Here is a 144,179-nt window from a genome sequence, read left to right on the forward strand (position 1 = left end):
TAAGAGTGAAGCAATGAGAAACATATTAACGTTATCCGATATTGGCAAAAGGAAAAGCATTATATTGCAGCAGAGGGGTCTTGGCAGCTCTTGCGCACTAGTGTTGCCAGACTGAACTACTTTTCCCCTGCTGTGCAGCGAAATTATTTTTGTGCAGGTTGAGGTAGACAAATGGGCGTCTTAGTAGTAGTAACTCCCTTTGCTGCTGGCACCTTTTTCCCTTTGCTGCAAGCAATCCTTGTTAGGAGTCGCGGTGTGATGACTCGCCGGCAGCTTTGTGAGCAGTCGCGGCGTGATGACTCGCGGCAGCAGCCAATCAGAGGCTACAGGAGGCGAAGGGAAAGAGGCATGTGATCACATAGAGGGAGAGTTCTTACACTACCGTGTTCCAAAAACAAATTACAGATTTAGATGAAACTCAGACCTGGAAGGTAAGTACTATCCATCTAGCTTATTCTTGTGCTGGTATTACTAATATTTTCTAGCAAGCAGCACCATTAACACAACTAACTCTAGTCGGGGAGTTCTACATAGAGAACACTTGGTAAAAATGAAACCAGCATCAAGTCTAAATCTGAATAGCAGAAGCCTTTTCATCCTGAATACTGCCATTATTATGCATTGGTCTCATTTCTCATTTTTATTTTTCCCAAAAAATATGGGTCTTAAAAATTGCGGTGTAATGTTTGGATTTATGGGTCATAATTTTTACGAAAAAGCCCCAAAACCCCATAAGACAATAGGAGCTGTAAGCTGGGACTATGCACCAACCAGTAAAAAGAGTATGATGGATGTTAGGCCACAAAACATTTCTGTCAAAGCTCACAGTTTTACTTGCCTACAAAAACCTGAGATTTAAGAACATAAATTGCCATACTGGGGTCAGACCAAGGGTCCATCAAGCCCAGCATCCTGTTTCCAACAGTGGCCAATCCAGGCTACAAGTTCATGGCAAGTACCCAAAAACTAAGTATATCCCATGCTACTGATGCTAGTAATAGCTGTGGCTATTTTCTAAGTCAACTTGATTAATTGCAGGTAATGGACTTCTCCAAGAACTTATCCAAACCTTTTTTTAAACCCAGCCTCACTAACGGCACTAACCACATCCCTTGGCAAAAAATTCCAGAGTTTGTGCGTTATGTGAAAAATAATTTTCTCCAATTTGTTTTAAATGTGCTACGTGCTAACTTCATGGAGTGCTCCCGTGTCCTTCTATTATCCGAAAGAGTAAATCGATTCAGATTTACCCATTCTAGACCTCTCATGATTTTAAAGAATTCTATCATAGTCCCTCTCAGCCGTCTCTTCTCCAAGCTGAACAGTCCTAACCTCATTAGTCTTTCCTCATAGGGGGGCAGTTCCATCCCTTTTATCATTTTGGTCGCCCTTCTCTTCAGATGCGGCGACCAGAATTGTACATAGTATTCAAGGTGTGATTTCACCATGGAGTGATACAGAGGCATTATGACATCCTCTGTTTTATTCACTATTCCCTTCCTAATAATTCCTAACATTCTGTTTACTTTTTTGACTGCACAGCACACTGAGCCAACTATTTCAAAGTATTATCCACTATGATGCCTAGATCTCTTTCCTGGGTGGTAGCTCCTAATATGGAACCTAATATAAAAAATAACAGCATAGGTTATTTTTTCCTATATGCATCACCTTGCACTTGTCCACATTAAATTTCATCTGCCATTTGGATACCCAATTTTCAAGTCTCACAAGGTCCTCCTGCAATTTATTACAATTCGCTTGTGATTTAACTATTCTGAATAATTTTGTATCTCCAAATTTGATTACCTCACTAGTCATATTCCTTTCCAGATCATTTATAAATATTCTAGCTGTACCCGGCCACGCGTTACTGTGGCTCAGTCTGGTTAAATGGAAAAGAAAGAAAAGAGAGAGCGCACGTTTCTAATATGTTTAATTTCACAATGCTTGTGGGTATACAATGTTTTTTGTTGTTCCATTGTCTGTGCAGATATAGAGATTGTCTAGTTTGCCGACTCTAGAACATGCAACATATAATTGTCCATGTGAGAACAATCCATGTCTAGATGTAAACTGCATAATTCTAGAAATGAAAAAGAATGAAAAAAGAAAAAACAAACTGTACTCACTAAATGAACGGTATGGTAAACGACAGTTCAATTCCAACGCAATGTCACACGAAATAATTAAATCAAAATGAAAATAAATCGAAATCTATGAAAATTCAATTTAACAGTGCAATCAGAAACATTGAAATGTAATCGTAAATTATTTAGTACAAGCCGTTAAGCCCGTTAAAACGGGTGAGATTTTTGTCCCCTCTCCTCCTACGTCTTTGCTCTGCTCCGCTCCTTCCTCCCGCCCCCCCCCCCCCCCCAGCACCACGAAGGGCCAGAGGTGGTGGCGGTGGTAGGAGCTGCAGCGGTGGCCGAGGGGGATCTCGCGAGGCGTAATGGTCCTGCCATCCCAACTCCCTCCCCCCTTCCCCGGTGGCGAAGGGACAGGCTCAGACCCCTTTCACTCTATCCTTACAGGCCCCAACTCCTTTGCTCTCCCCATTCCCATCTACTCTCAACCCCTTCCACTCTAACCTATAAGTGGAGAGCTGGGGGGAGGGGGTAGAGAATCTCTTTATCATACAGTCCCCTACAAAGGCTTCCTCTCTCTCTCTCTCTCTTGCACATACACTCTCCCTCTGTCCTTCACACACAGACGCCCAATCTCTCTCACACACATACACAATTCCCCACGCAGTCTCCCTCTCTCTCTGGCACTCACACTCGCCTTCAGCGCACATTACCACACTTCTCTCTCACACAGTTAAAACGGGCAAGATTTTTGTCCCCTCTCCACCTAAGTCTTTGCTCTGCACTTGCAAGAGCTTGCAAAGTTCCCACGCTTGTTGTGTCTGGGAGAGTGAGGAAAACACTCCGTCCCCCCACCTCGCAAAGGGCAGGCTGCAGGCACTGCAACAGATTTGGGACACGTTGCCTAGCTTACTTTGCTCTTTCTGGGAGACCTGTGCTTTTAAGAAATCCGATCGGGGGCTTGAGAGGGAGGAGGGAACAGGGCTCTGGCTTTCACTTTCGTCACGGTGCTTTGCTGGGAGTGGGGGTGGAGCGATGCCCATCTAAGCTCTTCCCGTGGTGGCTGAGACCCACGGGCGGGTTGACAGCACTGCCTTCCCACACCCCCCGCAGTTGCGGGATATTTAATTGGCTTCTCCTTATCTGCAGGACTCGGGGCGGAGGAGGAGGGCGAGCTGTTCTCTGTTCAGCTGTTTGCGCTTTGGCTGCTGAAGGCTGCAGCTGCTTGTGATCTCTTCACAGCCGCTTTCTACTGAATTTGCTCTGCTCCGGCCATCCCAACTCCCTCCCCCCATTCCCCGGCGGTGGACGGACTGGCTCGGCGACTCTTCTACCCTTTCCTCCTCCTGTGTGTGTAACTGTCCGGCAGTCCCTACTCCCTCCCCCCTTTAAGCCCGTAACAACGGGCTATATTAAAAATTTTTTTTTCAGTCCATTTTCGAACACAGCACACCTCTACACTTTTTCTCCCTCATTCCCCCTTCCCCTCGCTCATTCACCTCGGTCACTCATCCTCCTCCCCCTCGGTCACTCACCCCTTCCCTCCCCTCAGTCTTACTCATCCTCTGTCTCCCATTGCCTCCCTCCCCTCACTCGCGCCTCCCCCTCCCTCCGTCACTCCCCACCCTCTCTCAATCCCATCCCTCACTCTCATCCCCTCCAATCCCCTCTCAGCTCATCCACAACCCCTTCCCTCTCCCTCAGCCTTCCTTCACTCCCTCTTTTTCTCTTCTCCACAACTTCTTACCCTTCCCACTCACTCACATCCCATTCCTCACTCTCATCCCCTCCAATCCCTTCTCAGCTCATCCACAACCCTTCCCTCTTCCTCAGCCCTCCTCCACTCCCTCTTTTTCTCTTCTCCACAATTTCTTACCTTTCCCACTTACTCACTCAAATCCCTCTGTCCCCCTCCCCTCAGTCACTCTTCCAGTCACTCCCCCCTTCCCCTCAGTCATTCCCCCTTCCTCTCAGTCACTCCCCTCAGTCATTCCCCCTTCCCCTCAGTCACTCCCCCCTATTCCCTTCCCCTCAGTCACTCCCCTCCTCCTCCCTTCCCCTCAGTCACTCTCGGACGGCGAAGATGGAAGATCTCCGGGGGTCCCTGCCTCGCGCGTTCCTCGCCGCCGCCGCCGGTACTGCTCCTCGCTGCCGCTCCTGCTCCTCCCAGCGCCATGTTTTTTAGTAGGTCACGCACCGCTCTGACCGACGTGCTCGCCCGCGCATGTGCGGTAGAGCTGCTCTCTACTGCGGTTTGCGGGCCGTCGGTCAGAGCCCATTTATAAGGTAGATAGCGCGTGTTGCTTTTATGTCCAACAGATGGCGCTGTTTTTCCAAAAAAGCATGTTTTTACCTGTCACAGTTGTGACATCTATATAATTATAGGTATATAAAAACACCCATGTATTCGAATGCAACGTTGTGTCAAAATTTCAAAGCAATCGGTGAAGAACTTTTGAAGATTTAAGATTTTGAACAAATGAACATTTACATTTTTATTTATATAGATTGATAAGCACGGGTCCTAGTACAGATCCTTGAGACACTCCACTATATACCCTTTTCCACTGAGAAAACTGTCCATTTAATCCTACTCTCTGTTTCCTGTCTTTTAACCAGTTTGTAATCCACAAAAGGATATCGCCACCTTATCCTATGACTTTTTAGTTTTCTTAGAAGCCTCTCATGAGGAACTTTGTCAAATGCCTTCTGAAAATCCAAATACACTATATTCACCAGTTCACTTATATCTACATGTTTATTAACCCCTTCAAAAAGTTGAAGCAGATTTGTGAGGCAAGACTTGTCTTGGGTAAAGCCATGCAGACTTTGTTCCATTAAACCATGTCTTTCTATATGTTCTGTGATTTTGATCTTTAGAACACTTTCCACTATTTTTCCTGACGCTGAAGTCAGGCTAACTGGTCTATAGTTTACCAGATCGCCCCTGGAGCCCTTTTTAAATATTGGGGTTACATTAGCCACCCTCCAGTCTTCAAGTACAATGGATGATTTTAATGATAGGTTACAAATTTTAACTAATAGCTCTGAAATTCCTTTTTTGAATTCCTTTAGAACCCTGGGTGTATACCATCTGGTCCAGGTGATTTACTACTCTTTAGTTCAGCTCATCTGAATCATTACCCATGAATGTTACGCTGGAGGAGGATTCTTGGACTGAGGTGGGGTTGTCGCTACCCGTGGCAAGGGCCCACGGGTCCCCACCGTCAGCAGGTGGAGTGGGCTGAAGCTAGAGGCCACTGGAGCTTCACCTATACCAGCCTACGTTCCCCTCAGGTTGAGCCTTTGGGTGCCGGGGCCGGCAGGACTTAGGCGGGCCTCGAGGTACAGAGTCTGATGGTTCAGCCCAGAGACAGCAGTTGGCGTAGGTCTATCCAAGACGGGTTACGGAACTGGAACCCAAGCACCAAGGAAGACAGGAGGTGCTTGAGCAAAGAAAGGCTGAGGCCTTGAATGTCCACGTCCACAGGATAGAGGCTGCGGCGTCGCAGGTGAGCTCAGATGGAGATTGGCGGCCAAGGAGGCTGTGAGCAATAAGGAACTCTGGACAAGTAATAGTCTTTTAACAAGGTTGTCCGTAGCAATGGTCAGGGCGCTGAGAAGGCAGGCATAGTCAGGCGAAGCAATGGTCAGGGCACGGAGAGAGCAGGCATAGTCAGGCGAAGCAATGGTCAGGCATGGAGAAGGTGGGCGTGGTCAGGCGAAGCAATGGTCAGGATACGGAGAGAGCAGGCATGGTCAGGTGAGGCAATGGTCAAGGCACTGAGTTAGGCAAACGTACTGTGGATAAGACAGATGAGAGATTAGAGTACTCATTCGGGGCCTGATTTTAAAAAGCATTTACTCGAGTAAAAACCAGGTTTACTGGGGTAAATTCACTTTACTTGAGTAAGTGGGTTTTTGAAAATTGCTACAATATATGCCATTGACTTGTCTATAGGATTTACTCACATAAGTGCACTTTACTTGAGTAAATGGCTTTTGAAAATTGCTACAATAGTAGCTACATTTACGCATGTAACTCCTTTTGAAAATTACCCCCTCGGTGTTAGCTGTTATGGATGCGATTCCACCAGATAGTTGTAGAAGGTACAGACACTGAGGCAGGAAGAGCAGGCCCTCGAGGGGCAAGTACCTGTTTCCTGAATGGCACCTGAAATAGAGCAGAGGGCCCCCGAGGAGCGGGTAACTAAGTTAGTAGTAAATCCCAAAGGGCAGAAGTAGAGCTTCCTGCAAGCAGCAGGGAAGCAGCAGAGTAGCGCAGACAGGAATAGTTCGAGTCCATTCAAGTCTTTGCCAACTCAATGAGCTAGCAATCTTGAGAAGTAGATATACCCGGATGGCGTGACGTCAGATGAGGGAATGCCCTCGAGGTTCGCGCCACTGGGCGTACATAGACGTGGGTTGCACGAGCGCGCACCCTAGCAGGTACCTGGGAGGAGCAATGGCGTACAGCTGTACCATAGCCGTTTCGGGGATGCCAGAGAGGTCGGCTTGTCGACCCTGCAGTAGCCATCTTGCCCAGGTAAGCGGGAGGAGCTGAGATAAGGGTGCAACAAATGGGGCGAAGCCGTCGAAAACCGACGGACGCAACACAGTGTAGTCCAAAAGAGGGCAACAAAGATCCATTAATGAGAATACTAGCACTAGGGTTACTATATATAGTCTGCAACCACCCTAAGATCCACCCGAAAAACAATACTGGGTTAACGCCCAAAAATGTAGTCCCAGGGGAGAGAATCAAAGATCTTTTCCGCATCTAAACTAATAACATTTGCCTCCAACTTAGACTTGAGAGAAAGTGTGGCAATTAATCTGCGCGCATTCTTGACCCCATGATGACCTTTCACAAAACTTGTTTGATCTACATGAATCACCTGGGGGAGAACTAAATTTATTCTAGCCACTAAAACCGCAGCTAATATTTTCATGTCCACATAATTAAGAGAGAGATGGGGCGATACGACCCCCACCTCTAAGGGGTCTTTGCCTTTTTTAGCTAAAACAACAATAACCAGTTGGTTCATAGAGGGCGACAATGTGCCAGAAAGAGTAAGTTCATTGTAAAATTTAGTCAGCACAGGGAGCACCGGGAACTTCAAAATTTTATAGAATTCCGAATCGAGGCCATCTGTCCCTGAAGCCTTCCCTAGTTTTAACCCCTGAATGACTGAGAATACCTCCTCATCATGAATGGGGGAGTTAAGCTTACTCTCAAGTACCTGGGAAATCTTAGGCCAAGGAAAATCCGAAAAACGACTCCCGAGCAGCCATATCCATTTCCTTATGGTAATAAAGTTCCCCATAATACTCACTCCAAGAAGCATTCCATAATATCAGAGAGCCGATGTTTATGATTGCTCATCCGGTCTCTAATACCAACTATGTTTGAGGGAGGACCCTAAGGGCCTCATTTTCTAAAGTATCGCAGGCCTGCGATACTAATGGCTACAAATAGGAGACCAACGGGACATCCATAAGTGAGTTGGATTAGCCACCAGAAATTACAAGCTCAAAGCCAGAAAAGAAGCATGAAATACAACCTGCCTGCAAAAGAGGGAAAACATTTGAAAATAGATGAATAAACAGAATGGTATCGGGCCTAGGATATGCTAGCCATTGCTTAAACATTAAGCTCTCCTAAAAGTCATTGCTAAGATTGTAAAGAACAGCCAAACTTTAGGCCTTCTAAGAAATCGTCTTGGGGCTCCAGAACAAACACCATAGAGAAAAAACAGCTTTTTGTTTTGGTTTTCAAAAATGAGCAGTCAACAAAAACTTAGTCCAAAGTAGAGAGAAAAGTGGTAGCTTCCTCCTTGTTAGCAAAAAAAAAACCCAAAACGTTTTATTATCATAGTGAACTCGGAACTTTGCTGGGAATAATAATGCAAAGCAGATCCTTCTGCGATGTAATTCTGAGCAGACCGTTGACATTTCTCTTCGTTGTGCAGATACCTGGGCAGAAAAGTCATTAAAGAGTAGAATCTTGTGCCCTTGGAACTCCACGGAGGAATGCTGATGGAAGGCACGCATAAGCTTTGCTTTGTGAGACCAATTTAATATTTGCACATGACACAGGTCTAGGTTTACCTTCCCTGGCACGCTGCGGCCCAACCCGGTGAACATGCTCACAGCGAAGACAGTCGTTGGAAATTTCCAGGCCTAAGTGAACCGGAAGCCATTTCTCCAATAACTCATACAGTTCTTCCTCAGGAAGCGATTTGGGGAGGCCAATGACTTTTAAATTGTTTTGGCAGTTACGGTTTTCCTGGTCTTCGAGGCCCTCAAGAAGCGTCACTTTTTTACCAGTTAGATCAGCAATTTGGTGCTCCGCCTTGATCAGCCTATCCTCCTGCGTGGAGATACGCTGTTCCTACTGAGTCTAAACATTTTGATTGTCCCTCTAAACTGCCTTTGATATCATCCATGGCAGTCTGTAGCTTTATTAAACGCTCATCTAGTGCAGCTGAAACACTATTTGAGATTTGAAGCAAAGCTTCCTCCAATATCACTGCCAGCATTTTATCTCCCTCTGTCATCGCCGCCATTTTAGGGTCTCCGCTTCTCTTTTTTCACGCACCGAGGACCACTCTTCTGCTCATAGCCCCGACACAGCAGCATGCAGGTAAAAACCTTCGACGCTTTCGAGGAAAGAGTGTTTTGCTGCTCTCAGAAAAAGTTTGGGGTCAGAAAGAAACAGAGTAGTAAGGCTTTTGGAGAAGAGATGACCTGGAGCTCCTACACTCGACCTTCGCTCAGTCCAGCGCCATAAGCAGAAATCCAGTTAAACTGATGCAAGCAAGGATCTACAAATTCCTGCTTGCAGTGGTGGAGAACTAGAACTAGATCAGCCTGTTTGGTGGAGCTGAGTGAAGTGGCAACCCTAAATACAACACACGCTGTCCTGGATCCAAGCCTTCTACCCTAAATACAATGCACGCTGTCCTGGATCCAAGCCTTCCACCCTAAATACAATGCACGCTGTCCTGGATCCAAACCTTCTACCCTAAATACAATGCACGCTGTCATGGATCCAAACCTTCCACCCTAAATACAATGCACGCTGTCCTGGATCCAAACCTTCCACCCTAAATACAATGCACGCTGTCCTGGATCCAAACCTTCCACCCTAAATACAACGCACGCTCTCCTGGATCCAAACCTTCTACCCTAAATACAACACACGCTGTCCTGGATCCAAACCTTCCACCCTAAATACAGCGTACACTGTCCTGGATCCAAACCTTCCTCCCTAAATACAACGCACGCTGTCCTGGATCCAAACCTTCTGTCCTGGATCCAAACCTTCCTCCCTAAATACAACGCACGCTGTCCTGGATCCAAACCTTCCTCCCTAAATACAACGCACGCTGTCCTGGATCCAAACCTTCCTCCCTAAATACAACGCACGCTGTCCTGGATCCAAACCTTCCTCCCTAAATACAACGCACGCTGTCCTGGATCCAAACCTTCCTCCCTAAATACAACGCACGCTGTCCTGGATCCAAACCTTCCTCCCTAAATACAACGCACGCTGTCCTGGATCCAAACCTTCTACCCTAAATACAACGCACGCTGTCCTGGATCCAAACCTTCCTCCCTAAATACAACGCACGCTGTCCTGGATCCAAACCTTCTGTCCTGGATCCAAACCTTCCTCCCTAAATACAACGCACGCTGTCCTGGATCCAAACCTTCCTCCCTAAATACAACGCACGCTGTCCTGGATCCAAACCTTCCACCCTAAATACAACGCACGCTGTCCTGGATCCAAACCTTCTACCCTAAATACAACGCACGCTGTCCTGGATCCAAACCTTCCTCCCTAAATACAAAGCACGCTGTCCTGTATCCAAACTTTCCACCCTAAATACAACGCACGCTGTCCAGGATCCAAACCTTCCTCCCTAAATACAATGCACGCTGTCCTGGATCCAAACCTTCTACCCTAAATACAACGCACGCTGTCCTGGATCCAAACCTTCCTCCCTAAATACAACGCACGCTGTCCTGGATCCAAACCTTCCTCCCTAAATACAACGCACGCTGTCCTGGATCCAAACCTTCTTCCCTAAATACAACGCACGCTGTCCTGGATCCAAACCTTCCTCCCTAAATACAACGCACGCTGTCCTGGATCCAAACCTTCCACCCTAAATACAACGCACGCTGTCCTGGATCCAAACCTTCCACCCTAAATACAACGCACGCTGTCCTGGATCCAAACCTTCCTCCCTAAATACAACGCACGCTGTCCTGGATCCAAACCTTCCTCCCTAAATACAACGCACGCTGTCCTGGATCCAAACCTTCCTCCCTAAATACAACGCACGCTGTCCTGGATCCAAACCTTCCTCCCTAAATACAACGCACGCTGTCCTGGATCCAAACCTTCCTCCCTAAATACAACGCACGCTGTCCTGGATCCAAACCTTCCTCCCTAAATACAACGCACGCTGTCCTGGATCCAAACCTTCCTCCCTAAATACAACGCACGCTGTCCTGGATCCAAACCTTCCTCCCTAAATACAACGCACGCTGTCCTGGATCCAAACCTTCCACCCTAAATACAACGCACGCTGTCCTGGATCCAAACCTTCCTCCCTAAATACAACGCACGCCGTCCTGGATCCAAACCTTCCTCCCTAAATACAACGCACGCCGTCCTGGATCCAAACCTTCCTCCCTAAATACAACGCACGCCGTCCTGGATCCAAACCTTCCTCCCTAAATACAACGCAAGCTGTCCTGGATCCAAACCTTCCACCCTAAATACAACGCACGTTGTCCTGGATCCAAACCTTCCACCCTAAATACAACGCACGCTGTCCTGGATCCAAACCTTCCACCCTAAATACAACGCACGCTGTCCAGGATCCAAACCTTCTACCCTAAATACAATGCACGCTGTCCTGGATCCAAACCTTCCTCCCTAAATACAATGCACGCTGTCCTGGATCCAAACCTTCCACCCTAAATACAACGCACGCTGTCCTGGATCCAAACCTTCCACCCTAAATACAACGCACGCTGTCCTGGATCCAAACCTTCTACCCTAAATACAATGCATGCTGTCCTGGATCCAAATCTCCAGGGAAGCCTGATGCGGAACATTTCCCTTGACCTCTGGGTGTATGGGGCTATCTGTTGTATTGGGCTTTAAATTCACATGCTGGGTCCTCAGGGGACTGAAACTGGATCTTTAATGTGGGATTAAAATAAAGGGCTTTGTTTAAAATAAAATAAATAAATAAAATTTGCTCCTCTGTTTAGGAGCCTGCTTGCTTTTACATCTCTTCTTTGCATATTGATGGTGTTTGGGTCCTCGGCATGGATTTTGCATAAGCAGCAAGCTAAGAACATAAGAAAATGCCATACTGGGTCAGACCAAGGGTCCATCAAGCCCAGCATCCTGTTTCCAACAGTGGCCAATCCAGGCCATAAGAACCTGGCAAGTACCCAAAAACTAAGTCTATTCCATGTAACCATTGCTAATGGCAGTGGCTATTCTCTAAGTGAACTTAATAGCAGGTAATGGACTTCTCCTCCAAGAACTTATCCAATCCTTTTATAAACACAGCTATATTAACTGCACTAACCACATCCTCCAGCAACAAATTCCAGAGTCTAATTGTGCGTTGAGTAAAAAAGAACTTTCTCCGATTAGTTTTAAATGTGCCCCATGCTAACTTCATGGAGTGCCCCCTAGTCTTTCTACTATCCGAAAGAGTAAATAACCGATTCACATCTACCCGTTCTAGACCTCTCATGATTTTAAACACCTCTATCATATCCCCCCTCAGTCGTCTCTTCTCCAAGCTGAAAAGTCCTAACCTCTTTAGTCTTTCCTCATAGGAGAGTTGTTCCATTCCCCTTATCATTTTGGTAGCCCTTCTCTGTACCTTCTCCATCGCAATTATATCTTTTTTGAGATGCTCCTTTAATTTAGTGTGTTCATTGGATTGGCCTAATTTCATTCCTTTTCTCTTTGCAGAAGAAGCTGAAAGAGAGCAATGACAGGATGTGCAGAGTATGAGACAGAGGAGAGAGATTTTTTGGCTGACGTGGAGCTGGAAAGCATCAGAGAAGATGAGGATGATGACAGTTTCTTTGGACTCTTACAGCAGTTTCAGATTGAGTCTGAGTGCAACAGCTCAGAATCCCTTCCTTTGTACAATGGGACATGGTGCTCGGTATGGATTAATCACACTCACTTTCTGGTCGCCTTGCTGGCATAGATGACTGTCCTGCTCCTTTATGATTCAGGCCTATATTATGGTTAAAACCGGCTGTTTCTGGGTTTGAAATTCATCCAGTGTAAAACGCTATTATTTAATTTTACGACATGTCCTTTAATCTCACCTTCGGTTTTATAATTTAATTTATCTGGGAGCTCCACATAACCTCAAGAATTTGCCTTTCCTAGCTTGTAGCAGATGGAGTCAGGTCCAATGAGTACAGTGTACTCCTGATAGCAGTTGGGAGGCAGAGTCAGATTTCAATTTGACGTCAGCCTACATTTACCCGTGCAGGAAGATCTGCTCTTCAGTATTTCTCAGTCTCCTAAGCAGTTTGGGACTCTACACACGCTTACACAGCATTAGAAAATCTAAACGAAAGAAGAGAGAAAAATCTTACCTTTACAAGACGAGCCCTGCTCTCCTGCGGTGATACCTAAGGGTCCCTTCCCCAGTCGAGAATTCCTGAGGTGATTTCTGAGATCCCTCAGAGGTAAGCCTCGGTCCCGTAGCCGGCTCCCAGCGTGGACTTAGCCCCCAGAGTGGCTGAGAATCAGCGGGTGCAATACCGACCGCAGCGGTGAAGGTATTTTCCCTCTCCCCCCCCGCAGCCAGAGACCACCCGTCACGAGACCGGGAAGTGCCGAGACAAGGTAAGGTAGAAAACTTTCTTAAAGTCTCTGGTCTTCGAGGCTCGGATAGCCGCACAAATCGTCCCTCCGGCGTCTGTTCAATTGGGTGGAGCAACCCCTTCCGGGCTAGACCCTGATCCGGTGCGAGGGCCCTCCCATGTGGAGACCCTCCGGGGGGACGCCATCTTGCCTGCGTGATCGTCGGTGTCATCCCTCCCCTTGATTGCCATATTGTCCACATAACTGAGCTGTGCGCATCTGTGCTGTGCGTACAGCAACGCGCACAACGCTGCCGGGTGTACAGCGACACGCTCAACGGTGCCGGATGCACAAATAGGCCCGGGCGCACAGCGGTGCGCACATCTACCGACCTGCACGCACATCTTCTGAATCCTGTACGCACAGCGTCGGCGCACCCGGAGCGCACAACTAAGCCTCCCGGCGCGCACACCTACGCGCACAGACGAGTTTTTAAGGCACTCCCCTTAGGGGACACGGACACCTCGGAGGAAGAGCCAGACTCCCTGGAGGAAGCGGAAATCCCTCCAGGAACGGAACCATACCGAACTATGATGCGTTTCTTCTCCAAACACGAGTTATCAGATCTTGTGTCTCTGAGCCTGAAGACACTGGCCATCCCAGGCACAAGCACCGCAGCGGAGCCAAAGACGAACCCTGTTTTGGTCGGGCTCCGTCAGGCCTCATGCCATTTCCCAATGCTGCAGGCTGTACAACAACTGATTGACCTGGAATGGAATGCCCGGGGGGCCAGCTTCAAAGGAGGACGGGCCCTAGATGCCCCATACCCCCCTGGAACCCTCAGCCAAAGAACTCCTGGGGTTCCCCAAAGTGGACGTCATGGTCTGCGCAATCTCAAAGCGCACTACCATTCCAGTCGAAGGAGGAGCTGCACTCAAGGATGCCCAGGACAGACGTCAGGAATCCATCCTTAAACAGTCATTTGATGTTGCAGCTATGTCTTTGCAGATCGCTGCCTGCTGCGCCATGGTGACATGTGCCTGCTTGTCACTTTCCAGGGACGCAACCACGTCCGTCGAAACATTAGAATGGCGATATCCTTCCTCACGGATGAGACCTCTGACCTGGTGCGCACCTCAGCCAGGAGCGTCTCATCCATAGTGGTAGCCAGAAGGCAACTCTGGCTCCAAAGTTGGTCAGCCGACGCAACTTATTTATTTATTTATTTAAAATTTTTATATACCGGCATTCATGTTGCAAACACATCATGCCGGTTTACATATAACAGGGGTGTACAATGAACAGTTGAATAACCTATTAGTGTAGAAGGAAGCAGTTACAAATAACAAGGTAATAGAACTGGGAGAAGAGAAGAAAAGGGAGAGAATTAGGTATAGGTATTTACATTAGTAATAACATTTTTACATTCCAATAACATTTTTACTTCCAAGACTAAACTCATAAGAATACCCTTTAAAGGAGCCCTTCTGTTTGGAAGCGAACTGGAGAAGTTAGCCAACAAATGGGGTGAATCCCCAGTACCTCGGTTACCGGAGGACAGGAACAAAAGAAACCAATGCCCCTCTCCCCGAAGTTCCAAGGACTGTACAAAAACACATATCAAGCACCTCGCCCCACAGACAGGGGCCAGTCCTTTCGGAATAGACACAACAAGAGGGGAGCTGGCCCAGGACCAGGTCCCAGCCCAGCCGCACCCCACAATGAGAATCAACAGACCCATCCACAGGAAGAAGCCATAGGGGGCAGGCTTGCCCTATTCTACCAAAGATGGGTCGAGATAACGTCGGACAAGTGGGTCCTAACCATCATTCGAGAGGGATACCACCTGGACTTCCACAATATCCCTCCAGACAAATTTGTGAAATCATTGTGCCACTCCCTCTCCAAGAGGACAGCAGTGGAAACCACACTGAAAAAACTACTCGCTCTAAAGGCGATAGCACCAGTGCCCACGCACCAACAAAATACTGTATTTTATCATCCCCAAGACAGAGGGAACGTTCCGGCCCATCCTGGACCTCAAGTCTGTCAATCGCTCCCTGAGGGTACCACACTTCCGCATGTAAACCCTATGCTCGGTCATAAGGGCAGTTCAGCGGGGAGAATTTCTGACCTCTCTGGACCTGTCAGAAACCTATCTCCACATTCCCGGTCCATCACGATCATCAGCGCTTTCTATGCTTCGCGATACTGGACCATCACTACCAGTTCCGGGCACTACCCTTCGGACTAGCTACTGCCCCTTGGATGTTCATCAAAATCATGGTTGTAGTGGTGGCGACACTGAGGAAAGAAGGAATCCTCCTCCTACATTCATATCTGGACGATTGGCTGATCAGGGCAAAATCTCCAGAGGAAAGTCACCAGGCGACCACCAGAATCAAGAATCTACTGCAGAATCTCAGGTGGGTCGTCAATGCAACCAAGAGCTGCCTGCAGCCCTCCCAATCACTAGAATACCTGGGAGTCCGGCTCGACAGCAAACAAGACAAGGTCGTTCTTCCCCCCTACAAGGAGAAGGAAACTGATGGACCGGTATTTGCCCCAAGGTATGGGACTACCTCCAAGTCCTTGGCCTCATGACATCAACACTAGAAGTCGTCCCATGGGCAAGGGCTCACATGCGACCACTACAACTTTCCCTACTGTCGCGATGGAACCCGATGTCCCAGAACTACTCCGTTCTCCTCCAGCTACCGACAGAGGTGCAGACCCAGCTCCAATGGTGGCTACAAGAAGACCATCTGAGCAAGGGAGTAAGGCTATCCCCTCCGACCTGGGTCTTGCTCACCACAGATGCGAGCCTACGAGGGTGGGGAGCTCACTGTCAGGAACAGACGGCCCAGGGGCAATGGGACAAGGAAGAGTCTGGATGGAACATCAACCGACTGGAAGCCCAGGCAGTCAGACTAGCCTGCTTTCGATTCAGTCACAGAATTCAGGGCGAATCTGTTAGTCATGTCAGACAATGCCACAACAGTTGCCTACATCAACTGCCAGGGAGGAACCAGAAGCCAACAGGTGTCCCTGGAAATAGACCCCCTAATGGCATGGGCAGAAGCAAACCTACAAGGGATCTCAGCTACCCACATCGTGGGAAAAGACAACGTCACTGCGGATTACCTCAGCAGAAAGAGTCTAGACCCAGGGGAATGGATGCTTTTGACCACAGCCTTCCAGTTGATAGTAAACCGCTGAGGAACACCAACCATGGATCTTCTGGCAACCCGATCCAACGCCCAAGTTCTTCAGCCGCAGATGAGAACCACAATCCCAGGGAATTGACGCCCTTGTCCAGACCTGGCCACAGGAAGACCTGCTGTATGCTTTTCCCCCATGGCCACTACTGGGCGGGATCATCTGCAAGATAGAACATTACAAAGGGCTAGTACTTCCAGTGGTCCCGGACTGGCCAAGAAAGCCATGGTACGCATGGGAACCCTCTGTGTCAACCCCCACACAGGGTCCTGCTCGTACAAGGACTGATCCTCCACAAAGACCCAATTCGATTCTCTCTTACGTCTGGCCATTGAGAGGACTTGCCTGAAGAAGAGTGGATACTCGGGGGCAGTGATTGACCCCTTGCTCCGAGCACGCAAATTTTCCACATCTCTAACTTACATACGAATACGGAGAATATTTGAAGCCTGGTGTGAGGACCGCGACATCCTTCCGCAGACAGTCAAAATCCCCATGATCCTGGAATTTCTGCAGGGACGGCTTGAAGAAGGGGTTGCCTCTCAACTCCTTCAGAGCCAAAGTGGACGGCATCAGTCTATCATCCCATCCAGACGTTTCCCGTTTCCTGAGAGGGATCAAGCAAATCCAACCACCACTAAAGTGGCCAGTGCCCCTATGGAATCTCAATCTAGTACTAGACTTCCTGGCGGGAACTTACTTCAGACTTACTCGCGGTCTGTCACTACGGCTCCTGACCTTGAAAACTGCATTCCTAGTGGCAATATGTTCAGCTCGTTGCATCTCCGAACTTCAAGCACTATCCTGTCGGGAACCGTTCCTTAGATTTACACAGGGATCCAATCAGCTCCGCACTGTCCCCTCCTTCCTTCCAAAGGTGGTTTCTCATTTCCATCTAAACCAAACCATCTCGCTGCCATCTCCAGACGAACATAAGGACTCTGAAGACTCATGCCTTCTTCGCCATCTTAACGTCGGCAAACTCCTAGTCTGATACCTGGAAAGATCGGAATCCGTACGAAAGACGGACCACCTATTCGTCCTTCACAGCGGGAAGAAACAAGGGGAAGCGGCCTCGCGGGCAACCATAGCCCGCTGGAACAAAGAAGTAATCAAGACGGCCTACGTAGAGGCAGGAAATCCTCCACCTCTATAAATCAAGGCCCGTTCCACAAGGGCCCAGGCAGTATCCTGGGCAGAAACCAAGATGCTGTCATCCGCTGAGATCTGTCGGGCGGTAACGTGGTCCTCCATTCACCCCTTCTCGAGGTTCTATCTCCTGGATGGCAGTACTAAGAGGGCCACCTAGTTCGGGAGTAGCTTTTGTACATCCCATTGGTCCTGAGTCCATCTGCTACACGCTAGGAATTGGAGAAATTACTTACCTGATAATTTCGTTTTCCTTAGTGTAGACAGATGGACTTAGCATTCCGTCCACGGCTGCCCCAAAATCCGGAAACCTTGGGTGACAATCCCCGAGAGCAAGACAAACACGGGTAAGCCAGGCTTTACCTCTAGTTTAAGACACCCATAGTTGCCGGGTGTCGGTGTTTTTTGGTTGAGTGTACTGGCGGTCTCCAGTTGGAAAACAGTTCAACCAGTCCAAGTTAAACAAGTTAATCAAGGTAGCCAAATTAATCAAGTTATTAAAACACACACATATCCAAAATTGCTTTTCGAGAAGAATACTGAAGAGCAGAGCTTCCTGCACAGGTATATGTAGGCAGACGTCAGATTGAAATTTGACTCTGTCTCACAACTGCTATCAGGCGTACACTATACCCGTTGGTCCTGAGTCCCTCTGTCTACACTAAGGAAAACGAAATTATCAGGTAATTTTTCCATTGTTGCCCTTCAACCCCCTCGTTTACTGCATGCTCAGTATAGCAGTCATTCCACCGCGTTATGATAAAATTACAGCAGTGAAACTGATACAGGATGAAGTTCAGGGACTGCAGGGCGTTATGGGCAGATTCTCCTAAGCCGACGGTGCAGCATCCTTGGCCTGTGCTGTATTGGTAAGAGATTCTTTTTTTACAAATCTCTTCAGCATGGGTATCTGGGCAATATTGCTGCTTTGTAGGCATGTGGCACTATTTTATGATTCTCTGTATTCTTAGGAGGGGAAAACTTTAATTTTAAAAAGAACAAAGGAGACTTTACCTTGTAACCCATGTGATTATTCCAGCTGCGGTTCTCTTATCGCCTGCAGAGTAGTTCCTGAAGAGAGGACTTACCTGAGCACCATGTAGGAGGTATCTCTCTCAGAGCACTACTTTGAGTGGCTCTTTGCCATCAGCAGATTATACAGATGTGTGTTTTGGGGTGACCCAGAAGTTGCAATCTGTCATAATTTCTTCTGCGAGTGTTTAGCACTATTGTATACTTCTGGAGGAATAATAAAAAAATGAATATTCATAAAATATTTTTACCTTCATACTTTAGGAGGAGAATTTGCTCTGATAAAGATTCCACAGCACTCAATCCTTCCTCTTATAGTGAAGATATTATAAGGCCTGATCTACTTATTTTATTTGTTTACTTCCATTATATACTGCTTTTCCAATATTAACTCAAAAGCAGTTTAAAATAGCAAAATCAATGGGGCTGATATTCAGCCATGGAGCGACTAGTGAAGTTAGCCGAATGCACCTATCCAACTAATTTAACCTGGATATACAGCAGGGTAGCAGTGACGCTGAATATATCCGGCTGTGTTAGTTAGCCAGATATACATATTTGGCTAACTTCAGACTAGCTCTATGGCACAGCCAGAGTTAGCAGGATAGGTTAATCAGCTAACTCTGCTCCTCCTCAGAACTCCTACCTCCCATTCCAGGAATACTCCCAACTTATCCGGCTCAATTCTAGGTGATAGCTTGTTATTGGCTAGAATTTAGCCAGATAAGCCATTTAATATCACGGCTAAGCCATTTAGATGCATAATTTTTCAGTTATCTGTTTAAATGGCTTTTGAACATTGGCATCTAAACTTTCAGGCTGGACATGTGGTGTCTCAAAATGATTTACATCTTATCAAGGTTAAAATGACTGTTCAGGGGGAGGAAATGATGTCATTGGGACTATCAGTTTCTTAAACTGGAGCTCCTGCACTCAGCTGGTGAAATCTTTCTAAATCTCAGATATCTTGGCTAATATTTTCCTCGAAATATATGACCTTTGTCTAAAGCTGTGCCCTGATGTCGATTGGGACCCCGATGCTGACAAAATGGCGGTGATTGATGGCACAGAAAGCGAAGGAGGCCATAATGATGCTCTGTCCTTTTCTGATTCTGACTTACCGATTGAGGGCAGAGTTCCATAGTTGGTTCTGTGGTTCGAGACAGGATATTAAAAATTACAAACAAGAAATGATGAAATTAAAGCGAACTGAAAGAAGATATCTCCGAGTTCGGCCATCGATCAGATGAGTTGGAAAAGAGGGTGGACTCTCACACGGAGGACTTAAACCGCTTACGCAGTGACAATTCCTCCCTGCTTGCCAGTGTTTCTTCATTGTCTGACAAGATAGAGGATCTTGAAAATAGAACCCGGCGATGCAATGTGAGGTTCAGAGGGGTTCCGGAGACCCCGGAATATCAGGACTGTGAATTGATTGTCCTTTAAATATGCCAAAGCATCCTGAAAACCTCTGATGACATAGATCTACACCTAGGGTCTAAAATCAAACTGGACAGGGCACACCACTCATTGTGTGAATAAACCTTGAGATATTGTGGTTTGTTTTCACAACATTCAGGCCGATACACTAAAGCGCGGCCGCGGTTACCCTGTTTCTAACCCGCCTTAGACGCACAATTTGGACGCTTATGGCGAACCCGCCATTCAGTATCGGGTTTTACGCGTCCTTACTGCTTACTGAAACGGACGCGTATCCGTCTCCGCCCGCCGCATGTATATGATATGTTAATGATCCATTTGGTTATTCCCTCCGATACAGTAACGTGCACCCAGATTATCGCCTTTTTAACCAGCTATTTTGCCGCGTCTTTATCCTGCAAGTTTACCGCCTACCCTGACCCTGGCTTTAAAACATGTTCCTTTCACTCTAGTGCCGGGCAGCTGGGAAGGCCCGATCTGGGCCCGCTTGCCCTGCCACCGCAGGCATAGATCAGAGTTCTAATTCAAATTTAAATTAAATCTGTATAGTGGCTCATACAGAATTTGTTTCACTCACTTTCTGAAACAGAAACGATGAATTTCAACAACAAAATACATTTCTGCAGCACGGGGCTTTTTTTTTAATCATTTCATTTTGAAATGAAGCGCCGGCTTTTCATCACATTTTTCAATTCGTTCAAAATGACTGCATGCCCCTAGAATCTGACAAAACATGGACTCCTTTCTTGGACCATAGACAAAGGGATTCAGATTTCCATCATTGTTCAATTAGAAATTGTTCTGTATTTAGAAAGATTACATTTTAAATATATTAATTTAAATTCATGTGTGCCTTCCCCTCAAGGCAGCGGGAGGTCGCGGCGTCCGTTTGTGGACAGGGCGCTCAAGGCAACGGGAAGGTTCGTGGACTGGGCGCTCAAGGTAGCGGGAAGGTTCGTAGACCGGGCGCTTAAGGCAGCGGGAGGTCGCGGACCATAGACAAAGGGCGCTCAAGGCAGCGGGAGGTCGCGGACCATAGACAAAGGGAGGTTGCGGACCATAAACAAAGGGCGCTCAATGCAGTGGGAGGTCGCGGACCATGAATGGACGCCGCGACCTCCCGCTGCCTTGAGCGCCCAGCTGGTCGCGGCTTGGTCATCCAGCCGGGCGCTCAAGGCAGTGGGAGGTCGTGGCGTCCGAGGAGCTGGCGGGGTGGCATTTCCGTGGCCATGTGTGGCGGAGGGGGTGGGCGTGGGCCACGGAGGTCTTGGGGCTTCCAAAGGGAGGGCGTCCGATGTGGAGGGAATCACTGCCTGGGAGGCAACTCGGGTCACACTAACCTTGGATCTGGGATCTCCTTCTCCCATCCTCCCAACCTGGAGATGGCTCCCGACCTGGGAAAGACTGAAGGCAGAGCCCGAGCTCGTAAGTAGAGTCTCTCTCTCACTCACTCACACACACACACACTCAGACCTTCCCGCTGCCTTGGACGTCCAGCCGGGTGCTCAAGGCAGCGGGGTCTGTAGAAAAGAACTTACCTAGTGGAATGTCATTTCAAATGATATTTGAAATGACATTTGAAATGACAGGTACCAGTGCACCCTGGATACTGTATAGGCGCTGTATACCGCTGTATACAGTAAGATGGATTGCGCACGCCTACCGCTTCATGGATGCGCTTTGGACGCCGCTTGCATTTGTGTCTCATTTGAATACTGTATCGAGCGGTATGAGAACCAAATTGTGCGCGCGGCAAACGAGGGTGCGCCCGGCCCTGCCGCACTCTTTCTTACGTGTCCTTACTGTATCGGCCTGTATGTGATTAAAGACAGAGTTTATTCTTTGGCAAGGAAGCAAACATCCAGGAAATGGAAAGGACATGACATCTCCATATTTGCTGACTTCTCTCAAATCACCTTATGCATATGGCAGGAATTGCACCCGGTGACTGAGCTTCTTTGGAGGGAAAATATTCATTAAAGATGATGGCTTTTTCCATTTGGCCTGGAGTTTATAATTCAAGGACAATCTCACCGTGTGAAATCACTAGAAGAAACCTCCATGATTCTTACCTCAGCTGGTTTTACTCTTCCTGCACTCATGAGGCGGCCACAAACGACTGCATCTCAGAAAGATTCTTGGCTCTGGCAGCGAGCCGGAAAGGGAGGCAGCAGATTGCGGTGAAACTCCGAGGGTTCGCCAAGATTTAAAGCGGTTATCTGAAAGGCCTGGGGACTTAATAATTGTAGTTTTTCAATGTTTTTGCAGGTTTACCACACATGCGATGTTTGGTTTGGGACAAGCTAGGTTTCCTAATACTAACCTGGAAATTGCTTACTAAGTGACACATACAGCGTTTGTTATAATTGATATGTCTTGTCTTTTCCTCTTCTCTTTCTCATATGATCTCCACTGGGTTGAGGGTGCGATAGCTTCCATAACTTTTCCTCCTGGGGTGCTCATGGATCTGCGACTTAAATTTGGAGGGGTAGGGGAAGGAGGGGATAGGAATAATGATTCCCTCTTGCTGGGTTTTCTTTTTACATAAGAACATAAGAAATGCTATACTGGGTCAGACCAAGGGTCCATCAGGCCCAGTATCCGGTTTCCAACAGTGGCCAATCTAAATCAAATCACAAGTACCCAAACATTAGATAAATCACAAGCTACTATTACTGTAATAGCAGTTTATGGATTTTTCCTCTAGGAACTTATCCAAACCTTTTTTAAAACCTAGTTACATTAACTGCTGTAACCACATCCTTTGGCAATGAATTCCAGCGCTTTCTATTGCACGGGTGGAGAGGGATTTTTTGTAAACTAGTATGGGAGTTGGGGCACCGGTATTCTCTTTTTTTAAATCCCAACTTCCTGCCTTGCTCACTTATGAGTACAATCCTTTCTGATACACTTATTTTCTTCTAGAACAAGCAGGATTGAAGTCCTCACATGTGGGTGACATCATTGGATGGAGCCCAGCACAGAAAGCTTTTGTCAAAGTTTCTAGAAGCTTTGACCAGCAGACTGAGCATGCCCAGCCTGCTATTATCCGCGCGTCCATGTGAGGTCCCCCTTCAGTCTCTTCTGCGGTGCAGTTGCCTTGCGGTTTGTGCAGCTCTCCATTTTCTTATTTTCCTTGTCAGTTTCGGGGTTTTTTCTCATTTTTCCTCGTTGGGTCCCCCTTCATGGTCAGTGCCTCCTTGGTCGGTAGGTTATTTTTTTTTATTGTTCTGAATTTGCGGTCTATTCCCGACTTGTCGCCGTTCGGTGACCCCCATGCTGGGTGTGTTTTCATGGTGTCAGCCAGTTTTCGTCTGTGCCCCCAGTGCCCTCGGACCCTCATGAGGTTTACATCCTCTTCCTGGGGGACTTGCACGATGTCCATGGGTGTCTGTGTGACCAGATAACCCACAAAGGCCACTGGGTGTGGCTCGATAAGATGGAGAAACTTTTCAGACCCCCAGAGTCGTCTCCCTCCACTCCTGCGTCAGCCCCATCGACGCCGAGATGTCGAGGGGAACCTCTCGACGCTGTTCCTCTCTCCAGTACTTCCAAGGATTGTGGGAACGCTGATAGGTTCTTGGTGATTTCACCGCTCTCTCAGATATTGGGATTCTCTGCTTCCTCAGCACCAGGGAAAGACCGAGCCAAGCACCGAGGGATATCCCGCAAACATCGCTACTTGTCACTGTCGACCGCACGCAGCTGCCAGGCCACTACTGAAGCAACACTGACTATCAGAGGCCCCATTCTCCGATGCCTCTAGTAGTCCTAGGTGTTCTCCACTGATATTGGGGCCGGGCACCGTGCCACCTCAGAGACCCAAGGAAGAGCTGGTGACGTCTCGCCCCCCTCCCTTAGTCCTGGCCACCCCAGACTTTCAGGAGGAGATGGACTGCATGGTACAGTCCGTGGTGCTCAAAGCACTCTGGAGCGTTGAGCTGCCAGTGCTGGTGCCGGCGCTGGCGACCCCCATACTGACACCCGAGCCTGCGCCATCGATGTTGGCGCTCCTGCTAGAGCATCTGGGCATCCTCTTGGGCACCCTCCCGATGCAGTCTGTGTCTGAGGGACTGTCAGTTCCCCAATGGCCACCGATGCCCTCCACCAAGGCAATCTCGTTTCTCGGGTCCTCCAAGGAGGAAGATGCGGCCGGTAACCTGTTCCCCAGGCCACGGTTCCCCAAGCCTTTACTTGGTCCTTCCCTCCTCCTACAGCCTCCGATCCCCTCTATGCCAGGGGAACCATCGATTCCCGCAATAATCTTGAGGCCTTCAAAGCCGTCTTGAGCCCAGGGCCGATACCTGTCACGGACCTTGCCCACGACACGCTGGTCTCAGTGAGGAGAAAGGGCTTACGACCCTTGGGGTGATGACTCCACAGACTTGTCCTCTGATTATTTGGACGACCCCCTCTCAGAGCTCTCCCCACCAGAGAAAAGACTCCGATTGCCCCCCGAGGACCAGTCTCTTGCAGGGTTTGTCAGGCCATGGCTGAAGCCATTCCCTTTCAGCTGCTTATGGAGGAGGACGCACGACATAAGATGCTGGAATACTCCAGTTCGACACTCCTAAGGAGATCATGATGGTCCCTATCCATGACATCTTCAAAGACCTCCTTCTCCGGATGTGGGAACACCCCACTTCTATCTCCCCCGTCAACAGAAAAGCTGATGCCACCTATTTGGTGCAGCAGGCAGTGGGGTTTGAGAAGTGGCACCTTCCCCCACCAGTCGGTGGTCGTGGAGTCTGCCCTAAGAAAGGCCCGGCACCCATGCCTCGGCCTCCCATCCTGGGCGGTAGCTCAGGGAGCTTGATGTCTTGGGCAGAAAGGTCATCCAAGGTGCCATGCTGGTTGCCCGCATCGCCCCTACCAGCTATACATGACCCAGTACAACCAGAACCTCTGGAAGTGGGTCCAGGACTTCGCAGAGGATCTGCCTCAATGGCTGGCAAACATGAGGTGCGTTCCACTTGTGATGTTTTTGAGACATTTTCTCAGTTTTTTTTACACAATCTACTAACCTTTACCCGATACGCTATGCCTGGACCCAACTTACTAAGCGCCTGCACCTACCACGAATCTGTGCTTATTTATTGCAGGTGGTCGGCAATCCAGACTTTTCCCCTGGGTCTCAACAACAGGTTTTCCGCTCATGGTGTAATTTGGGAATTACCTATCTTGGTCACTTATTAACGCCGGAGGGTCACCCACTTTCATTTACTGAATTTCGGGAGTACTATGGGCAGGGACAAAATTCCACGTTTCCATATCTTCAAATTGTGCACTTTTTAAAATCCTTGCCCCCGGCATTTCTGCGAAGCAATGTGTTTCAGAAATTAGAGGCTGCTCTTCTCTTATCAGGAAATAGGGTGCCGTCATTATCGGCTTTTTATAAATATTTAAGGAAGGAAAAACAATTGGAGATTTTTACAATTTTGGCAGACTGCTGGACTGGAGATGGAGACTTCGTAGTCACTGCACCCATGATACGGGCTGGATTTGGGGGGGGTGGCCCAGCTCTCGTATAATAGTTTTTATCGAGAACTTCAATATCGTTTTCTAGGGCGCGCCTATATTTCACCACAAATGGCTTATCGGCAACATATTGCTGGTGGTGTGGGCTGTGGTCGCTGCCTAGTGGTTTTGGGTACCCTAGCCCATGCTTTTTGGTCTTGTCCAGCTATTAAGGGGTTTTGGGCACGGATAGCTAAATATTTAGCCACTATTTTATCAGTTTCCATTCCGCTAACTGCGGCGTGGCTACTGTTTGGATCTATCCCTCCAACTAGGTATCACACTCCTGGTACTCGACTACTGATTCAGAAGGCTTGTTTGGGTGGGAAAAAAGTTATATTAATAGGATGGCGAGAGGTGGATCCACCCTCCTTTTGGGTCTGGAGAAATCTTTTATTCCCTGATGCACATGGAGTCTCTTTCTTCTAGGGGATCGCCTCGCAAACGTTGACAATTCCTAACAGTGTGGGAACCCTACATTCAATCTTTGCCACATAAAGCTCGCAGCAGAATACTGAATGATTGAACATTAGTTTCTGGTGACTGGTTTTTGGTATGGACTACGTGTTACATCGTCCTATCGGAAGCTGCTGTTCCAAGCCTGTCGGATGCTTCTCAGGAACTTGGGGGGGGGGGAGGGTGGACTGGGGCTGAAAGGGGGAAGGGGGTGGTGGTTTTTCGGGGGTCTTATATTGCTAATAGCCTATGTTTGTTCATTGACTGGGAGGGGATTCAGAATCAACCTTCTCCCAGTTGGTTTGTATGTTGTTTTTCTGAAATATTAATAATCGTTTCATACTAGATACAGTACTTAAAAAAAATCATAGGAAACACCATACTCGATCACACCAGTCTCTATGAAAATGGACATGAAGTACAGAATGCAACAATCTACATTCTATTCATCACCTCAGTTACCTCACACATCTATAGTGGTAGAGTCGGCCATGCAACATGCCAAATAATCCAGGTTACATTCCAGTACGTCACCTGGGAAGGATAATAAATATCTAGATGAGTTTGGAAAAAAGATCTTCCAATCATCAATGCTAGGGGCAAGAATACATCAACATCATTTCTACATTGTACAATATTTATATGAGTCATTACAACATCTAAAAGGTCTCCTTCCAGATACAGATCCCACGACTCCACCACCACAGCCATTACAGGACATGGAGGAAGGCATTCGACATCTTCTGAGAACAGTATATGAAGGTTTCGAGTCGTCTTCGAGAGCCTCCGCATCAGCTATAGCGGCCAGACGTTTGGCTTGGCTCCAGGCTAATGCCATAAGAGAAGATGTTCACAACAAGCTGGCTAACCTTCCTTGCAGAGGAGACAACCCTTTTGGTAATCGTCTCCAAAAAACTGTTGCTCAGTTAATGTTATTATTTGTGATAATTGTGGGTGGATCCTTGGGCCGGTGGCAGATGACCATGCCCATGGGGGAAGATCCCGAGAAGGACCACCGGTCATGCTCAGAGTTGGGATACAGACACACACTAGTTCTTTTATTAAACTGTTAGTGAAACACCAGAGGTGGCAGTAGTGAGCTGGAAGAGCCCGGCTGGGCTGTAGTCCCTCAGGCATTGGAACAGCGATCCCAAGATGGCTGAGCTGTAGAGAAATTGGAGATAGTGAGTAGGCACAGTATGCAGAGTTCAGGAACAGAACAATAGTCTCTTGAAGCAGGAACAGAACAATAGTCTCTTGAAGCAGCCGAGGAGCTGGAATGAAGTAGGCCCTCGAGGAGCGAGTACCTGGTTCCTGGGACAAGCTCTGAGAGAGAGATGGTAACTCACTGGTGTTGTAGGCAGCGGTGACTTCCTGGCAGAAGTTGTATTTGGTAGCAGGTCCGGGAACGTGGGCCCTCGAGGAGCGAGTACCGGTTCCAGACTGCGACCTGAAAAGCAAGAGAGAGAGCGAGGCCCCCAAGGAGCGGGTATCCCTGGTAAAGTCCAAGGAGGCAGAGTAGCAAGGTATGCAGAGAGCGAATCCCATTCACAACGATACCTGGAGGAAGCCCTTACGTAACCTAAACCTTTGCTAACTCGATTAGCTAGCAAGACGAGAGACCTTAAGTAACCGGAGAGGATGACGTCATCTTAGGGGGATGCCCCTGAGGTTCGTGCCACAGCTGGTACTTGAGTTGGGGCCGCGCGCGTCCTTAGGCCTAAGGAGAACATGGCGGAAGGCAGCATCTAGCCGATCCAGGGACGCTGAAGGAGGTTGGCAAGATGACGCCACAGCAGCCAAACTTAACCAAAGAGGGAGTCGCCAAAGAGGTAAGGTGGGCGGAGTGGAGATGTTGGGCAGCGACAGTTGCAACAGTTAAGAGCAGAATGTGGCAGTTCAAGCTTTAAAATCTTCCCACACATATGGTGCCTTCTCTCGCCAATATTTTGCACCTGCTCGGCAAGCTTCATATCACAGACGACCGTTCAGGGCCTATCCGTCAAATAGACCACCTCTTTATCCTCAACTACTTCGACAATCGTCGCAATATCAACAACGCCGAGGAAGGCCACGCACACAGCATCCACAAATTAGGGCTTGTGGGTATGTGGGCCCTGGGCCTAGGTGAGAGATGGTACCGCCCACGGGAAGGAGCCCTGTGAGCCTCACCGTCGGGAGGCAAGGTCTCAGCTTCAGGGTGTGTGGAACAGCAGGTACTGGAGGGAGAGTGAGCTGAAAGGACGGGAGGACCTAGAGAGGATGGCCCCAGGGGGTGGAGCCATGGAGCGTCAGTGCTGGGAGCTGACGTCAGATATAGCTCAGTAGTCCTTGAGTCTATAGAGCAGTAGAGCGACACTGCCCGCTGAGCGGGGAGTGTATCATGAAAGTCACACAGACACAGAGGTGCCACGAGGTCTGTGAGGTGGGGTATACCCAAAGAGGAGTCCTCTGTAGAGACGATACAGCAATGGTCCGCAGAGCGGGGTACACCAATGAGGGTTCCTCAGTAGAGATGATACGGCAATGGTCCGCAGAGCGGGGTACACCGATGAGAGTTCCTCAGTAGAGATGTAATGGAAGTGGTCCGTGAAGCGGAGTACTCACTGTAGAAGTAGCGAAGGTTCCAGAGGAAGCCCCGGGATCGGGGCAGGCAGCGGTCCTAGGCGCAAGGCCCTCCAAGGAGTGGATAGCCAGAGACGAAGAAAGGGCCCCCGCGGAGCAGGTACCCGGGACGTCGCACGCTGAGGAAGCAGGAGCTGGAACGGGAAGTCCGTAGTGAGCGAAGCGGATTCAGCAATGAGAGAGCTCGTTGCCAAGTCGTAGGCAGACAGGGCCAGATGGCTTAAGAGTCCATGATGAATGACATCATCGGGGGGATGCCTCTGAGGTTCCTGCCATTACAGGCATAAGACTGACCCGAGAGCGCGCGCATGCACTTAAGGAACTCCGTGGGCAAGATGGTCAGCGGCGTCCATGCCATCCAGGAAGGCCCGAGAACAGGGGCAGGCAGGCTGGCGATAGCTGGCAGAATCTGCAAGACTACCCAACGGAGTTAGTGCAGAGAGGCATGAGGTGAGCAACAGAGGTCGCAGCCGTCTGCTACTGGGCATAACAACTAGCCTCCACTGCCTTAAAAAATCCACCCTCTTTTTAAATCCAGCTAGGCCATCACCCTCCACGGCTGTGGGAGGAAGAATCAGGGCATTCAGTCAAGCCTGGTCACAAATCACAACCGATCGCTGGGTTCTAGAAATAGTCCATCAGGGCTATCAACTACACTTTCTCTCCAGACCTTCCCTTCCACATCTCATTCCAAGCACAGGCATGTGTGCCAATCATCTTCAGTTAACCAAAGAAATATGAACCCTTCAACATTAACAAGCAATTCGAGTCTTACCCCCGAACCTTCAGAATACGGGGTTTTATTCCCCTTACTTTTTAATTCCCAAAAAATTGGGAGGTCTACGCCCAATTCTGGACTTAAGCGAGTTAAACAAACATGTAGTCACAGAAAAATTTAAAATGGTCTCCTTGAAAACAATTCTTCCCCTTCTTCAACCCAACAATTGGATGTGCTCACTAGACTTGAAGGATACTTACACTCATATTCCAATGCACCCCTCTTTTCATGGCAATACCTCTATTTCCACTACAAGAAACAACATTACCAATACAAGGTTCTCCCTTTCGGCCTTTCAGCAGCCCCTCATGTGTTCACAAAGTGCATGGCAGTGGTGGTGGCCCACCTTCGAAAGCTGGGAATCCAAATATTTTCCTATCTAGACGACTGGCGCATAGTAGCATCAAATCGTGTACCCTCCTAACCCACCTACAACAGACCATTTCGTGTCTTCAGGAACTAGGCCTCATTATCAATTACGAAAAGTCAAATCTACAACCCTCCCAAACACTTCAGTTCATAGGAGCATTGTTGGATGCGACCAAAAGCAGAGCTTTTCTACCCAGAGACTGAAGGTTACTACTACAGACTCTTACCAATCACCTATGGTCGTCAGCCCGACCAACAGCCAGCCAAATACTGTCGGTATTGGGTCATATGGCGGCAGTCATTCACATAGTTCCAACACCCGTCTTCATATTCACCGACTGCAATGGAGACTAAAACGCCAGTGGTCACAGCACTCCCAACCTTTGTCTCGGAAAATCACCTTGACTCCAGACATGATCATGGACTTGAATTGGTGGTTAAAACCGCAGGTGCTTCAAAAAGGAGCACTTTTCACAGTGCCACCTCACAACATAGTGCTCACAACAGACGCTTCCCTCAAAGGATGGGAAGCTCACCTCGACCACCTACAAACACAGAGCTTATGGACCCTTCGTGAACAGTCATATCAAATCACTCTTCTCGAACTAAGAGCGATTTGATATGTCCTCAAAACCTTTCATGCAAGCTTGCAAGGAAGAAGAGTCATGATATACATGGACAATCAAGTAGCCATGTTTTATATCAACAAACAAGGAGGGTCAGGTTCATTGATACTAGGCAGGGAAGCACTTCTCATATGGGATTGGGCGAGTCGACATGCAGTCCATCTGCAAGCAACCTATCTTCTGGGTATAGCCAATACTCGGGTGGACAAATTAAGTTGAATAAATATTTCACCCTCATGAGTGGTCATTACACCAGCAAGTGGCCGACGATATTGTCAATCGATGGGGCACACCATCCATAGATCTCTTTGCCACCGAACAGAATACGAAGGTACCTCAGTTCTGCTCACTGTTTCCTAGTCATCTCCGCACGGCTCAGGACACCTTCTTACTCCCGTGGTCGGGAAGCCTGATGTATACCTTCCCACCGATCCCACCGATAACGCGCACGATTCAGAAATGCATAGCCGAGACAGCAGACCTGATCCTGATTTGCCCCAGCATGGCCCAGGCAACCTTGGAATGCATACCTGCTCCACCTATCAATCGATACCCCCATCCCATTGGGACACACAGAAGGCCTACTATTCCAAGAACTTGGAGCCCTTCTCCACCCCATGCAAGACTAGCTCCACCTGACAGTGTGGAGACTGAACGGGCGTTACTGACGGATCAAGGTATATCTGCAGAAACCCAAAACATTTTGCTTGCGGCCAGGAAACCGTCCACTAGGAAAGCGTACCAACTGAAATGGAAGCGCTATGAGTCCTGGTGCGCCACTAATCACTATGCTCCAACAGATCGATTAGATTATCTATTCACCTTATACTCAGTGGGGCTAGCAACCACCTCCGTCCAAGTGCACCTCAGTGCCAACACAGCCTACCACAGGCCACTCCAGGGCCACCCAATAACCCAACACCCACTAGTTTCTAGATTCATTAGGGGTCTCTACCATCTCCGACCCCCAATATCCAAGCCTCTAGTGGCCTGGAATCTCAACTTAGTCCTAGAGCAATTAATGCTTCCTCCATTCGTACCTTTGGACTCAGCACATGTGAAGTACCTCACATGGAAAGTGGTGTTCCTCATTGCTGTAATCTCAGCTCGCTGAGTTGGTGAACTACAAGCACTCGTTCATTACGAGCCTTACCTTCAGTTCTTCCACCTCAAGGCAGTGCTACAGACTCACCCATCCTTCCTTCCGAAGGTGGTCTCAGCCTTTCACATCAACCAGTCCATAGAACTCCCTACATTTTTTCCAAAACCTCACCATAATGACCGAGAGAAGTTACTCCACACCCTGGACTGTAAACGGGCGCTAAGATGCAATCGAACTCAAGACCATCCCAACTATTCCTCTTCTTTAACCCGAATGCCCCTGGCCTGCCAGTGGCAAAATGGATAATTTCTAGCTGGATAGCACAATGCATTCAAGTCTGCTACAACAAAAGCGATATGGCACTGCAAGTAAAACCGAATGCTCATCAACTACGAGCAATCTCCATCTCATTGGCCCATCTAGGTCAGGTTCCACTTATTGGCATCTGTAAAGCGGCCACCTGGTCATTTCTACATACTTTCACATCCCATTACTGTTTGGACCAGCAAACATCTCAAGATGCCAAGCTGGGACGAGTGGTCTTAGATACTTTAGTTTCATAACTCTAAAATCGGCTGTCCATGCTGGGTAAGTCACGCAAAAAAAAAAAAAGGAATATGTCATTTAGCATGACTGGGAGCTTGGGACTCCCATGACAGCATGGCTAATTCAGCCCTGCTATTGACGGGAAAAAGCAAGTTTGCTTACCGTAAACAGTGTTTCTGTAGATAGCAGGATGAATTAGCCATGCTGACCCGCCCACCTCCCTGGACAGCCTTCCTTACTGATAAAATACAGACTGAGGAGATTCTGCCTTCCTGCATGGGAACACACGCGCAGCCGCACAGAGCTAAGCTCTGTATCAGCTTTGGAAAGCTCCGCCTCCAATGCCTGACCGACAGTCCCCATGACAGCATGGCTAATTCATCCTGCTGTCTACGGAAGCACCGTTTGCGGTAAGCAAACTTGCTTTTCTTTTGTTTTATCTGGAAAACGATCGCCCAGAGTGACGGGACATGTGTTGTATTTGCCTAAGGTCAGGAGAAAGCTAGGAGTTCCATGTTTACAGTGGTATTATGTAGCTGCACAATTAAGAACGGTAGTAGACTGTCATAAAGTAGAAACGAGAGATTCTTCCCAGACACGCTACGTTTGCTCAGATGTTAAGCTTTTTGCAAAATGGATTAGCCAAGGGCTTGTCTTTTAACTCCCTACGGGTACAGGTAGAGGCCCTAGGCACTCTGGTTGGTAGCTCGGTGGCGTCACATCCAGATGTGGTGCGTTTCCTCAGGGGAGTAAGGCATTTGAAGTCTCCTGTCCGTCCAGTATGTCCGTTGTGGAGTCTTAATTTGGTTCTTCGCGTTTTGTGTGATCCTTCCGTTTGAACCTCTTAAGTCGGTGACATTGAAGGACCTCACCTTGAAAATGGTGTTTTTGGTGGCTATATGCTCAGCTCGCAGAATTTCTGAGTTGCAGGCTCTCTTCTGTAGAGAACCCTTTTTGAGAATTTCTGTTTCGTGGGTATCCCTCTGACCCGGCGGATGAACCAGCGGAGCCTTATTCCCTGCCGGAGGACCTCACATATCCGAAGTTTCTGGAAAAAGTTGGGAAGGTCCTTAAACTTTCCATTCAAAAAGTTCCGGAACCCAGAGCAGACACTCTCAATTTGCTGAAAATCTTCGACCTTCCGGCCGAACCCACTGCTCTACCACCGCATGCGGTTTTGGATTCAGTCCTAGAAAAATCCTGGGACACCCCTTTCACGCTCCCTACAGTGTCCAGGAAGATTGACGTGAAATATAAAATGCAAAAATCCCTGTATTACACGACCCGTCAACTACCACACGTGGCTCTGGTGGTCAAATCCGCGATGGGGAAGGCGAAGAAAGCTAAACTCCATTCAGTTTCGCCTCCTGGCAGAGACCTTCGTGCTCTGGACGAGTTTGCTAAGTGGGCCTATCAAGCGTCCATGCTCGCCACCCGAATTAATCACCACCAGTTTTATCTGGTACAGTATCTATTCGAGTGCGTGCAACGCCTCAAGGATGATCCACAGTCTCTCCATGGTCCTCATCCACTGCAAGACATCGAAGAGGCTATCCGACACTTGTTGCGTACCATCTACGAAGGCTTTGACATTTCTTCCAGAGTTTCGGCGAACGCGATCGTGGCAAGGAGAATGGCATGGCTCAGGGTGAGTACCATAAGGGACGATGTCCACGATAAGTTGGCTAACCTGCCCTGCAGGGGTGACAATTTATTTGGCTCAAAGTTACAAGAAACGGTGGCTCAGCTCAAGGAGCAATCAGTGGCCATACAATCACTCACCACTCCACACTCTTATTGTTCTTCACGTAGGTTCTATGCACCCGCTAGAAGACAGCCTTTCCAACGTAGATCTTTCCGTCCTTACGCATCCTACCGCCCACAGTCGTACCAACCTCCGCCATGCCAGCAAACCACACCAAACCAAAATTGGCGGGGACGGCCATGCCCACAGCGCTCTCAGAACCAGCAAATGCAATCCTCCAATAAACGAGTCTGTCTTTTTAGAGACACCTTTGCCACCATCACCTCAGGTATTAATTGAGGGCATAACATCCCACATCCAGCAATGGGAGTATATAACATCAAACCAATGGGTCCTGGATGTCGTGCGCCGGGGGATACAAGATTCTGTTCCTGTCCCCCCCCCCCCCCCCAGCTCTCCCTCATTTCACATCCAGAGGAACCCAATCCAACCCTGCGTGACTGGAAGGGGAGGTGACAGCCTTGTTGCAACAAAACGCTGTCTGCCACCTCCCCCTGTCCACCCAGAACATGGGTTTCTACTCCCCATATTTCCTCATTCCAAAGAAATCCGGAAACCTCCACCCGATCCTGGATCTCCGGGACCTCAACAAGTTCATAGTCAAGGAAAAACTCAAGATGGTATCCTTCAAATCCATATTACCGCTGATCCAACCCAAAGCCTGGATGTGCTCCATAGATCTCAAGGACGCAAACACTCATATTCCAATGCATCCTTCCTCCTGGCAATATCTCTCTTTCCAAGTCAACGGCCAGCACTTTCAATACAAAATACTTCCCTTTGGACTATCGACAGCACCCAGAGTGTTCACCAAGTGCATGGCAGTGGTGGTGGCATTCCTCCGTCAACGGGGGATCATTATTTTTCCCTACCTGGACGATTGGCTACTCGTGGCGTCCAATCCCACTACCTTTCGCCAGCATCTCCACGACATGATAAATTGTCTCAACCACTTGGGAATAGTAGTGAACTACCAAAAATCCCAGCTACAACCGACGCAAACAATTCAGTTCATTGGAGCCTTGCTGGACACTACGAAGCACAGAGTCTTTTTTCCACGAGACAGACGACAAACCATGCGCCAGATCTTCCGCTGCCTACAGATGACGTGGACTCCCTCCACCCTTCAGGTCTTGACAGCTTTGGGACATATGGTGGCTTCCATCCACACAGTCTCCCACACGCGACTACACATGCGGAAACTGCAGTGGAATCTCAAGCGACAGTGGAAACAACATGCGTAACCACTCACCTGGAAGGTCTCGTTAACAAAAGCCATGGCCTCAGAACTCGACTGGTGGTTAAGAAACCACACACTCACCAAAGGGGCGCCTTTCACACTCCTTCTGCACAATGCAGTCCTCACCACAGACGCCTCCTGCAAGGGATGGGGGACCCACCTCGATCACTTTCAGACCCAAGGTCTCTGAACCCAGCAGGAACAGTCCTTCCAGATCAATCTCCTGGAGCTACAGGCGATACGTTACGCGCTACGAACTGGTTTAGGTGAGGGAGCATGTGAGTATGTGATTGAGAGCATGTGTGAAAGTGAGAGAGAGAGCATGTGTGTCTATGTGATTGAGAGCTGGTTTAGGTGAGGGAGTATGTGATTGAGAGCCTGTGTGTAAATGAGAGAAAGAGAGAGCACGTGTGTCTGTGTGTGACCGAGAGCTGGTTTAGGTGAGGGAGCATGTGAGTATGTGATTGAGAGCCTGTGTATAAATGAGAGAAAGAGAGTAAGCATGTGAATGAGAGTCTGTGTGAGAGAAAAAGACAGCATGTATGTGTGTGATTGAAAGCCTGTGTGTGTAAGCCTGAAAAGATAGACAGCATGTGTGTAAATGTGTAATTAAGAGCCTATAAAAGTGAGAGAGAAAAAGCACATGTATATGTGAGCAATTGAGAGCCAGTGTGAGAGAGAGAGAGGAGAAAGTTGCAAGCAAACCATCCCTCCTCCTGCTAATTCAAAGCAATCTCAGGGTACCTGGTATGCAGAGCAAAACATTGTTTGTATCCTTATTATTTTTCATTACTGGGTCTTTGTGTTTGCTATTTTTAAATATTTTATTGGTATCTAGAAATTTTGTATATGAGTTTTTAATTATTGGATGTTTCATTCATCCGCTGTTTTGAAATAATCTGTTATTTTTGTTAGTATGGTTTTACTGCTACTGATTTTATATTTCTTGATTTGTTTTATAAGGATGGGTGATGTTTCTTTTTTTTCCTTTGTTGCACTCTATACAGGGACTCTGGCTTGTTGCGGTTTCCAATTCAGTTTTTGTCTGCATGCTTCTAGTTATGCGTTTGGTCTCTTTATTCTTTGTTAGGTGAGGGTCAGCACATGTGATTTAGGTGAGGTTTTCTGCTGGCATGTAGCTTCTGTGTAGGGCTCTAAAGCAGCCTGACTTGTTCTCCGTTTTCCTGATAGGAGATGTATTGGTGTCTTAAGAGCTGGTATAATATTTTCAGTGTTGCCTTTTCTTAGGTAAGGTGGTTACTGTTAAGTGCTGGAAATTGATACTGTTTTGGTGTGGGATGTTTACTGTTTATGCAATTTCTGTACAGACAGAATATGTATCTTTTTCTTGAATCATTCTTAACAAAAATAATACTGGACCTTTATTTTTTGTTTCCGTTGTAAATTGCAATGAGCAATGTGTCACATGTGTGAGCGTGGCCTGTCAGGTGTGTCACGATGGGAAAAAGGTTGAGAACCATTGGTCTAGACGTTCGCTCAGCTCTGTTACGCTATTTGGAGGTCACAAATCCTTTCAGACTTTCAGATCATTTGTTTGTTCTTTGGAGCAGTCCCAGGAGAGGTCACAAGGCTTCTAAAATGACGATTGCTCGCTGGTTGAGAGAAGCAATTTCGTCTGCACACATTTGTAAAGGATGACCTGGTCCTGAGGGCCTGAAGGCCCATTCTATTCACTCTCAAACAGCTTCTTGGGCCGAATGCCAGTTGGTATCGCCTCAGGAGATTTGCAGAGCGGCTACTTGGAAGACGCTCCATACATTTGCTTGCCACTACCCTTGGACATTCAGGTGCCCGGAGATTTTGGGAGTGGTGTACTGTGTGCAGGACTCGCGAGGTCCCACCCAGTTTAGGGAAGCTTTGGTACATCCCATGGTCTGGAATGATCCGGGTACATACAGGGAAAAGAAAATTGGTTCTCACCTGATAATTTTCATTCCTGTAGTACCACGGATCAGTCCAGACGCCCGCCCAAAGATTAGGAGTGGGTAACAGGGGGATCTATAAAGTCGGCACGCACATATTCAGGATATGTTATTGCAGCATACTAAGAAAGCTAACGGTTACATGTTTATACGTTCGTTTTACGGTTCGGTTCTTACTTGATTCATTGCTAGTCTTATTCTACTTTGATACTCTATATCCTGAAGGGATGCAGGTGGCACACCAGGTTAAGTAAGGGTGCCTTTCAAGTTTTTCTCTGTCTTCACCTGCTGGAAGGGAGGCATAACCCATGTTCTGGACTGATCCGTGGTACTACAGAAACGAAAATTATCAGGTAAGAACCAATTTTCTTATGGAACAGCTCCCCTATGAGGAAAGGTTGAAGAGGTTAGGGCTGTTCAGCTTGGAGAAGAGACGGCTGAGGGGGGATATGATAGAGGTCTTTAAGATCATGAGAGGTCTTGAACAAGTAGATGTGAATCGGTTATTTACACTTTCAGATACTAGAAGGACTAGGGAGCATTCCATGAAGTTAGCAAGTAGCACATTTAAGACTAAACGGAGAAAATTCTTTTTCACTCAACGCATAATAAAGCTATGGAATTTGTTCCCAGAGGATGTGGTTAGTGCAGTTAGTGTAGCTGGGTTCAAAAAAGGTTTAGATAAGTTCTTGGAGGAGAAGTCCATTAACTGCTATTAATCAAGTTTACTTAGGGAATAGAACATAAGAACATAAGAAAATGCCATACTGGGTCAGACCAAGGGTCCATCAAGCCCAGCATCCTATTTCCAACAGTGGCCAATCCAGGCCACAAGAACCTGGCAAGTACCCAAAAACTAAGTCTATAGCCACTGCTATTAATTGCATCAGTAGCATGGGATCTTCTTAGTGTTTGGATAATTGCCAGGTTCTGTGGCCTGATTTGGCCTCTGTTGGAAACAAGATGCTGGGCTTGATGCACCCTTGGTCTGACCGAGCATGGCAATTTTGTATGTTCTTATGTTCTAATACCTTTGTACTTGCGGTACAGAAATAATTTTAAATAAATAAATAGCCAGATAGTCCAAAGTAAGCTTTTGCTATCCCTGGGAGTGAGTAAGAGGAATTAGACTACTTTCTGGAATCTGCCTGGTGTTCGTGACTCAGAGTGGCAGCTGTTGGAGACAGGATGCTGGGTTTGATGCACCTTGGTCTGACCCAGCATGGCACTTCTTATGTTCTGTGATGTTAATATGTTTAGCGTGGGTGAGCAAATTCCCAACACTTTTGCCATGGGGATCCAGACTGGGCCCTCCAGTTTGGGTTGTGATTTCCACATTTACACTTTTCAAGATGTTAACTGTTATGAAACAAAAATTACTCTTTCTGTGTCTTTTCTGTTGAAATCATACCATTCTCTTTATTTCTTCCCTGTTCTAATTATTCTGAAATCCATCATTATTTCTGATAATTGATTTACCAGATTCCTTTTGTTTGTGAATGTGATATGGATAAACAGGGATTGAATCATTGACTTTTTAAAATTTTCTTCTTTAATTTTTGTGAAATATGTAAATCTGTTTCAGACAAAATGAAATGGATTCTTCTTGTGTTTCTGTCTAGAGGTAAAACTAAATAAAGTTTCTGTGAGGCACCTTTTAAATAAGAGAAATGGATGTTAAAGTATATTGTCCTGGAGTAGATCTGAGCCTTGGCTCTAGGCAGCCCAAACCTCCATGAGCAGTTCCACTCTGTAGGACTCTCTAGCAACAGTGTCTTTGGGGTTCAGGCAGTCAAGAAAATCGCGTGTCTTAGCAAATCATCCACCTTGGTAAAGCTCTGCCTATAGCAGTCTTCCCGGGGCTCCGTTTTGGGAAATAAAAAAAAAAAAAAAGCCAACAAAACAGCAGCAACACAAAAGCCTTGTGTAGTGAATATTCCCATTAAAATCACCTACTGAGGGAACAACGTTTCTCCTCGTCTGCAGATGCCATGACACCGCAGCAAAAGCTCCTTAATCCACAGGTCTGTAGCTCTATTCCCAGTCTTGTACTTGTTCACACTTTTCTTTTTAACAAACAACAAAAACCTCTCGCGAACAAACCTAAGTTTAAGTCCACAAGAGTCATAGGGAGAAAAGGAAAAAAAAAAGTCTGTGCACCAAAACACCTTTAAGCTGTAGCACAACTCATCCCTACTCCCCACCGTTGTGCTTTCAGGCAACAGCCTTCCTGTCCTCAAAACAATACAAAGCCAAAAAAATAGTCAAAGTACCCTCCCCTTAGTCTACTTCCATCCTCGTCTGGGTTTCTCTGGGCAATCCATGTCCTCCTCCCTTTTTGTGAGGCTGGTTGGTAATTTAAACTCCTCAACATCACTGTATACTCCCTCCTCTCTACTCCAGGGGCTCACCTGTGTGTTTTCAATCCCCCAGGGTCATGGCCCCTGGTGAATGGCCAGCCCTCTCCTTCCCATTGATCTCTCAGAGGCTCTAAGATCCTGGGAAATGTAGGTTCCCTCCTGTCTCTCCGAAGCCTTTGCTGTCTGGGTTTGCCTCTGGTTCTCCCTGGAGAAATCCAGTCCAGGTTTTCTCTGCTGGGCAAACAGTGAGCCTCATCACAATATGGATATGAATCCAGAACAGACCTTTATTAAAGGGCATGGATGTTCTTCATTCATGTAGAAGCTTAAAATGTAAGCAGTTGAGCTCTGAAAAGTAACTTTTCTTGTGTGTAAGTATAAAATTGTATGAGTCTAAATGGGGGAGGGTGGGTGAGCACCAAGATTGTACAGCCAGTATGTAGCTGGCTAACTTAATCTGGCTTAATTTAGCCAGCTAACTCAGCTCCTCTGAATTATGCCCCAGGAATGTGCCTAAATTAGCCAGATAAATTCTAGCCTCCTAACTTATTAGCAGGCTAAAATATAGTCAGCTAAGTGTCCAAATTCTCATTTAGCCGGATAACTTCTGAATATGGATCTCACAGTGATCTTAGAAAATGTGCTTGACATATTCTGTGTTTTAATATTAGGACCTAACTTCAGAATCGAGTTTAGAGGCATAACTGCAAACCCACTGAAACTTTTTAGCCCGTAATAGGAGATAGCCCTTTGTGTATCTGATACCAAGTGTCTGGGCCTTGCTTTTGAATAGTATATTTACTGGTACGGTAAGGATTCTTTGACACCGACAACTGGTCTGAATCTTGTTTTAAATTCTTGTGTACTGTTTTCTTTTGATTTTTTTTCTTCATGAAAAGAGGAACGTCCTAAGGAAACAGAGGCACTGGGAGAAAATTGTTGCAGCAAAGAAAAGTAAAAGAAAGCAAGAAAAAGAGAGGAGAAAAGCAAAACATCTTGAAGGTAGAGGTTCTTTCAGTTTTTTTCTGTTTTTTAAGGACTTCTAATCCTAATTTTCAAACTCTTCATATTTCTTCAGCATTGCTGCTGATTATAGAACATCATTCAGTGATAAGAGTTCACCATGCACAAGGTTTCCTCCGTGGTATAAATTTGTTGCTGGAGGGGAGGAGAGGTGCACACATCCTTTCTGGAGGATGGTCTATAAAACGGCAGAGGGATCGGCTACAAAAATGCCGCTCCTTGGTGACACTTTCAAGCCTGATGCGAACCTGTGCTCTGGGTGCCTCTCTCTGATTGTACTCGTGGGAGGTCAGAAAGCAGCTCAGAGCAGGCGACACAAACATTTTGGCCTCTGCTGAAACTGTGCCGCCATAAGTGAAGGAAGTTTTAATGTTTGTACAAATGATTGTTTTAAAGGCTTCAGGATTGTACCTCTCCCCGATGTCTGAAGGTGAGTAATCAAGTATTACATAAATAGACATCTGTGCTCTGAGAACTGGATTGAGACAACTGGTTAATTTCATACAAATCAGTTAATGGTTCTCAGGCACAAATGATTTTTGATTGCTATGAACTTGACCCAAACTGTGGGTGCCAGAACCTGCAGTATTAATAGTGTAAACTAGCACGCACTCATAAGCCCCTGTAGTGGCCCGTACATGAATTTCTGTGGTAACAGGAAGCCCTGCATCAGAAGAGATCAGGACCACTGCAGGGCTTATGAGCTTGCCTAGCCACAGGACCCGTACTGACTTTCATTATTAATGCTGCTGTCACTTACAGATCACCATTGGACTTGGGGAGGGCTGAATGTGCATGAGGCAATGGAGATTGCCATTGCTTTCTCTCCTCATCCACCACAACTTATCCAAGAGAAAAATGTTGCCCTCTCTTCTTACCATTTGTCATCCGCCTTTGGCCCAGGACCCAAAGAATAATGTTGCCTCCAAAGCTATTTGAAGGGAAAGATGTGAAGGAGGAGGGGTTTGGGGGTTGGAGAAGGATTGATTGTGATGGATGAGAGAAAGGGCATGACAGAGCATTAGTTGAGGGTCATAAGAAGGGTTTGAGAGTGAGAGGATCATTTGGGAGGAGAGAGGAGGGACGGTTGGGAGAGAGGAATACACTGGAGGGGAGGAGATCCTCTGGAAGAGATAGATATTGAGAAAGAAGATCGACTGGAGAGAATGGATGATGAGCGAGGGATAAGTTAGAGTGGAGGGAGGGTGAGAAGTGATTGTTGGCGGCAAACCATACCCCTGCTAATTTGTTTTGGTCATCCTCTGGGGTTATTCAAATTTTCAAGTGCTAAAATAAGGTCACATTGGATAAAAATTTGGGAAGCCCTGACCCAGAGATAGGAAGTTCTCCATTCCCAGATCAGTCAGTGAGCCACCCATTCAGCCTTGAATTTTGAGACTTTGATCAGTAATGTTAAAGGACGTGTATGTTTCTTTCTTGAAATAAGTTTCCTCAAATTAGTATACCCCCTTCAAGGTCCAAGACGTACTCCAAAATTATTATTGTGGGAAGCATTGATAATGCCACTATTTATCACTAAATCTATTTTTTTAACCAGTTTATCACTGTTACTACCTCTCAATCTCTCTCCCCATGAGGATCTTGCAGGATGGTCCAAATCCTTATGCCATTAGAAAGCAAAAGGAAGGTCCTCTACTTGATATTAACAGGGCCCTTTCTATTGTAGAAGATCTGCTCCCCTATGACCAAGACTGTGTGTCACGGCAATGATGCATCCAAGCTTTCCCAACTCATCATCCAGCAGATCCAAGCACCACACCTACATTGCTACCAGGCAGCTAAAGGAACTGTTCACAGAGCTAAAATGTACAAACTAGAGGATAAATTTTCAAACAACTATGCACAAAAAAGTTAGCATAGATGCACATAAGTATCATCTACTCACTTACATGCTATTTTATAAACCTCAAAACATATGTGCATATTTTTGCTTTCATGCACAGATATATGCATATGCAGTCTGGGGCGCTCCAGGGAAAAGCAAACATTTACATACGTATGTTCCTATTTTAAAAGACATACATGTAAATTTGCTAACTTACTGGCATAATTTAACACCTGCTTATGTGGCAGAAGTGATATTAAATGTGTTATGTGCTATTGACCAGATGGGAGGTCTGGATGAACTGGGGAGGAGTTCAGGCTGAAGAACTATGAGGGTCTCGATGATCTGGAGAAAGACTGGGTAAACTGGTGGAGTAGTTGGTAAAGCTGGTAATTTCACTTATGCCTGCATAAGTGTGTGTAAATTGGGATTTATGCAAGACCTACTTTATTTTCTCATACAAAGTATACTTGTGTATATTTTTAAGATTGGTAGGATAAGTATGTGCGTTCAGTGCATTGAAACTCAACTCATTGCATGTACTTACATATCAGCATACATTTGCATGTATGTTTCAGGGTAGAAATATGTGTATTTTAGAATGTGTGTATGTGATGCACACAGGTTATAAAAAAAAAAAAAAGCTATTGCAAATCTACACATGATCATATACATGCGTTTATGCCTCCGCACACACTTGTTTGAAAGTTATCCTCTATGTGTGGAACAAAAATGGACTTGTCCTTGTCTAAATACTATTGGTTTACCTCTCTGAAACATAAAGATGTACTAAGGTGCAACAATGTTTGCAAATGTATTGATAAGTCAGCAAATAATGACTGCTAATTCTGTTTGCTAAATTTTCTTGTACTTTTTGCATTTTTACTGCACATTTAGGTATTGCAAACACTTATAAAATCTATGCAAAAAAAAAAAAAGCTGAATAATTTTTAAAATCAGCTTATTTCCTATGTTCTCTTAGCTAAATAATGCATGTTAAAATACACAAATGTCAACACACAACCTTTATTGAGAGAAACTTAACTACACTGCATGGAGGTATAGTTAAGTTTTTCTGTGTGAATGGTCACATTATTGCAGAATTTAATGCATACTATTAATACTAAACTCACATGCATGTAATTGACTTGGGTCATTTTATGTATGAGAATGGCGCATTTTATTGTACCATAATACATCAACCTCAGAGACACAGAGCATGTGTGCAAGAAAAATAGGTTTACATTTCATGGTACCATGATCAAGCCAGTTCAGGATAGCTGAAGGCAATCTGCTGCTTGAGGCGAGGGATGAGATGGTGCTGCCCTCACCCCGAAGGTTGATAGAGGTCAAATCATTGAATGGGTCAAGGGAGGGTCCCCTTGGAATCTTGCCCTTTCAGTATTTTGAAATGCTGCAGAAGGAGGAAAGAAGAGGCCAGAGTTGGCAGAGGAGTGGCAGATGCTGTTCTTGATAATATTTCTAGGAAGCTGGCAACCCTGCCACACTCCCAGGTACCCGACCACCTGCCTCCCACATTTCTTCAGCTTTTGCCTCCCTGGAGAAGTTTGAGATGGGGGAATGATGGGGCTCAGTGTGTGGCAGATTCTCCAGGGAATTAAGAGCACTAAGTGAACTTTATAGCCTTGTGCCTCTCCTTCCCAGCCCTCAGCACACACAACTAAAAACTGTATATTTATAATAGCAGATTTTCTCAGAGGACAAGCAGAATGGTAGTCCTTGCATATGGAGAAGGTGGTGGATGCCTGGAATGCCCTTCCGGAGGAGGTGGTGAAGACTAGATCTGTGAAGGACTTCAAAGGGGCATGGGTAAACACTATGAATCCCTAAAGGCTATAGGATCGAAATGTTTGGTGCGGCTCGTGAAACCATAAGCTTGCTGGGCAGAAAGGATGGACCATTTAGTCCTTTTTCTGCCGTCATTTCTATGTTTCAATATGAGTGACATTATCGGATGGAGCCCCGATGCGGAAAACTTATGTCAAAATTTCTATAACTTTGACTAGGCACACTGAGCATGCCCAGCATGCTCTGTACCACATGTCCACGCAGGATGACTCTTCAGTCTCTTCGGCGGAGAGATTAATTGAGCTCAATTTGGCTATGTTTAGCTTTGTGGAGAACTCTCCACATTTTTGTGTTTTTTTGTGGTTTTTCTTCGCAGTTCCATTGCTGGGTCCCTCTTGGTGCTTCCCTGTAGTGTCTCTGGTCAGGGTTTTCGGCGTGGTGCGTTGGTGCCCACCGGCCATTGACGCCCGCTGTCATTGCTTTTGACTTTGCGGCCCTTTTGTTTCGCCTCCTCATGGCCATGTCAGGTTTTCACCGATGTCAGAGGACCATGTCTACCACTGATCCTCATGAGCTATGTATCCTCTGCTTGAGGGCATCACATGACGTCCAGGGTTATAAGAACATGCCATACTGGGTCAGACCAAGTGTCCATCAAGCCCAGCATCCTGTTTCCAACAGTGGCCAATCCAGGCCATAAGAACCTGGCAAGTACCCAAAAACTAAGTCTATCCCATGCTACTGTTGCTAGTAATAGCAGTGGCTATTTTCTAAGTCAACTTAATTAATAGCAGATAATGGACTTCTCCTCCAAGAACTTATCCAATCCTTTTTTAAACACAGCTACACTAACTGCACTAACCACATTCTCTGGCAACAAATTCCAGAGCTTAATTGTGCATTGAGTGAAAAAGAACTTTCTCCGATTAGTTTTAAATGTGCCACATGCTAACTGCATGGAGTGCCCCCTAGTTTTTTTTATTATCCGAAAGAGTAAATAACCGATTCACATTTACTTGTTCTAGACCTCTCATGATTTTAAACACTTCTATCATATCCCCCCTCAGCCATCTCTTCTCCAAGTTGAAAAGTCTTAACCTCTTTAGTCTTTCCTCATAGGGGAGCTGTTCCATTCCCTTTATCATTTTGGTTGCCCTTCTCTGTACCTTCTTCATCGCAATTATATCTTTTTTGAGATGCAGTGACCAGAATTGTACGCAGTATTCAAGGTGCGGTCTCACCATGGAGCGATTCGGAGGCATTATGACATTTTCCATTTTATTCACCATTCCCTTTCTAATAATTCCCAACATTCTGTTTGCTTTTTTGACTGCCGCAGCACACTGAACCGATGATTTCAATGTAGCTCCCTGTCCAGTTCTACCAGTGCCTGCACCTCCTGGACAAAGGCAGAGTACCTAGGGCCCCATCCCCTGTAGTTAGTATACAGTGAGAATGAGGGTCCCTGTGACCTAGGGGGATGATCCGACGGAGTTCTCTGAGGATTCTGATAGTCTCCCATCAGACCCTTCTCCTCCAGATGAGAGAAGGAGTCCCCGCCTGAGGACTTGACCTTCGAAGGATTTGTAAGGATGATGGTGGAGGTCATCCCATTTCAACTTTTGAGTGAGGAGGATGCCAGGCACAAAATGTTTGAGAACTCCAAAATGTTTGCGATAGGGTGAGGGATACTGTGGCCTAACTCTGGGACCACCATGAAACTCTCCATCAGTACTCTGGACCCGTCTTCCTCATCCAGGAGGCTGGCGAGACCAGGGCCAAGGAAATTGTTTTTTTACCAAAGGAAGTATTTTTCTCCACCTCCTGGCTCTGACCAACACCATCAGGGCGCCTGCAGCCCTCCCAGCAGCAGAGAGCTCCCAAGCCACAGCCAACTCCTCCAGGGACTGGGTTTTTCACTAGGCCGCAGAGAGTGTAAGCCAGTCACCTGTACCCGGGGCGATGAACCCTCCGGTTGGGGGCAGGCTGTGGTTCTTTGCGAACCAGTGGCCCAGTGTAATCTCGAACCAGTGGGTTGTGTCTATCGTCCGTCAGGGTACCAATTGAATCAATTAGGTATCCTGCCAAATTGCCCTCCATTCTCATATTGGGGGCCGAAGCGCATCAGACACTTCTAAGGGAACTCTCCTCCCTCTTAATGGCTGAGCAGTCGAGCCCTTATGACCAGGGCAAAGAGGGCGGGGATTCTACTCCGGGTACTTCCTGATTCCAAAGAGAACCATACTAGACTTAAGATCCTTGAACAAGTTTCTAAAAAAAGAAAAGTTCAAGATGGTTTCCCTGGGCACCTTGATCCCCTCTTTTGCATAAAGAGGACTGGCTATGCTCCCTCGACCTAAAGGACACATATCCATGTTGAGATATTACCTGGTCATAAAAAGTATCTCTGATTCATGGTTGCACTCAACACATCCAGCATTGGATGTTGCCGTTTAGGCTCGCATCTACTCCATGGGTCTTCACAAAATGCCTGTCCGTGGTGGCAGCGCACTTACGCAGACTGGGAGTGCATGTTTTCCTGTAATGGCTAGTCAAGAGCATGTCTCAGGCAGGAGCTATCAGGTCCATGCACTTGACCATTTGGGTGTTGTAGTCACTAGGGTTCATTCTGAACTACCCAAAGTCCCATCTAAGCTCATCACATCTATTGGACTTCATAGGAGCCTTACTAAACACAACTCAGACCAAGGCCTTTCTGCCTCGCCAGAGGGCATCACCTTGGAAACCATTTCAGCAGAAGTTCAGCAGAGCCAGCAGGTGTCAGCCTAGCACATATTGAGGCTGTTGGGCCATATACCTTGTGACCTTGGGCAAGTCACTTTACCCTCCATTGCCTCAGGTACAAAAAAACTTAAATTGTAAGCCCTCTGGGGATAGAGAAATTCCTACAGTACCTGAATGTAAACTGATGTGATATCTCTGATCGAATGTTGGTATATAAAAATAAATAAATAAACCTGTAACTGTCTATTTGACTCCCTTGACACGTTTACACATTTACATTTATATTTATTAAAATTTGTTAATCGCCTAACACTAGACTGTCTAGGCATGTACAATAAACTGTACATAAATATGGCAAAAATAGCATACATTAAAAATACAATTAAAAAAAGTAATTTAAAATAAGACTAGTTAAAATTACATATAAGTTAATTTAAATAAGAGGTTTTAAAAGGCCTCTGAATGTTTTAACCGAGTCACATAATTGGAGCTCCATCGGGAAAGAGTTCCAAAGGACTGGACCAACAACAGAAAAAGCAACTTAGGTGATGGAATGTCCAAAAGACCCCTCTGTGAGGACCACAGATTTATGGATGGTTGATACATCTTCAAAATGTCATTAAACCATGCACAGGACTGATCATTAATCAATTTAAAAATAGTCATATCAAGCTTATATTTGATTCTATCACTAATAGAGAGCCAGTGTAGTTCAATCAAAACTGGAGCGATATGATCATAGCATTTTAATCCTGCAATTAAAGAGCAGAATTTAAAAGCAGTTGTAGTGGTTGAAGGGATAAACAAGGGAGTCCCATATAAAGACTGTTACAATAGTCAATAATTGGAAAGATGGAGGTTTGTTGTATGGTACAAAATTCTGTAGTGTGCAAACTAAAAAATGACACCTGACTACAATTTATGTGAAAGTATGTAAAGCTATATTTTTCTTTATAATATATTTATTTATTTATTTTATTTTATTTATTTATTTTAAAACTTTTCTATACCGTCGTTTAGTAATGTACCATCACAACGGTTTACATTTAGGCATGAATAGATATGCACAAAGCAAACGCATATGAGAATGCTTGAGGAAAAATAAAACAGATTATAATACATTTCCGGAGACTCTGGGGCTTTTCTCTCAGTTTAGCTCTCGTCAAAAGTCCCACTCATCCCACCATGTATCTGTATATTATGTCCTTGGTTGTTGCATGCTCAGAGCAAGTTTTTTTTGTTCTAACTCCCAAAGTTTTTGTCAAAATAACTGATAAGGAAAAACTACAGCGTGTGATCGGGACCACTCTCAATATGGTGGATTTCTTCTGGTTTGTACACTACCTGTAATCACCATTTTGTTTCTCTCATTTACTCTTGCATTTTCTCTGAACATAACATACTCTCTAGGATCAGCATATGTATATCATATATCTGTTGTCTCAGATAATAAGCAAAACACTACTGAAAAGTATAAAAGTTCTGGGCAGTTGCCAGGTGTTTCAGCTGTTTGGTGCTATAGATGCAAAACCTTTAACACACTATCTCCTGGCTCACTCTAAGTCTTCTCATACTTGTAATTAAATCCTGTCTCTATTTTTGTAGTCTGTATCTATCTGCGTGTGACCTTGAAGCTTGCAGATTTCAAGCTAGGAGAAGGGAGGGCTAGTGGAACTGTGGGCTGTAACTAGGAGAGAGCTGCCTGTTACGAAGGGAGAGGGTGCTTCCTAATAGCCCAAATTCCTGTAATTCTTCAAGCAATGCTGTGTGCATGCATTATCTTACTTTCAAAGCAAGCTATGTGCTGAGCTTGTACATATCTGTATTTTCTCCCAGGACAAGTAGGATGGTAGTCCTCACATGTGGGTGACGTCACTGGACGGAGACCTATCACGGAAAACTTTTCTGTCAAAGTTTCTAGAAAGCTTTGATTGAAACTGGCACACTGAGTGCACTGAGCATGCCCAGTATGCCATGATCCCTGTGTCCACAGGGGTCTCCCTTCAGTCTCTTTTTTTTCCACGCTGCAGTTTTCCTCGCATTCTGGAGCTCTGTGAGAGATTTCTCACAACTTTTCCTCAAACGGAAACATTTTAAGTTTTACTTCAAAAATAATTTTTCCCTACACGGGTCTCCCTTCGCGTACATTTCATCGACGCTCTTGGAATATTATGCCCTGTTTTTCGGTCGGTTCCTGTCACCTCACAAACGGTTTCCCCAGCATACCAACCGAATTGCGGCCGCCTTTCTCTCTATGTTAATCATCCTCTGTCAGCCCCACGATGCTTGCGAGTGTCCTTCCTGCGATCCTCCACTGGGTTTTCGGGGCTAGAGGGATAGGGACGTCCACGGATGCCAGGGCCGACGTCGATGCCATTGATGCTCTCATTGATTCCATTGATTCCCTAGGTGCCCTCATCCATGCCATTGATGCCGCTGTCTATTTCATCCGTGCCATCGATGACTCATCGATACTACCATAGCACCTAAACTTAATGCCCTCGACTAAACAAAACCCTCCATACTTCGGGTTCTTAACCAAAGCCCCGTGTAATCCTTGGGCACTAAACAGTGCCAGGAGCAGTGAAGGCACAGTGACAGTCCGTCAACAATCGCCATCAGAGACAGAGAGGGCATCTACCTCGGCGCTGGGGAATGACCGGGCCGAGCACCGTGGGAATCATCGTCAGAAAAATTACCCATACAAAATTAACAGGATTAAATGTGTGCTGGAAATGTTTCCTTAGATGGTTTTCAAAGTGAAAGTGTGTAAAGTTCATGGGTAAAAAGTACCTTCGAACATTGCAGATAGGACGCCGATCCAAAAATAACTCCCAAAATACTTAACTGAGGAAGCGCTAAACTGGAGGGAGAAGCGGGCCTGTACTGCATATAGTGGAGACGAAGAACAGAAGTGGAAACTCAGAAAGAGAATATGAAAGCAGACAAGTTCCAAGTAGTCTGTCCTGATTCTTTTCTGGTGTAGCGCAATGGGGTGGAGGGATTTGTGCTTCAGCAGTCACTGATCGGGTGAACAGAAAGAAAGAAAGTTGGCATGTATATGTAACCCCTTTTTTTTTCGGATGTTTGTGGCTAATTTGTATCTTAGGAGCGGCTCCGGCTAACACTTTAATTCCACACTTGACTCTCAATGCCTGTGGGGGATTCTTTTTATGGGGGGAAGCTCTCGCTTATGGCACAGATGAGGTTAAAACGATTGGTAGTATGTATATACTGTATTGGTGCTTCTAATGAGGTGAGAGGCTATAGTAACTAAGACAGGACCAGTTCTGGATATGAAATAAAACTTTGATTAATACTCCTAAATTAAAGACCATCCATCCATAATATTGAAGTTACCATCTGAATGTTGTACATGTGTGGTTCTAGGTAAGTAGATGTCCTTTTTCCAGACATCTGGATAGCCCCATGGTGATTTTAATGCATGCAGTATATCCTGCCGCTGTGAGGAAATCCTAGTGGAGGGGTCTCCAACTTTATTGCAACAATCCTACTTTTAGATATCTTTTTCCTCTGACACCAAACTCGTCCTGATCCCTTGTGTGTGTGTATATATATATATATATATATATATATATCTGGTTGGGGTCTCCTGCTCTTATTCTTCCTTCCTTAGTGATTTTTCATTCTTTATTCACAGCTATTTCTGGGGGACTTTTCTTGGAGAAAAGTCAGTGGGGTCAGGCAAGTTCTCAGCCCTGCAATCCCAGTGGGGAAGGGGGATCCAAAAACTTCCCCACTCTGCTCAAGTCCAAAGTATACTTTAAAGGTTAAACTGGATTACATCTTCTGCCTTCATTGTCTCTCGCAGCAGGATCCATCACTGGTGCTTGCCCACCCAGGGTTTAGAGTAGGCTCACAGGTCTTTGGTCCCCTGGTGAGAGCCCATTTGCCCCTAAAGAGTATGAGACTTACAAATCTGTCTCTCTGAAAATTAAGAGGAGGACCTTCTGTCACGTAGTGCACGGTGAGGTGTCACTTCTAAAAGAAGCCTTCTGGGTGAAGCTGGGAGGCCTCACCGGAGTGTAAATGTTAAAACATCCTTACTCTTCCCTTGCTTCTTCAAACTGGACCCAAAGTGTCTTGAAATGTCTGGGCTAAATAATGTTCAGGCATCCAATCCAGACTCTCTAAGAGGGGAGGGACTGAGGGGTATGGATGGCTCCTTACTAGAGTGTTATATTACAGGAATAGTGCCATCTGGTGGCCAGACCAGATGGTTTTCACCAGTTACTTACAAGAGAGCTCTTGTGTTACAGGCACAGAGCAGCAGCACAGCAAACGTGTTTTGAAAGCAATAAGAACAGAGCAACTTTTGGAGGCAAAGCATGCTGGGCCTAGACTCTGCATAGACTTGAGTGTATCCGACCGCATGACTAAAAAGGTACGTGTGCTTCTGAGTGAATAGCCCTGCGTTGCTTTGTGGACCCATTAGTTCAGCACAATTAGTTTTCCAAATGTATCTTCTGTATATAAATCTGTTTCAAGCTCTGTTATATTGGCTCTGTGCACATGCAAACCTCAAATCTGCATCACCCACTTAAGCGGGTTTGTATGATGGCTCTGTGTGTTTTTGCTGTGCACAGGGAACCTGGTTGATTCTCAGGCCCAGGTTCTGCTCTTTGGGCAGGCCAAGGCTAGGGGGTGGGAAGGAGATGCTGCAGAGGCAGAGTACACACCCCTGGTCATTGCACAGTGGCGATAGTTTATTGCCAGACTCTGGGTGCACACATGCCGAGTTCTGGAGGGAGAAGTCATCTGTAGTCTCCCTCGCCAAGAACTGTCACTGTAATGAGTGGGCCAGACGGCCGGCATAAATGAGAGATTTAAAAAAAAAAAATGCAGAAAATAATCGAACTAGCTGCACATGAAGGTTTATGTGGCAGTAGAGGCCACTTCCAACCGACTTAGAAGCCCAGTAGGAGGAAAAGCTGTTAGGCTAAAATCCTACCCCCAGCCACGCCACACTCCAAATTACAGGATTTCTTACTATAAAAATAATTTTCCCTCTCCTTTTCCTACATTTTCTTAAAAAAATATTTTGCTTTAAAAAAAAACCCAACACATTCCCTGTACGTACCCGGATCAGTCCAGACAGTGGGTTGAGCCTCCTGTCCAACAGATGGAGACAGAGAAAAACTGAAAGGGTATCCTATATCAGGACAGAGCCTACCCTGCGTCCCTTCAGTATTTCTTTGTCTCCAGCAGATTCAGAGAGTAGAACCTGCGGTTTCTTAGTTTTATCTCTTTGCTGTTCCTTCGGGATTTTTTCTCTCCTTCTTCCCTTTGGGTTGATTTCAGATCAAGCAAGTATTGTTATTTACAATTTAAAAAAAAAAAAAAAGGTAAAGTTGTAAAGTGAGACTTGTTTGTCTCCTTGCTCTTACTGGGTCCCAGGGGGGACTTGACCACTTGATTATTCAGCCTGGAACCCACTTTCCCGGTGACCTAGGGCCTGGCTGCATGGGGTGATTCTGATGGTCCAGTCACTCCCCTTTCTCTGCCTAGTCTGCACCCGTTGAGGTACTTGTCTTGGGTTCCATAGCAGGAAGACTTTGCTATCCTCTGCTTGCTTAAAGTTCTATACAAAAAAAAATAAAATATATATATATATGTATATTTTAATAAAAGCAGACTCTCAGGCAATCGGCAGTGTTCTATTTTTAGTTTCTGGGGAAGGAGCGAAACGGAACAGGCAGAAAGGCTGGAAGGCGCGATTGCGTATGGGGCTGATGCCCTTTACGATCTTCTCTGGGTTCAAGCCAGAGCCATGGTTTCCGCAGTATCGGCCAGACGTCTTATCTGGCTGAGGATTTGGGCTGCGGACTCCTCTTCTAAAGCGCAGTTGAGCACTCTCCCCTTCAAGGGTAAGTTGCTTTTTGGTGAGGACCTGGAACAGCTTATTAAATCCTTAGGTGACAACAAGGTTCATTAGCTGCCTGAGGACCGCCCCAAACATTCCAGGTCATTTGTTCCGTCTCGCTCTCGCTTCCGGGGACAGCGCAGATACTCCAAGACGTGGGGAACTTTTCAGCGAAACACCTCTACTAGGGGTCAAGCATGGTCCCAGTCCTTTCGGGGCCGGCGACCCTTCCGTGACAACACCCACCAAGGCTCCGCTGCCAAGCCCTCGCAATGAGATGAGGCCTGCCCATTCCTCCGTTTCAGACTTAGGTGGTCGGCTGTCCCTTTTTCTCGAGGAATGGGTCAAGATTACCTCAGATCAGTGGGTCCTCGAAGTGATCGAAAAAGGTTACGCTTTAGAGTTTGCTAGAGATCTCCCGGACCTCTACGTAACCTCTCCCTGCGGAGCGTGGAAGCGGCGGCGGTGTGCCAGACGCTCAACAGACTTCTAGTACTCGGAGCCATAGTCCCAGTTCCCCAACAAGAGCAGGGATCCAGCTAGTATTCCATCTACTTCGTCATTCCCAAGAAGGACGGATCCTTTCGGCCAATCCTGGATCTCAAGAGGGTCAACAGGGCCCTCAAGGTCCTCCACTCACATTGAGACTTTGAGGGCGATTGTAGCGGCAGTTCACATGGGCGACTACCTCGCTTTGCTAGATCTCACGGAGGCCTATCTTCACATCCCGATCCAGAAAGAACACCAAAGGTTCCTTCATTTCAACATTCGGATAGACATTATCAGTTTCGGGCACTTCCGTTCAGTCTAGCCACTGCGCCCCGCATGTTTACAAAAGTTATTGTGGTAGTGGCAGCCTTCCTCCGGTGAGAGGGAGTCCTGGTCCATCCATACCTGGACGACTGGCTCGTTCGAGCGAAGGCAGAAGGACCTGTGCGTGACAGCGGTCAACCAAGTTTTGTCAGTTCTCTCCTCCCTCGGGTGGATAGTCAACTTTTCCAAGAGCTGCCTCAAGCCCTCCCAGGTTCTCAAATTCCTGGGAGCCCGCTTAGACACCCATGTGGGCAAAGTGCTGTTACCCAAAGCTCGGGCACTCAAGCTTATGGATCAAGTGCAACATCTGATGTCTCTCTCGGTCCCCATGGCCTGGGACTATCTTCAAGTGCTGGGCTCTATGACTTCAACTATAGATTTGGTTCCTTGGGCCTTTGTGCATATGTTTTCTTTACAGAAAGCCTTGCTGTCCCGCTGGAAGCCAGTCTCGGAGGAGTTTCAAATGCCCCTGCCGCTCTCCGATCCTACCATAGACAAAATACAGTGGTGGCTTTCTCCCGCCCATCTATTGAAGGGGATGCCCCTGGAAACTCCTCGGATCATTGTGACAACGGATGCCAGCCTCTCCAGCTGGGGAGCGGTGTATCAAACTCAATCTACACAGGGATGCTGGTCCCCAGTACAATCCCCCTGGCACATCAATCATCTGGAGGCCCAGGCGGTCCATCTGGCACTCAAGGTCTTTCTGCCCCTGATTCGTCGCAAGGTGGTTCGAGTCCTTTCCGACAATGCTATCACAGTAGCCTATATCAATCGGCAGGGGGGCACCAGAAGTCGTCCGGTGGCCCTGGAAGCCAGCAAGCTGCTTGCCTGGGCGGAACGTCACCTGGATCAGCTGGCAACCTCCCACATAGCGGGAAAGGAGAATGTCCAAGCCGACTTCCTCAGCTGGCAGTGTCTAGGCCCCGGAGAGTGGGAGTTGTCCGGGGCAATGGATCTGATTGTACACAGGTGGGGGGGGGGGTCCCTCATCTAGACCTGATGGCCACTATGAGCAATGCGAAGGCTTCCAGATTCTTCAGTCGCAGAAGAGAGCACTGCTCCAAAGGAGTGGATGCCCTGGTTCTTCCTTGGCCTCAAGACATTCTCCTCTACATGTTCCCACCTTGGCCTCTGGTGGGAAAAGTTCTTAAAAGGATAGAACTACACAGGGGGCCTGTCATCCTCGTAGCACCGGAGTGGCCTCGGCGGCCATGGTTCGCGGATCTGGTGAATCTTGTGACGGACGGTCCTCTTCGGTGCAGGGTCCAGTATTTTTCGATCAGGCAGATCGCTTTTGTCTTAACGGCCTGGCTTTTGAGCGGCGGCGTCTGAGGAGGCAGGGCTATAAAGAAGAGTTATCTCTACTCTGTTGCGGGCCAGTAAGCCCTCCACCTCCCTATCTTACGTCAGAGTCTGGAGAGTGTTCGAGATGGTCTGTGCCAAGTCTGGAGTGCTGGCGCACAAAGCTCCGGTAACCCAGGTTCTCTCCTTTCTACAGAATGGCCTTTCCAAGGGTTTGTCTTTCAATTCTTTGAGAGTACAGGTTTCGGCCCTTGGGTCTCTCTTGGGTACTGTCGATGGTTACGCGGTGGCAGCTCACCCGGATGTCGTTCGATTCCTCAACGGGGCCAAGCATTTGAATCCGCCTGTCCGGGCTACTTGTCCTTCCTGGAGTCTTAACTTGATGCTTCAAGTCCTCTGTGAGGCGCCCTTCGAATCTCTCTGGCAGGCTATGCTTAAGGATCTAACCCTCAAGACGGTGTTTCTTGTTTCTATTTGCTCCGCAAGGAGGATGTCCGAGCTCCAGGCGTTGCCTTATAAAGGAGCCTTTTCTTCGCTTTTCTGACTCGGGTGTCTCCCTCAAGGCGGTCCCATCTTTTTTGCCAAAGGTCGTGTCTTCCTTCCACGTCAATCAGTCGGTTGAACTCCCTGCTTTTTCCGCTGAGGACATTGCGAGCACCTCTGGTGGTGACCTACGGCGCCTTGACTTAAAGAGGGTACTACTGCAATATTTACAGGTTTCAAATGATTTTCGAGTCTCTGATCATCCCTTTGTTTTATGGAGTGGTCCAAATAAGGGAAACAAGGCTTCTGAAGCTACGATTGCTCGCTGGCTAAAGGAGGCTATTGCGTCGGCATATATCTGTCTGGGCCAGCCAGTCCCCGGAGCCTTAAAGGCCCATTCTTTGCTTTCACAGGCTACTTCTTGGGCGGAGAGTCAGTCTGTCTCTCCGCAAGAAATCTGCAGAACAGCCAATTGGAAGTCTCTGCATACTTTTGCTCAATATTACCGCCTTGATGTCCAGGCACCATTGTTTGGCTCCTTTGGTAAGCAAGTACTTCGAACGGGGCTGTCTCGGTCCCACCCTATTTAGGGAAGCTTGGGTACTCCCACTATCTGGACTGATCCGGGTACGTACAGGGAAAGGAAAATTGGTTCTTACCTGCTAATTTTCGTTCCTGTAGTACCACGGATCAGTCCAGACTCCCTCCCTTGCTACATCTGCTCGTGATTTGTCTGCTAGAAAGTTTTTCTTTCACAGAATTTTGGATTGGTTACTTCCTACCTGAACTATAAGGCACCGGAGGTACTCCTTATATTATATTTCATGTAAGAGCGACTACTTACCTGTTGAACCTCTAGCTTCCAATTGACTGTTAGTCTGTTACTTGCTTGATCTTACTCTGGTTCATTTTTCAATTGTTCTTTGTCTGCTTTGATAACTTTTGTACTGATGGGACGCAGGGTAGGCTTTGTCCTGATATAGGATACCCTTTCAGTTTTTCTCTGTATCCATCTGCTGGACAGGAATGAAAATTAGCAGGTAAGAACCAATTTTCCTTTATTCATGTGTGGTGTTTGAAGTTAGTGTGATGAATTCTTTTTTCTTCAAGGAAATAAGCAGACTTGCTGCTCAGATCGGGAGGTTGTATGGTGCAAACAAGAAAGCTGCAAAACCTTTCTGGCTGTATCTCACTAGTCTTCCGGCAGACAGCCCTATTCATGAAGAGTGCGTGAGGATGAATGATGGGTTTTCCAACTATCTGGTAGGTTCCCTTCATGCTCATTCCAGTTTTGGGAAGGAGGTATGCTCCTTCCATGCATCCAGACAGGGCTTTTCAGATCTGCTTCAGCAGGCCTGGATATCGGAGTAGCCAAAAGGTGAAAGTTAACTTGATTATTTCACCAAATGCCTGCAGATATACCTCATGGAGAGTAATTGGGGATTTCCAGAGCTGTTGGGGATGGGGGTAGGTACTCCTGCTGGGTTTGGGAAGTTCTGCAGCAGGGTATTAGATATTCAGAGATGTCTCAGGATTCATTGTGTGGGGATGTGGCTGGGGGAGTGAAGGAGAGTCTACAGTTTTCTTGAATGTAAGAATATTTTGGATCACATGAGAGGGAGCTGTTGAGGACAGCATGGCAGTATGTAGAAGTTAGAAATGTATTTGGGCCTGTTTGTGGATTTTAGGTAATACAAAAGAAAATAGAATATAAATAAGAAGGGGTCAGTTTGATGTGAAACCCCAGCTACTCAGATACTGTTTTTCTGCAGTCTTATCTTAATATCCTCCTGTTCAATTGACTGTCACAGTCCTTGAGATTTTGTGTGATTTTTCTGCTTGGGTTCACTTTGCATAAGAATACATTAACGTTTGAGAAATCTAAATCACCTGATTGGCTTTGAATTGTGTTTATATTAAGTGAGGAGAAGTATTTATACATTCAAATTTACACTGAGGTCAATATTCAAAACTCGTTCAGTGCTATTTAATTGGATAAGTGTAACTTATACAGCTAAGTAGCAGCTGCTGAATATGTAGCTAAGTTCAGTGGCCGCTGCTCAGCTGCATAAGTCACTTAAATGGCTAAAACATTAGCTGCATAACTTGTGGGCATGTAATGGGTGGATCAGGGTGGAGTGAGTTAGCCATACAAGTTGTGTGACTAACTACAGATGTTCGGACTTAGCCGCATAAGTAATGCAGCTAAGTTTAGACAAGACACAGAGCAGATCTAAACTTAGCCAGTTATAACTAAGCGCGGTTATATATGCGTCTATAATAAGTTATGTCCGGCTTAGTTACTTAAACGGCCAGCTCTAAATATTGATCCCACTATATATAACAAGGGTAATTATATCTTTACGTTTTCTTTTTAGATGGATACAACTCAGGAGAGTTATTTTGACTTGTTCCCATTAGAAACAATTGTGTATCTCACCCCTGATTCAGTGCATGGTAAGTGGGGTTTGTTTGTTTTTTTTCAAAATGTGAATCACTACACATCTAGGAGGTAATCTTCAAAAGTTACATAATTAACAGTAACAAACTATTGTAGCAATTTTCAAAAGCCCATTTATCTGCGTTAAGTGGATTTATGCATGAAAACCCACTTTTAAGCGTGCTAATCCTCTTGAAAATTACCCCTAGGCTTTATCCTTTCTGAATAGAACATATTGGGAAGATTTTTTCATACAACTGAGATGTGAAAGAGGACGTATTGAGGGCACAAGATGGGGGGAAATTTTGGCTGAGTCAAGCTCTTGATCACTGGCGCACAGTTGCAGTTATGGATGGTTGCAGATGGATCAGAGGTTTCATGGTAACCAAGCTATCCACATTAATCTGTTTTCTTTAACCAAATGTATCTCATGAACACTGATTGTGGTTATCTTAAAAAGGAGATGCATTTGCAGTCATCAAGGGTGGAAATTGTATAACCCTGGCCTCTACACTTAGCAGTAGGTGTATCCCAAGAATTGGGCATTAGCATTGGTATCAGAACAATTCTTAAAAGTATTTACCTGGGTAAATAGGGTTTTGAAAATTTCTTAGTTTTCATGCAGATAAAACTACACTGTTCTCCGATGACTGTACTTTTATCTGCATTGTGCAGAGTTATTCCCAGGGGCAGATTAGGTCAGGGGAGACATGCTGTCTGTGTATATAGTTTAAGGTTAGCATTTAATTCTAAGTTTTGTAATTGTGAGTTTCCAAAGTTCACTTGATCTAAAAAGATGAGAGTATTGGTTCCTGGATTACTTGTCACTAGTTTGATTCCCACCCACTCCAGTCACATTTTTTTGATATATCTATTATTATCCCCCTTAGGAGGAATCTTCCAAATAAGAATCAATTAGTAATTTAGAATAATATACAATTATCCCTGATTTTAGTGATTGACTATTTTTAATCCTATTTTTGGTCATTCTTAATAATAAAATTTAAAAATCTTTACATTAAAAAATACCAAAGCCCTTAAACAGCTTTAAAAATTTTAACAAATCAACAAAAATGAAGATGCAGACAGAACCCCAGCAGCAAGATATGGGCTATCCAGTCTTTTGCACTGAATGCCATATGTCCAATTATTTACCTGTTGGTAAGAGATTGTATGTGTGCATCCAGTTCAAAACTCATGACTCTCAGAAAATGAGTCCAGTCTCTGAAGGCAAGAGTGGCAGACCTGGAGGAGCTGAGGCAAACAGAGGTATATAGAGGACACCATCAGGGACATAGTAGAGTGGTTCTAACTTCAGTCCAGTAGCCCTGCTACTGCTTTGGAAGAGCAAGCTAATCTGAAAGGAGACCATCACCTTGGTGTAGAAAGAAGTGATCCTATAGTTAGGACCTACCATCTAGATGATGCTTTCTTCTCTTTCATCGAGGATGTGACTCCAAGGCTCTGTGTGCCCAAGAGGGATGGGTTAGGATTATCATTATAGTTGGTGATATGATCTTTAGAAATGTAGATATATGGGTAGCTGGTAGGCATGAGGATTGCTTGGTAACTTGTTTGCCTTGCATAAAAATAGCAGGCCACATATATCACCTAGATAAGATTTTAGAAAGTGCTGAGTACAAATTATATAGAAAGGTGGAAGAGAGAGGTCCTGGAGGCTAAATTTAGACTTTTAGATAAGAAATTAAAATCCGGAATCTTTAGGGTTGATTTCTCAGAAATGCTTCCCATTCCATGTGCAGGACCACAGAGGTAGACTAAGCTCCAGAATCTCAATGCATGGATGAAATTATGGTACAGGGACAAGGGCTTTAGATTTGTTAGAAACTGGTCACTGTTTTTGGGATGCAGGAGCTTATTCCAATGGGTTGGAACTCAGTTGCTGGTTCTAACATTTAAAAAAGGAGATAGAACAGCTTTTAAACTAAAATAGGAGGGAAAGCAGACATGTCACTCAGAAGCACATGGCTTGGAACGATGTATCTTTTAAGGATACTTGAAAACAGGGAAGTTAGTATATCCCAGTAGAGAGGTTGTGGTTAAGGCTGAAGTAGCCCAGATGGATGAAAATTAAAGAGCACACGGATGCGAATGACTTTACATTGCCTGTATATTCTGTTAATTAGCACATTGTAACATACTTTAAAATGTGTGTATGCTAATGTCAGAAGTCTATTTAGTACTATTGGAGAGTTAGAATGTGTGGCATTTATATAGACATAGGCATTTCAGAGATATCGTGGAAGGAGGATAACCAATGGGACACAGTGATGCCAAGGTATAAATTATATTGATGTGACAGGACAAAGTAAATTGGTAGAGGGATGGTATTATATGTAAAAGATGGTATAGAATCAAGCAGGATAAAAATCATACAGAAAACATAATGCAGTTTGGAATCCTTATGGTTAGAAACTCCATGTGTGATAAGTAAGGGTATAACAGTGAGCATAATCTACCATCCACTTGGCCCAGATGAAGAAATACTCTGTAAAGTGCAAGCAGAAATAAGAAATGCATATTTGGCAACACAATAATAATGGGTGAGTTCAAGTACTCCAGTATTGACTGGATCTCATCAGGACATGATAGGTTAAGTTTTTAGATGCCATAAATGACTGCTTCATGGAGAAGCTGATCCTAAACAAATCAAAGGGGAAGCTACTGTAGATTTAGTCCTAAATGGAACACACTACCTAATGCAGGAGGTTACTGTAGTGGGGTCGTTAAACAATAGTGATCAGAATGCAATCAAATTTGACATGATCACTGGAGGGAAAACATTAAGGAATAACTACTACAGAATCATAAACCTTTAAAAAGGGAGACTGATAGAATGAGGAAATTAGTTAGAAACAAACTAAAAGGAGCAGTTGCAAAGATTAAAAGCTTGCATGTGGTGTGGACATTGTTTAAAAACAGCATTTTGGAAGCCCAGATAAAAGGCATAAAAATGTTGAAGAAAGACCAAATGACTGCCAGCATGGTTTAATAATAACATGAAAGAAGCAGTTAAAGACAAAAGAGCATCATTCAAAAATGGAAAGCAGACCCAAATGAAGAAAATAGGCAGTAGCATAAACACTGGCAAGTAGTAAGACAGGCCAAGAGAAGATTTGAGAAGAAGCTTTCCAGAGAGGCAAAAATTAATAATAAACTTTTTCAAGTTCATATGTAGCAAAATGCCAGTAAATGAATCAGCTGCTTTGCTAGATAAGTTTCCCAACTTATCTAGTAAAGTCAGGTCTGAAGGCACACTGGTGAGCCTTCAGACCTGATCAGCTGTACATGGAAAAGCCACTACTGTGTGATGCTCAGATCCAGACCAGTACCTGGGCTCTGCTCTCAGCACCTCACAACAATTAACACCAATAGTGACTCTTAACTTGATAGGAAATCTTTTATATGAACAAGCACAATACGGCTTTCGGAAATCTCATAGTACTGAGACTCTTCTACTCTCCCTAACAGACCACATTATTAAAGGATTTGAGAAAGGACAATCATACATACTTGTCTTCCTTGACATCTCCTCCGCATTTGACACTGTCAGCCATCCCATTCTCCTACAGCGGTTGACTGAAATAGGCATTACAGGTGTTGCCCTCAACTGGTTCAATTCTTATCTCAGCAATAGAGATTACAAAATTCAGCTAGGCAATCATGTTTCCAAGGCTATCCCCCTTAATCAAGGTGTCCCTCAAGGTTCATCCCTCTCTTCAACCCTCTTCAATATTTACATCCTACCCCTCTGTCACTTCCTATCCAGCCTAAATCTCCCACCCTACATATATGCTGACGATGTTCAGCTCCTCATACCCATCACTGACTATTTCTAAAACCATGGATTTCTGGAACGATACTCTCCAATCCATAAACAATCTCCTTTCTTCCATCCACCTAGCTCTCAACACTACTAAAACTGAAATCATGCTCATCTCACCCCTTAACCACTCGATCCTTCCCCCTCTTTCACAGTTCCAATTTGCTCAACAAGTCCGTGATCTGGGTATCATTCTCGATGGGCACTTCACACTGAAGAAATTTATCAACAACATACTAAAAGATGGCTTCTTTAAACTTCATACACTAAAAAAACTAAAACCCTTACTACACCCCCCCCGATTTCCAAACAGTGCTCCAAACCACCATCTTTGCCAAAACCGACTACTGCAACTCCCTTCTCCTTGGCCTTCCTAACAACGCCATTCACCCCATTCAAATTTTACAAAACACAACAGCCCGAATCTTGACCAACTTACGCAGACACGACCATATTACACCTGTTCTAAAAGATCTACATTGGCTCCCAATAGCTTCCCGTATACAATATAAGACTCTCTCTCTCATCCACAAGGCTCTTTACAATCCTGAAATGAACTGGTTTAATGAATCCTTCCGCTTACACCAGTCTAATAAGCCTACTAGACAAGCACATCTCGCAACTATGCCCATACCTTCCCCTAAACTCTACAAACTAACATCTACCAGAGCCCGTGCCATATCGATAGCCGGGCCGACCCTTTGGAACACAATGCCAGTTGAACTACGGCAAGAGGAATGCATCAAATCGTTCAAGCGGAAGCTCAAAACCTGGCTCTTCACCAAGGCATACACCTAATTTCTCCCTCCTCTCTACTGCCCACCCTTCCTCTCCTCTGCCCCCCTCTTCTGGTCCTCCATCCCCTCACTTCGCCCTTCTCCTACCTTTTTCTCAGCCCTTCCCTCTGCTCATCACTCCCCCCTCTCCTTCTAGCACTCCTAAATTGTTTATCTCTTAGTGTCTTCCTTTTGTACATATGTACAAATAAAACTTGTTTTATTTGTTCAATGTAAAGTGCCATGCTTGGCGTTTGTTTGTGTTACACTGTAAACCGATGTGATATCCTGGATGAATGTCGGTATATAAAAATTTTAAATAAATAAATAAATGTGTAATCATGCATGTCTCTTTTTCCTTGGGAGTGTTGTAATTAGGATCATGCAGGGCACATATAGCTGGAACTCACTTGGTCTAGCACATACAGCACCTCCCTATTTTCCCTGTCTCTGAGTCTGTCAAGCTTTGTCTTCTCCTAGGACAAGCAGGATGGTGGTCCTCGCACAAGGGTGACTTTATCAGATGGAGCCCGGCATGGAAAACTTTTGTCATAGTTTCTAGAACTTTGACTAGGCACACTGAGCATGCCCAGCATGCCACTATCCACACAGCCACGCAGGGTCCCTCTTCAGTCTTGTTTTTTACGTGGAGCTTTCGTCTCATGGATGTGGAGCTCGTGCTGTTTTTTGTTATAAATGCCACAGTCGAGAATTTTTTCTTTGGTTTTCTCGCACTGGGTCCCTGTATCTTCCCTGGCTTTGGCTCGTAGACGTTGTGGTAAGTTTATATGTTCTTCGCAGTTTATTTCTGATGGTGACATCCCCCGGTGACTGCCGGTCATTGACTGCACACCGGTTAATTTTTCCTCTGGCGACTTCAGGCTTCCACCAGTGCCCCAGACTATGTCCATCACAGACTCCCACGAGGCAGTAGAGGAGGACCGGAAGGCTCATCTGCATACTGCTCCCAGCATCCCCCGGGAGAGGAGTCCAGAGGTTGCCGCAAGCGATCCAGGGATTGACTTCCACAGCCCCAGCTTCCGGAGGCCCTGCACGGTTTGCAGTAGAGGAGGACCGGAAGGCTCATCTGCATACTGCTCCCAGCATCCCCTGGGAGAGGAGTCCAGAGGTCGCCGCAAGCGATCCAGGGATTGACTTCCACAGCCCCAGCTTCCGGATGCCCTGTACGGTTTGCAGTAGAGGAGGACCGGAAGGCTCATCTGCATGCTGCTCCCAGCATCCCCCGGGAGAGGAGTCCAGAGGTCGCCGCAAGCGATCCAGGGATTGACTTCCACAGCCCCAGCTTCCGGAGGCCCTGTACGGTTTGCAGTAGAGGAGGACCGGAAGGCTCATCTGCATGCTGCTTCCAACATCCCCCGGGAGAGGAGTCCAGAGGTCGCCGCAAGCGATCCAGAGATTGACTTCCACAGCCCCAGTTCCGGAGGCCCTGAGTGAAGATTAATTTAACCGTGGTTTAAGAGGATTGGTAAGTATAGTTTTCAGAAATTTTTGGGCTTATAAAAGTTTGGTGAAAGGTGAAATTAAGGGATATATTCTTTAGAGTTTGTGTGTGTCTGAGGTAATAAGCAAGCCAGAGATAGTTAATTCTAGTGTCTGTCTTTCCCACCCACTCAACCCCTTGATTTTTCAGCACGAGACACTTTGTCATTAAAAATCAATCAGGGTCTTATCTAAAACATAATATTGTACCAGCCCTTATTGAAATGTTATTCATCCCCTTGTAGGTCACTAGCTGATTAATTACTAAATTCACCTGTAAATTTAAAGTACTCTCATTCCAACTCCCTTAGTATCCTAAACTTAACTAGGAACTCAATAAAACTAAGACGAAGGCAGCAGTCCAGCAGCAAGAGGGGGGTTTTCCAGTCTTTTGCATTGAGTGTCACATGTATGATTTTTTACCCGCCGGTGAGAGATTGTATGTGTGCATTCGGTGCAAAGAGCTCCTGGCTCTCAGGGAACAAGTCCGATCTCTGGAGGCTAGAGTAGCAGACTTGGAGGAGCTGAGGGAGACAGAGACGAGATTGACAAGACCTTCAGGGACATAGTAGCCAAGTCCCAAATCCATTCTGGCAGCCCCAGTGCTGCCTTGGATCAGAAAGGTCTCCCAGTAGGAGAACATCACCCTGGTGTAGCAGGAAGTGATCCTGTAGCAAGGACCTGCTCTCCAGGTGATGTATTGTCCTCTCGCACTGAGGACAAATCTCCCAGGGCTACTGCCCAGGAGGGAAGGGTTAGGCCGGCCATCATAGTTGGTGATTCGATTATTAGAAATGTAGATAGCAGGGTGGCTGGCGGACGGGAGGACCGCCTGGTAACTTGCCTGCCTGGTGCGAAGGTGGCAGACCTCACGCGTCACCTAGATAGGATTATAGACAGTGCTGGGGAGGAGCCAGCTGTCGTGGTACATGTGGGCACCAACGACAGAGGAAAATGTGGGAGAGAGGTTCTGGAAGCCAAATTTAGGATTTTAGGTAGGAAGCTGAAATCCAGAACCTCCAGGGTGGCATTCTCTGAAATGCTTCCTGTTCCACGTGCAGGTCCCCAGAGGCAGGCAGAGCTCCAGAGTTTCAATGCGTGGATGAGACGATGGTGCAGGGAAGAGGGATTCAGCTTTGTAAGGAACTGGGGAAACTTTTGGGGAAAGGGGAGACTTTTCCGAAAGGATGGGCTTCACCTTAACCAGAGTGGAACCAAGCTGCTGGCACTAACTTTCAAAAAGGAGATAGAGCAGCTTTTAAACTAGAACAAGGGGGAAAGCCGACAGTCACTCAGCAGTGCATGGTTCGGAGAAATGTATCCTTGAAGGATACTAATGAAACAGGAGAGTTAGGACATCCCAACAGAGAGGTTCCATTAAAAGCAAACATAGTTCATATGCCTATAGGTAAAAAATCACCAAAGCTAATGATTTCCGAATTATCCCAAACAACTGAAAAGCAGGTTGTTAAAAACAAGCAAAAACCACATTTTGAAATGTCTACATGCCAATGCCAATGCCAGAAGTCTAAGTAAGATGGGAGAGTTAGAGTGTATAGCAGCAAATGATGAGATTGACGTAATTGGCATCACAGAGACTTGGTGGAAGGAGGATAACCAATGGGACAGTGCTATATCAGGGTACAAATTATATTGCAATGATAGGGAGGACCAACTTGGTGGGGGTGTGGCACTTTATGTCCGGGAGGGTATAGAGTCCAACAGGATAAAGATCATACAAGAGAGTAAATGCTCAGTAGAGTCTATATGGGTAGAAATCCCATGTGTGTTGGGTAAAAGTATAGTGATAGGAGTATACTACCGTCCACCTGGACAAAATGGTCTGGGCTTGATGGACCCTTGGTCTGACCCAGCATGGCAATTTCTTATGTTCTTAAATAATATTCCGAAAGTAAATTTCCCAAGCAAAAACTTACTGATTCCTTTCAGCCATCAGCAAGGTGATCCTCTCCTCTCAGTGCTTCAATCTCTTTCTTTCTGCCATTGTGGAGCTCTGCTCTGTTTTTTCAGAGTTCTTCTCCAGGCATTGCACGATGTCTGGGCTTGCTGGTTCTGTGACCAGATGACCTCGAAAGGTCGTCACTCCCAGCTCTGGTGCCTGGTCCTTCGGGGGCCTCAATGCCCCCAGTGCCTCCAAGGCCCAGGCCAAGGGCAGTGAGCGCAGGTCCCCCACTGACCTCACTCAGGGATTTCAGTGAGGAGGAAGCTCCGTACAACCCATGGGGGGAGACAATACTTCTGAGTCCTCCTCCAATGTCTCTGAGGACATCCTTTCAGAACTGTTCCCCCCCCCCCCCCCAGAGGAGCGGCACCAGTCTCCACCAGAGGATTTAACTTTTCCTGCTTTCATCCGCACCATGGCGGAGTCTATTCCCTTTCAACTCCTGATGGAAGAGGATACCAGATACCACATGCTGAAGGTGCTCCAGTTTATTGATGTTCCAAAAGAGGTAGTAGCTGTTCCCATGCACGAGATCTTCAAGGAGTTACTCCTACACATTTGGAACATCCTGTATCCATGTCACTGGTAAACAGGAAGGCAGATGCTGTCTGCCTTGTATGGAAGTCCCTGGTTTTGAGCAGCATCAGCTTCCCCACCAGTTGGTGGTAGTGGAGTCCATCTTCAAAAAGGCCAAACGGTCCTGGATCCATGCTTCCACACCTCCAGATCGAGAACATAGGGAATGAGACGCACTAGGTAGGAAGGTGTAACAGGTGTTCTCCTAGGACAGCAGGATGTTAGTCCTCACGAAACCCGCCCGCTACCCCGTGGAGTCAGGCTTCATTTTAAGTTTGTCATTTTATTTTTGTAATTCTTTGTGACGAGACTGAAGGGGAAACCCGCGTGGCCACGTAGATAGTGGCATGCTGGGCATGCTCAGTGTGCCAGTCAAAGTTCTAGAAACTTTGAAAGACGTTTTCTTTGATGGACTCCATCTGATGATGTCACCCATGTGTGAGGACTAACATCCTGCTGCCCTTGGAGAACATCTCTTATAGGTAAGCAACTCTGCTCTCTCCTGTGAACCCTTTCACAGTTGAGAATTCCTGAGGTGATTTCCATGGTCCCGTAGACAAGTGCCTTGGTCCGTTAGCTGATTTTTCAGAGGGCGTGGACTTAGCTGCTTGAGCAGCTAAAAGGCAGTGGGTGCAGAAAGCCGAGCGTGTCAGTGATGGCACATGCCCTCTCCCTCCTGCAGCCGGAGACCGTCTCTGTACTCAGCCAGGCAAGGCCGAGCTCCATTAAGTTTATAAAAAAAAATTATACAGAATTAAAAGGAGGTTGTTGTTGTGTAGGGCTTCCTCCTTCCCCAGTCTTCGTGCTCGGCGCATCGGTCCGATGTTTGTCCCGCTGCTTGGGAGGTCAAGGGACATGAGCAGCTTCCTTGGGCTAGGCCCCGCTCCGAGGCTTTTTGCTGCATGCCGCATGGTAGGCCGCAACGGCATTTCACACGCTTTCTAAGGCTGCCCTCTACAGGATTGTCAATCCGGTGTGTTCATCTAGCTGTACATTCAGGTTGTATGCCCAGTTTTTGGTCGCACAGTCAGGTCGTGCAGTCTGTGCATCCACATTAAGCGACGCTGTAGTGGCTGCACGCTGAGATCTGTGTACATGTGTACTGTGCACTTAGGTTTTTTGTGTGCTTGTTTTTGGGTGCCTAGGTGTATGTGCTTAAGTGTTGGATGCATAATTTTTGGGCATCTAGGTTGAGCGCACATATTAAAAAAAACAAAACAAAAAAAACTAGACGCATGCCTCCAGCTGGTGCTCAGCACACTGTCGGCCATAATGGCGCCTATACCTAACAAGCCTAAGCACTTTCTCTTTGCACTGCTAGTCATATATGGGCGTTTGAGCCAGGAGTGCCCGAAATTTGTGCCAGCGCTGTTTGGAGGCTTAGAGTGAATTGCCTTCCTCTGATTTCACTAAGCTGGGTTCTTCCCAGCCGGATGTGGGTCTGGGTAAAGATGACTTAGGTGGGGCATCTGATTTTGGAACTCCCCTAACTGGTTCCTCAGCAGGAGAAGGTAGCTCTGTGAGTACACCTCAGGTACCTCCTGGTCTGGATACTTCTATCTTTTCATGGTTAGAATTTTCCAGGGGTTGCAGTCCTTTCTTCAGGTGCAGTTTTTAGCCCTTTCCAATGCTCCTAGAACAGAGGCACAGGTAGGAACCTTGCTTGGACCTTCAGTTAAGCGCCGGAGTAATCCTAGGGCAGCAGCGGGACCTCTGGCTAGGTATCTGGATCTGGATGGTACAGCAGATGATGCCGATCCCGACTATCTTGAGGATGGTGAAATTCCACCCCCCCCCCGGATTAGAACCATATAGAGCTATATTACATTTTTTTTCATAGAGATGAACTGCCACCTCTGAGTTCCCAGATTTTGAATATGCTTGGAGTTCCTGGGGCAGATTCAGTATCTGAACCAAAGAGAAATCCCATTTTGGGTTCCTTGTGTAAATCCTTTTGTTTTTTCCCCATGATGGAGGCCATTCAATAATTGATTGATCTTGAGTGGGGCCCCCTAGAGGCTAATTTCAAAGGGGTTTGAGTTTTGGAAGGCCTGTACCTTCTGGATCCAGTGATAAGAGAGCACTTATGTTTTCCGAAGGTAGATGAACTTGTGTGTGCAGTCTCCAAGTGGACCACTATTTCCGAGGAAGGAGGAATGGCCTTTAAGGATGCTCATGATAAAAAGATTGAGACTAGCCTTAAGCATTTAGAGCCATGGCAGTGACCGTGCTGATTGCTTCTTGTTGTTCTTTGGTGGCTCTCTCTTGTTTGCTTCTCTCCCAGGAAATTGATGACTCTGGGGTAAACTTCAAGGCAGTTATGGAACTAGCTGCTGCCTTGTTAGCAGATGAGGGCTGTAATTTGGTCCTCATTTCAGCCAGAGGGGTGGCTTCGATTGTAGCAGGCCAGGTGTCAGTTATGATTGAGAAATTGATCAGCTTATGCGACCTCCAAGGCTAACCTCAACAAATTGCCCTTTAACGGCTTGTTTTTGTTTAGCAGCGAGTTGGAGAAACTGGCCAGTAACTGGGGTGAATCTCCGGTTCCTCGTTTGTTGGAGGATAAGAAGCAGGCACAGCGCTCCTTTAACATGAGAGGTCGTGTTAGAGGATCCAAGCGTTTTTGACCCTATAGAGGAGCGACCTTTCAGAGACTTGATTCTTTGGTGGGTCTCAGTCCCGTCATCCCTGAGAACCTAGAAGAGGTGCAGGCTCAGGTAGTAGAACTTCCCAAGCCTCCCAGTGAAGGTTTGCTGACCCACTCCCGGGAACAGGAGATAGGTGGACGCCTCTCTCTTTTATCAGAGGTGGGTCGAAATCACATCCGATCAGCGAGTCCTGGAGGTGATACAAGAAGGATATGCAATGGAGTTTCACAATGTTCTTCGGGATGTGTTCATGAAGTTTCCACGCCACTCCCACAAAAGAAGCAGGCAGTGACGGGTACATTGGCAAGCTCCTCAGTCTGAAGGCTGTGGTCCCAGTGCCCATGTCTCAAGAAAATACAGGCGATATTCCATTAATTTTGTTGGGCCAAAGAAGGCAGTCTCTTTTCGTCCCATGCTTTATCTCAAAGGCATCAACCATTATAGGCAAGTGAAACATTTTTACATAGAAACATTGCGCTCGGTGATAATGGCCATGCAGTCGGGGGAATTTCTGAACTCTCTGGATCTGTTCGAGTCGTTATCTCCACATTCCCAACCGACTAGAACATCAACACTTTCTGCGGTTCGCAGTTCTGGGATGCCACTTGCAGTTTCGGGTGCTGCCTTTTGGTCTGGCCACCCCTCCCAGAACCTTTTCCAAGGTAATGGTAGTAGTTGCGACAAAATTGAGAGAGAATGGAATGCTAGTACACCCATATTTAGACAATTGGCTGATTTGCTTCAAGTCGCTGGAAGAGAGCCACCTGGTAACTCACAAGGTGAGTTGGCTGGGTGTGAACCTAGCAAGAGCAGCCTTCAGCCTACTCAGTTGCTGGAATGCCAGGTGGTTCGGTTTGACCGAAGCAGGATAAGATGTTCCTGCCGGAAACTCAAATTCAGAAGTGGCTAACTCAGCTCCAACTGTTGAACACTCTTCACCCGACAGTATGGTTTTACCTGCAGGTACTTGGCTTAATGACTGTGACCTTGGAAGTGGCATATGCGTCCTCTTGAGCACTCCCTACTGTCTTGGTGGAATCCGCAGTCTCAGGACTATTCGATTTGGCTCCACCTGCCGATGGAAGTCTCCTCCCAACTGCAGTGGTGGCTGCATGCGGTTCATCTATGAAACAGAGTTTCCCTCACCCACCAGAGTGGCTAGTTCTGACAACTGATGAGAGTCTCCTTTGTTGGGGAGCTCACTGTCAGGAGATGACAGCGCTGGAGTGCAGAAGAGTCTCTTTGGAACATCAATCGGCTAGAAGCCAGGTCGGCCCAGTTGGAAAATTTACATTTCGGCGACGGGCTGCAGGGTTGATCGGTCCAAATAACGTCGGATGATGCAACTACTGTGGCTTACATCAATCGGCAGGGATGTACCAAGAGCTGACAAGCGTCGCAGGAAATAGATCAACTTATGGACTGGGCAGAGGTGCACCTCCAGATCTCAGCCTTGCACATTGCAGGCAAAGACAAAATAAGAGCAGACTTTCTCAGCAAGGAGAGTCTGGACCCAGGAGAATGGGCATTGTCAGACGAGGCGTTTCAGCTGATTCAGGATTGCTGAGGTCTCCCTTTTCCTAGACCTGTTGGCGACTTCCCACAATTCAAAAGTTCCATGAGTCTTCAGCCACAGGAGCGATCCAAAGTCATTGGGGATCGATGCTCTAGTGCAGGAGTGGCCGGAAGACAAGTTGCTATATGCCTTTCCTCCATGGCCCTTGTTGGTTTGATTCGAAGAATCGAACGCCACAGAGGGATAGTGCTCTTGGTCGCTCCAGATAGGCCCAGGAGATCGTGGTATGCAAATCTGCAGAGGCTCCTGGTGGATTCTCCTCTTCGACTTCCAGTGCACCGGCACCTTTTGCAGCAGTGAGCTGTTCTTCATGAAGACCCGACTCAATTTTGTCTTACGGTATTGTCCTTGAAAGAGCTTGCTTACTGAGACATGGATACTCTGCGGCAATTATTTCAACCTTGTTAAGAGCTAGAAAGTTCTCCACTTCCTTGGCCTATGGGTGGGTTTGGAGAGTGTTTGAAGCCTGGTGTAAGGATCAAAGTACTCTTCCTTCTTTGGTCAAGATTCCACTCATTTTGGAATTTTGCAAGATGGCTTGAATAAAAGCTTAGCACTCAATTCCTTAAAGGTACAAGTAGCAGCTCTTGTCTGTTTCAGAGGTCAGATAAATGATGAATCTTGGTCAGCTCATCCTGATGTGGCCTGTTTCCTGAAAGGAGTGAAACATCTTTGTCCTCCTTTGCGGTTTCCAGTGCCCCTATGGAGTCTTAATTTGGTTTTGGATTTTTTGGCAGGCCCTATGTTTAGACTAAGTATTCTGTCCTTGCGGTTGCTGACCTTGAAAACTGTGTTCCTTGTTGCAATTTGTTCTGAACGTAGGGTTTCCAAACTGCAGGCCTTGTCTTGCCGGGAGCCTTTTCTCCAGGTGACTCCAGGAGCGGTACAGCTGCATACTGGTTCTTCCATTTTACCGTCTCTGGACAGAGAGAGAGATGTAGAGCAGTATTGTCTGTTGCGACTCTTGGATGTCAAGAGACATATTGTCAGGTATCTAGAGGTTACTGAGCCTTTGCGGAAGTCGGATTGCCTGTTTATCCTTCACGGCTGTACTAGACAGAGAGAGCCTACCTCATTGGCTACAGTAGCTCGCTGGATTAAGGAGGTAGTCACGGCTGCATATGTGGATACTGGGAAGCCGTTACCTAGTCAGGTTAGGGCTCAAGCAGTGTCATGGGCGGAAGTTAGATTGTTGATTCCCGTCGAAATTCGTAGAACTGCACGGTGGCTCTCCTTACACACTTTTTCCAGATATTATCGTCTGGATGTTCAGGCTCAAGAGGACGCAGCCTTTGCACGTACGTTTTTGACTGAACCATGAGCAGCCTCCTACCCTATTCAGGAATAGCTTGGGGACATCCCACTTGTTCTGGATACATCTGGCTGGCTGCTAAGAAATGAGAAATTACTACTTACCTGATAGTTTCCTTTTCTTTAGGACAGTCAGATGAATTCAGTTTCCCTCCTTTGGCTGCTGAATGATTGCATAATGATCCTCCTGTGTGCCTACATGTTACAGGGATTACTGGTAAATGTTACTCCAGTCCCTAGACTAGTGTTATTACATTCTTGTCTGAGCTCAGAGTTGCCTGTTGGCTGAGTATTGAAATGGTTATCAGTTTTTAATCAAGTTTTTTGCTAGTTTGTACACAGTTGCTTTTGAAGAAAAAACTGGCAGGCTGACACTGCAGAGGTAAATGTACTGTGACGTCAGTTTGCTCCATCTCCATCTGCTGGTAGAGGTGCATAACCCACTTGTTCTGGATTCATATGACTGTCCTAAAGAATAGGAAATTATCAGGTAAGTAGTAATTTCTCATTTTAGGGGTTTCATTCCTGCTTCATGTTTAAGCTGCTTTCTGCATCTCAAAATAAATTGGGAATTAATTGATGATTATCTTGTTTATATAGCATGATATTGCCATACTTATCTGTTTTTATTTTTATATAATCACTAGTAGTAAAAGCCCATCCAAGGATGGGGGAATACTGTGAAGTGTTTGAAGTGCGTAATTGAGGGCATGAGTGCTAAGCTCATGTGTACTGTGTGATAATAGATAGGGGACTGGACAATTCGGGGGGGGGGGGGGGGGGGCAGAGCTGGAGAGTACAACCAGAGAGAGGAGTGGAGCTCAATTTCCATATGTGGTAGTAGACAGTGGATTGGAGAGTGAAGGGATGGAGAGGGGAAGAGCTCACTCTGCAAGCTGGCGATGCAGGTGTGGGCCAGCTTTTCTCTTTATTATAGCAAGATATGAACACTGGCCTGAGCTGTATTTGAATGGAAGGCATAAAAATGCAATAAATAAATGAAACCTGCATTTCATACAGCAAAAGACTCAAGGATGCAGTACTGTAAGTGTTCTGGAAATTCCTTATAACTCTCTGAGCTGATCTATAGTGGTGGTGATCGCTATTTTTTATTTACTTATTTTTATTTTTTTCAAAGCTCTTGAAGATATTGATCCACAAAAAGTTTACATTCTCGGAGGTCTTGTAGATGAAAGCATTCAAAAGGTAATTTTACAGTGATCGCAGCACTATTTTATACAGACGTGTTGCTATTTATCAGTTTCGGAGCATAATATAAATCTGAGAATCAAACCCACAGGAAAATATTTGTAAATGGCACACAGACCTTTTGTGTGAAGAATGCTGGAAGTTTGGTGTGTATCCCCAGTAACTGTTATAGGGGTTTTCTCTCATATTTGGCAGTGAGATTTGGCCATGTTCTATTCCAGTGTTTCCCAGCCTGTGTGCCATGGTGTGCTTTCAGATCTGATCAAGTGTGCCACAGAAAGGTCACCATTGCCTGCAGCTCAGATCCAGACAAGCACCCGGGCTCTGCTCTCAGCACTTCACAGCAATATGAGACAGCAGCAGTGGCTCTTAAATTTGCAGGAGCTCTCTTCTCAGAAAATGTATAATCATACATGCTGCTTCTTCCCAGTTTCAGCTTGAGACCCAGAGTGAGGTAACTAATGGGCAGCATGCAGGGCACAGATAGCTGGGCCACGCTTTGCACAGAATACAAATTGCATGCATCACCTCCTCTGCTTCCCTGTCTTTTGAGTTATTCCAGCTTGTTTCTTATCTTCAGTCTGAATGGGACAGGGAGAGTGTGCACTGGATGTGACTTACTGTGAGTGCTGAGAGCAGCAGTGGAGGAGCTCTGGCAGCCACATGCAGCAGCCAAGGTAACTAACCAAGAAGGCTGCCCACACCACACCAACATTTCCCTTGTCCTACACTTGTATACTGAGCTGGCCCATTTTGATGGGTTCATGTTTATTTCCACCCCTCTTTCTCCCAATTTTTTTTAAATTTGGAAGAGACTGATACACTGATAGGGCTTTCAGTGTTTTCCTAGCTCTTCTTTTGGCCCTATGAGTCCCCTCCTTGTCTGTACTGCCTGCTCCATGAAGAATTGCGTGCCTTGGGCTTGCATAGGTTGGGAAACGCTGATCTATTCAGTTGTGGCAGTGTGTCCACCTCCTGCTAGTTTTGCTTGCTGTTAGAACAAAAGAAACATTTGGAGAGCATGCAGACTTTAGATAAACTTAGTAAATTAAATGGTGGTTAGTTGGAGAGTGGAACAATAAACAAGTGAAAACTCGATGTAAGGAGCATAATTTCACTTAATATGCAAGAATAACTCCCTCATATCTGTACCTCTAGTAATCACTTTTGGTGGGCCTACATCTAGGCCAAGGGGGAATCCCCCTCATATTCGAGTCTCCCTGGTCATTTGAAATCTGCTGTTTCTCAGAGGACAAGCAGGATGGTAGTCCTCACATATGGGTGACATCATCAGATGGAGCCCCGATGCAGAAAACTTATGTCAAAGTTTCTAGAACTTCTGACTAGGCATACTGAGAATGCCCAGCATGCCCTCTACCATGCATCCACGCAACGTCCCTCTCCAGTTTCTCTTTTTCCGCAGAACTGTAGCATCACGGTGTGAGTGAGCTCATTTTGACTGTTTTTTAGGCCTTGTGGAAAACTTTGTTTTGTCTCGTGTTTTTTGACTAGGAGACACTACGGGGAGGCACCTCTTGGTGCCTCCCCGTAGTGTCTCCTAGTCAGGATTTTCAGCGATTCGGGTAAGTTTCTTTTCAAAGTCGATTCCCAAATGACAGCGGTGCATCAGAGACAACTGGCCATTGCCACCCCATTGCCATCATCTTCCATTAAGTGTTCCTTTTGTTTAGTCCGTCATGGCTATGTCCAGTTTTTGGCAATGCCCCCGGTGCCCGAAGATCATGTCCATTACGGATCTGCATGAGACGTGACCTCTACCTAGGGGCATCGCATGACGTCTGGGCTTGCCGCTTATGCACCCAGACCCCAAAGAAATGTTGACTTCAACTTGACAAGATGGAGCAACTCTTTGGGTTTAAGAAGTCCCAGGCATTAGGACCAAGAAGCAACACAAATGGTTACTGAATCATTGACATTGGTGGGACTGGGAAAAGACTGGGCCAAGCATTAAGGGAAGCCAAAGAAGCACCCACACCGTTCCCAGTCGATGTAGGTTCTGGGCTCGGGGATGCACCAACGTTTGCCGCGATGCCCCCAAAGCGACCCCGTAGCAAGGAGAGTCATTCCTCCATCGATGCTCGGGGTCTGCGATGGTCTCCACCGGTCCTGATGCCAGTCACTGATCCACCTCGAGGGTCTTAGTAATATCTGGCTACCTCTCCTTCCTCCCAGTTGGTCTTGACATTGGCAACATTCGAGGAGGAGCTGGAGCATAGAGTATACTGGGACTGGCGCTGCAGGGTTTTGGTCCTGTGGCACTGACTGTACCGGACCTGGTACCACCTGTCCTCTTACCGCTTCTGGAGAAGCCCAAAGTGCTCATTGGTGCGTTACTGACCAAGCTTTGTCTGTTCCCAGGACAGTATCAGTGCTTGGCGGGGCACAGAGGCCTCCCCCTACTGATACGGTGGTTGTCGCCGGTTCCTCAGAGGAGGAAGATCCACCGAGGCCTGCGGAGATGCCGAGGCCTTCACCCTCCATCCATTTCTACCGGTGCCAGCACCTCTGGATGTAGGCCAAGCACCTAGGGACCCATCCCCTGTCGCCTACCGTGAGGATGAGAAAACTTATGACCCCTGGGGGGATGACACTTAAGAGTCCTGCTCCGAGAGTTTCCCTTCGCTACTCTGGAGGAGAAAGTTCTGAAGGTAGCCTCCACTTGAGGAATTAACCTTTGCAGGTTTTGCGAGAATGATGGTGGAAGCCATCCTGTTTGTTATTGATGGAGGAGGATGCCAGGCACAAAATGCTTGAGATTCTCCAGTTCGTGAAGCCTCCTAATGAAATCATGGAGGTCCCAGTACACGAGATCCTTAAGGAGTTGCTGCTGAGGATTTGGGAACACCCTCTCACAGTGTCTCCTGTCAATAAGGCAGATGGGGTTTACGTCGTCCAGATAGCTGCCGGATTCGATAAGCATCGGCAGCCCCACCAGTCTGTAGTGATCAAATCCACCCTCAAGAGGGCCAAGCGTTCTCAGACTCACTCCTTGGCGCCCCTGGGGAAGGACTATAGAGTGATGGGCGCTCTTGGGAGGAAGGTATTTCAAGGCTCCATGCTTATTGCTCGCATTGCCACCTACCAGCTCTACATGAGCCAGTATTTGCCAGACATCTGGAAGCATGTGCAGGAGATGGCTGAGCAGCTGCTCAACAGCAGCAAGACACCCTCATGTCGCTGGTGCATAAGAGCCTGGAGTGCGGAAAACAAGAGGTCCATTCAACCTACGATGTTTTCGAGACGGCATCGAGAGCGGGAATTGGTGCCTGCAGAATGACATGACTAGGGGCTTTGGATTTCTGACCCAGAGGTACAGGAACAGCTCGCTGACATGCCATGTACTGGAGTACAAGCCAAGGTAGTTGTTCTTTCACCAAAGGAAGTACTATCCTCCTCGCTTCCTTCAACATCATCAGGGCTCCCGCAGCCGATCCAGGCATCAGATAGCTCCCAAGCCCCAACTCAACTCTGGGGACGGGGTTTTGACTGGGCCGTGGGGAGCGCAAACCCGTCGCCTGTACTTGGGATTTTGGACCCTCCGGTTGGGGAAGGCTGCGGTTCTTTGCAAACTGGTTACACTGTGTAACTTTGGACTAGTGGGTTTTGTCCATCATCCATCAGGGGTACCAATTAAATTTATTGGGTGTCCTGCCAAATTGCCCTCCGTGTCCGTTTTGAGAGCCGGTAGTTAATCAGGATGTACTACTAGCTGAGCTCTCTTCCCTCTTAAATGGCCAGAACGGTCAAGCCCATACCTTCAGGGCAAAGGGTGCAGGGATTCTACTCCAGGTACTTCCTGATTCCAAAGAGAATAGGAAGACTCCATCCCATCTTAGACCTAAGGGCCTTGAACAAGTTTTTAAAAAAAAAAAGAAGAAATGTTCAAGATGGTTTCCCTGGGCACCTTGATACCCCTCTTGCAAAAACGGGACTGAATATGCTCCCTTGACCTAAAGGGTGCATACACCCATATCACCCATTGAGTGGAGGAGTAGCCCAGAGCAGTGGGCAACGAACCAGGAGACCAGGGTTCAAGTCCTGCTGTCGCTGCCTCAGGTACAAACTTAGATTGTAAGCCCTCTGTGGATAGGGAAATACCTACAGTACCTGAATGTAATCCACTTTGAAATGCTGTGAAAAGTGGAATATAAATAAAATAAATATCAAGATCTTCTCTGTTTACAGGAAATGTCTCAGATTTGTGGTGGGGAAAACAGCACTTCCAGCACCGGGTGTTGAGGTTCAGGCTCGCATCAGCCCCACGGGACTTGACAAAATGCCTAGCTGTGGTGGTGGCGCACTTCAGCAGGCTGGGGGGTGCATGTTTTCTCCCAGGACAAGCAGGGGTGATATCATCAGGATGGAGCCCAATCATGGAACCAGCAGGGGTCCCCCTTCAGTCTCGTCTTATAGTAAAAAGTACATGCGAAAAATAAAATAAGAAAACGTAAACAAACCTAACTCCGCAGGGTGGCGGGCGGGTTTCATGAGGACTAACATCCTGCTGTCCTGTGAGAACACCTGTTACAGGTAAGCAACTCTGCTTTCTCACAGGACAAGAGGATGGTAGTCCTCCCATATGGTTGAGTACCGAGCTGAGGGTGCCTGAGCAAAGCACCAAATGCACCCAAAGACATGCAGCAGGGGTGGAAATTTGGTTAGGGAGGGCATCCTGAACCCTGAACGGGTCGGTGGAAGGATATTGGGAAGATAAACTGAAAACAAGTTGTGTAGAATAGACTGGCCAAAGATGGAATCTTGCCTGCCAGCCTTATCTAAGCAATAATAGACTGTGAAGGTTTGGAGAGAACTCCACGTAGCAGCCATACAAATATCAGCAAGCGGCACGGAACGGAGGTGCGCCACTGATGTCGCCATGGCCTTGATAGAGTGTGCTTTTACACGGTCTTGCAGCGGAATGCCTGCTTGCTGGTAGCAAAAAGAAATGCAGGCCACTAACCAGGAGGAGAGGGTCTGCTTTCCCAAAGGATTTCCCAATTTGATGGTATCAAAAGAAACAAACAATTGAGTGGATTTCCTGTGGGCTGATGTGCGGTCCATATAGAAGGCTAGAGCATGACTGCAGTCCAAGGAATGCAGAGCCCGTTCTCCTGGGTTTGCATGGGGCCTGGGAAAAAAGGTAGGTAGGATAATAGATTGGTTAACATGAAATTCCGACACTACCTTCGATAAAAATTTAGGTTGAGTGCAGTGCACTACCCTGTCATGCAGAATTTTAGTGTAAGTCAGGTAGGTAACTAATGCCTTCAATTCACTACCTCTGTTAGCGGACATGATAGCGAGAAGGAAAACTACTTCCCACGTGAGATAACTGAGATCACAGGAGTGGAGAGGCTCAAACGGAGGTTTCGTGAGCCATCCCAAACAGGGGCCGGAGGGCGCAGTGGAGGTTTTTTAAGTGGAGCAAGCCTCTCATAAAGCGCGTTACTAAGGGTTGAGTTGAAATAGGAACATCCCCCACGCCTTTATGAAACGCGGCTACCGCACTGACATGCACCCTGATGGAGGAGGTTTTCAGGCCTTCCTCTGTCAAGTGCCAGAGATAGTCCAGAAACTTCACCGTGGAACAAGTGAAGGGGTCTAAGGTCATAGATGTACACCATACTGTAAACCTCTTCCATTTGGAATGATAAGACCTTCTCGTGGAACGCTTTTGTGAAGCTACGAGGACTCGGGACACAGACTCTGAAAGGTTAAGAAGTTGGAGTATTAACCTTTTCAACATTCAGGCAGTCAGAGATAAGGCCTGGAGGTTGCGGTGGTGCAGGCATCCATTGTTCTGAGTTATCAGAAGCGGATCCTTCCCCAGAGGAATGTGGCGGCATACTGATAAATCCTGGAGGATTGGAAACCACACTGGCGTGGCCAGTGAGGGGCTATCAGAATCATTACGCCCTTGTCCTTCCGTAACTTCACGAGAGTCTTTGATATGAGTGGAAGTGGAGGGTATGCATAGAGGGAGACCGCTGGCCCATGAGAGGGTGAAAGTGTCTCTCGGTTGCGAGTGGTAACTGCGAGTGAGGGAGCAGAAGTTTTCTACTTTACGGTTGTGGACTGACACAAAGAGGTCTATGTGAGGGTAACCCTAACGTTGGAATATTGTGTCCGCTACCGTGGGGTTGAGAGGCCACTCGTGCAGAAAAAACATGCGGCTCAACTTGTCCGCCAATACATTGTCCATGCCCAGCAAGTAGGTGGCTGTGAGGTACATAGAGTGGGAAAGGGCCCACGCCCATATCTGTGCAGCTTCCTGACACAGGAGGTAGGAGCCCGTTCCCCCTTGCTTGTTGATGTACCACATCGCCACCTGGTTGTCGTTTGAATCAGGATGGTCTTGTTTGAGAGGCAATCCTGAAGGACCCTGAGGGCATATCTGATTGCCCGAAGCACCAGGAAATTTATCTGGTGTTTGGCTTCCTCTGGAGACCAGGTTCCCTGAGTCTTTAGGTTGCCAACATGAGTACCCCACCCTAGGTTGGAGGCATCTGTTGTCAAGGTAATTTGAGGTTCTATAGCCTGAAATGGAAGGCCTTGAGTTAGATTGCAGTGTTGCATCCACCAGGCCAGCGATAGTCGGAGCTGTGTGGTAATGTGAACAATGCTGGACATTGGCTGACAAGCTTGAACCCACTGGGATTTTAGAGTCCACTGCATGACTCTCATAGCTAGGTGGGCCATTGGAGTGACATGCACCGAGGATGCCATATGGCCTAGCAGTATGAGGAAGTGACTAGCAGTTGAGGATACTCGAGTCTGTACAAGATGAGCCAGAGAGGCCAGAGTGAAAGCCCGATCCTCAGGGAGGAATACTTTCGCCTGTATAGTGTCTAGATCGGCCCCTATAAAAGATAGGATTTGGGATGGTTGATTAGAAACCCTAGGGAGATCAGAGTATGGAAAGTGAGACGCAAGGATGCCAATGCGGCTTGCTGAGTAGGGGCCCTTATCAACCAATCGTTGAGATAAGGGTAGACATGGACACCCTGACTCCTGAGGAAGGCTGCGACTACCACGAGGTACTTGGTGAATACTCGTGGAGCAGACGCTAGGCCGAATGGCAGTACAAGGTACTGGAAGTGACGAGGGCCGACCAGGAATCGCAGGAATTTGCAATGAGACAGAATAATTGAGATGTGTGTGTATGCGTCCTGGAGATCTAGAAAGCATAGTCAATCTCCTTTTTGAAGAAGAGGAAGTAGAGACCTCAAGGTTACCATCTTGAACTTCTCTCTTTGCAGATACTTGTTTAGGGCACGAAGGTCCAGAATTGGACGAACGCCACCTGACATTTTTGGGATGAGGAAATACCGGGAATAGAAACCCTGCCCCCGTTGGGAGAGGGGCACTGGTTCTATTGCCCGGGACTGGAGGAGGGTTGATACCTCCTGTTCCAGAAGAAGAGAGTGGTCAGATGATCCCCACATCAGCTGAGGTGGGGAGTCCGCCGGTATAGTCAAGAAGTTGAGGAGGTAACCCTGAGTGACCACTGCAGGTACCCACTGATCGGTAGTGACAGTGTGCCAAGTGTTGGTGAAGTGGCACAAACGACCACCGACCGGTACTGATGGAAGAGGAGGTTGGCCTATGCTCTCCAGGAAGGAGGCAAAACCCTGACGCTGCTCCTGGCTGAGGAGCAGGTTGGGTATTCTGAGGTCGGGACTGCCTGGACTTACCTTTTTGATAAGTCTTGGAAGGGCAACCTCGGGAAGCCAGAGGACAATACCTTGGTTTGTAGGCCGGTCGCTTAACATCTTGCCTAAATGTCCTCTTGGAGGTGGATGAGAACTCAGCAGGCACGGAAGAAAGTTGACGCAGCATTTTATGGTGGTCCTTGAGCTGCACCACAGTCTCCTGAATTTTGTCTTCGAAGAGATTATCCCCAGCACATGGCAGGTCAGCCAACCTGTCCTGTACCTCTGGTCTGAGGTTGGAGGATTTCAACCAGGCCCACCGTCTTGCACTATTCCCCGCTGCAGACACCCTAGAGGCAGTGTCAAATATGTCTTACGCAGCGTAGATCTCATGCTTACCAGTATCTAGGCCTTTCTGAGCTAGAGCATTAAGCTCATCCTGGAATTGGTCAGGTAAAGATTCAGAGAAATCCTGTATCTTCTTTAAAAGGTTTCTATTATACTGGGTGATGTACAACTGGTAGGAAGGAATGCGCGATATAAGCATTGAGCCATGAAAAACCCGTCTGCCAAAAGCATCTAGGGATTTCTGTTTCTTTCCTGGAGGTATGGAGGAATGAGGTTTGGAACGTCGTGCCTTTTTCTGGGCTGATTCCACAACCACAAAGTGATGATCCAGCTGTGATCTTTGAAACCCAGTGCACCAGATAGGTGGCATCTGTCTTATGGTTGACAGGTGGAACTGAACCTGGATGCTCCCAATTCCTCTTTAGCAGGTCAATGAGGATTTCGTGAATGGGAATTGACATGATTTCCTTAGGAGCATCAAGAATCTGGAGTACTTCCAGCATCTTGTGCCTTGAATCTTCTTCTGTCTGAAGCTGAAATGGAATTGTTTCAGACATTTCTTTAATGAAATTAATAAAGGACAGATCCTCTGGAGGAGAATGCCTTCTCTCTTCAGGAGGGGAGGCTCTGAATGCAGATCATCAGTATCCTGGGAAGAATCATCAGTCCAAGGATCATAAGGTTGATCACCAGCTCCCTGAGGATCTTCAGAAGGGAGAAATGGAGTTAATCCCGAAGGGCCAGGCCTAGGCATCGATGGCACCGTGGATGGCACTGACAGCATCGATGGTGGGATCGATGGAACCGGCAGCATCGATGGTGGGATCGATGGAACCGGCAGCATCGATGGTGGGATCGATGGAACCGGCAGCATCGATGGATGAGTCTGTGGCAGGATCCCAGATGGCAGTATGGGTATCAGTGTTTCTTCGTCTTCTGATGACACAGGTATTGGCATCGAAGGAAGAGGACATACCGGTGTTCTCGGTTCCAGCGGTGGAAGGGCACCAAGCAACTAATCCAGTCTACCCAATAGCGGTGCAAGCGCCATGGGAATCGGATTGGTTACTGGCTCGGGCACCGGTATCTGCATCGATGGAGTCTGGAAACCTTGCAGTGCTTTACCGATGGCCTCTTGGATTATCCGATCCAATTCCTCACGGAAGCCTGGGGCGTGGAACCCCAGCACCGGAGTAGGAGGCAGCACTGGTGTAGCCTGAGGGTCCACTGGTGAAAGTGGAATCGCGGCTCCCTGCATCGATGAAAGTGGGGAACACCTCAGTGACCCAGTCGCAGAGGAGGATGGGGCCTTTTCCGGACGGGATTTGTCGGTGGCTCTGTCGACGCCGATGCCAAGGGCTTGCCTGGTTCGGGAGACAGCCTTCCTATCCCGGTGTCGACGCTTTTCACGATGTTCTCCTCGGTCCTTCTCCTGAGGCGAGGAGGAAGAAGTCAACACCTTAGGAGTAGTCGAAGCCGGATGGAGTTGGGAGTTTTGAATGAAAAAGAAACTCCATCTTCTCTAAACAGGCTTTATGCCCCATCGGCATCATTTGGGCACATTTGGTGCAGAGAGGTGTAAGAAAGAAGATATATGAGGTGCTGCAGAGTACTTTTATTTGTAGGTGATTATAAGCAGTTTGAATTTTATGCAGAAGCAGACAGGGAGCCAACAAAGTGATTTGAGAAGGGTTGCATGATCACATTGGTAAACAAATTTCTGGGAACATTTTGTTTCCTCCACAACCTTCGGTGAAACAAGTAGATTTTAACAAGCTGAACACAAATATGCATTTATGATGTCTGTATCACGTACCGTTTGCCAGAAAAGTGCGATATACATTAAGCATTGTTACGTGTCTGTAGCAGCATAAGCTATAATGGCAATGTTGGCACCAGAAAACAAAACTAAAACTGCTTTGCCGCAGATGTTCGTTTGTAATCGCTGTCCAACGCTTCGCGGATGAGAGTCCAACAATAGTCACCTAGTATGGAGGGGTTCCAGTTGCCTGGATACCGTTTCTCCATTTTGACAGTGTCTTGATGAAACCTTTCACCATGTTCGTTACTCACAGCCCCAAGGTTGTCTGGGAAGAAGTCCAAGTGGGAATGAAGAAAATGTATCTTCAGTGACATGTTGCACTTCATCAATTTGTATGCCTGAAGCAGATTTTCAACCTGATCGACAGTCTGCTGCCTTATAGTTACCTAGAAAGTTACAAATGACATTCTTGAAGGCTGTCCACACAACACGTTCTGTACCTAGCTGTACCATCAAAGTGGCTGTCCTTCATTACAGCTCGGATTTGTGGGCCAATGAAAACACCAACTGTCCAGCAAGAAAATATATATACGCGAGATTATGTTTTAAAATTTCACAATTATTTTAACACAAAATTGGCCGTTTCTCAAAAACCTTACATGATGTACAAATTTCGAAGTAATATCTGTGATCAGCATCAAAAAATCTATTTGGAACACCAAAAAGCCTGAAGGAAACAAAAGCTTTGTTTACCATTGTCATTAATGGCACTGGAAGAAGATAAGTCATGCTGCTGAGTTTTGAACAGACCGAAATTAAATGGTGGTTAGTTGGAGAGTGGAACAATAAGCAAGTGAAAACTCAATGTAAGGAGCATAATTTCAATTCGCAAGAATAACTTCCTCCCTCATGGGCAGACCTGTGAAGAGCAGGTTGCAGTAATCTAAGTGAGAAGTGATGAAAAAGTGGGTAAGGGCTCTGGTAGTAGACAGGAAAGAACAGATTTTTGAGCGATTTTTGAGCAAGGAGGAGCGCTTTATTTCACTGTATTGTGCAGAGAACGAAAGAATACTGTTAAGGTTGTGGGCTGAAGGGACTGGGTATGGGCAGATGTATTATTCACAGTGATCGAAAAGGGGGGAATGGGGGAAATGGCTTGGAGAGGGGGGGAATGAGTTCTTTTTTTTTTTGTGTGAATATGTTTATTAGACAATAGGCATATACAACAAATCGCACAGAAGAAACTCACATCCACTCTACAGATACTAAGAAACGGTAACAGCTTGATAACATGTAGTAGATGGAGCATTATTTAGCCAGTTGTCTGAATTTTTAACATAACTCAGTGTTAACTGAAATGAACTGCCCTCCTCCCCCCCCCCTTCCCCCCCCCCACCCACCCTCCCTTGCAAAGCACAATGCTACACCATGAAAAGAAATCGTACAAATTGAACAAGCACAAAGGTTCCAAGGCAAGGAAAAATACAGGTCCAGACATAAGGTGGTCCATCAGAGTTCTACACTTGGGGTAATTACTATCCAAGTCTCATGAAACGCAGAAGGTCAGAGCCGGCAAGGGACCCAGGCTCTCTGGACTCTATCTTGTCTCCAAACAAGGTGATATAAGCAAGGAGAAGTACCCTCCCCACGGCTAGTGTAGATAGGACCATGTGACATCAACTTATGTTGGCAGTGTGGAAACATCCTCCGGCTGCAAGGTATGTATATAGTCTTGCCAAACTTGCAGGGTTTTCTCGTATTGAGACACAGATGTACTTTTGGCAATCACAAGTTCCATATGCATTAGCTTATGGAATCTGGTCCTCCAAACGGAAAGAAGCTGGGGGGCGGGGTTCAACCATTGCAGCAGAACAGAGTCTCTGGCTATAAGGATAATCTTCTCAAATAGATAAACTTGATGATCCGCTAACGCACAGGGTGATACTGTGAACAAGCCTAACAGCCATAAAGAGGGCTCTAGCGGGAAAACAGTCCCCCACAAAAGTTGCACTAGGTCTCTTAATGACATCCAAAACCGTTGCAAAACAGCACAAGACCAGAAACAGTGGTAAAAGTCCGGGCAAGGCAACTTACAGCGAGTACAAGTCCTGTCTGAGGTAAGCCCCATGTGAAAAGCCTGTTGTTGTGAATAAAAGGCTTGATGAATAAATTTAAATGTCTGATCCCGTAGATTGGCATTGGTGACTACTCTAGGTATTCTTTTAAAACAAGTTTTAATGTCTTCAAGAGCGACCACCTGAGGTAAGACCTTATTCCATTTGCTCACCACCCCTTCCAGCAAAGTCCGCGGTACCCAAGCTCCCAGCGCAGAATAATATTGTGAGCAGGTTGAATGCTTCCCGTCAGTTCCCAACAAGAGGTCCAGGACAGCTTGACCCTGAGAGAGGTGTAAAGTGTCCCGAAGATCAGTAACCAAAAAATGGCGCAGTTGTAAATATCCATAAAAGTCACTGGGCGGCAAATCAAAACAAGTAGCCAACTCCTGAAAGCTACGGATCTGGTAGGCATCGTCTTTCACTATAAAGAGTTGCTGCAGAAACAAGAGGCCCTTCGCAGACCATTGTTGAAAAATAAGTTGAGTCATGCCAGGTGGGAACAATTGACAGCCTCTAATGGGTAAGTTCGTCATTACCCCTCCAGTAATGTGTAGGGTTTTACTAATGAGTCTCCACATTCGTCGAAAGGGACGGACCACCACGCTCCTTGTTATGTAGGTAGGAAGAAGAGAGTCCGGAAGTTGAAGAACAGCTCCTGGCGCATGAGGTGCAAGCCACGCCCTGTAATGATCCATTGGAGAGTGGGAAGAAGAGTTGCAGACCCAATCTTTAATATGTCGTAGCAAACAGGCTTGATTATATCTGCCCAGGTTTGGACAATTAAGACCGCCTTGCAGTTTTGGTAACATAAGAATGTCCAAAGGGATTCTTGCTCGTTTCCCATTCCACAGATAAGCCCGTAAACCCCTATTTATATCATAAAGATCTCGCTTCTCAAGCCAGACTGGCAGCATATGAAACAAATACAGCCATTTAGAAATTTCCATCATTTTCAATAACAGGATTTTCCCTGAGAGGGAGAGCGGTAAACCTCGCCATATGTCCAGTTTTTTAAGCATTTTCTGCTTTAAGGGCAGAACGTTCAGAGCATACAATTTACTAGGAGAGGAAGGAATATACACCCCCAGATATTTTAGAGAGGCTTGAACCCATTTCAATGGGAAGTTACCCGGCCAGTGACCTTGTAGGGTCCCCAATATGTCCAAGGCTTCTGACTTGTCAATATTTACTTTAAGCCCGGCAAAACAACCGAAGGCAGCTTGGGTATGCAAGACATGTGCTAAAGAGACAGTGGGATTACAAAGAAAAACTAGCATGTCATCAGCGAAGGCAGCCACTTTAAAGTTACCCGTTTTGTAATGAAGACCTTGAATTTCCGGGGACTCCGCCAATTTCCTCAGAAGGGGATCAAGGGACAGGATATATAACAGCGGGGACAAGGGACAGCCTTGGCGCACCCCTCGATGAACACAAAAAGCTTCAGAGATATGATCATTCGCCACGATATGCGATTTGGGCTGCAGGTATAAAACAGAGATGGCCTGTATGATCCGGGTAGGAAAACCAAATCTCTGAAGTACAGAGAACATATAGTCCCAAGACACTCTGTCGAATGCCTTCTCAGAATCGAATCCCACTGCCATAGATTCAATACGTAGGTGATGGGACGACTCTATGGCAGATAGGAGTCTAATAACATGCGCCCCAGCATCTCGTCCGCTGACAAAGCCCGCCTGATATGGTGAGATTATTATAGGAATTACAGAGTTTAACCGCTGGGCTACTATTCGTGCATATAATTTCAGGTCACAATTCAAAAGTGATATGGGCCTGTAGGAAGCGGCTTGATAGGGGTCCTTCCCAGGTTTGGGAAGAACAGTGATAAACGCTGTATTAATATCCCAGGCATTATTAAAAAAGGACGCTAATGATTTGGAGATAGAAGGACACAAAATTTTGTAATATTCAGCCGTTTAAACCATCGGGGCCAGGTGATTTATGATTTTTGCTCGTGTGAATCACCCCCTGCACCTCCCCTTCGGTTATTGGCCTACTGAGAAATTCCCTCTTCTCCGCGGGAACTTGGGGAAGTTGTAAATTACGAAAAAAGGCCTCCTCCTCCGCCTTACCCCCCTTCCTATCTTCGCTATAAAGCCCTTCGTAGAAATCTCATAACACCTGATATATCTCCGGGCTTGCGGAAACATGAGAGCCCCCCGCATTTTTGAGGCTACCAATAAAGGTTTTCCTCCGCTTGATGGCAACCAATCTCGCCAGTAATTTACTGGATTTATTTCCATAACGGAAAAAGAATTGGTCTGAGGCCGTCAGAGATTTCTGCGCCCTCAAATGTAGATGCGCATTCAAGGCATTAAGACATGCTTTGTAAGCTACTTTGTGGGCTGGCATGGGAGAACTCGCTAGCGTGTGCTGAGCCGCCTGTAGCTGAGCATCCAGACGTAAGATAGTGGCGTTTAATTTTTTCCGTTGGGCAATAGAGTACGCTATCACTTCCCCACGCATTACCGCTTTACTCGTTTCCCAGTACAAGGAGGGATTATCGGAATGTTGGGCATTGTTAGCAGCATATTCTTCCCATTTTCCCCTCAAGAAGGCATGGAAACCCTTATCGGTACCTAAAGACCCAGGGAAACGCCAGGATTTCTTGCCCACCAGAGAAGTCGACAGCCAGAGATCTACCCACACTGGGGCATGATCCGCAATCACAATGGATTCTATGCCCGCCTTATCCACTCTACTAAAAAGCGGTTTAGAAATCAGGATATAGTCAATCCGAGATAGAGTATAATGTGCACGAGAAACATGTGTATACTCCCTCTCACTTGGGTGTAATAAACGCCATATATCAAGGAGATCTAATTGTTTACAGAAAGCTCCCACCCCACAATCCATGGACACTTTATAACTTTTAGGGGTATGTGATTTATCCAGACTAGCTTGTAAAACACTGTTAAAGTCCCCAGCCAAAAGGAGCTCACCCTGCATATGAGATAGCAAGGTACTGAGCAGGGAAGAAGTGAACCCTCTGTCAGGGGTATTTGGTGCGTACACGTTACAAACAGTCACCGGTTTTCCCGCCAGAAGACCAATAACTATTACATAACGTCCCTCGGGGTCCTTAACCTCTTGTATTAAGGTAAAGGGAACATTTTTATTAATGAGCACTGCAACTCCACCCTTCTTCCTTTTGGCAGCAGAGAAAAAACAAGCAGTTGCCCAACTTTGACATAGTTTCTTACTTTCTATGTCCGTGAGGTGTGTTTCTTGCAAACATGCTATTCCCACCTGTAGCCTTTGCAAATGTTGGAGAATTTTCTTCCTCTTAATCGGAGTACCCAGCCCATTCACGTTCCACGAAATCAACCTGCATTTACTCCCCATGAGATCTAGGGTTGGTAAAGAATTTCAATAGCAAAGAACGAGGAGGAGGGAAAAGCCCCCAGCCTGGCTTCTCCCCACAACTACCAAACCCTACCCCAGTAGCATAATAACGATATGAAACAAGATCAGTACCACTCAGTAAACAGGTACACACAAACAGTCCCACAAATATCAGTGCTTTGCCACATTCCCTTCCCACCCCCCACCCCCACCCCACAAGAATAAGCCCTACCAGACTAAAAAGATCTGGTAAACAGGTCATACATGAGTGATCAGCGGCTCAGAGCCCCCTCCCGCCTCCCTAGAAATCTTAGCCTCACCCAGAGTCCAGAAAATCATACTATCATGTGTTTAAAGCGTCCAAAAACTTAGTTGCTTCCAGCACGGTAGCATAAGTAATCCACTTCCCATTATGATTAATCCGGAGCTTAGCTGGAAATTGCATGGAAAAACGAATGTTCTTTTCAATTAGTTTGCTACACACAGGGCCGTAGGAGCGACGTAGAGCAGCCACTTTAGCTGAGTAATCCGGTGCCAACCTTACACTTGTTCCTTGAAGCTATAAAGGGCCGCTCTTCCTAGCGGCTTGCATGATGAGGTTTTTATGATGGTAGTTCAGGATTTTCATAATCACAACTCTCGGTCTCGTCTGGTCTGGACCCTTGATACCAATGCGGTGTGCCCGTTCAATTTCTAGCACACCTGCTAACTCGGTGAGGCCCAGAACCTCGGGCAGCCATTTTAGGAGCACGGTGCGCAGCTGATTATCTTCAATGGCTTCAGGAAAACCTAAGCAGCGAATATTGGAGCGGCGTACTCTATTTTCAAGGTTCTCCGTTTTTTCAGTTTGATCCTGTAATAAGCGCTCGAGGTTAGTTACCCTCCCCTGCAGCGCCACTACATCATCCTCGAGGGTTGAAGTTCTATTTTCCACTTGGGACAGACGCGGGGCATAATCAGAAATCACCTCCCTCAGCGCTCCAAGCTGATCAGCTATTCCGGACAATTTACTGTCCAAGGCTGCCAGTACCACGTCTTTAATTTCCGCCACAGTCGGAGAGGTCGGGGGGATTAACTGGGGCTCACCGCTTTTCTCCGTCTCAGCGTGTCCGGCCGCCATTTTAGGTTCAGGCCCCTTGAGTTTCTCCTTGTCCCGCTTCGCCAGCTTCGGAGGCATGGGAGCCGGCGATCTGGACATAAACGATGTAATCGACATAAACCAACAGCCCTGGGAAGACGGTGAGGCTTTTCAAGGTACAGCTGCGGGTGGATGGAGGCGGGAGGGAGATAAGCCGACCGGAGCAGAATCAGACGCGTCCGATCCCGTTCACCACATCACGTGACCCATGAGTTCTTTTTAAGCCATATTTAGGTGATGGGACATCCAGGCTGCAGTGTCAGGCAGGCTGAGAGTTGTGATTGGACTCTTGTGAGAGTTCCTGTACAGAGAGGTAGATCTGAGACTCATCTACATGGAGATGGCACTGAAAGCCATGGGAGGACATCAGATTACCGAGAGAGAAGAGGGCCCAATAACCGGATGGAGGTGAAAGAGGATCCTCCAGAAGACACACTGAAACTGCCTTAGGACAGGTAAGAAGAGAACAAAGATAGAACTGAATCTTGACGTCCATTTGATGAGCAGATTGTGGTCAACGATGTCGAAAGCAGCAGTTAAGTCAGAGTTAAGCATAGAGAAAAGTCACTCTGCCTTTGCCATGAAGCGGTCACTGGAGAATGAGGGCTGTCTCTGCGGCATGTTGAGGGTGAAATCTAGATTGCAGCAGGTCGAGGATATCTTGAGATACAAAAAAAAACTCAAGGCAGTGGAGATAAATGCCCCTTTCAACACACAAAGAAGGGAGATGGGACAATAGTTAGAAGGTAATTCAGGATCTGATGAAAGATTTTTTGAGGAAGGGTATGTCCAGGCAGTGAGGAAAGTTACAGTAAAAAGTTAGTGAGGATATGACAGATGGAGGGGATGACAGTAGTAGGGGATACCTGAGCTGGGTGGGGGATGGAGTCAGAGGAGAAGTAGTTTGGAGCAGAAGAGAAGATGGGCAGTTTCTGCTCTTTGTTCCCCTCTCCCCATCTTAATCCCTGTCATCCTTTTCTGGAACCGAACATCTGTTCAGCTTGGAGAAGAGACGGCTGAGGGGGGATATGATAGAGGTCTTGAACGAGTAGATGTGACTCTGTTATTTACACTTTCGAATAATAGAAGGACTAGGGGGCATTCTGTGAAGTTAGCAAGTAGCACATTTAAGACTAATCGGAGAAAATTCTTTTTCAACTTAAGCGCACAATAAAGCTCTGGAATTTGTTGCCAGAGGATGTGGGTTAGTGCAGTTAGTGTAGCTGGTTCAAAAAAGGTTTGGATAAGTTCTTGGAGGAGAAGTCCATTAATGGCTATTAATCAATTTTACTTAGGGAATAGCCACTGCTATTAATTGCATCAGTAGCATGGGATCTTCTTAGTGTTTGGGTAATTGCCAGGTTCTTGTGGCCTGGTTTGGCCTCTGTTCGAAACAGGATGCTGGGCTTGATGGACCCTTGGTCTGACCCAGCATGGCAATTTCTTATGTTCTTATGTTGTACTACTCAGGAATAATCCTATGAACCTTATCATGAAAGAAATTACATGATGGTTTTCTGCCGTCACATTTCCTAGTGGTCAGGTATCTATATCACTGCAACTAATCACATTTGTGATTGGTTTTGACAGACAGGCCAAAGCTATGTACCTGCACCTTTGTCAGCTATATACCCATATCTTTGTCTTGTACTCTGCCTTGTGCCTCATCCAAGAAAAGATGGAATATCAGATGGAAACAAACAATAGCATCGATTGGGTGTAGCAGCCTCTAATTCCCAGATGCATTCCCATGAGCTACATTGGCACACTGGGAGAGCTTTCAGTACTGTCGCTGCTGGTGCCCTCATCTCTTCTTTGGATAAATGGAGGACAGCACTGTTCAGAGTTGTCATTCAAGCAAATTTCACAGGTTGGAACATTAAAAGAAAAAGGCAACTTCTTGTATAGGAGCAAAAACTTGTTGCTTTTGTGAATGTGAAGGCATTATTCTAGGTATATCTATTAAAATGCTTTCCAGCATGATGGGAAGGAGTAACCATGAGAGTGTATTTCTTCTTCCTGGTTAATGCTGGCACATCCACTGTGCAAATCATAAGCGATGCATGGCTGTTCCAAGAACTGAGTCCAGATTTTTGTTTTTTATTCTTATGGAATATTTCTCTAACTGTTCTTTCACAATGACAATGTAGAGTATGTTGTGCAGATCAGTGAAATAAACTCTTAAATGCAAAAAAAAAAAATGGTGACATCCTCTTCCTTTTTATACCTGTGAGACTCGTGCTCTCTTCATTTTGTATCCTTGAATTGATTTATCTATATGTACCATTTACAGTGCTTTGTACACTGTCAGTGCTATATGTAAAGCTACAACTGACCATAGTATCGAGAATTGTAATACAATTTGGGCCATTGCATGGGTCGCATGTGAATGATACTTTGTAAATGTTTAATAGATTTTTCTCTCTTCCTGGTTTTCAGAAACTAACATTTCAGAAGGCCTGTGAGCATGGCTTGCAGACTGCACGGCTGCCCATTCAGGAATATATGGTTAAGAATAGTAACGTGAAGAACTTTCATTCTGAGATCCTGGCCATCAATCAAGGTAAGGATCTGACTTTACTGGCTTATAGTCTGAGACCCGCTGGGTAAGCAGGGCACAGAATTCCTGGTTATCCATTCCTTTGGTGACTTGAGAGCTGAAATTTGGCAGGCACTGGCTGCATACCACTAGCAAGTTGTGGAGACTCAGCACGAGCACTGATGGGGCTGCAGGAGGCAGCAGGAGCACCAGTGCTTGAGAAAACTTGCCTGTACTCTGCCTCATGGCTCACTGGTGCTAGTACAGTGCTGTTCCTATAGAGCAAGAAGGAAGTGGACTGGAGAGAGTTGGCAAAGGGAGGGAAAGGAATGTGGGGGAAGTATGCAAGAGAAAGCAAACCGGAGAGGAGCTAGGAGATGGGGAATTGCACTGCACCACATTGAGGGCAAAAAGCTGACCTCTAGAGGATGGAGAATTAGGAGCATGTATAAACCTGAAGTGGTAATAAGGAAGGGGGGAAATTTAGGTGAGAGAAGAAGCAGGATGTTACATAGATTTATTTTTATTTATTTATTTATTTAGAATTTTTATATACCGACATTCAAATGGATGTCACATCGGTTTACATAATAACAGGGGTAACAACTTTACAGTTGGAAAGGAAAATAATAGTTAAATAATAGTTACATCTAACAGGGGATTCAAGAGGAACGGGATAGAGAGCAGAATGGTCAGAGGGACCTAGAGAGAGGAAGATAGTTACAGAATTTAGGAAAAATTAAAGAAAAACCAAAACTATATTACATTACAGCAACATTATAATGCAGTACAATAGCAGTGTATTGTTTTACAGTATCCGAAGGTATATTACATTATATTACATTACAATACCAATATTTATTACAATTACAATATTTAGGATCCATAATAGTGCCAGAAATCTGTTTTTGTGCATTTACCACAAAACATGTGCCACCAAGTGCATTAAATACTTTCTTCCTCAGTATCATTATGTTTTTCATTTTGACAGTATTTGATGTCTTAGCCACTTATTATAAAACTGGAAGCTGGCCTGAAGCATTGAAAGCTGGCGTTCCCGCTGGAAAAGGCTTTGTTCTTCCAGGACAACACTCAGCCACGTGAAAACGAGAAAATATCCTCTTCAGTTCTTGACTGCAGACAAACAGGAGGACAACTTGCAGATCCTTGTTGGTGAACTGAGCACTGAACCTCTAAAGAAGGCAGAAAACATTTTGTAACACATTTCTACACGGTCAAAGAGGTTTCTTAACAGGAGCAGTATTCATATCTGTTCAACTTTTAAAAATGTTTCCAACTTGATGCAAAGTATCTCTTGAAAAGTTCAGTTGGATGTGGTTCGATGAATTTTAAACACACAGTAAGGCGCACAGAGATAACAAATATCACTTTAAGTAAGTGTTATTACCTGCTATTAATTAAGTTGACTTAGAAAATAGCCACTGCTATTAATAGCAACAGTAACATGGAACAGACTTAGTTTTGGGTACTTGCCAGGTTCTTATGGCCTGGATTGGCCACTGTTGGAAACAGGATGCTGGGCTTGATGGACCCTTGGTCTGACCCAGTATGGCATGTTCTTATGTACTCTGTACTGGGGGAAAGATGTTTGCTCCCTGGAATGTAATTATGAATGCCTCGTTATTTGAACTGTTTATATAGTATGGGTTGACTTGATGACATTGAAGAAAGTGTGTTTGGGATAATTTTAGATGTGGAAAGTTTAAACAAATGTTTCCCAACCAGTGTGCCTTCAGCTGTGATCAGATGTGCCATGGAAAAGTCACCACTGCTTGATGCCCAGAACCAGACCAGCACCTGGGCTGTCATCTTGAGTCACCAGCAGCAGATCTTACCCATTTATTTGATTTGTATTCTGCCTCTCAAGCACTTCAAAGCCTGAAAGTCAGAGTATACATTTAGGTACTGTAGATGTTTCCCTTTCTCCAGGGGCTTACAATCAGAGGGTCTCATTTACTGAGTATTTTTCGTATAGACACAGAATGAGGAAAAAAGTCTTAGACCAGGTCCTAAGTTTTTATATACAAGGCGTGGGGGTTGTGAAATGAATTGCCCAAAGTCACAAGGAATGTTGGCAGGATTTAAACCCTGGCTTCGCTGGTTCCCAGCCTGCTTCTCCTCCACATCACATGAAATCCGCTCTGATAATTAATGGACAGCAATCAGGGATAGCTGGCCCTCGCTTGTGTGCAATGTGTGTGGTGCACAAGCCTCTTCCTTTGAGTTCTTCCAGCCTCTGTCGTATCCCTAGGCTGAGTAAGACATAGGAAAGCATGCACTGAGTACTGGGAACAACAGCAGTGAAGGAGCTCTAGCAGCCAAGGTAACTAACTGAGCCGGCTGCCTGCACCACACTGACTTTTTTTCGAGGACAAGCAGTATGGTGGTCCTCACCCATGGATGACATCATGAGATGGAGCCCAATGCAGAAAGTTTCTAGAACTTTGACTAGGCACACTGAACATGCCCAACATGCCCTACATCACGGGTCCATATGGGGTCCCTCTCCAGTCACTCTTTTTCCGCGGAGCTGTAAGCCTCATGGTGTGAGTAAGCTCCATTTTGGCTGTTTTTGGCCTTGTGGAAAACTTCTCATTTTTCTCGCATTTTTCACAGGGTTTTTTCTCAGTGTTCCATTGCCAGGTCTCTCTCAGTGCCTTCCCGTAGTGTTCCTAGTCAGGGTTTTCGATAATTCTGGTAATTTTCCTTTTGTGGTCATTTCCTGCAGCAGCGGTGACTCGGTGCCCACCTGCCATCTACATCCGCCACCTTAGATTTCAGTTTGCGCCCCCTTTGTTTTGTCACAGCATGGCTATGTCCGGTTTTAGGCAATGTCCCCAGTGCCCAAGGACTATGTCCATCACTGATCCGCATGAGATATGTGTCCTTTGTCTAGGGGCATCGCATGATTTTTATTTATTTATTTATTTTAAAATGTTTATATACCGCCTTTACAAGCAAGTTGATCAAAACGGTTTACAGAGTAAGAAATAAAATATAATTTCAATGTAAAACATACAAAGAAAAATAGAAGAAAAATTTACATAAAATTGCATTAATATAAAATAAGTAAATTAAAAGTAAAAACTTTTTAACCTTTTACCAAAAATAAGAGAGAGCAAAAGTTAGTGCCTATAAACTGTTTAGGACGTGTTATGCTCGGGGGTGGACCCTTGTCCTGAGGCAGTGGAGAACTGCCTCCTGATAGAGACCAGGAAGCAACTGCCCTCAGGGGGTCAGAGCACTGGAGGAGACAGAGGCTACACCACTGGAAGCTCGAGATCCCCCCGGGAGGAGCCCATAGGGACCCGGGCCGCTTGGACTTAAGTGGGCCTCGCAGGGTCTCCTGGGAGAATGGAAGTCCAGTGTGCCCTCAGGCAGAAGGGGAGCATGATCAGGTACGAGACTGGAGGTCAGATGTAACAAGGAGGACCAGAAGAGCGTAGGTGATGTCAAGGCTAGGAACAGAGCCAGAATCTGGAGACGTGGTCAAGCAGGCAGAGGTCAGAATCCGGGAGTCAGTCAGAGGAGTGGTCAGCAAAGCAGGGGTCAGGTTCCGGAGGTCAAATGAGGTCACAGGCAGGCCGAGGTCAGAAGGCAGGCAGCAGACGAGCAGGTCGCGGGACGGACTGGAGTCAGAAGGCAGGTAGCAGACGAGCAGGTTGAAGAACAGACTGGAGTCAAAAGGCAGGCAGCAGGCAGGCAGGTCAAGGAGCAAGCCGAGGTCAGTACCAGTGAAACAATCCGGAGGTACTACCTGGGGAGACGAACAGATGAACAGGAACAGAAGGACGCTGGAGTACTAGGAAGCAGGAACAGAACTGGTACAGAAGGATCCCGGAAAGAGACTTGAAACAAGACTGGAGCAAGAAACAAATGCAGTGACAGTCTAGCACAAAGCCGACCCGATTGCCAAGGCAAGGAAGTGCAGGAAATAACTTCCTTATAACAGGGGATCAATCAGGGCGTGCCGCAGAGCTAGGACCCGCCCTTGGCCCTACAAGAGGCTGTGCAATCCACACGAGTAGGGGCGTGGCCAACACAACCGAGAACGCCGAGCTCCGGCATGAGGCCTGGTGCACCATGGAAGGCCCGGCGACCACCACCGTGGACGCCGGGGCCTGGAAGTGCTTGCAGCTGCAGCTAGGGAGGCCAACCCGGGACCTGCCTTGAAACCATGAAAGTGAGCAGGCCCGTGAGCTGACGAATGCGTAACAGGACGCATTCTTAATTTGTTTTCATTGGGTTTCATCATTTAATGGAATATTGTAGCCTATCTGGAAGAGGAAGGTTTTCAGAGATGTTTTTAATTGCTTTCTGTTGGACATCTGACGAAGTGAATTGGGTATGGAATTCCAAAGAAGAGGACCTGCAACTGAGAATGCACGCTTTCTTGTAAAATGTAATCTAGTAAGCTTCTGGAAATCCCATCGCCAAAGGTTTTTTGACATTGACCTAAGGTGTCTGGCTGGTTGATAGATGCGGAGGGTAGAACAAAGCCAAGAGGATGAAGGATTATAAATAAGCAAATGAATGATTGTTAAAAGTTTATATTGGATTTTTTATTTTATGGGGCACCAATGGAAAGATTGAAGTACAGGTGAGATATGGTTTCAAATGGATGTACCTGCTAGAATGCAAGCTGCCGCATTTTGAATCAGTTGTAATGGTTGCAAAGTAGAGTCTGGTAAACCTAGAAAGAGAGCGTTACAATAATCAATAATCTAAGCCAGAAAATACTAAGGACTGAAGAACATTTTGAAAGTAATGGCAGAAGAGAAGTGGACAAAGTCTTTTTAATAAATTAATTTTGTAAAATGATTTTTTGTAATTGATGAAATATTTTGGGTCATGGATAGATTAGAGTTAATTATCACTCCTAAATTAGTAGCATGAGTTGTAATAGGTACTGAGATTCCATTTAAGGAAAGATGGGAGGGAGGGCCAAGCCTAGAGTTGGAAATTAATGAAAAATAAACAAGTTCAGTCTTAAATGTATTCAGTTTAAGGAGGTTGTGAGAAAGCCAAGTGTTAATGGTATTGAAATATAATGTGACTGAGGATAAAGGTAGAAGACCAAGAACTGTTGAATGGCACGAGGCACTGAATTCATCGGCATATATTTTGAATTGAACATTTAGTGAAGATAAAATGTTGCACAGGCGAAGTAAATAGATGTTAAACAGTATAGGCGATAAAGAAGAACCTTGGGGGACACCAGATGCAATAGAGAAAAGATCAGAAGAGTGGTTGCCTATATTAATCTGTTGTGTGCGATTTTGTTAAGAATGAGGAAAACCAATTTAAAACAGTATCTGTAATACCTAATGCTTGTAGTTCAGTGAGAAGACTCTTGTGATCTAGAGTATCAAATGCCACAGAAATGTCCAAAAAGACATCTTTGTCAAATCCTCTAATTCAGTGGTTCTCAACCTTTCTAATGCCGTGACCCCGCAATACAGTTCCTCATGTTGCGGTGACCCCAAACCAAAAAATAATTTTGGTGGCTACTTCAAAACTGTAATTTTGCTACAGTTATGATTCGGAATGTAAATACCTGATATGCATTATGTATTCTCATTGCTACAAATCAAACATAATTTAAACATAGTGATTAATCACAAAAACAATATTTAATTATATGTTGAGAAATATTTATTACTAATTCCAATAAATAACATTTCACCATGGCATAGCATGGGTTTAAATATAACAACAATTCCAAATAAATAACATTTCACCATGGCATAGCATGGGTTTAAATATAACAACAGAAATATAACAGTAAACAACAGTGCAATATTTTGCAACAGTATGCTGCCAAATTCAGTGAGATGGTTGTGGTTGCTTCTTGCTTACCAATTCAGAAATTCTTGGGGCAGTCTTTGCAAGGGCACAGCGAAGATCATTTTCCACAACAAGTCTACTTCGGTATTTAGACTTGATTACCAGCAAGCTGGAAAACCCTGTTTCGCAAAGATATGTTGTTGGAAAAGGAAGGCAAGATGACTGAGGGGGGATATGATTGAAGTCTACAAAATCATGAAAAGATTGTAATGTAAATCAGTTATTTACTCTCTCAGATAATAGAAGGGCTAGGGTACACTCCATGAAGTTAGCAAGTAGCTCATTTAAAATAAATCAAAGAAAATTCTTTTTCACTCAGCGCAGAGTTAAGCTCTGGAATTCTTTGCCAGAGGATGTGGTTACAACAATTAGTATAACTGAGTTTAAAAACAGTTTGGATAAGTTCCTAGATGATAAATCCATAAACTGCTATGATGGTAATTAGTAAGCAATAGTAACTTTGATCTATCTAATGTTTCAGTACTTGCCAGGTTCTTGTGACTTGGATTGGCCACTGTTGGAAACAGGATACTGGGCTTGATGGACCCTTGGTCTGACCCAGTATGGCATGTTCTTATGATCTTAAGGAAGAAGAAGGCGCAGCACAGTCTCAGACAGAATAGGATATAACTGTAAACACTTAATCCAGAATTTTGTCAGTGGCATCGTAGAGAAATCTGTTCTCGCTGCATCATTGTTAATTAGGTCAATGAACTCTTCTTGCGCTGTCTCCGGAACATCTTCAACTTTCACTGTGAATGGACTTCTGGCAAGTGCAAATGGGGTGTCAGGTAGATTAGGAAAGTATGATGAAATTTCGTCTGCAAGCATGTGCAAATGTTCTTTCACAGAAGTTATCATAATTTTTTTGTCTGGCTCAATGTCATGTTCCTCAAAGAAGGCATATAATGTAGGAAACATGTAAATTTTATTTTTATCCAATTTATTTTTCCAAAGCTGAAGTTTCATTTGGAATGATCTAATTTTTTCAGACAAATCGAGGCACGTTACATTTGGTCCTTGCAGTGATAAATTTAAGTCATTCAAGATGACAAAGATGTGCACCAAGTAAGCTATTTTCTGCAGCTCAGTTTTATCGCTAAAAAGTGCTTCGAATTGCGGTCTTGCTTTCTGATTAAAAAATGTTTTCAGTTCATCATGAAGCTCAAAGACACGTTTTAAAACTTTTCCTCTTGACAACCATCTGACTTCAGTGTGAAATAACAGAGCATTGTTTGGCGCATCTAGCTCGTTGCACAGTTGCCAAAACAGCCGACTGTTTAAGGCGCTCGACTTAACAAAATTGACACATGTTATGACGCTTTTCATTACTTCTTGTAAATCTTGCGGCAGTGTCTTAGTCGCTAATATTTGGCGATGTATCATACAGTGTGCTCCGATTGCTTTTGGCGATTCATTTTGTACCAAACGTTGAAATCCTGAGCGACATCCTAGCATAGCAGGAGCACCATCTGTGAAAACACTGCAAACCTTTTCCCAGGAGATGTTATGCGCTTTTAGAAAAGAACCAACTGCGTCAAAAACATCATGTGCAGTTGTTGTTGTTTCAAGCGGTTTGCAAAAAAGAAACTCATCTTTAAAGTCGCCATCATCAATATACCTCACGTAAACCAATAACTGTGCACAGTTTGCCACGTCTGTAGATTCATCAAGCTGGATACTGAATATTGGTAGTGGTGCAGATTTAATTTCCTGGATCACCTGATCAAGAATATCGGCAGACATGTCCTCTATTCTTCTGCGGACAGTGTCGTTAGATAAGGAAATTGCATTCAATTTCTGAACATATTCATTTCCAATTATCACTCGAACTATGTCTTTTGCAGCTGGCAACAGTAAATCCTCAGCAATGGTGTGAGGTTTCATAGCTCTGGCGATTCTGAGTGCCACCAAATATGACGCTTCAACAGCTGCTACATTGTGTTTGTGGTACTGGCCACCAGTGTCATATCTAGATTTCTTGAGTCCATCAGCTTTGCTTCTAAATTAGTCGATATCCTTGCCAGCAAATCTTGGATGCTTGCTATCAAAATGGCGTTTTAGTTTGTTCGGCTTCATAGATTCAGCTGAGAGAACTTCACAACAAATAACACATTGTGGTTTCTCAATTCCTGCTGTAATTATTGAGGTAAAACCATACTGCAAGAAATCCTCAGTGTATTTTCTTTTCCTAATATTCTTGTCTACACGATCCATTGTCATGAGACGGTTTGCAAAGGAAAAATAAAAGATGGTCGCGTCTAAAGAGTTTGTTAAAGTTTCCTATTATTTACTATTCCCTGTGTTGTTTTCTATTACACACCTGTTACTATGACCAGGGGGCCGTATTCACATGCTTAACTAATGGATCTGTTTTTTTCCAGATTAGTGGCAAGTTTTCTATATAGAACAGTGTGAACTACGTCATAGGATACACTGCAGTTTCTGCACAGCATGGCATCTTTCAGGGCTCTTTCACACTATGAAGTAGCGGTTTCTGCGGTGGAATCCACATCTCATTTACTTCAATGGGAGACCCGTGAATTCCGCAGAAGAGAGATCCCCTGTACGGCAGAAATGCAGTTCTGGCGCATGTCTCTAACTCCTATTCAAGTCAATGGGAGGCCACAGCAGATTCCGTTCAAATATAGAGCATGTTGCTTAAATTTTTCCGCGCTAGGAAAAAGCCTAGTGTGGAAAAATTAAGCAACATGCTCTATATTTGAGCGGAATCCGCCACAGCCTCCCATTGACTTAAATTGGAGAGGAAGAAATGTGTCGTAAACTGTCATTTCTCCGCCTCTTATTGACATCAATAGGAGGCTGCGGCGGATTGTGTGGTAACCCGAGATTCTCGGGAGCTCTCTTCCACAAAATCCGCTGCACTCACAATGAAATCAATAGGAGGCGGATTCAATGCCGGAAACCGCTGATTTCAGCAGTTTCCTCATTCAGAATATGGGAAAATAGTGGGAGATATGGGAGATAATTATACATTGGGGAACAGTGTGAACTACATCTTATAGTGGTCTCTTATAGTATAAAACCGATGTAGTTCACATTTTTAAATGTATGGTGCTTTGTGTAAGTGTAAGCTGCTTTGTGTACTGTGTAATGATTACACACAAAGCACCTTACACTTACACAGTATTGTGTGTATGGTGTGTGTACTGTTTTTACATTATTAACCTTTTTTACACCAGCAGGCTGTCTCGCAGGCTCTCTTGGCTCTCCGCCTCTTGCCTCTCCGCCTCCTAGGCTTCTGTCCTCCGGCGCTTGCTGCATCCGCCCACTGATGACGTCAGCAAGCGCCGGACACATGTAATGCGCTGCTATAGACTGTGGAGCGTTCCCCCCGCTTCCCCCGCCCCTTAGGCCCCGGACGGATGATGCAATCACATCTGCGCATGCGCGCAGGCATTCAGTTTGGAACGCGCATCCATAACGGCGTGCGTTCCAGCTGAATAGCGCTGCTGCAGACAGTAGCGCGACTTCTCAGCGGCTAAAGCCATCAGAAATATGTATTTTCCGATGGCTTTAGGCGACCCCTGTGTTTTGGTCGTTCGACCCCCGCCGGGGTCGCGACCCACAGGTTGAGAACCTCTGCTCTAATTAAAGTGTCGAAAGAGGCAAGTAGCAGGGTCTCAGTGGAGTGTCCCTTGTGAAATCCATGTTGACTAGAATGTAAAATGTCATTTTCTGTTAGAAACTCTGTAAATTGGTGAAGTACTATGGATTCTATTAGTTTGGCTAAAGATGTTAGAGAAGTGATAGGTCTAAAGCTACTCAAGTCGTTATGGTCTTTAGATTTATTTTTTACTATAGGGAGGATAGATGTCTGTTTCAAACTGTCTGGAAAAGTCCCTGAAACGAGGGACTGATTAACTAAGGTGCACAAAAAAGAACTAGCATGAGGTCCTAATGCTTTAAAAAAGGAACCTGGGCAGGGGTTGTGAGATGAATTGGAAATATTCAGTTTGGGGCGGATTTTAAAAGGAGCGCGAATAGCCTACTTTAGTTTGCGCTCCAGGCGCAAACAAAAGTACGCTGGATTTTAGTAGATACGCGCGGAGCCGCGCGTATCTGCTAAAAACCTGGATCGGCGCGTGCAAGGCTATGGATTTTGTATAGCCGGCGCGCGCCAAGCCGCGCAGCCTACCCCCATTCCCTCCGAGGCCGTTCCGAAATCGGAGCGGCCTCGGAGGGAACTTTCCTTTGCCCTCCCCTCACCTTCCCCTCCCTTCCCCTACCTAACCCACCCGCCTGGCCCTGTCTAAACCCCCCCCTTACCTTTGTCGGGGGATTTACGCCTCCCTCTGGGAGGCGTAAATCCCCGCGTGCCAGCGGGCCTCTTGCGCGCCGGGCTGCGACCTGGGGGCGGGTACGGAGGGCGCGGCCACGCCCCCGGACCGCCCCGGGCCGTAGCCACGCCCCCGTACCCGCCCCCAAAACGCTGCCGACACGCCCCCGAAACGCCGCGACGACCGGGCCCGCCCCCCAACACGCCCCCCTCGGAGAACCCCGGGACTTACGCGAGTCCCGGGGCTCTGCGCGCGCCGGTAGGCCTATGTAAAATAGGCTTCCCGGCGCACAGGGCCCTGCTCGCCTAAATCCGCCCGGTTTTGGGCGGATTTAGGCGAGCAGGGCTCTGAAAATCCGCCCCTTTCTGAATAACAGATTGTGTAGTGAGTTCTGAAATTGGGGTGAATTCAGACCAATTACAGGAGGCCTTATTAATAAATGTAGGATAGGATAAATATTTAAATTCATTTGAAATACTATTGACTTTTTCTTTTAAAACTGTAGCTATTTTATTACACATGGTGGGGGTATCATAGGTAATGAACTGCATATTGTATGTAGTTGTTAAAGATCGAATAATGTTGAAGAGGACCCTAGGGTTACTATGTGCTTTTGTAATTGCCTTGGCATAATGGGGTTTTTTTAGCTAAATTTTTCTCACAGGACAAGCAGGATGGTAGTCCTCACATATGGGTGACATCACAGGATGGAGCCCAATCACGGAACACTTTTGTCAAAGTTTCCAGAACTTTGACTGGCCCCTACTGTGCATGCCCAGCATGGCACTAACCCTGCTGGCAGCAGGGGTCCCCCTTCAGTCTTCTTTTTTCTGCGCAGGAGTAGCCTCGCGGTTAAGGAGCTCTGCTGAGATTCCTGACAGGAATTTTCCTCTCGGAATTACTAAAAGTTAATTTGCCCCACAGGGGTCCCTCCTTTCACTTTTTCAAGCCACGGTACTCTGGTAAGTTTTTACCCGTTCTCCGTCGATTACTGTCAAGTTTGGCCCTCGTGGCCTACTGGCCATCGACCATACCGCGGCTCAATTTTTTCCATGGCCATGGCGTCGGGGTTCCGTCGGTGCCTGGACTATAATCGCACCATGTCCATCACAGACCCCCATAAAGTCTGTGTAATGTGTCTTGGACGAGAGCACGATGTCTTGACCTGCACCAAATGTGCCCTAATGACACCAAAAGGTCACAAGGCCAGAATGGAGAAAATGGAACTTCTCTTCCGTGCTCAAACCCCCGACTCCGTCCATTGCATCGACGTAGTCAGAACCGGCTCCGTCAACTTCGCGCCAGCATCGACCACCGGCCGGTGATCATCCGGCATCGACAACATCTTGGCCTTCGACACCCTCTACTCCCCCTCAGGACCGAGGGGATCGCAGAGACAAACATCGCCATCCACATCGAAAGTCTCGGACCATCGAGGGAGCGAAATCATCGACCTCGCCATCGTCCAAGCTGCCGTCAAAGAAACCCCGTCCAGAAAAGGCACCGACCTTTTCAGCGACCGGGTCACTGAGGCAACCCTCACTCGACAGGGTATCGGGAGCCGCGACTCCGCCTTTAACTGTGGTTCCTCCGGCTATGCCTCTGCCTCCTTCTTCTATTCCAGAGCTGGGGCTGCTTGCTCCAGGTCTCCGAGAAGAACTGGATCAGATGGTTCAGGAGACCATTGACAAGGCAATGCAACGACTCCAGGTTCCTCCTGCACCGACACCGGTACCGATTGTGGAACCGACTACTGACCCGATTCCGGCAGCGTAGGCACCGCTGCTCTCCAGGATGGAAGTGCTCATTGCTGCTTATTCTGTCATTGGGAGGAGAAACACCGTTCCGCATCCCTCCATTGGGAGTCCTGCCTCAGCCATTGATGCCAATACGTCCATTGCCACCGGTCCAACCATCAGTGCCGATATGCCCGTCGGTGCCACAGAGCCATTGATCGATGCCCTCGATGCCGGTGCCTTCGATGCCTTCATCGGTGCCTCCGATTATTCCTCCGATTCCTTCGGAGCCTAGACCAGGACCCTCGGGTATCCCACCACCCCGTCCCCCTCTAGTTCCTAGAGGGGCAGATGCTGACCCCTATGATACCTGGACTGATGATTCCTCCCCAGACACTGATGATTTGCCTTCACCACCTTCACCCACTGAAAGTAGAAAGCGTTCTCCTCCAGAGGACCTTTCCTTTATACATTTTGTGAAGGAAATGTCTGAATTGGTTCCCTTCCAATTACAGACTGAACAGGATGATAGACATCAGATGATGGAGTTGTTCAAATTCCTGGATGCTCCCAAGGAAATAACCTCCATCCCTATACACCAGGTTCTTCTGGATCTCCTCAAGAAGAACTGGGAACATCCTGGCTCCATTGCTCCAGTCCACAGAAAAGCTGACACTACCTATTTGGTGCAGTCAGCTCCGGGTTTTCAGAAACCTCAATTGGATCACCAATCTGTAGTGGTAGAATCTGCACAGAAAAGAGCAAAGAGATCAAAGCATCACACTTCTTTTCCCCCTGGCAAGGAACAGAAGTTTCTAGATGCCATTGGTTGCCATGTCTTCCAAGGATTAATGCTCATCTCCCGAATTGCCGCTTACAAGCTCTATATGACCCAATATAATAGGGTCATTTTTAAGCAGATACAAGATTTCACAGACTCCCTGCCTCAGCAATTGCAAGATCAGCTCCAAATCCTAGTAAACAAGGGTTTTGAGGCAGGCAAACATGAGATCAGATCATCTTACGATATCTTTGACACTGCTACTAGGGTATCTGCAGTCGCTATTTCGGCAAGAAGATGGGCCTGGCTCAAGTCTTCCGACCTTCGCCTTGAGGTACAAGACAGGATATCCGACCTACCCCTGTATAAGAGATAATCTCTTTGGCAAACAGATTCAACGGTTGGTGGCGGAACTCAAGGACCATCATGAGACCCCAAGACAGCTCCCTCTGATGCCTTCTGACCACTCTTCAAAACAGCCCTTCTGGAAGGACTCTAAGAAGTCATTCTTCTGCCCGAAGAAGTCCTATCCGCCACCAACCAGATCCTGTTCCACGAGACCTTTTCAAAAAGCCCAGTCTCGTCAGATGCGGAAACAAAACTCGCAAGCAGCTCCTCAACCAGGTCCTGCTTCAGGTTTTTGACTTCTGCTTAGAGAGCAGCAGCCAGCTTCCATTGCCTCTTTTACCAGTAGGAGGTAGATTGTGCCACTTCAACAACATATGGCACTCAATCACCTCAGACCAATGGGTACTGGCGATAATTGCTCAGGGTTACCATCTGAACTTTCTCTCCGTGCCACCGGACTCCCCACCTCTACCGATGTGGAGAACATCCGATCACTCCATACGTCTGGAACAGGAGGCCTTCCTCCTTCTCCAGTCCAAGGCAATAGAACCCATACCCTACTCTCAGCACGGCCTAAGATTCTATTCCCGGTACTTTCTAATCCCCAAAAAATCGGGAGGCATTCGTCCTATTCTGGACCTACGGGCCCTCAACAAGTACCTCCAGCAAGAGAAATTCAAAATGGTAACCATAGGCTCCCTTCTTCCTCTTCTACAAAGAGGACACTGGCTCTGCTCTCTGGACCTCCAGGACACATACACTCATATTGCGATAACTCCATCTCATTGCAAATATCTGAGGTTTCTAGTAGGCCCCAAGCACTATTAGTACCGAGTGCTTCCATTCGGCCTAGCGTCTGCGCTAGTCTTCACAAAATGCCTCGTAGTAGTTGCAGCCTTCCTCAGGACTCAAGGTGTTCACATCTACCCCTATCTCAGGGCTCCCACTCAGCAAGCTGCTCTGTCGTCCCTCAATCTAACTTTACACACTCTAATTTCATTAGGATTTCTCGTCAACTACGACAAATCCTACTTAGTCCCATCTCAAACCTTGTCATTCACTGGGCAGACTTGGACACCTTGCAAGCAAAGGCTTTTCTACCTTGACAGCGAGCTCTCACTCTCATTTCTCTTGCACACCAGCTGCAGTCTCAGCACTCCGTGACTGCACGCCACTTTCTCATCCTCCTGGGACACATGGCATCCTCAGTTCAGGTCACACCAATGGCCTGTTTAGCCATGAGTCATGTAGTGGACTCTACGTTCACAATGGACTCAATGCATTCAGCCCTTGTCGACCATTGTCCACATAACCGACTCACTCCGTCAGTCTCTTGCCTGGTGGAAAAATCAGATCAATCTCCTCCAAGGCTTACCCTTTCAGGCTCCAGACCCTCAATTAACTCTCACCACCGATGCTTCCAACCTCTGTTGGGGAGCCCATATGGCCAATCTGCAGACACAAGGTTCTTGGTCTCCAGAGGAAGCCAAACGCCAAATAAAATTCCCGGAGCTTCGAGCAATCAGATATGCTCTCAGGCATTTCAGGATCGCCTCTCAAATCAAGTTATCCTGATCCAGATGGACAACCAGGTTGGCCATGTGGTACATCAACAAACAGGGAGGCATGGGCTCCTTCCTTTTGTGTCAGGAAGCTGCACAGATATGGGCGGAAGCTCTCTCCCATTTGATGTTCCTCAAGGCCACCTACTTGCTGGGAGTAGACAATGTGTTGGCAGATAAGCTGAGTCGTATTTTTCAACCGCACGAGTGGTCTCTCAACCCCTCAGTAGCGAACTCCATCTTCCAACAATGGGGATATCCTCAGATAGACCTCTTTGCGTCTCCTCAAAACCGCAAAGTAGAGAACTTCTGCTCTCATTCGCAGCAAACACTCTCAGCCCAGAGACGCATTCTCCCTCTCATGGGCAACCGGTCTTCTCTATGCATTCCCTCCACTTCCTCTTCTCTCGAAGACTCTTGTGAAGTTACGTCGGACAAGGGAACCATGATCCTGATAGCACCTCACTGGCCACGCCAAGTGTGGTTTCCAATACTTTAGGATCTCTCCATTCGCAGGCACATTCCCTTGAGAAAGGACCCGCTTCTGATCACTCAAAACAACGGGTGCCTCCGCCATCCCAAACTTCACGCCTTGTCCCTGACGGCATGGATGTTGAAAGGTTAATCCTTCAGCCACTTCACCTTTCTGAACCAGTTTCCCATGTCTTGATTGCTTCACGGAAGCCTTCCATGAGAAAATCTTACTCTTACAAATGGAACAGGTTTACGTCATGGTGCTCTTCTCAGTCCCTTGACCCCTTTACCTGTCCAATCACGAAGTTTTTGGACTATCTCTGGCACTTATCAGAGTCAGGTCTAAAAACTTCTTCCATCAGAATGCATGTCAGTGCGGTAGCTACCTTCCATAAAGGTGTTGGGGATGTTCCCATATCAGTACAACCCCTTGTAACACGTTTTCTGAAGGGCTTGCTTCACCTCAAGCCTCCACGGCATCCTCCGGCCCCTTCTTGGGACCTCAATCTGGTTTGGGTCAGCTCATGAAACCACCATTCGAGCCTCTTCGATACCTCACATGGAAAGTGATTTTCCTTCTGGCAATCACTTTGGCTCGCAGAGTTAGTGAATTACAGGCTCTAGTTACCTATCCGCCTTACACTAAACTTCTGCAGGACCGGGCAGTACTACACACTCACCCTAAATTCTTGCCTAAGGTAGTTTCAGACTTTCATCTCAATCAATCCATTATACTATCTACCTTTTTTCCCAGGCCCCATTCCACTCCAGGAGAACAGGCTCTTCATACCCTTGACTGTAAACGGGTTCTAGCATTCTACCTAGACCGTACAGCTGCCCATAGGGAAAGCACTCAATTGTTTGTCTCTTTCCATCCTAACAAGTTAGGGCAGCCTGTGGACAAGCAGACTCTCTCCTCCTGGTTGGCGGACTGCATATCCTTTTGCTATCAGCAAGCGGGCATTCCATTTCAAGACCGTATTAAAGCACACTCTGTGAGGGCCATGGTGGCTTCAGTAGCACACCTATGATCGGTGCCGCTTCCTGACATTTGCAGGGCTGCCACCTGGAGTTCTCTCAATACCTTTGCAGCCTACTATTGCTTGGACAAGGCCGGAAGACAAGATTCCATCTTCGGCCAGTCTGTCCTTCGTAACATATTTGCAACGTGACGTACCAACACCCTTCCGACTGCCCGGTAGGGTTCAGGATGCCCTCGGCCAAATTTTTACCCCAGTCCTAGTGCCTTGCACACCTGGGTACATTTGGTGCATTTCTTGGACATCCTCAGCTCGGTACTCACCCATATGTGAGGACTACCATCCTGCTTGTCCTGTGAGAAAGCAAATGTTGCTTACCTGTAACACGTGTTCTCACAGGACAGCAGGATGTTAGTCCTCACGAAACCCACCCGCCGCCCCGTGGTGTTGGGTTCATAACGTTTTATTTTATTTTTTGGCACTGTCTGTAGCTTTTAAACAAGACTGAAGGGGGACCCCTGCTGGCTGCAGGGTTAGTGCCATGCTGGGCATGCCCAGTAGGGGCCAGTCAAAGTTCTGGAAACTTTGACAAAAGTGTTCCGTGATTGGGCTCCATCCTGTGATGTCACCCATATGTGAGGACTAACATCCTGCTGTCCTGTGAGAACACCTATTACAGGTAAGCAACATTTGCTAATTCTTTGTTATAATGTCGTAAGGTGCAATGAAATGTGTTTTTTGCCTCTGGGGTTTTTTAATGCCGCCATAGGCATTCTTTGTTTCTTAATATTAATTTGAGGCTATGTAAAGATTCAGTATACCAGGGGTTTTTAGGTTTGAGTTTATTAAGAGAAGTTATGCTTAATGGAGCAATGACATCTAATGTTTTAGTAATTGTGGAGTTCCAAATGGCGACAGTACCATTTATGTTGGTTTCCACAACAGTAGGCAACTTAGGCACGATTTCTTCTATGAATGTGTCAGTATAAATAAACTTACGTTTATAAGTTAGTACATTGGAGTTTTCTATGGAAATGGCATTTGCTAGATTTAACATAAAAGAAATCATATGGTGGTCAGACTAGGATATGGGCCTAATAGTAAGTTTACCAGGGGCGAGTGACCCCAGTATATGATTACAAAAGACTAAGTCTAAGATATGGCCATGGATATGTGTAGGATCCGAAATAAGTTGTTCCCAACCCAGGCCTGTCATCGCATCCAAGAAAGTAGTTTCTATCTGAAGTGATGGATTACTATTTATATGTAGATTAAAATCTCCCATTAATATTGTTTTAGTTAAAGCTACCAGCAGTGATGAAATAATTTCCAGAAAACTGGACAAATCGGAGTAAAGTACTAGAGGAGGACAATAAATAATACAGACATGTAGGACATCTGTAGTAATAAGTAGTAATTCATAAGGAGCCGTTGAGATAAGCTGTTTTTTTATTGGATTTAGGAAGGACTTAATAATAGCTAGTAAACCTCCTCCCCTGCGGCCTATTCTAAGTTCCGATATAATCAAATAGTCAGCGGGACATAAAATATTTATAACTGTGTCAGAATCTGTAAGCCAAGATTCTGTCAAGATAAACGGGCCGATATAGTAAAGTCCGCGGGAGAGCTCTCCCGGCGCGTGCACAGGCCACTCTCCTGTGCGTGCAATTCTCTATTCAAATGAGGCCCGGCAGTAAAAACAGGCAAAAGGAGGCGCTAGGGAAACTAGAGCGTCCCTAGCGCCTCCTTTTGGACCGGAGCGGTGGCTGTCAGCGGGTTGGACAGCCGACGCTCAATTTTGCCAGCGTCTGTTCTCAAGCCCGCTGACAGCCATGGGCTCGGAAACCGGACGCCGGCAAAATTGAGCGTCCAGTTTTCGACCCGACAGCCGCAGGCCGACTTCAAATTTTTTTTTTTTTTACTTTTGGGACCTCCGACTTAATATCACCATGATATTAAGTCGGAGGGTGCACAGAAAAGCAGTTTTTACCTTTGAGTAGGCGCTAATTTCTGAAAGCAAAATGTGCAGCTTGGCTGCACATTTTGTTTTCTGAATCGCGCGGGAATACCTAATAGGTCCATCAAATGCATTTGCATTTGCTATTAGGTTCGGGGGGTTGGACGCGCGTTTTTGGCCCCTTACTGAATTAAGGGGTAATGCTAGCGTGTCGAAAACGCGTGTCCAATGGCGGGGGAGCGCACTGTACTGTATCGGCCCGAAAGTCAGGCTTATTTGTTTGTAGTAGGTCCGAGAGAATAGGGATTTTTTTCCTGATTGATTGGGCATTACAAAACATAAAAGACAATGAAATGATAGCTAAAGTGGTCATTAACACAGGTATTATGGATACTAAGGAAGCCCGGTGAAATTGTTTTAATCTATGAGCCAAGGAATATCTAACTTTTGGATAGAAAGAGTTATAGTTACCCATCCCAGTAATGATTGGAATTTCCATGTTGGATTGAAAAGTAATAAAAAGATTGAAAACAGAAAAAAATAACTAAGAAATCATATAAGGGGTGAAAACAAAGGGGCAGGCCCCTTTTTCATGCTCCTTTGTTGCGCAACGCTGGGACCATCGCCACGGTTATATGTGCTGGTCGCCCGATGATGATGCTATTAGAGGGGCGTGTTCGGTAAAGCCGGTCCGGCACTGAAGCGCGGGAGAAATCAGATGTTTTCGCTGTTACAGAGTCCAGGTTTCACTAGCAGAGTATGCAGGCTCTCAAGGTGATCAAGAGAGTAGCAGAGACACAGGCTGAAAGCCTCTCCGACCGTCGCCTCGGTTATATGGGCTGATGTCCTGGGTTGCCACTTATGTATCCAGATGACCCTGAAGGGATGTCTGCTTCGGCTCAACAAGATGGAACAGCTCTTCAGATTGAAGAATTCTAAGGCATTTGCATTGGCGGCATTGATGGACCTGGGAGCCAAATTGATGGACCCTGGCAGATAGAGGGCCGGAGACCGATCGCTGTCTGGTTCCTCATCAGCCTCGGCACCGGAGAAGGATCAGGCCAAGCATCAAGAAAAGCCGAAGAAGCATTGGCACCGGTCCCCGTCAATGCATGGTGCCGGGTACAGAGATGCAATGGCTCATGCCATGATGCCCCCCCAAAGCAACCCTATGGAGAGGCATGCCAGTCCTCCATTGGTGCCAGGGGTCTGCAACAATCTCCACCTCTCCTGATGCCAGGCACCGTACCTTCTTGCGGGTCCGAGGAACATCTGGCCACTCCTCCTTCCTCCAAGTTAATGTTGTCATTAGCAACATTTGAGGAGGAGCTAGAGTGCTGAGTCCAGCTATTTGTAGAGTGGGCACTGCAGGGCTTTGGTCCTGTGGCACCAACTGCACCGGACCCAGTGCCGCCCGTCCTCGTACCGCTGCTGGAGAAGCTCAAAATGCTCATCAGTGCTTTACCGACTCAGCTGGCGTTTGTTCTCAGGCAGCCTTGGTGGCCGACATGGCGCCGAGACCTCCCCCTACTGATACGGTGGTTGTTACCAGTTTCTCCGAGTGGGAAGCTCCACCTGAGCCACAGAGATGCCTAGGCATGCAGTCTCCCACCCAGTTTTACCAGTGCCTGCACATCTGAACGAAGGCCAAGCACCTAGGGCCCAATCCCCTGTAGGTTACAATGAGGATGAGGAAACCTATGATCCCTGGGGGATGACGCTTTGGAGTTGTCCTACTCCAAAGGCTCAGACGGTTTCCCATCAGACCCTTCTCCAGAGGAGCGAAGGAAGTCTCTTCCTGAGGATTTGACCTTTGCAGTGTTTGTGAGGGTGATGGCAGAAGCTATGCCATTTCATTTAATGGAGGAGGATGCCAGGCACAAAATACTTGAGATCTTCCAGTTCGTGGAGCCTCCTAAGGAGATTGTGGCAGTCCCAGTGCATGAGATCCTTAAGGAGCTGCTGCTGAGGATATGGGAACATCTCCTCACAAGTGCTTCCCATTAATAAGAAGGCGGATGGGGGGTCTACCTTGTCCAGAAGGCAGCTGGATTCGATAAGCGTCAGCTGTCCCACCAGTCAATTGTGGTGAAATCTGCCCTCAAGAGGGCCAAGCATTCTCAGATTCATTCCTCAGCACTCCTAGGGAAGCACCACAGAGCAATAAACACTCTTGGAAGGAAGGTGTTTTAAGGTAACATGCTCATTGCCCACATTGCTGACTAACAAATCTACATGAGCTAGTACTCGCAGGACAACCGAAAGCAGGTACAGGAGGTGGCTGAGCCTCTGCCCCAACAGCAGCAGGACACTGTCATGTCATTAGTGTATAAGGACCTGGAGTGTGTAAAACACGAGGTCCAAGCGACCTATGATGATTTCAAGATGGCATCAAGAGTCTCTGCAGTGGGAATTGGCGCCTACAGGATGGCATGGCTGCAGGCATCGGATCTCCAACCAGAGGAACAGGAACGACGCACCAACTCGCTGTGTACTAAAAAGAATCTCTTTGGAGATATAGTGAAGGACACTGAGGCCCAACTTCAGGACCATCAAGAAACCCTCCAACAACTATCCACCAGCACTTTGTACCCATCCTTCTCTTCTAGGAGGCCGGCAAGACAGGGACAAATGAAGTTTTTCTTTTGCTAAAAGAAGTACTATCCTGTGCCCTCTCATTCCCGTCAACACCATCAGGGCTTCTGCAGCCGTCCCAGGCAGCAGAGAGCCTCCAAGCCCCAGCGAGAACCTCAGTCAACACCAGGGACAGGGCTTTGACTGGATCATAGGGGAGCGTAGGTCTGTCGCCTGTACTCAGGACATTAGACCCTCCTGTTGAAGGCAGGTTGCAGTTCTTTGCGAACCAATGGCCCAGTATAATCTCGGACCAGTGGGTTCTTTCTATCATCCGTCAAGGGTATCAATTGAACCTATTGGATGTCCCACCAAATTGCCCATTTTGTGAGGCTGGTAGCACATCAGGAGGTGCTGCTAATGGAGCTCTCCTCTCTCTTAATGGGCAAGGCAGTTGAGCCTGTACCATCAGGGCAAAGATAGAGGGGAATCTACTCCAAGAACTTCCTGATTCCAAAGAGAACAGGAGGAACAGGAGGATTCCATCCCAGCCTAGACCTATGGGCCTTGAACATGTTTCTTAACAAAAAAGAAAAGTTCAAGATGGTTTCCCTGGGTATCTTGATCCCACTTCTACAAAAAGGGGATTAGCTATGCTCCATCAATCTAAAGGACACATACATTCATATTGATAGCTTCCTCAGCCACAGGTGAGCATCTCAGCCACAGGAAGCATCTCCAATTTGTGGTGGAAAAACAGTACTTCCAGTACCAAGTATTGCTAGTATCAGCCCCACGAGTCTTCACAAAATGCCTGGCTGTGGTGACTGCACAACTCCGCAGGCTGGGAGAACATGTTTCCCCCTATCTGGGCGATTGGCTGGTCAAGAGCACATCTCAGGCAGGGGCCGCCAGGTTCATGCACTTGACCATCCGGTGTTGAAGTCACTAGGGTTTGTCATCAACCTCCCAAAGTCCCATCTCTGCCAGTCTCCTCAATTGGACTTATTAGGAGCTCTTCAGACACGGCTCAGACCAAGGCCTTCCTGCCTCGTCAAAGGGCCATCACCTTGACGATCATCGAGGCAGAGATTCAACAGAGCCAGCAGGTGTCAGCCTGGCACATGTGGAGGCTGTTGGGCCTCATGGCCGCAACCTTCCATGTCACTCCCTTGCCAGTTTTACAAATGCGCAGAGCTAGGCCAGTCAGAGCCTCAGGATTGCATCCGAGTTTCCTCATCTCTCCGGGACTTGTCCTGGTGGCAGGTACTTTCAAATCTGGAACAGGGGATCTCTTTTCAAGGTCCCTCTACCCAAATTGTCCTAACCATGCATGCATCCATCCTGGGCTGGGGAGTTCATGTAAGTGTGCTCAGCATCCAGGATCTCTGGTCCGTTTGGGAGCACTCTTTTCAAATCAATTTCCTGAAGCTTTGGGCAATCAGGTGCACGCTATGGGCTTTCAGAGATCGGTTGTCTTGATCCAAACCGACAACCAGTTAACCATGTGGTATGTCAACAAGCAGGGAGGCACGGATCGTACCTTCTGTGACTGGAAATGGTCCAGATTTGGTCATGGGCCCTGTCCCAAGGGATGGTGCTCAGGGCCATATACCTGGCTGGAAAGGAGAACATGGTGACGGACAGGCGGTGTTGAGTCTTCAGACTTCACAAGTAGTCCCTGGTCCAGGGAATAGCGAATTGGATACTATGCCTTTGGGGGAGCCTGGATGTAGATCTGTTCGCATCCCCTTGCAACAGGAAGGTGCCTCAGTTATGCTCCCTCTACAGTTCAGATGGCAAACAAGCTTCGGACTCCCTTGCCCATCATTGGGGTAAGAGTCTGCTGTATGCTTATCCTCCGATTCCCTTAGTGGCAAAGACATTCTTGAAGCTTCGTGAGGACAAGGGGAATGATCCTCATTGCCCCTTATTAGCCAAGACAGCACTGTTTTCCACTCCTACGGGAGTTGTCCGTCAGGATACCAATCAGTCTGAGGACATCCCCAGATCTCATCATTCAAGATTGAGCCAGGTTGCGGTAGCCCAAACTTCAGGCTCTGTTGCTCAGTCTGAATGTCGACAGGTTCATTTTGCAACTACTTGATCTCTCAGGTGTGTCTCGGGTCCTAGTGGCTTCTAGATAGCTTTCCACTAGAAATTCCTATGGACTGAAGTGGAGGAGGTTTTCCGTGTGGTGTGAGCAGAAGGTCGTAGATCTGTTCTCCTGCCCCACACAAAAACTGCTTGATTACCTTCTGCACTTATCAGAAGCTGGCTTAAAAACCAGGTCTGGTAGAGTTCATCTCAGTGCAAATGGCACATACTACCAAGTTGTAGGTAGTATGCCCATCTCTTAACAGCCTATAGTTGTACGTTTCATGCGGGGCCTGCTTCAATTGAAGCCCCCCCTAAGGCCTCCTGCTGTGTCTTGGGACCACACCATTGGTGTTAGCTCAGCTGATGAAAGCTCCTTTTGAGCCGCTGCACACCTGTGACCTAAAATACCTGACCTGGAAGGTCATATTTTTGGTGGTGGTCACCTCAGCATGCAGGGTCAGTGAGCTCCAGGCCTTAATGACTTATCTTTCTTACACTAAATTTTATCATGACAGGGTGGTCTTGCATACGCATCTTAAGTTTCTGCCTAAGGTGGTGACGGGACTTCCATCTTAACCAGTCAATCATCCTGCCAACATTCTTCCCCAGGCCCCATTCGCACAAAGGTGAGCAAGCACTGCGTAGTTTGGACTGTAAATGAGCCTTAATCTTCTGTCTGGGACTGACAGAAGCCCATAGAAAGTCCACCCAACTTTTTAGTTCTTTTGATAGGAATATGTTGGACATTGCCATTGCCAAATAGACACTGTCCAATTGTCTAGCAGATTGCATCTCCTTCTGTTATACCCAGGTGGGACTGCAACTTTGGGGTCATGTCAAGGCTCATTCTGTCAGAGCCTTGGCAGCGTCAGTGGCCCACTTGTGAGCCGTTCCCGTGGAGAAGATCTGCAAGGCTGCGACATGGAGTTCTCTCCACACATTCACATTGCACTATTGCCTGGATAGGTATGGCTGACGCGACAGTAGGTTCGGAACCTGTTTGAGGCATAGAACCCAACTCTCCTAACCTAGGGCCCGTTGTTTGGGTTCAGGCTGTCTCCCCTTCTTGTTACCAACAGCATCTTTGTTGTTGTGCACGTTAGCATCTGGTTGGGTGTCTGTTGGTCTGGTTTTATGTTGAAGAGCAGCCTATAGCTAGGTATTCACCCATGTGTGAGTGAGTACTACCATCCTGCTCAGAATAAGCAGAGTTGCTTACCTGTAACAGGAGCTCTCCAAGGATGGCAGGATGTTTAGCCACAACCCTGCAGAGTTGGGTTTCTCCAATTCTATTTAATTATAATTCAATGTTACAAGACTGGAGAGGGACCCTCTGTGGACATGTGGTATAGGGCTTGCTCGGTGTGCCTAGTCAAAGTTCTAGAAATTTTGACATAACGTTTTCTGCATCAGAGCTCCATCTGATGATGTCACCCATGTGTGAGGACTAGCATCCTGCTGTCTTTGGAGAACACCTGTTAAAAGTAAGCAGTTCTGCTTTCCCTTACTTGCATTTGGGTACAGAAGGAGCTGGTCAATTGTAATGTGTTAAATGTGTTCTGCCTCCTCTCGTTCTTTGTTCTAAAATTTGGAAAAGAGACGGGTGGGGTTTTCAGGGTCTTCGTAGCTCAAATTTTGGCTGTATGAGTCCTCTCCATGTCTGCATTGTCTACCTAAGGGAGCTTAGTGTCGCAATATTTTTTTTTAATGTTAGGTGTACCTTGGGCTTGAAAAGGTGGGGAAGCACTGGTTTACAGTATCAGCTTGCTTGATGTTCAGTGTGTTTGTTTTCTAATACAAATTTCCCAAGTTTCCTTACTACTCTGTGAAACATCTTTGACATGCCAATGTGTTCCCTCCTTTGGAAAGGTCTTTTTTTGTTTGTGGTCCAATGGATTTTTATATAAAAAGCATCGGTTAATAAAGAATTGACACTGAAAAGGTTTTATTCCATTAACTTAATTTTTAGTATTTTAAAATGATGGAGCATAAGCAGCTATGCATAGGTCTCCGTTTATGAACATGTTACTAGTTACAGTTGTGATCATAAGTTTATCTACCCCTGGCAGAATTTGTAAGATGTATATACATTTTAAGAAAACATGAGTGATCAGACAACACACATCTGTTATTTTTAATATTTATTTTATTTATTTATTTAAAGTCTCTTCTATACCGATAGCCGTTCGCACATCGCATCGGTTTACAAAAAACAGGGACTTTTGGGCGGAGCCCTTATATATAACCGATAGAAATACAATTAACAGGGAGAGTAGATAATACTGAAAGGCAACGCAAATTAATAAATCAATAAATAGATAGATAAAGAACTATGAACATGAGTAACAATGTACAATAATCAGTGGTCATAAGGCATAAATCGGTGGTCATAAGGCATTCCTAGTCATAGAGCATTCTTAATCGTAGAACGAAGAATACTTTACAGAGGAGTTTTATGAGGTGGGCGGTGTCATGGGGTAGGCTTGCTGGAAGAGCCAGGTTTTCAGTTTTTTCTTGAATTTGGGAGTGTAGGTCTCCATGCGTATGTCATGAGGCAAGGAGTTCCATACGGAAGGGCCGGCGAGAGAAAAAGCTCTGCTTATAGTGGAGGAGAGTTTGAAAGATTTGATAGATTGGGTACGTAGGGTTCCTTGGAGGGCTGGGCGGGTGGGTCTGTTGGAGGTACGGGGGAGGAGGGGAGGGTTGATCCAATTGAGGTTTGAGTTTACCAGACTTTTGTGGATGAGGGAGAGTACTTTATAAAGTAATATGTTTCAGATTAAACTAATATGCATCACAGAATAGCACAATAATGAAACAAACCATAACAACTGTATGTTCCGTGTTGTTATCAATAAAATAAATTTGAGTTTACCTTTTTTTTTTAATAGATACCTTCTTTATTTCTTCAGGACAATATATCTGAGTACAACACAAATAATAGAAGCCACCAGCTCATACATTATTTAAAAGGCATCTGATTTTGTTTAACTGATAAATGCAGCTAAAATACCCCTAATGCAAAAATAAAAAGAGGTGTTTATTGGATAAACACTGGAAAAACACCTCCTTCCCTAGTACTTTCTGACCCATCTCTCTGCCTTGCCTAGATCCTCCACTCTGGTTTTGTGCCATTTCTGCACTGACTCCTCAACTGTCCAAATGTATGTATTCGATTCAGCCAACAAAGGGTACCCAGCAATAGTACTGGTACCATGAAAACACTGATTCCTGTACATACTCAGATCATTCCAAATCAGTGGGTTGTGTATCCCTACCAGCAGATGGAGTCAGAGAACAAAAACTTTGGACACTGCTACATATGAGAGAGTGCCACCTGCAGTCCCTCAGTATCTCTCTGACTCCAGCAGATGTAGAGATCTAACCTGCAGTCTAGGGTTTAGTTTAAAAAAAAAAAAAAAAAAAAAGTGTAGTTAGTTTAGATTAGCTGAGCTGAGATTTTGCTCCCTGAGGTGTTAGGCACTGTTGTGGGCCATCCCCTCCAGTGGAGCCGGGCGTCCTGGGAGTTAGATACCCCTGACTGTGTTTCGCCCGCACCCTGCCAGAGGGCCTGATAACCAGAGGCTGGTCCTGCTGGGGTTGGCTAAAGTTTTTATTTAAAAAAAAAAAAAAAAAGTGATTTCATCAGAACCTAAGAAATTCCTCAGGTGGGCTTCTGGACATAGTTGGGGCCCAGCCGGGACAGTGGGTACTGCGGCCCAAGGAGGAGACCGGTCAGTGTCTGGGGCATGAGGGTTGGCAGCCTGGGGCTTCGGATGGATGCGACATCAGACGCAATCGCTTGCTGACAGGAGGGGGGCTCCCTCAACTCTTTTGGGGTGCGTGCTGGTTCATTCTCACGTCCAGCAGTGTGAGTGACGCTTTTGGGGCAGGCAACTGCAAGCCCCGTTGCCTTGGTCCGCAGGCACTTTGGTCCTCCGGCGGGTGGCCGAGTGTGGCTCCTTTTCGGCGGGTGCCATTTTCGTCAGAGCTCTCCTGCAGTTTTCTGCATGGCCCCGAAATCTAAGATGATCACCTGCCATACATATGTGGCAGGTTGGATTCACACTCTCTCTGTGTTAACTGTGGGTCAGGAAAGGAGGGCCCTCGGATGGGGCCGCTCAGTTAGGCTAGGCCTCCGTTCGGTCGGGCCTCCTGCCTCTGCTTCAGAAGTCAAGGCTTCTGACCTCATGGTGCTGGGAGGGGGGGATTCCCCTCCCCCATTTCCCCTGTGGAGCTGGTTTGTGCACCTCTGGATGAAGCTGTACAGCCCAAGCCCCTGCAGGGGGTGGGGGAGCAGCCTGAATTTGTGCTGCTTCTTCATCAGTCCTTTTTAGCCAATCAAACATCCGGAATTAAAAGGTCAGTGGAGCGGCCAGCGACCCATCCAACGGGGCATCCAAATGTTCTTCTCAGGATCCCCTGCGGCCCCTGGGTCTCTTGTCAGGCGCATGGTGATCCGGCCTCCAGCGGGGATGCTATGGGGGTGCTGCAAGGTGGCCCCCCCAGACAAGCTGGGGACATAGCCAGGATCTGATCCCTCCCCAGACCTGGGAGATCCCAACACGGATGACCCGGCCTTGGATGGAGTCCCAATCCCGGAGGGGGATGACCCTCGAGTTGTCTGTCTGTTCAAGCTGGAGGAGCTGCACCCATTGATTCCCCAAGTTTTAGAAGAGTTGGGGGTTAAGGTCTCCCAGGAAGAGTCGAAAGTGAGGGAGTCAATCCGGTGCTCGATGGTCTGCAAGGACCGACAACTGCCTTTCCTCTGCCCAAGAAGATCAGGAAGTTGGTGACAAGGGAATGGGACTCTCCTGATTCCGGCTTGAAAGTGGGCCGAGTGATGGCAAATATTTACCCCATCTCTCTGGAAACCTTGGACCTTCTAAAAGTGCCGCAGGTGAATGCATCTGTTTCGGCAGTCACCAAGAAGAAGACAATCCTGGTGGCTGAGGCGGCTGCTTTGAAAGACATGCAGGACTGCAAACTGGGAATTCAGCTGAAGCGTTCAACATGATGCAGCGTAGCTCTCTGTGTTGGGTGTCTAGAATGTTGTGGAGACAGTAGCAGCGGGCGCCTTTTTGCCCTTGCAAGTGGCCCGCCTTGAGGCGCGGGAATGGCTTATGTGGCGGATGCTCTGTATGATTTGGTTCGCACTTCTGCACATAGTCTGGTTTCTTCTGTGGCGGCTCACAGGCTTTTATGGTTACTGAACTGATTGGCGGACTTGTCCTCTAAGGGCAGCTCTGTAATCTCTCCTTCAAAGGGAACTCCTGTTTGGGGAGGATTTGGACCAGTTCTTGAAGCTATTGGGGGAGACTAAGGGCAATAGGTTGCCAGAAGATAGGAAACAGAGTAAGAAGGTTTTTCCTTCACGAGTTTGTTTTAGGGATTCTCTGCATTTTTGTTCGGTAAACCTGTTCCTCCCCCTTGGTCCAGTGTAAATAACCGAGTCACATCTACTCGTTCAAGACCTCTCATGATCTTAAAGACCTCTATCATATCCCCCCTCAGTTGTCTCTTCTCCAAGCTGAACAGGCCTAACCTCTTCAGCCTTTCCTCATAGGGGAGCTGTTCCATCCCCTTTATCATTTTGGTTGCCCTTCTCTGTACCTTCTCCATCGCAACTATATCTTTTTTGAGATGCGGCAACCAGAATTGTACACAGTATTCAAGGTGCGGTCTCACCATGGAGCGATACAGAGGCAATATGACATTTTCCGTTTTATTAACCCTTCCCTTCCTAATAATTCCTAACATTCTGTTTATTTATTTATTTATTTATAACTTTTATATACCGACATTCAAATGAATATCACATCGGTTCACATACAACTGGGGAGTCAAACTAAAAGAGAGGAAGGAAGAGTAAAAAAGTTACAATTAACAGGGAATCATAAGGAACTGGGAGAGGTATTTGTATTTGCACTTTCAAAGCCCCTAGCATATAACTTACCGAGGATATAAAACTTTCGAATTGTACGTCCATTTTACCATTTTTAGGATACTTTATATAATCATATATACATATATTCATGTTGACAAACATATCACCAGGCTATCTATTTATTAACTCGCATGTTTATGAGCTGCTTAGTAAGATACTCTAATTTGTCACTTACGTTTAACCTCTCAATTTAAATCGCTATATGAAGCATTAGTTTTCTGTTTTCATGTTTAAGTATTTCATGTTTAGTATTTCATGTTTAAGTATTTGGAACATTTGATGTAGTATATAACATATGTACATAAATGACTTGTTGATGAGGATATTTTAAGGTTAATGTTGGCAGGGAGGGTTGAAAAGGGGATAGGTGGGAGGAAGGTGGTGCAAGGGACGGAAGATGGTGATGCGAGATGCTTGTGTAGGGGGGCGTGGTGTGTTGCAGTTGCATTTGGGCAGGTTACGTGTCAGGTGGGAAAGCTTTTAGGAACAGCCATGTTTTGAGGTGTTTTTTGAAGACTTGCAATGAAGGTTCATTTCTGAGACAGGTGGGGAGGGAGTTCCATAAGGTGGGGCCCGCTATTGTCATGGCTCGTTTGCGGGTGACGTTGAGGTGTGCAGATTTGAGATTGGGTACGGCTAGGAGGCCAGTGTTGGTGGATCTGAGAGTTCTTTGAGTAGGGTAAGGTTGTATTCCGTTGTTTAGCCAGTTCATATTGTTGTTGTTTATTTTTTTGTGCATGAGGGTGAGGGTTTTATACTGGATTCTTTGGGTAATGGGTAGCCAGTGGAGTTCTTTGAGAGTGGGTGTGATGTGGGAGGATTTTTTGTTGTTAGAGATGATTCTGGCGGCAGCGTTCTGTAGCACTTGGAGGGGTTTGATGTGGATTTCTGGTAGGCCAAGGAGGAGGGAGTTGCAGTAATCAAGTTTTGCGAAGATAATTGATTGAAGGACTGTTCGGAAATCGTGCTCTTGGAGAAGGGGTTTGAGTGTTTTTTAGTGTCTGGAGTTTGAAGAATCCATAAATATAAATATAAATATAATGTAAATATACATAATATATTTACACAACTGTTTGCTTTTTTGACTGCTGCAGCAGAGTTTGAAATGCTGCCACTGCCTCGGGAGACCACTTGGAAGGGTTAGCTCCCTTCTTGGTCATGGCCGTGAGTGGAACCGTCAAGGAGGAATAATTTTTAATAAATAAACAGTAGTAGTTCGTGAAGCCCAAGAAGCAGCGTAATGCCTTCAAGCCCGTGGGTTGAGGCCAATCTTGGATAATTTTCATTTTTTGGGGATCCATTTGGAAACCCTCCTTGGAGATGATATAACCCAGAAAGGGTACAGATTCCTGGTGAAACTCACATTTTTCAAGTTTCACATACAGATGATTCTATCGTAACTTCCTCAGAACCTTTTTCACATCCTCTTGGTGTGTCTGCAAATCTTGAGAGAAGATCAGGATGTCATCTAGATACACTACTACGCACTGATACAGGAGGTCACACAGGATATCATTGATCATATTTTGAAGCACAGCTTGTGCATTGCTCAAGCCAAAGGGCATGATGAGATTCTCGAAGTGTCCGTCGTGGGTGCTAAAGGCTGTTTCCTACTCATCTCCGGAACGGATACGAACCAAGTTGTAGACCCCCTTGAGATCTAATTTAGAGAAGATCTTGGCCCCCTGAAGCCTGTCGAATAACTCTGATATTAGTGGTAAAGGATAACGATCCTTGATAGTGATCTCTTTGAGACCTCTGTAGTCAATACAAGGGAGAAGGGAGCCATCTTTCTTCCCAATGAAGAAAAATCCCACGCCAGCCGGGGATTTAGAGGGTCTGATGAACCCTTTTTGGAGATTTCCTTGTATGTAGGCTGACATAGCCTTAGTCTCTGCTACCAAAAGGGGGTATACAACTCAGAGCCCCTTGGGAGGCTCTGAGTTGGGCTTTAGATTAATAGCACAATCAAACACTCTGTGAGGTGATAACATTTCTGCTGCTTGTTTCGAGAACACATCCTGAAATGATGCATATTGAGGTGGTAACCCAGGCAGTGATGGTATAGTGGGCATACAGGACACCGTGGAAACCATAGAGAGACATCTGCCATGGCAGCCAGTCCCCATCGTGATAGTTCCAACGTCGCCCAGTTAAACTGTGGCATGTGGTCCTGAAGCCAGGGTAGACCAAGCACCACAGGGTGCATGGCTTTCTCAAGTACAAGGAAGGAGATGATCTCTGAGTGAAGAGCTCCGGTGCGTAGACCTATGACCTGTGTGGGCCTGGTGATTTATGAAGTTGCAAGTCCTTAATGATCTAAGTAATTTCTAGTTCTGAAAATGGCCTACTTAAACCCTCTAATTTAGCTGCTGTTATCTGGAGTAAATGTAGGTTTCTTCAGCTTTTTTTTTTGGAGGGATAACACGACTCCCAAGAATAGCCAGAGATGAACAATATTAAAAGTCATTGGATTAATCAGGGATCATAAGAACATGCCATACTGGGTCAGACCAAGGGTCCACAATCCCCTGAATCACAGACTCTGTCAGCATTGGTAGGCAGCAACATCAACATCAAAACATTCTTCCTCCAAATTTTCACTTGAATAAGATAGCATAAATGATATATCCCATTCCCCCTCAAGTGAGATCTACTCACATAATTCTTCTCAGTTGTGGTCTTCTCTACAGTTCACTCACTTCCCACAGGATTTCCACAAAGCTGTTCTGGTCCATTGTCACTGGACACCACCCAGGAGCGTAGTAATGGTTCACTGGCCTCCCATGTCTTGGCTCTGCTGGACTGAATAGACCAGCTACCCTCCAGAGAGCTGTGGAGCTCCCCATGCTCCAATCACTCTGCAAGTTAAATTCCCAGCAGAAAATTGCAAACAAAGACCCTTTCCAATGCTGAACAACAGTTTTTATATTAAAGGAACCTTCCCTTTGGTTCTCCCTCATAACACTTCTTAAAGGAATATACACAATCCCCTCTTCCACAATGACTCATTACAATTATCCAATAAGTAGAGCTTAAGTGAGCATTTACCTCAGGAAGAAATCAATAGTGACCAGTACCTATTTTAAGGCCCCTCTCGCACATGATAAAAGTAAAGTTGTTTTCCAAACTTGCTTTGCATCTGAATAATCTAGTTTGCTGTTTTTTGGGGAATTTTATGGATGTGGAATGGGGATGGAGAGGGAGGAGATTTCAAGGATGGGGAGATCAGAAATGGGCAGGCAGGAAGAGAGGGAAGAGAAGACTAGGATAATTGGGGATGGGAAGACAAGGAGGGAGGATCGGAATGGGAGAAGAAGGTTCTGAAATCTTAGGCAGGTGGGATTCAGAGAGAGGATAAGAAAGTGTCCCTCCCCTCACATTCTCTCTCTCTTCCCACCCCATGTTCTTACTCCCTCTCTCATTCTTTCTACCATGGTCTTCCTCCTCTCCCCATTTCCATCTCTCCATGCCAGTCCTTTTTCTGTTCCTTTCTGTATCATCTACCCTTCATCTTCTTTCACATACATCTGATAACCCGTCCTTTTTTCAATATAAAACCCGTCCTTTGCTCTTCTACACTCCGCAACCTTTCTAGTCCCATTCTACACATTCCCCATTTCTTCTTTCACAAAACCTCCAGCTTTCCATGTCCAGGCTGTTTCACACAATCCCCTGCTCCTATCCCCATTCCTCGCTCCTCCCATGCTGATTCAGGTTGGCAAGAGGAGAGCTTTAGCATGACTTTGGGCCACATCCTGTTCCTCTGTTGTACAGACCTGATTCCAGCACTGAACCTCACGGGACACCATACAGCCTCATGGTTCAAAGCAACAGTCAGGTGACTGAGGAGGATGACATGACCCAATGTGCTGCCTCTGCTCTCAGGGCCATCCTTTTAGGGAAGGGGGAATTGGTGTGATCCCACGCTTTAGTATGTCCCATGCCAGAGAGAAACCACATCATCAATCATTCCAAAAAAGAGCTGATTTTATCAACTTGCCATGTGTCAGCCCCCAGAGTCATCAGGCCTGTGTCTGACCTCACCTAATAAGAGGCAGCATCATAAGCTGGAGTGACACCATCTGGCGCCAGATAGTGGCTGCACTCTCCAGGAGTCTTTTGATCTGTGAACTTTGTTGGCCTAGTTGGAATGATTAGCAGCAGAGAACTAGGGGAAAGGGCACTATAATAAACCCTCATGAGCCAAACCGGTGCCTGAGAGGTTTAGAGATGGTGCAGAGGTGGGAAAGGGGAGAATCCTTACTGGAGTGTTGGAGGGAGGGAAGGGGAAGAATGCTTGCTGGGGTCTTGGTAGGAGGCTGTGCTGGGTTCCTTAGAGGTTTGGAAGAAGAAGACTGTTGCTAGTTGTAAGCTTGCCTTGGGCCTAGATATAATTTAAAAGTACTTTTAAATAAAAATTGATGATGATCTTGATGAAAGTTTGGGTCTGGAAGGGTGAAAAGAGGAATAGTATAGCTTGGTGTGGGGTCAAGTCTGGGAAGGGGGAAAGTGGTGGTGGTCAGATCTGAGGAGGAAGTAGAGAAAGAATGAGATGGAGAGGAGAGAAAATTTGTATCCAATCAATCTTGTCTTGCAGGGATGGAGAGAGATTGAGAGAAGGGGACTCTCCTGGTGACAGTGCCCCACCCCCTTGCTCTTCAGTTGCCAGAAGGCCACACTCTGGCTGGTTTGTCTTGATCCCCGGCATCTCTCTCTAGGATCATCCCAGGCTACTTTCCTCCTCTTTCTGACTTCAATTAGTGCAGGAGGGAGGAAATCAGCTGTGGAGGATAGAAGGAGCTATATCCTCCTTGAATGAACTGTTGAAGGATAGTTTGTACGATGCACCCCTAATGTCAATCTGCCTGCATCGTCTTCTTTAAATCGGAATGGCACTTCAGTTGATTTATGTATAATTTTAGCATTTAATTAGCGTTTTCCCAACATAAACAGACCCATGGTGACTTTTCTTAGAGGTTCCTTGGATTTATCAGGAGCACATTAGAATCTCAATTAAATACCTAATAATAAATATTATCTCCACACAGGTCTTCCTCCTGAAGTCCAATAATATGCACTGGCTGTAACCAAAGCCAGACATAGGAGGCTATAATGTGAAAAATAATATTATTTATATCAGACCCTGTTTGGATGTCTTGTATATAGTGTATTTAACCTAGAGACTGTTTTCTGGTGACTCTGGTGATCGTTGGTAACCAAAACCAACGATTCTTAGTTCTACATGCACCAAAATTCTTATTAATAATGCTGTTACTAAGAAGCAATGAAATCATTTCACTTTCAGGCAAAAGAATTGTTTAAATAGATTCTTTATTAACGGGTAAGATGTAAAATTATATTTATTATTGTTTGCAAATACAATATGTCACAGAATGAGAGTTAAAGACATAAAGGTGTGAATGGAAATTTGTGACTCACATTCAGATCTCCAAGCAGAGCAAAGTCTGAAGGTAACAGCAAAGAAATCAACTCTCTGCAAGCAGTGACAGAGAATGTGACAGGATTCAATTTTACAAATCAACCAAAAGCATTAATACTGGTGTCCAGCTCTGACAAAAGATGAAAGTCTGAAACAGCTACCATGAGCTACATCTGTCATGTGGAATGAAAGTTCTCCTCCCTCAATATGTGACTATAGCAAAAACTCACTTATGGAATCAGTTCTCAGAATAGAAAGTCCTCAGTATAAAGTGCAGAAGGAAGAGACACCTCAGGAAGTATGAAATGGAAAGCAGAGGTTAGGAAAACTGGATCCTTGGATGAGTCCTCGAGTGAGGTCAGGCAGTATTGGTCCCATTTTCTGCCTCTTGCTTTTGATTCTCAGTCCTCTGCTCCTTGCTGTTCTCTGGCTCCTTCTCCTCGCTGGAGAGATGTCCCGGTCTCTCCTCTGGGCTCTGGCTGATGCAGATGGGAATGGGTCTCTCTTTGGCAGCTGGCAGTGCCAGGCGTGGAGCCTCAATGTGCAGTTGCCCCTCTCTGGTCAGGAAGCAGAGCACTGCCTCAGGATTCACATCTTCTGGTAGCTCAGCTTCTCTTCTCAGCTCTCTGTATTCATGCAAGCTGCTTCCATCCCCAGCCTGCGTTTTCTTTTCATGCTTTCCCATCACGATCAGTTTTCCTCCTTCTGTTTTCACCATCAGTTCCTCCGGAGAGAACTGCTTGACGTCTAGGGACAGCTGAAATGTATCTTTCTCTGCCCTCGGACTCTTGCTCCTCAGCTCTTTGGCCTCATTATCCAGGGACAAGCTGCTCTCTGCAGGCTTCCCTCGGCTCTCAAGGTCCTTAGACAGGAGCTGATGTGGCAGGTGCTGTCTCCTCTCCACCGCCCTCAGGTGTCTCAGCAGCTCGTCTTCCAGCCGCTGACAGATGCTCAGGGTGTCAGGCACCGGCCACAGCGTGCGCACCGGCTCCCTGCAGGCACACAGAGGGTTAAGGGTAGTGTGCAGGATGATGGGCAGCATCGTCTTCAGCTTTTCCCTCTGACTTGGCACAGTTCAGCTGCTGGGATTCCTCCTGCTTTAGCGATCTCTGCTTTCTTTGCTTCTCACTGACTCAGTCCCAGCTGTGGCTTTTATATTCTTTACTGAAGCTTCTGGGCACTTCCGGACACTTCTGGCTGCTGTCTGGATATGGTAAGGAGGGGCGGGAGTCTCTTTACACATCATGAATAATGTAAGCATATTAAAGTAACATGGGTGGATTTCCCATTCCCAACTCCGTGTCACCAAAGTTGACATCACAAGGGGCGGAGTCACGTCTGTCTCTGGAGCTTGTGCTAGACATTGCCAGAAAGCTCCACAGGGAGGATTTTTATTCATGTATTCTAAATTCCCTGTAAAGTAAATGATTACTGCAGTTTCTGTTTTTTTATTTCTGTAGTTTATTGCTTTCCCTGTAATTGTTTCAAACATTGTACAAATGACAGTGTGACTATTTAAATGACTTTTTATTTATAACGAAACTTATTACATTAATAGTTATTTGTCCAGAAGTGTTTTAGGTGGCAATTTTCAAACTTTCTGCTTTGGGACAGAGACCAGGGGGTACTTTTCTCTTCTGGACTTTGTACTTCAAGTTCGAAATTTGCGGTGGGTACAAAGTAACTGAAGACATTTTCACTCAGTTATGGTGCAGGTAGATTTTCTACAAAAATAACAGGCATAGACTTGAAAATTCAATCTGTAGGTGCTAAGTTTATCCACAGGCACAGAATAGGAGAAAAGGCCCAATGTGCGTTATTTCCCAATCTTGCCCAAAGCATGCCCCCAGGAACCCTTCCCTGAAATGCAATTAATGGCATGATTACTGGAGAATACCGTACTTCCTTCTAGCCAAATTTAAGGAAGTCATTTTTGAAACAACCAATTAATGCACATAAATGCCTTTGAAAAATCCACGAAATCGTGGGAAGCAATAATAGGATCAATGTGCCAGACATTATTTAGTTATGAGGGATTTCCCAGGAATGTAGCTAAGAGAATCTGCAGGAAATCTCCAGCAAACTCCAGCACAGACACCAGACAGACGTGACTCCGCCCCTTATGATGTCACCTTCAGTCTCTCAGCGGCTTAGAGCTCTACCACTGTCTCATTATTACTCTTACATTATTCATGATGTGTAAAGAGACCCCCGCCCTCCTTACCATATCCAGACAGCAGCCAGAAGTGTCAGGAAGTGCCCAGAAGCTTCAGTAAAGAATATAAAAGCCACAGCTGGGACTGATTCAGTCAGTGAGAAACAAAGAAAGCAGAGATCGCTAAAGCAGGAGGAATCCCAGCAGCTGAACTGTACCAAGTCAGAGGGAAAAGCTGAAGACGATGCTGCCCATCATCCTGCACACTACCCTTAACCCTCTGTGTGCCTGCAGGGAGCCGGTGCGCACGCTGTGGCCGGTGCCTGACACCCTGAGCATCTGTCAGCGGCTGGAAGACGAGCTGCTGAGACACCTGAGGGAGGTGGAGAGGAGACAGCACCTTGTGAATCTGCCACATCAGCTCCTGTCTAAGGACCTTGAGAGCCGAGGGAAGCCTGCAGAGAGCAGCTTGTCCCCGGATAATGAGGCCAAAGAGCTGAGGAGCAAGAGTCCGAGGGCAGAGAAAGATAAATTTCAGCTGTCCCTAGACGTCAGGCAGTTCTCTCCGGAGGAACTGATGGTGAAAACAGGAGGAGGAAAACTGATCGTGATGGGAAAGCATGAAAAGAAAACGCAGGCTGGGGATGGAAGCAGCTTGCATGAATACAGAGAGCTGAGAAGAGAAGCTGAGCTACCAGAAGATGTGAATCCTGAGGCAGTGCTCTGCTTCCTGACCAGAGAGGGGCAACTGCACATTGAGGCTCCACGCCTGGCGCTGCCAGCTGCCAAAGAGAGACCCATTCCCATCTGCATCAGCCAGAGCCCAGAGGAGAGACCGGGTCATCTCTCCAGCGAGGAGAAGGAGCCAGAGAACAGCAAGGAGCAGAGGACTGAGAACCAAAAGCAAGAGGCAGAAAATGAGACCGATACTGCCTGACCTCACTCAAAGACTGATTCTTTGTTCCACATCTCTAAACATCTTCTTGCATTTCACACATTATGAGAATCTGTCTCTTCATTCTGGTCTTTATATCAAGCACTGTCTGATCTGAGAAAACATTTATATCTAGTATTTTGGCACACATAGCTGTGAATGAACATTTTTATTTTTCATAATAAGATGCACTAATGACATAGCAAGTGCATGCAAGAGCTGAGACGGAGTCCATCTCTGTCCCAGGACTACATGGTGCATGGATAATGTTGATAGGTTGGTGATATTTTCATACTTTCTCTAAAGTTGTTGATTGTACAGAGCTGATCTCTTTCCTGTTATCTGGAGATTTTGGTCTGATTAGAGCTCTATATGTGAGCTGCAGCTTTTCATTCACGCTTTTACCTGATTATATGCCCTGTAACTGTTGTTCTTCTCACATCTGCTTCTGATAGTGTGCAAAAAGTTAGTATATGTCACAAGAGCCCTTGTAAATCTCATTAATGCAATTAATATATCATACCTAGCCTGAGATTAAATGAATTGTATTTTCTAGTTTATTATTGGCAAGCTGTTAATAAAATTCTTCACATGGTCAGAGCATGCTGTTGTATCCATAGGGCAAAATAAAAGGCAACCCTATCCTCCCATTGTGGTGCACTGAGCTAAAAACATAAGAACATAAGATATGCAATACTGGGTCAGACCAAGGGTCCATCAAGCCCAGTATTCTGTTTCCAACAGTCACCAATCCAAGTCACAAGTACCTGTCATGTATCCAAACATAAAATAGATCACAAGTTATTATTGCTTATTAATTACCATCATAGCAGTTTATGGATTTCTCCTCAAGTGTTGTGGATGTGGACCCTTGGGCCGGCTAGAGTGTATGGAGGGCCCACTGAAGGAAGGCCTGCAGCAGTACTCATAGACGGGAGGCAGATCAGGACCAGGAGACCTGACAGGACCTTCACCTATACCAGCCCTCGTTCCCCGCAGGTTGAGCCCTTGGGTGCTGGGGCCGACAGGGCATAGGAGAAGGTCTCCTGGTGAAGAGGAGTCTAGAGAATAGTTCGAGTCAAGGCAGGCTGAAGGCTTGGGATGTCGGAGATGGTCCAGGAGTCGAGGCAGGTAGCAGAGGTGCAAGACGAGGAGGCAGGCCAGAGGTCAGATCAGGCAGAAGACAGACGAAGCCAGAAAGCAAGCCAAGGGTCAGGACGGGCAGCACACAGATGATACCAGGAGCCAGGCTGAAATCAGACCAAAGAAGCAAGCAAGTAGGAACCAGAACACGGGAGCAGGAAAGGAGCTGGAGCGGGAAGGAAGACTGGAACGGAGTCAGGAACAAGCAGGATACAGCAACTAGATACTCCAGGAGTCGACCTGTTGCCAAGGCAAGGCAAGGAGGTCTGAGGAAACCTAGATATAGGCCTCTGGTGATGACGTGGGATTTGGGGCCGGGCCAAAGTTTCCCACCACGGCCCCTTTAAATCCCGGGCAGACGCGCACATGCGCGCTTAGGGGGCAGAGCCACCTGAAGATGCTGGCGGCGTTACCCTAGTGAGGAGAACACCGCGAGAAGGGCTCGATTAGGCCCAAGCAGGGATGGAGCAGGCTGCGGTGAAGGAGGCATGCCCGATTTAAGGGGGGACCTGGCCATGGCCGCCTGCAGCTGGGATTCCCTACAGTATCCCATCTCTTAGGCTCCCTCCCTGGGAGTCTTGGCTTGTCAAGATTATCTCGGTGGAATTGGTGAATGAGGGATTTGTCGAGAATGTTGGAGGCAGGCTCCCACGTGTTCTCCTCCTGGCCGAAGCCCTCTCACGAAATTAAGTACTCCCACCATCGATGTTGGAAATGGTCATCAAGGATATCTTGCACTTGGTAGACAAGATCTGCGTTCACAGGCTTTGGAGGTTCACGGTGAAATGTCGAGAGTACCAGTGGCTTCAGCAGTGAGACATGGAACACGTTGTATATTCGTAGGCTTGAAGGTAAACATAGATGGTAGGATACTGCACCCACACTTTTGGTGACTACAAAGGGTCCAATGTATTTGAGAGCTAGGCACATAGAAGGAACTCAGAGACGAATATGGTGGGTGCTTAACCAGACCCAATGTACTGGGTGAAAGGTGGGGGCTTTGCGACAATGTTTATCCGCATTTCTTTTAGCGGAGTCGGCAGCACACCGCAAGTTGTCTTGAGAGGAATCCCACAGTGATTGGAGCTGCTGAGCTGTGAGCTGGGCTGCAGGTAAAGACACCATTACTGGGAGCAGTTAGGGTGGTTTAGGCTGTTTTGCAAAGACAAGTTGGAAAGGTGAGGATCCTGTTGCAGAGTGGACATGGTGGTTGTAGGAGAACTCCGCCCAAGGTAGCAAGCCATCCAATTGTCCTGTTTATCTCCTATGAAAGAGTGGAGAAAGTTCTTCAGGGAACGGTTGCTTGCTCAGCCTGTCCATTTGTGGATGGAATGCTGTCGTGAAATCTAGCTGGATCCCAAATTTTTTGCACAGTGCCCTCCAGAATTTAGCAGTGAATTGTGATCCATGATTGGAGCGATGTGTTGTAATCCATGTAGGCAGAAGATATGCTTGGTAAAGAGTTGTGCAAGTTCAGGCGCAATGGGAGGTTTTGAGAAAGCCACAAAGTGGGCCATCTTGGAGAATCTATATACCGTGATCCAGATGACTTGTTTCCCTTCGGATGGTGGTAGATCAATTATGAAGTCCATGGAGACATGAGACCAGGGCTCCACGGGTATGGGGAGTGACTGTAACAACCCTCACAGGTGATCTGGTAAAGGTTTTTGTCTGGCACAGGTTGGGCAAGAGTCTACATATGCTCGGACATCTTGATTGACGTGTGGCCACCAATAGTAGTGAGACGAGCTCTAGGGTCTGGGCCCTACCTGGGTGTCCTGCTGTTTGAGAGTCATGGGCCCAGGAAAGAACCCTCTTTTGTAGATGGAGGGGCACAACCGTCTTGCCCACGGGAGCTACGTCGATGGCCACCAGGAGGACTTTAGCCAGGTTGAGAATGTATTGTGGCATAGTGGGCGAATCTTCGGGCTCCATGGTGCAAGACAGAGCATCTGCCCGAATGTTTTTGGATGCTGGTCAGTAGCGTAAGGAGAAATTGAAGTGGCTGAAAAACAAAGACCAGCAAGCTTGTCGAGGGTTTAGTCGTTATGCTCGACACAAATAGTCTAGATTTTTATGGTTGGTGTACACCACCACTGGAAGCTGGGCTCCCTCCAGCCATTGGCGCCATTCTTCAAAAGCCATCTTAATGGCTAGGAGCTCTTTGTCCCCTATGCAATAATTATTTTCAGCGGGGGTACATTTTCAAGAAAAGTAGGAGCAAGGGAGTAATGAGCCCTTGTTGGAGAGTTGGCAAAGGACGGCCCCCACAGCGATGTAGACAAGAGTCGAGAAGGAAGGCTTGTTTTAACTCCTCAAAAGCTTGGAGTGCCTCTGTAGGCCACTCTCTGGCTTTAGCTCCCTTCTTGGTTAGGGTGGTGAGTGGCGCTACCTTCGGTGAGTAGTGCAGGATGAAATGCTGGTAGAAGTTCACGAATCCGAGAAAGCATTGGAGGGCTTTAACTCCTACTGGCCGGGGCCAGTCTTTAATGGCAGAAACTTTTTCAGGGTCCATGTGAAATTCTGAGACAGACACAATGTATCCCAAGAATGGCAAAAACTGTTGTTCAAATACACACTTTTCCAGTTTAGCGAACAGGTGGTTTTCATGAAGTCGCTGCAGCACTTGACGTACCTGCTGTTGGTGGGTGGTGAGGTCTTTAGAGTATACGAGCACATCGTCTAGGTATACAATCACTGAAGAGTGAAGCATGTCCGGAAGACCTCATTCATGAGGTTCTGGAAAACTGGAGCATTACACAAGCCGAAAGGCATGACTAAGTACTTGTGATAAGTGTTGAAGGTGGTTTTCCACTCATAGCCCGGTTTGATCTGTACTAGATTGTATGCACCTTGGAGGTCGAGTTAATAAAGATCCTATCTCCTTGAAGGCGATCCAAGAGGTCTGGGATGAGTGGGAGAGGATCTCTATCCTGGCTTGTAATGGTATTGAGTCCCCGATAATCTATACAGGGTCTGAGGAACCGTCTTTCTTGGTGACAAAAAAGAACCCGGCCCCTGCCGGGGACGTCAAGGGTCAGATAAACCCTTTGTCCAGATTTTCTTGAATGAGCTGGGACATTGCTTGAGTCTCAGGTAGGGACAAAGGGTAAATTCGCCCCCAAGGGGGTATTGTACCAGGTAGTAAGTCAATGACGCAGTCAAAGCACTAATGTTCTGGCAGGAGCTCAGCTTTTTCCTTGGAAAAGACATCGGCCTATTCTGCGTACTGTGGAGGCAGCAACAGAGAGGTGGCAGACAAAGGAATATTAGGCCAAGGCAAAGTAGGCAAGCAGGTACTAAAGCAGGTTGGACTCCATGCCGCAATTTGCAGGGAATCCCAACTAATGAGTGGAGAGTGCCTCTGAAGCCAGGGTAGGCCCAAGACTATGGGATGGATAGATTTGTCCAGAATATAAAAGGAGATCTCCTCCACATGGAGAACCCCGGTGTGGAGGGTCATTGGAGCCGTTGTGACTGAAATGAAGCCTGGCAGAGGGGTGCCATGAATGGAAGATACTTGTAGTGGCGGTTTATGTGATAACATGGGAAGTTGCAGTTGTTGGACTAGGTCAGCTAGGATGAAGTTCCCTCCAGCCCCGGAGTCGATAAAGGCCAATATAGAAAAAGACCCACCAGGGTATTTCAAAGAGACAGGAACCGTGCATTGGGGAGCAGGGTTCACGCAGCCTAGGGTTAGCTCTCTAGGCTTGGGAGCTCCTAGGCTTGGTTTGTCTTCAGTTCTGAAAAAAATCAGCAGAACCAGGGGTCATGATTTGAAGCTCCAGGGAGGAAGATTCAGAACCAATGTCAGGAAGTATTTCTTCACGGAGAGGGTGGTGGATGCCTGGAATGCCCTTCCGGAGGATGTGGTGAAGACCAGAACTGTGAAGGACTTCAAAGGGGCATGGGATAAACACTGTGGATCCATAAAGTCAAGATGCTGCCAATGAAGAGTGGGTGACTCGCCAGAATGATGGCTACTGCCTGGAGTCAATACCCTTATTAAATAAACATACACATGCTTACTGTGACTCCAACATCGCTCTAAGCTTCAACAGCAAGAGGAAATGTGGAAAAAAGGATTTGCACTCACAAAGAGGGGAGTAGCTGGCTTGTTACGGCGGTTACTACCCCAAATCAAAAAAGCCTGATACTTCACTTTCAATGCATATACAGCATAGTTCTCTGATTCAACGGCAGGGGAGAAGAAAAACTGATACTTCACACATCCAGCAGAGCTCTCTGCTTCAATGGCAGGGGAGAAGAAAAGAGGGTTCGCACTCACAAAGCGGGGAGTAGCTGGCTTGTTACGGCGGTTACTACCGCAAACCAAATGTGCCTGATACTTCACTTTCGATGCACATCCAGCATGGCTCTCTGCTTCAACAGCATGGGAGAAGACTGATACTTCACGCATATCCAGCATAGCTCCCTGCTTCAACGGCAGGGGAGAAGAAAAACAACCAATAAGGGCTGTATAACATAGTCTGGGTAAAACAAATAAGCATGGGTGTAGCTTGCTTATTGCGGCGGCTACTACCCCTAACGAATCAAGCTAGATATTTCACTTGGATGCAGCTCCATCACTGCTCTCTACATTAAAGGTGGGGGTGGAAGGGAAATAGAACCAAGAGCTAAGAGAAACAGATAAGTATGAGAGAAAAAAGTGTGAAGCTTGCTGGGCAGACTGGATGGGCCATTTGGTCTTCTTCTGCCGTCATTTCTATGTTTCTATGTTTCTGTATCTTCAGTGTCTACTCCTGCCTGCCTGTGCTGCTCCTCACTTCCCTGCCTATCCCTTTCGCCTTCCCTGGGACAGATCTCTGGTTTTGATTTCGGCTTTGATGCTCATGACCATGCCTGAATGCCACCTGCCACTGACCACTGCTCATTTCCAAGTATTCTTGTAACCAGCCTACCCCGGACCCTGGCCTGTGATCAAACCATCTCCATGGTTTTCCAATTTGTCCTCATAGGCTCCCACCTAAGATCTGCCGGCCCCGGCACCTGAGGGCTCAACCTAAGGGTAACGAGGGCTGGTATAGGTGAAACTCCAGTTGGGCCTCTGCCACAGCCAGCTCCACTAGCTGATGATGGGGGCTTGCAGGGTTATGCCAACTCCCCCTTGGTCCAAAGATCCAAACTCGCAACCTTCCCTTGTGGTTCTCCCTCAGACTATCACCAAACCCTTTAATAAACCTTTGGTACAATAATGCATCACTATAACCTACAAGTTGAGATTAAGTGGCATCCCTGAACTTTCTTCCATGAACAAATTTCTAGAGAACAGAACCTGACATAGAGCCCCCATCACATAAAGTTACCTGGATAAATTCAGTATAGATATATGTCTGACCAGCCTTAACAAGAATAACTTTGGGCGGAACTGAATATTATCCCTACCCAAAGTGAAACCGTGTCCCAGGAACACCACCAGTGCTGCCTCTTTTTACCAGGCTAACTTCGTTGTGGTCCACAGGTTACCTAAACTAAATCTGGCTGGGAGTGGGGGGAAAATATTAAAATCGTGGGTTTTGTCCAGTTAACTCCAAAAGTTAGCCAGACAACCCCTTTGAATATAAACCTCTTGGAGGTCCATATTCAAAGCCATTTAGAGTAATAACTTAAAAGTTATCCATCTAAATAGCAAAAATGCCATATTTAGCAACTTATCCAGCTAGAATTTAGCTGGATATATTGGGTGTGCTCTGGGGACAGATAGAAGGCGATTGGGGAGGAGCTTAGTTAGCCAGATACCGTATTTTTCGCTCCATAAGACGCACTTTTTTCCCCCCAAAAATGGGGGGAAAATGTGGGTGCGTCTTATGGAGCGAATGTAGTGTTTCTCCCTCTCGCGCGCCATTCCCCGCCCCCTCCGAACTCCTCCCAATCAGCATGGTGACGCGGGTGTGTCGTATTCTGCCGGCGGAACTTGAGCTCCCTGCCGGTCTGCTGTTCCCGGGGTGCATCTTGCTGCGAGGGTCGGCGCGGCGCAGGTCAGACATCAGCTGTTTGAATTGCGTGGGCTCCAGAGGCCCCTCCAGTTCGGACAGCTGGCGTTTGACCTGTGCCGCGCCGGCCTTCGCAGTGGGATGCACCCTGGGAACAGCAGACCGGCAGGGAGCTGTTTGAACTGGAAGGGCCTCCGTAGCCCATGCGGTTCAAACAGATGATGACTGACCTGCCCACGCCGATCTTGCAGTAAGATGCACCCCGGGACCCGCGGGGAGCTCGGGCTCTGTCGTCGGAAGACTTCTCTTACAGTGAGATGCACCCCGGGACCGGCGGGGAGCTCGGGCTCTGTCGTCGGAGGACTTCTCTTGCAGTCCAGAGTAAGAACTTTGGAGCAGTCATGAAAGTTTAAAATAACTGGTGTGAGAGAGCTGTGCGTATGAGGGAGAGAGTGATTGTCTGTGGGTATGTGCATACGTGAGGGAGAGCCAGTGAGTTGAGTGGGGGAGAGAACTAGTGAGTGTGAAAGAGCCTATGTATGATTGTGAGGGAGAGAAAACCAGCAAGTACCTGTGTGGATGTTCTCTGCCTTACTATAAAAAAACAAAACCAAAAAAATATCCCATGGACAGCCACCAGGGGGAGCTCCGGATAGAGCTCATTATGGGGACAGAATTTTTTCTTAATTTTCCTCCTCCAAATCCTAGGTGCGTCCTATGGTCAGGTGCGTCTTATAGTGCGAAAAATACGGTAAATTACTTGGCTAACATCGATATTCAGAGTTTGCTGGCTTCTCTTTTTCTTTGATGCATGCTGGCTATGTTTACTCATCCCTGAGAGTCTGGCATGTTCTGCAGACAGGAGAGATTTTTATTTTCCTTTTTATTAAATATTTAACAATACATCCAATAAATCGTAAGAATAAATATATTTACAAAAAGAGAAAAACAAACAAAAAAACCCCTCCAGAAAGCAGTTTAATGCAAATCATTATCAAGTCCACATAAATTGGGGAGAGAGCCATCAGGAAATAAAACAAAAAAGAATGAAAGAAAAACAGGAGTAAAGAGCTTACAAAAGCTTAAGCTGCCAATTGTCCCTTCAATTAACTGGAACTCAATGTCTTTAACTGAACCCAGATTTATCAGTAATAAAAGCTTCCAAATGCAAGAGATCTTGAAATACAAACTTAATGTTTTGACAAGTAATCAAGCACTTACACAGGAATTTAAGAAAAAAGGTAGCACCCAAAGCCAAGAGTTTAGGTTTTAACAAAAGGAATTGTTTCCTGTGTGCTTGAGTCGCTCTAGAAACAGGGGAGATATTTTTGAAAAGTTCCATTCCTGGTGAGGCAGATGAGGCTGCACTTCAGGAGAAGGACAAATTGCAGTTTCTCCAAGACTTATGCAGTTTTTCCATTTTCCAGATCCTTGATCTTGGGTATGCACAATTGTAACTTATCGTGGCTTTTTTCTTGCCAGATATTCTGCTTCTTTTCCTTTTTTGAAAAGATAGCACTGAAAGGTGCTGATTGGAGGTTGCTGAGGCAGCAAGGCAACTTATTAGATATAATTATAAAGCTATTCACAAAAAAGAGGGAGAGATAGAGGTGCATGATTGTAGTGATGCTCTGACGAAAAAAGACTGAAGAGGCTCAGGAGCCAAAAATCCGAAAAAGGAACTGATGAAAACAAGATGGGGAGAGGACCTTATGAATTTATCTAGGCCCAGCGTGACCGGGTGTGCATACCATGCTGTTGCATGGGGCGGCACACCCGAGAGAGTGGCACACCTGGGGCGGCAGTGGGCAGGCTTGCAAGAGAGGCCATGGGGCTGCTGGTGGAGAATAACCTGCCAGCGGCCGAAGAAGGAGAGAGGCTGCTGGCCACTGGTGTCAACGCAATGGTGGCTGAAAGTCAGAGGCCTGGGTCTTCTGTTGGGTACACGCCTGGGCACAGCTTCCGCTCCCCTCCCCCACAAAGCAGGAAGGTCAATAAGCCGTGGTGAAGCTCATCCCGCCATGGCCCGAAGACAACAAGAGGCCCGTGGGGCCATGGTTGAACTCATCCCACCATGGCCTGATGACAACGAGGCAATATGTGTATGTGTCTGAGCTAGTATGTGTGTGTGTGTGTGTGTGAGAGCTAGTGTCTGTCTGAGAGCCTGTGTTTGTGTTTGTCTGTGTGAGAGCCTGTGTGCTTGTGAGTTTGTATACGTTTGGGTGCCTGTGAAAGCCCATATGTCACATATAGGCTTTCATTGGCACACACACATCCATGCATGCACACAAACACACACACACACATACACATACACACAGTGGGCCGGATTTTAAAGGCAACTACCTCACCTTCCAACCACAATCGCACCCCCCCCCCAACCCCTGCCCAAGAGCCTTAAAAACATTTAGGGAAAGAAAAGACCCTGAACAAGAGAGTTTAGTAGCAAGGCTACTGAGGAGTTACTCGCCCCGGGAGAGTTGGTGTACCAAGTTTCAATATATCCTGCTGTAAGCAATTGAGTCTGGAAATCCAAGGTGAGAGAAGAGTAATAGCAAGCCCAGCAATCTGCATATCGCTTATCCCTAGGCTGAGGAGACTTGGGAAAATCCATGCGTTTCAGCAAAATCATGTCCATCATGCGATGGTGCCAGGCCACAAGTGAGGGTGTACTCGCAGGTTCAATCCACTCAGCAAGTATTGTTTGGCAAGTCCTGCCAAAGCGGTCCAGTGCCCCCGTACATTTCACAAGGAGCGCCTGCGGTCCTGCCAATAGGAGCACAGCAGACAATCGTAAAGGTATCTGAATACATTTATTGATGCAGGCCAGTATATTTTTCCAGAAAGTCTCCAGGGAAGAGCAGAGAATCAGCCGATGCAACGTGGTACCCTCTATTGTGGAACATTTAATACATAGTGGAGAGGAGAGACGACCCATTCGAAAACGGCACACATCGTCACAAATAGTATGATGGATAATCCGAAGTTGCAGGTCGCGCAACCCGCAGTCCTTCAGTCGTTTATGTAGAGAAGTGAAGCATGAAGTAAGGAAGGGAACTGTAACATCCTTTGCACAAAACGGCGTCCAGTAGCGGGCCAGAAGATCAAGATGAGGCGTCAATTGTGCATTTGAAATCAATCTACTCCAGCCCTGTATAGAATTATGTAAGTACGCACACTCAACCAGTGTTTTAGCAAAAGCAGTTTTGCGTGCATACTCCTCTGATTGCCAGCGAAAAGCCTGCAAGTAGTGGCAAACTTGTAGGTAGGCAAAGAAAAACTTACGGGGTAACTTGTAATTCTCAACCATAGTTGTATATTGTAACACTTGAGGGACGTTTTCTTCAAAGTAATGATAGGCATACCTAAGTCCACAGCGAGCCCAAGTCTTGAAGATGCCACTGGTGGTAATACCAGGCTGAAAATCAGTTACCCACCAGCGGAGTAAACAATGAGAACAAGCCCGGCAATCCATACAGCCGACGGAGCCACCGCCAGGCCCTGCGGCATGGATAAAAAAAACATTTGGGAATATTGAGAGATTGTACTGTGGCCGCAGGGGCTTGGACCACGTATAGAGGAGACCAGGGCCAAGTCATACGATTTAACATCCCTTCTTCACAGTAAGTATATTCATCAAGGCGCCATTCCCCAATAAAACGCATCTGACAAGGAACATTGTAAGCACGGAAATCGGGCAGGCCCAACCCACCCCGAGCCTTCGGGTGCACCAGTGTTTGATAGGCAATCCGTGCACGCTTACCCGCCCATATAAATTGGATCAACCCCCTCTGCAATTTATTAAGATCATAAACTTTAAACCAAAGGGGAAGCATGTGTAACTTGTATAACAATTTAGGCACAATCATCATTTTAACTAGAGTACAACGCCCTGAAAAATTGAGGGGAAGAGACTGCCAGGTCTGCAACTGTCGTCCCAAGGATGCCAAGGTTTCACATATGTTACACTCATAGAGCTTATCCAATTCTCTGGGGATCCATACTCCTAAATATTTTAGTTTCCCAGGTGCCCATTTGAAGGGGAAGGAGCCAGGCCACGTCTGTGGAAGCCGTGAATGTAGGGCCAATGCTTCTGACTTGGAAAAATTAATGCGAAGGCCCACTATATCCCGAAACTGTGTAAAAATAGAGAGTATTACGGGCACACTCTGCCGGGGTCATCCGACAAAGAGCAGAATGTCATCCGCAAACAAAGCAAGTTTAACGGGATGGCCACTCAAACTGATTCCCCAAAATCCTTTGTCCCGTCTTAACTTCTCAGCTAATGGCTCTATTGCCAGTACAAATAATAGGGGGGAAAGTGGGCACCCTTGCCGAACCCCACATTCCAGAGGGAAGGAGACCGATAAACCTCCGTTAAGAAGAATTTTGGCACTAGGATTATTGTACAGAACTTGTAGCCACGTAACAAAGTCCCCAGTTATCCCATATTGCTGGAGCACCCAAAACATATAGTCCCAGGATAAGGAGTCAAAAGCCTTTTCGGCATCCAAACTTAGAATAAGAGCTTCCTCCTGGGGATAGTAATTTGGGGCAGCAATGAGCTGTCTCACATTTTGCACCCCTTGGCGACGAGAAACAAAGCCAGTCTGATCTGAGTGCACCAAGGTGGGCAAGATAATGCTGAGCCGAGCTGCCAAAACTGCTGCAAGAATTTTAATGTCCACATTTATTAGAGAAATGGGCCGGTAAGATCCCACCTCTTGTAAATCCCTCCCTTGTTTTGGCAATAAAATGATAGTGGAACAATTTTCATCTGGTGGGAGGTTCTTACTCTGAATGAGAGAGTTATAATATGAGGTTAGACTAGTCAATAATGGGAACTTTAGGATTTTGTAAAACTCATTACTTAGCCCATCAGGACCAGCTGCCTTGCCCTTTTTCAGTTTCTGTATGATAGCAAAAATTTCAGAGTCCACTATGGGGGCATTTAATGTATGGAGGGTGTCTCCAGGCAGGTTTGGCCAATTTAGATGTTGAAAAAAAGCTTCCGACTGCAATCGAGGGAAAGATTTAGATGCATATAGCAACTTGTAATACTTTACAAAACTGGCTTCAATATTATGTGGATCAGTATGATAGGCACCATCACTACTCTTTACCCCTGCAATAAAAGACTTGGTTTTGCGAGGTCTGGTTAAGTTCGCGAGAAGCCTACCCGGAACATTCCCATGTTTAAATAATTGATATTTAAAATATCTTAAGGATTTCGACGCTCTCTGGTGCAGAGCATTGTTTAAGGCATTCCGTATCCGGTCAGCCTCTTGCTTGTTGGCTGGAGTTGAGTCGCAAGCAGATTTAACCTGCGCTCGCTTTAACTCTGTGGTAAGACGCAGAATTTCTGCATTTCTCTGCTTGTTATGTGTGGCAAAGTAAGCAATAATTTCCCCCCTCATTACTGCTTTTCTAGCGAGCCAAAGTGTGTGCGGGTCAATGCTGGGCGTATTATTGAATTGAATATACTTGTCCCATCCCTCTTTAAGATACTCCTGAAAGCACACATCAGAGTCTAAATCTGGAGGCATTCTCCAAGAAAAAGCTGCAGGAATGGACCTACCCAAATTTAATGTAACAGAGACGGGGCATGATCAGAAATTGAAATAGGCCCGATAGTGGCATCTGAGACGCGAGAAAAAAAACGCTTGGGTACCAAAATATAATCCAACCTTGAATAAGAGCTATGAGGATGAGAAAAAAATGTGAAATCCTGTTCCCCTGGGTGTAAAGTCCTCCAAACATCTATTAAATTGAGTTCATTACAGAGAAAATTAACGCCTTGATGCATATCATTACTGCTCGCAGCTCTAGGGGGCTTACAATCAATTTGCTTATCCATGACTGAATTGAAGTCGCCTCCCAAAATGAGGGCGCAATCAGGTAATTTTGTTAAAATACCCACCAAATGGGTGAAATAATCATGGGAATAGACGTTTGGAGCATAGGCATTACAAAAAGCTATTCTTTGATGGCAGAGTGTCCCCACCACAATGACATAACGACCTTCCACATCCTGTAACACCTCATCCAGCTGAAATGGTACCTGTTTGTGCAGAAGTATCGCCACTCCCCTCTGTCGCGAAGAATACGAGGATGAGTAGCAGCTCCCAACCCACTCCCACTTCAATTTGTTATGTTCCAGCTCCGTCAAGTGAGTCTCCTGTAAAAAGACCACCTGCGATTTGGAACGCTGAAACATGGATAGCAATTGTTTCCTTTTGATTGGAGAATGTATGCCATCCACATTCAGAGATGTTATCTTAACCGATACCATGTCAGCTGTTTAAAGGGAACATAATAATAGCAGATAGCACAGAAGTGACAATGACAGTGATGGGACCGAGTGCCCCCCAGCTTGGGTGCCCCGCCTCCGACGTCCGAAACAATAGAAAAACTTTCCAGACAGATTTAAGAAACCGAAAGGGGTTCCTGGGTGTATCTTTGAACCCTCCCCTCCCCCCCAACCTGTTTCACACACACACACACACACACACACACACACACATTAAAAAAAAAAACTGTGAGGAGACGAGAATTGTATCCTTAATTAGGGGCCCAAAGTCAGTCATATGGTAACTACAGTGAATTGAAAACCAAAGTCTTTTGCAAATGCAGAGCCATCAGGCTCACGCCGCTAGGAATTTGAAGGCCTGACTTGCTGGCGAATTTCAGTCCAGCAGAGCTGCGTCATTCAAGTAGCATTGACTTGTTCCAGCGAGGATATAAAAGAATTGGCTTCCTCCTTTTTAGAGAAAAACAGGGTAGTACCATTGTGCTGCACTCGGAGTTTGACAGGAAAAAGTAGTGCAAACTGGATACCCCTTTTATGTAACTCTGTGCATGCAGGAGACATAGCTTTATGCTGTGCTGAGACTGCTGCAGAGAAATCATGAAACAGCATGATCCGGTGGCCCTGATATTCCACACCCCTGTGCTGCCAAAAGGCTCTCATAAGTTGAATTTTGTGGGACCAGTTTAAAATTCTGGCCATCACAGGCCGAGGCTTGCTAGTCGCTTCCCTGGTCGGCCCCATTCTGTGTACCCTTTCGCAGAGCAAGCGACCAGAAATCAAAGTCAGACCCACCTGAGCCGGCAGCCAGACTTCAATAAGATCATACAATTCTTGGTCTGACACGGATTCTGGAAGGCCAGTTATTTTGATATTGTTACGCCGGTTCCTATTCTCTTGCTCCTCTAAACCAGTGGTCCCCAACCTTTTTTGCACCAGGGACCGGCTTCAAGCAAGACCATTTTTCCATGGCCCGGCAGGGGCGGGGCTTTGGTCATATGGGGGCGGGGTTATGGAGGGGATTGGATTTTAGTGCATACTTATCATTTAATTATGACATTTATAATGTGAATGTGACTCAACTCACCATAGGTTCTCACATGCATGACACACTGACCCATGATCATCATGGGGCTAGATGTAAAAGTACAGTTTGTATCCACGGGAACCCCCCTGACCCACAATAATGGATGTAAAGCAAAATTATAACATTCCCCATACAACTCACCCTACAAAAAAGATATTCTGGTTCTGGTGACATCTCAGTAACAGCAACTCAACCTCCTTCTACTTCCAGGCTCAACAGCCCTACTTATGAAAAGACAGCAGTTTACCACCAATGCATGTCCTCTGAGAAAACACAACAAATAAGACCGATACAAAAGCTTACATGCTAGCAAAATATCTCATCTCAGTAACAGACAGAGAACCGACCTAACATACTCCCAGGATCTGTAGTAATGCACATAAACTAATCCGCACACAGTTACACCTGTATTATGGAATACACTCAAACAGGAGCAACCCTATCCATGAAAAGGCAACACTACAAATATTAAATCAGGTCCTAAAAACCAATACACCTCTTATTAGGAAAACAGAACTAGCAAGCAGCTATAGATCCCCACACAGAAATAATTGTAAAACTATACTAATAAGCAGAATAAATGTTTCAAAACAGCTATGAACAGAATAACATCCAACAATTAAAAACTCATAAAAACTATTAAACATTCTCCAAACACCAATAAAATATTTCAAAAAAGCAGACATCATACAATTAAAATGGCAGTCAAG

The 144,179-nt window shown here is 46.4% G+C and overlaps 3 protein-coding genes across 3 annotated transcripts; 2 read left to right on the top strand and 1 right to left on the bottom strand.

Annotated features, from left to right (window-relative positions):
* Positions 1–318: 318 nt before the first annotated feature.
* On the top strand, positions 319–94,806 carry TRMT10B (tRNA methyltransferase 10B). The gene is made up of 9 exons (XM_029603373.1): positions 319–431; positions 12,106–12,304; positions 40,027–40,129; positions 50,831–50,955; positions 56,146–56,298; positions 57,414–57,492; positions 72,808–72,875; positions 91,719–91,842; positions 92,810–94,806. Exons 2-9 carry the CDS (start codon positions 12,125–12,127, stop codon positions 92,920–92,922), a joined length of 945 nt encoding a protein of 314 aa, XP_029459233.1. The 5' UTR covers positions 319–431; positions 12,106–12,124; the 3' UTR covers positions 92,923–94,806.
* Positions 94,807–125,763: 30,957 nt separating this feature from the next.
* Positions 125,764–127,082, bottom strand: LOC115092518 (heat shock protein 30C-like). Its single transcript, XM_029603420.1, has one exon. The coding sequence runs from the start codon at positions 126,929–126,931 to the stop codon at positions 126,248–126,250; it is 684 nt and encodes a 227-aa protein (XP_029459280.1). The 5' UTR covers positions 126,932–127,082; the 3' UTR covers positions 125,764–126,247.
* Positions 127,083–127,116: 34 nt separating this feature from the next.
* LOC115092513 (heat shock protein 30C-like) lies at positions 127,117–129,653 on the top strand. Its single transcript, XM_029603410.1, has one exon. The coding sequence runs from the start codon at positions 128,289–128,291 to the stop codon at positions 128,979–128,981; it is 693 nt and encodes a 230-aa protein (XP_029459270.1). The 5' UTR covers positions 127,117–128,288; the 3' UTR covers positions 128,982–129,653.
* The last annotated feature ends 14,526 nt before the right edge of the window (positions 129,654–144,179 follow it).

The sequence above is a fragment of the Rhinatrema bivittatum genome, chromosome 1, assembly GCF_901001135.1.
Source record: "Rhinatrema bivittatum chromosome 1, aRhiBiv1.1, whole genome shotgun sequence".
In the NCBI taxonomy this organism is placed as follows: Eukaryota; Metazoa; Chordata; class Amphibia; order Gymnophiona; family Rhinatrematidae; genus Rhinatrema; species Rhinatrema bivittatum.

Bases quoted from the DNA above. Each gene is read 5' to 3' on its own strand.
- LOC115092518 (XM_029603420.1), bottom strand. From the start codon at position 126,931: ATGCTGCCCATCATCCTGCACACTACCCTTAACCCTCTGTGTGCCTGC.
- TRMT10B (XM_029603373.1), top strand. From the start codon at position 12,125: ATGACAGGATGTGCAGAGTATGAGACAGAGGAGAGAGATTTTTTGGCT. The intron at 12,305-40,026 runs GTATGGATTAAT...CTTCATGAAAAG, and splicing joins ACAATGGGACATGGTGCTCG to AGGAACGTCCTAAGGAAACA. The intron at 57,493-72,807 runs GTAAGTGGGGTT...TTTTTTTCAAAG, and splicing joins CACCCCTGATTCAGTGCATG to CTCTTGAAGATATTGATCCA.
- LOC115092513 (XM_029603410.1), top strand. From the start codon at position 128,289: ATGCTGCCCATCATCCTGCACACTACCCTTAACCCTCTGTGTGCCTGC.